This window comes from Eptesicus fuscus, chromosome 23 (genome assembly GCF_027574615.1).
Source record: "Eptesicus fuscus isolate TK198812 chromosome 23, DD_ASM_mEF_20220401, whole genome shotgun sequence".
NCBI lineage: Eukaryota > Metazoa > Chordata > Mammalia > Chiroptera > Vespertilionidae > Eptesicus > Eptesicus fuscus.
This window is the reverse complement of record NC_072495.1, coordinates 26,133,588-26,272,681: the sequence shown is the minus strand read 5'-3', so window position 1 is coordinate 26,272,681 and position 139,094 is coordinate 26,133,588. Positions and strand designations below refer to the sequence as shown.

Here is a 139,094-nt window from a genome sequence, read left to right as displayed (position 1 = left end):
CTACTGTGCCAGATCGCACAGTAATAGTCAGCCTCGTCCTCAGGCTGCAGCCCCGAGATGAGCAGGAGCCCCGCATTGGCCGAGGTGTCTTTGGATCCAGAGAAGCGGCTGGGGACCCCGGAGCCCAAACTTGTACTTGAGCCTTGGTACAGGAGATACCGGGGAGGGCTCCCTGGCTTCTGCTGGTACCACCATATACCATAGCTGCCAACATTGAAGCCACTGCTCAGGGTGCAGGTGAGTCTGGCTGTGGCTCCCGGAGATGCAGAGAGGGAGGGCGGCTGGGTCAGCACAGGCTGGGAGAGGGACCCTGCAGACACAGACACTGGTCAGTGAGGGGCAGGGACCAGGGGCCGGTTCCCAGGAGACTGAGCAGGAAGGGAAGAAGCCTGGTCCCAGGCCTGGCCCTACCTGTGCAGAGAGAGAGGAGCGCGAGGAGCAGAGGAGTCCAGGCCATGGTGCTCACAGCCCTGAGCCCACAGTGGGGCTGGGCTGCCCAGGCCTCCTTTTCTCCCCACCCTCTGCCAGAGGAGGGGCTGCCATGCAAATGGGGTCCCTCCAGGGACTGCCCAGCCCCTCCCTGGGCACTGGGGCTGGAGCTCAGCTCACACCCCAGACTGAGGGGCATGGAGGTGGGCTCCCCCTTGGGGGCCCTGGGAGGAAGCACCTGCTGAGACCACACAGAGGCTATTGCTCAGGGGGCGCTGCCTGCACAGAGCCAGCTGGTCCCCATCAGGGCCCACAGGGCCCAGCCCCCAGGCCCAGGCTCCTGTGAGTGGAAAGTCCTCAGTGAGCAGCTGTGTGGGGGCCACAGGGCGATCCCACAGCGCCCCCTGCTGGCCACAGGACACACTATGTCGCCCTGGTCCAAAGCCCTGAGGCCCAGCTGGTGTCTGCAGCTCCCCAGGTCACTGTCCCTGTTGCCACCTCCTGGTCTGACTGGCACAGACGCTGGTGCTCACTCCAGCGTCTCACTCCTGGGCCCAGCTGTGGGAGATGCCACCATGGAGGTAACCGAGAGGTGAAGGTCTGGGGACAGTTAGAAATGCTGCCTCCCATGTTCATAAAGAGTGAGCTGTGACCGAGACCTCACGTGAGATGTTATAGTGCTGAGGGTCCTAAGGGTGTTGGGGATGGAGAAGGGACATGAGCTTGGGACACACCCTGGGCTTCACCTCATTCACAGATGGAGCGGCTCCTGAAACGCATGTCACTCATGAAGCCTGTCTCTGTGGATGCGCTCATCCCTCTGATGAAGGGAGTGCTGGCTGATAACACAGTGTCTTCTGGGCATTCCCCATTGGGATGCGGTGGGCGTGGCTTTAGGGTGGGCGTGGCTTTGGGGAGAGCAATCTCTTCCTGGTCCCCATGCAATTGCCACACAAAGAGCTGAGGACATTGAGTGCCTGTGTGGGTGGGACATCGGGAGATCGATGGAGGGAAAAGCCACACAGGAAACCAACAATGCCTGTTTGGGGGAATTTTGTGTGACTATCAGTCTGGCCCTTTAAGAACACAGCCATGGGATGGGGGTTGGACCTGAGACCCAGCCTTCCTGTCCAGGCCCCTGGAGAAAACGCTGGGGAAGCCCCAGAAGACCTTCCTTCTGGCTCAGGATGGACCCGCCTCAGAGCAGGGCCTGCACCCACCATAGTGTCCCACAGGCCCTCCTGCCCAAGGCTGCAGAGGGCGACCTGACCTTGGGGTGAGGACAGTGACCTTCCCTCCTCCAGGGACTCAGCTGTGCTCAGCTCTGTCTGTGCTGCCCCCGGGGAAGCTGCCAGAACCTGTGACCTCCTGCTGACCCGGGGTGTGGGTGGGAGGACAGCAAGGAGATGAGCTCCCAACTCATTTCTCTTGTGCTCACTGAACAAACACTCTGACCTGTGACGATGGTGATGGTGACAATTCAACCTGGAGTCAGCTCCTCCCGGGAGAGACTGGGAGCCCAGGAAGGGGCCTCATCCCCGGGGCTGTGCTGGGAGGAGGGCGGGGCCTGGGGGTGGGCTGGTCAGTGATGCTCAGCCTCATCCTCCAGCTCTGACCAGGGGCCTCTGCTGTAGCTGACACGGAGCCCAAAATGAGAACCAACATTCCTTTCTTTTTTTAAGTGTATTTTTATTGATGTCAGAGAGGAAGGAAGAGGCAGAGAGAGAAAGAAGCATCAATGATGAGACAGGATCATCGATGGGCTGCCTCGTGGACGCCCCCTACTGGGGATCAAGCATGTAACCAGGGTCTGTGCCCTGACCCAGAATACAACCCTCACCTCCTGGTTCATAGGTTGATGCTCCACCTCTGAGCCACACTGGCCGGGCAGAACCCCCATGTCCTGAGGATGTGGCTGGGTCATTGGGTGCAGAGTGTTGATGACATGTCACCGGAGCTGAGGGATCCAAATGACCCCTTTCCACCCAGTGCTGCTGCCTCGGCCAGGGCAGAGGCCTTGCTGTGTGTCCTGGGCCCCGGTCCCTGGAGGAGGAGGAGGAGGAGCAGGGGACATGCAGGGACCCGTGTGCACAGCAGGGTCCAGACTCCAGGGCGTGGGGAGCTCTGTGCATGAGCAGAGCATCCGGGAGCCTTTCCCTGGGTCGTGTTTAATCCTGAGGACAAGGGGGACCCAGCACCTGATGGACACAACCGGACACCCTGGTCCTTCGGCCCCGGAGCTCAGGCCTGGCGGCCTCGCCTCCATCATCACATCCCCCAGCCAGACGTATCCGCAGGAGCTCATGTGCATGTGGCCACAGAGAGGATATTGTTATGTTTACATGTGGACAGTTCCTGCTGTCACACAGAATACACGTCACTTCCACACTAGAGTCCCGGGGCATGAAAATTCATGCACTGAGGGGAGTCCCTCAGCCCGGCCCGGCCCCTTTCACAGTCCGGAACCCTTCAGGGCGGGAGGTGACTGGCGATTAGCGGAAGGAGATGCCCCCTCACACTTCAGATGTTGCCACTGCTGGCAGCACAAGCCTCGGCCGGCCCTGGTTACCTGAGGCTGAGGCCTTCCTGGGCGGCGGGGTGGCCACCATCTGATGCTTGCCTGTGGCTTGGCAGGTCCTGGGCAGCTGGAAGGCTGAGGGGACTGGGCGTCGCCATCTAGTTACAGTGGGCGCTGCCATCTTGAAGAGGGTGGCAGTCATTTAGCATGTTCCCTCCTAATGCCTGTGGGCGCCGTCATTCTTGAGGGCAAGGCAGCCATTTAGCTTATTCCCTCCTTATTGGCTGTGGGCGCCGCCATCTTTGCAAAAGTATCAGGGTCAATTAGCATATTCCCTCTTCATTACATAGGATAATATGTTGGATTTTAATGCAAATTTCAGATTTGAGCACTCAGACCCCCATCCTACCTCAGTCTCTCCTTTACTCAGAGCTCAGCTTGGCCTGAATGGATCTGATTCCACCTCCTCACATGTCTCCATGGGAACCGTTATCCCTGAGGAATGTTCCCTGTGAGAAAGTGAGCATGGCAAACATGACATGAGCCAAAAATCCATGGAAACGCTGACCTGACGTCAGAGCTGTGACACTGTCAGGACCTCGGGTCCAAGGATGACCCGGTGTCGGATGGACACCGACCAGCACTGTCAGGGCTGAGCCAGAACTGGGCAGAGCCGCCAGCAGGGCCCAGGTCAGGCCAGGAGAGCAGAGAGGAGGTTTTTGTCTCACTTCCCTGTGGGTCTGGACCACTGTGTAACAGTTACAGCCTTTGTCCCTTGTGCGACAGTAATAGTCGGCCTCGTCCTCAGGCTGCAGCCCCGAGATGGTCAGGGAGGCTGAGTTGCCAGACGTGGAGCCAGAGAATCGGTCAGGGACCCCAGAGGGTCGTTTGCGGTTATCATAGATGAGGAGTTTGGGTTCCCTTCCAGGGAGCTGCTGGTACCAGTGCACATTGTAACTGTCCACACAGACTTCCTCACAGATATCACCATCATCATCACCATCATCATCACAAACACCATCACTACCATGATATTTGTAACCAATTTTGGAGCAGGTTCCAGTGCAGGAGATGGTGACCCTCTGGCCCAGGGCCCGAGACACTGAGGACGGCTGAGTCAGCACAGGCTGGGCCCAGGATCCTGGAAGAGGGGGGACACAGAGAGGGTGAGTCTGGGTGTAGAGACAAGAGGAGGAAGCAGGGCCCATGTGTCTTCCCAAGGCCCCTTCCCCTGTCCCCTATCCAGTCACCTGTGCAGTGAGCCAGGAGGGTGAGGAGGAGAGGGGCCCAGGCCATGGTGGAGGTCATCCCTGAGTCCTGCCTCCTGTGCCCCACAGCTGAAGCAGAGCTCCCCACATCTCTCCCTTCCCCTCTTCATAGTCTGCGGGAGGGAGGGCCCCCTCATGCAAATGAGACCCCCTGGTTTTGATCCCTCCCTGGGCCCTGGGTGGGTCCCGGTGCCTGAGGATGGCAGGCTGGGGTCAGGGGTGGGGCTGTGCGGGGCCCAGGGGGAGGCAAGGTCACAGCTGTGAGCCCTGAGCACAGGGCACCAGGCTGGGCCAGGGAACAGGTTGCAGCTCTGATGAGCCCAGCCCTTCAGCAGCGGCCCCTGCGCGCCCCCTGGTGGCCAGGCCTGGACGCACCACTGTGTCCCCTGCTGACTAAGGCCCAGGAGGGACAGGTCCTGCCTCCCCACTGCTCTGTGCACTGACCCCCTGGCTCAGGGCATCCAGGTGCCCCCTGAGGTGGCCTCCCCGTCCCCTCAGGACAATTCCTCTGCTCCACTCTGCCTCCTCCTGTGGGTCGGGGTCCGTCTCCCTGGCTGTTCATGGTCAGACCTGAGCTGGTGTCACTAATGGAACTTTCTTCCCAGGATCACCGCAGGCCTCCATTTCCCTGTGACAGCCCCTCTCCCCTGATGGCACTGAAGGTCAGGCTCCCAGCAGAGGTGACGCCAGCCCTGAGCCTGGGCTTCCTCCTGGGAGGGTCCTGGGCTCTGGGAACAGGTTACAAAGCTGTTTCCTTATTTCACGTCAGAAACAGCCATCGCCCGGGACCTGGTCTGTGACCCATGGATGACAGGCCACCGTTTAGGGACGTAATGACCAGTGAGTGTTAGTGCTGGTTCTGTGTTTCTGAGACTCAGAGACATGGGATCAAACACGGAAAGTGACCCATTAGGAACCAAAAGGTTCTTCCCCGTGTAGTTTGCACAGGAAGTTATGTTAACAGGGTCAGACGTTGTGAAATAAGACTCTGGGAGGGCGAGGTTTTTGTCCCACTTCCCCATCTGAGTGTGTCACTGTGGGAAGCACCACTGTGCCAGATCGCACAGTAATAGTCAGCCTCGTCCTCAGGCTGCAGCCCCGAGATGAGCAGGAGCCCCGCATTGGCCGAGGCGTCTTTGGATCCAGAGAAGCGGCTGGGGACCCCGGAGCCCAAACTGGTACTTGTGTGGTAGCTCAGGAGGTACCGGGGACGGCTCCCTGGCTTCTGCTGGTACCAGTATATGTAGTAGCTGCCAACACTGATGTCACTGCTCAGGGTGCAGGTGAGTCTGGCTGTGGCTCCCGGAGATGCAGAGAGGGAGGACGGCTGGGTCAGCACAGGCTGGGAGAGGGACCCTGCAGACACAGACACTGGTCAGTGATGGGCAGGGACCAGGGGCAGGTTCCCAGGACACTGAGCAGGAAGGGAAGAAGCCTGGTCCCAGGCCTGGCCCTACCTGTGCAGAGAGAGAGGAGCGCGAGGAGCAGAGGAGTCCAGGCCATGGTGCTCACAGCCCTGAGCCCACAGTGGGGCTGGGCTGCCCAGACCTCCTTTTCTCCCCACCCTCTGCCAGAGGAGGGGCTGCCATGCAAATGGGGGTCCCTCCAGGGACTGCCCAGCCCCTCCCTGGGCCCTGGGGCTGGAGCTCAGCTCACACCACAGACTGAGGGGCATGGAGGTGGGCTCAGCCCTTGGAGGCCCTGAGAGGAAGCACCTGCTGAGACAGCACATCACTGAGCACAGGCCCAGCCACAGGCCCAGGCTCCTATTAGTTAAGGTCCTTAATGTGCAGCTGCATTGGGGCCACAGGGCGGTCCCACAGCACCCCCTGCTGGTGGCAGCACACACCTGCCCTTGGCCCAAAGCCCTGAGAGCCCAGCTGGCTCTGCAGCTCAGAGGGGACTGTCTCTGGCCACACACCCTGGCCGGGTCCCAGGTCCTGTGACCTGATGCCCTGTAGCACTCCCTGCAGCCTCACTCCCAGGAGGAGTCCTGTCTGTGGGAGGCGCCATCAGGCACACAAAGGACAGATGGATGTGGTTTCCCCTCCAGTGAAGATGGTGCACAAGTGAGTGCACAGGGACCCTCATGTCCCACGTCACAGCCCAGGGACACCTCCATCTGGTGACCAGGACTCAGAGGGCTGTTCAGGGAATTTCCCGGGAACACACTCAAGACCAAGGTCATAGGAGTACGTTTCACCAGACCTTCCACGTCATGAGGTTCACATGCAGGTTCACAGAGATCTGATGTGACTGACGCATAAGCATCATGGCATTTGCAGGCCTCACACTGGCCAGTGGGAGGTGTCACAGCTCATTCATTCAGGAATTGGCTTTTATCACGTGTTTGGTGATCTGCATATCTGTATCCTGTGTTTCTTGCTAAGATTTTCTTAGTTGTCCTATAATGTTTTTAGGTCTATAGATATTAAAAGGTAATATGCTAATTAGCCCGGACGCCATAACAGTCATGACCAGTCACGGGGAGGCTTCAGGCACAGGTGAGGTGCGGCGCGGACCCTGACAGGGGGCCTTGGTCTGCTCCAGCCACGGCGCACCAGCAGTCCTGCCTCTGAGTGTGAGCTGCATAGGAAACACCTCTTCTGACCGCTCATGGGCTAAGCTCCCCGTCCACCACTCGCAGTGTTCTTGGTAACTTGGGTAATAAGAATCCAAGAAGGTGATCTAAGCTTATTCCACCTCACTCCTGGAGGGAAAAACGAAGGACCGCTGCTGGAGGGGCTAAGGAATGTCATATCCTGCCCTAGCCGGTTTGGCTCAGTGAATACAGCCTCAGCCTGAGGACCACAGGATCGGGTTTGATTCTGATCAAGGGCATGTACCTAGGTTGCAGGCTCCTCCCGGGCCAGGGCCCAGGTCAGGACTCATGCAGGAGGCAATCCATCGAAGTGTCCCTCTCACATTCATGTTTCTGTCTTTCTTTCCCTCTCTATTCCATGCTCTCTAAATATCAATGGAAACATATCCTCAGGTAAGGATACAAAAAAGAAAGAAAGAAAGAAAGAAAGAAAGAAAGAAAGAAAGAAAGAAAGAAAGAAAGAAAGAAAGAAAGAAAAGGCATATCCTATGAAAGAGATATCTTGAAAATGCTTAAAGAAAGTTCATTTTTTCATGGTGTGGGGACTGGAGTCCATGTTGATGAAAACACCTTGTTGGCTGAGGCGGCTGGCAGTGGCAGCAGCAGCAGCGGGGTGATGGGGGTGACACCTTCCCCTGATCAGCCGGTCACCTCCCAGGGAGGGAGGCCAGATTGTGGCCGAGGCTCGTTCCCCACAGGGAGCAGGCCTAAGCTGTCAGTAGGTCATCCCCTGAGGGCTCCTGGACTGTGAGAGGGGAAAGGCTGGACTGAGAAATCCCCCTCCAGTGAATGAATTTTGTGCACCAGGCCTCTAGTTTTAAATAAAACTTTACCTACCTGCACTTTCTGACTCATTGTCCTATTTTAGTGACAAATGTGAGATTGTGATGTGTGTGCAGACTCTGTGACTGTCTGGGCAGGTGAACGCAGAAACCATCACATCCTCACTGAATGGAAACCACAGCAGGAACTTGTCACTTTTCCCTGAAACCCTCACGTGAGGATGAACCCTGACCTATGACCTGAGGACCCTGAGGGAGAGAGGAGGTGAGGGAGGCAGCAGCAGAGGAGGGAGGAGGGGAGGGGGGTGTGACTGAGAGTCTGTGCTGGTTGGGACCCACCTTCTGTGGGTTTGTTCAGAGAAGGAGAAGGCTGTGTCCATGACCAGGGTGAACACTCACATGTCAGATGGGATGGGTCAGGAGGAACACAGGGTCACACACATGACATGAATGTGTGGGGGAGCATGGCTGTCTGGGTGACCATGTGTAGTTGCAGACACAGGATGTGAGATGACAGGAAACACACGCTGGTCTCGGCCCCTGGCCCTGGCACAGGCTCCTGAGACCCTTGTCACTCCCTGGGGGACTGGCGGGCCTGTTGCTGATGAGGGGACGCTGGGTGGGCTCCTGGGTGAGGACGGGCCACTGGAGAGGCCGGGACGATTAGAAGCTTGGGAGCCCCTCACCAGTCTCCGATTCCCTTAAAGGTCCAGTTAACAAATTAATTGAAACCAAAGTAGGAATTATGGGAACCCTCAGTCTATAGCCCAGAAGTTGTGTGAATCCTGGGACCTCCCAGCTGTGATTGGCACCTGACCTGCGGGCAGTCAGGGGGACTGGCCCTTTAACTGCGGGTCTGACACGTCTCTGGGCAGAGGGTGTGAGCACTGAGTGCTGTTGGGGGACATCAGCTGGTGTCAGAGAACTGCTGTCGGGAAGCCACTCCCCACACATTGGGGACCAGAAGGGTCAGGAGGGAAGAGCTCTGGGTGAGGAGCAGACAACACACAACAGGAGGACAGAAGGGGATTTTTATTGACAAATATTCACGCAGTGCTGACCGCGTGGCTCAGTGGATAAAGCGTTGGCCTGCAGATTGAAGGGTCCCAGGTTCAATTCCAGTCAAGGGTAGTAAAAGATTAAATAGTGGGCCGGAGACCGTGGGATACCAGGATACAGGCTTTATTGGAGATCACCCTGCCGGGCCGTCTTCCAGAAGGGAAAAGGGCCGGGCCGGGGGTGAGAGCACCTTTTGAGGGGAGGAAGGAGGGGTCGGGGCTTAGGGTACTCAGCCCACGCTGATTGGTGGTTTCATGTGAGGTACATGGTTAGGGGCCTAGGGATTTAGGAATTGGGGGCTTAGGGTACATGGCAGCAGCTGATTGGTGGTTCAATGTACAGTCCATATAAGGTGTTCAGGAATGTCCGGCTGCAGGTGGAGTTTACGTCATGCTCCGTCCATCAGTTGGGGGAAGGGAGGATCTATCAGGTATGTGTAATGGTTACAGGCACATCCCGAGTAGGGTGTGTGCAGAAGGCAGCTGATCAATGTTTCTCATCCATGTTTCTAACTCTCTATTCCTCTCCCTTCCTCTCTGTAAAAAAATCAATAAAATATATTTTTTAAAAATAAACATATTAACTCAGTCCAGCCAGCATGTGTCAGTGTTAGAGCATCGACCTATGAACCAGGAGGTCACAGTTTGATTCCTGGTCAGGGCCCATGCCCAGTTTGTATTCTCAATCCCCAGGTGTTCAGGGGGCAGCTGATCAATGATTCTCATCCTTGGTGTTTCTATTTCCCTCTCAATCTCCCTTCCTCTGTGAAATCAATAAAAATATATTTTAAAAGTTTTTTACCTAAAAACATTCACTCAGTTTCCTCAGCTCTCAGTGTGCTCAGGACCACATGCAGTGTGGCTGTGGTGAGGATTAAACACTCATGTCCGGTAAGAACACAGTGAGCTCTCAGCAGGTGTCAGTCCTCAGGACAGTGAGGAGGGTATTGCTGATGTCAGTGGCATGCTCAGGGAGCCATAAGGACGAGGAGGATTCTGGGGTCCGGCTTCAGTCTGTCCAGACTCCAATGAAGATAAAGTGAAGCCAAATGATTATATTCCTTTTGTTAGACTTTCCCCTGACTCAAGGTGGTGGGCGGGGCTCCATGACCTCCCGTGTGCTCCTGGGACGCCTGTGCTGCTGCTCCATCGAGTGTGACCTCCCTCCTCCCGGGACACAGGTCCCTGCAGAGGAGCCCCCCTGACAGAGGCCCCACAGACGGTCCTCGCTGAAGGGAGGCTCAGAGCCACCACCTCGGGGGCAATGGGTTTTTGTCTCACTTCCTCGTCCTCTGAGACACTGTGGGTAACGGTTGCTGCTACCACTGCCCGGATCTGCAGCGCAGTAATAGTCAGCCTCGTCCTCAGGCTGCAGCCCCGAGATGAGCAGGAGCCCCGCATTGGCCGAGGCGTCTTTGGATCCAGAGAAGCGGCTGGGGACCCCGGAGCCCTGGTGCTTATTTGAGTCTGAGTAGAATCTCAGGAGATACCGGGGAGGGCTCCCTGGCTTCTGCTGGTACCAGCGTATATGGTAGCTGCCAACATTGTAGCCACTGCTCAGGGTGCAGGTGAGTCTGGCTGTGGCTCCCGGAGATGCAGAGAGGGAGGGCGGCTGGGTCACCATGAGCTGCTGGGAGAGGGACCCTGCAGACACAGACACTGGTCAGTGATGGGCAGGGACCAGGGGCAGGTTCCCAGGAGACTGAGCAGGAAGGGAAGAAGCCTGGTCCCAGGCCTGGCCCTACCTGTGCAGAGAGAGAGGAGCGCGAGGAGCAGAGGAGTCCAGGCCATGGTGCTCACAGCCCTGAGCCCACAGTGGGGCTGGGCTGCCCAGGCCTCCTTTTCTCCCCACCCTCTGCCAGAGGAGGGGCTGCCATGCAAATGGGGGTCCCTCCAGGGACTGCCCAGCCCCTCCCTGGGCCCTGGGGCTGGAGCTCAGCTCACACCCCAGACTGAGGGGCATGGAGGTGGGCACCCTTTTGGGGGCCCTGGGAGGAAGCACCTGCTGAGACCACACAGAGGCTATGGCTCAGGGGGCGCTGCCAGCACAGACACAGCTGGTCCCCATCAGGGCGCACAGGGCCCAGCCCCCAGGCCCAGGCTCCTGTGAGTGGAAAGTCCTCAGTGAGCAGCTGTGTGGGGGCCACAGGGCGATCCCACAGCGCCCCCTGCTGGCTACAGGACACACTACGTGGCCCTGGTCCAAAGCCCTGAGCCCAGCTGGTGTCTGCTGCTCCCCAGGTCACTGTCCCTGTTCCCACTTCCTGGTCTGACTGGCACAGACACTGGCGCTCACTGCAGTCCTGGGAGGTGCCAGCATGTATGTCACTGAGAGGTGATGGTCTGGGGACAGTTAGAAATGCTGCCTCACACGTTCATAAAGAGTGAGCTGTGACCCAGCCCTCATGTGAGATGTTATGGTGCTGAGGGTCCTAAGGGAGTTGGGGATGGAGAAGGGACATGAACTTGGGACTCACCCTGGGCCTCATCCCCATTCACAGATGGAGCGGCTCCTGAAACGCATGTCACTCATGAAGCCTGTCTCTGTGGATGCGCTCATCCCTCTGATGAAGGGGGTGCTGGCTGATAACCCAATGTCTTCAGGGCCTGGCTCTTTGTGATGAGGTGGGCGTGGCTTTAGGGTGGGCGTGGCTTTGAGGAGAGCAATCTCTTCCTGGTCCCCATGCAATTGCCACACAAAGAGCTGAGGACATTGAGTGCCTGTGTGGGTGGGACATCGGCAGATCGATGGAGGGAAAAACCACACAGGAAACCATCAATGCCTGTTTGGGGGCATTTTGTGTCACCATCAGTCTGGCCCTTTAAGAACACAGCCATGGGATGGGGGTTGGACCTGAGACCCAGCCTTCCTGTCCAGGCCCCTGGAGAAAACGCTGGGGAAGCCCCGGATGACCTTCCTTCTGGTTCAGGATGGACCCGCCTCAGAGCAGGGCCTGCACCCACCATAGTGTCCCTCAGACCCTCCCGCCCAAGGCTGCAGAGGGCGCTCCTGACCTTGGGGTGAGGACAGTGACCTGCCCTCCTCCAGGGACTCAGCTGTGCTCACCTGTCTGTCCTGCCCTCGGGGAAGGTTCCAGAACCTGTGACCTCCTGCTGACCCGGGGGTGTGGGTGGGAGGACAGCAAGGAGATGAGCTCCCAACTCATTTCTCTTGTGCTCACTGAGCAAACACTCTGACCTGTGACCATGGTGATGGTGACAATTCAACCTGGAGTCAGCTCCTCCCGGGAGAGACTGGGAGCCCAGGAAGGGCCTCATCCCCGGGGCTGTGCTGGGAGGAGGGCGGGGCCTGGGGGTGGGCTGGTCAGTGATGCTCAGCCTCGTCCTCCAGCTGTGACCCGGGGCCTCTGCTGTAGCTGACATGGAGCCCAAATGAGAACCAACATTCCTTTCTTTTATAATATATATGTTTATTGATGTCAGAGAGGAAGGAAGAGGCAGAGAGACAGAGAGAGAAACATCAACAATGAGAGAGGATAATAGATGGACTTCCTCAGGGCGTCCTGGGTGGCTGGGAGGCTGAGGAGACTGGGGGGCTCCAGATGCAAGCACGCGGCAAGGCCTGCCATCCCAACAGGGCTGAGGGGACTGTGCGCCGCCATCTTGTGTCTGTGGGTGCCGCCATCTTGAAGGGGGTGGCATTCATTTAGCATATTCCCTCCTAATGCCTGTGAGCTCCACCACTGTTGAGGTCAAGGAAGGCAATTAGCTTATTCCCTCCTTATTGGCTGTGGGCATCGCCATCTTTGCAAAACAATCAGGGTCAATTAGCATTGTCCCTCGCTATTAGACAGGATAGGATGTTGGTTTTTAATGCAAAATACAGATTTGAGCCCTCAGACCCAGATCCTACCTGTCACTCCTCCACACAGAGCTGAGCTTGGCCTGAATGGATCTGATTCCACCTCCTCACATGTCTCCATGGGAACCGTTATCCCTGAGGAATGTTCCCTGTGAGAACGTGAGCATGGCAAACAGGACATGAGCCACAAATCCTTGGAAACGATGACCTGACGTCAGAGCTGTGACACTGTCAGGACCACGGGTCCAAGGATGACCCGGTTCCGGACGGACACCGACCAGCACAGTCGGGGCTGAGTCAGAACTGGGCAGAGCCTCCAGCAGGGCCAAGGTCAGACCAGGAGAGCGGAGAGGAGGTTTTTGTCTCACTTCCCTGTGGGTCTGGACCACTGTGTAAGTTTCATAGCTGCTGTCCCATATGTTACAGTAATAGTCAGCCTCGTCCTCAGGCTGCAGCCCCGAGATGAGCAGGAGCCCCGCACTGGCCGAGGCGTCTTTGGATCCAGAGAAGCGGCTGGGGACCCCGGATACGTGGTACTTATCTGAGTCTGATTTATACCTCAGGAGAAATCTGGGAGGGCTCCCTGGCTTCTGCTGGAACCATCGTATATGGTAGGTGCCAATATTGTAGCCACTCCTCAGGGTGCAGGTGAGTCTGGCTGTGGCTCCCAGAGATGCGGAGAGGGAGGGCAGCTGGGTCAGCACAGGCTGGGAGAGGGACCCTGCAGACACAGACACTGGTCAGTGATGGGCAGGGACCAGGGGCAGGTTCCCAGGAGACTGAGCAGGAAGGGAATGAGCCTGGTCCCAGGCCTGGCCCTACCTGTGCAGAGAGAGAGGAGCGCGAGGAGCAGAGGAGTCCAGGCCATGGTGCTCACAGCCCTGAGCCCACAGTGGGGCTGGGCTGCCCAGGCCTCCTTTTCTCCCCACCCTCTGCCAGAGGAGGGGCTGCCATGCAAATGGGGGTCCCTCCAGGGACTGCCCAGCCCCTCCCTGGGCCCTGTGGCTGGAGCTCAGCTCACACCCCAGACTGAGGGGCATGGAGGTGGGCTCAACCCTTGGGGGCCCTGGGAGGAAGCACCAGCTGAGACCACACACAGGTGCCTGCTCAGGAGGCCCTGCCAGGCCACCCAGGACAGCAGGGAGCCCACAGAGCAGGTGCCTGTGTGGGAAGGTCTCCCTGAACAGCTGTGTGCTGATCACCTGCGGTCTCACAGCGCCCCCTGCTGGCGGGAGGACACACCCTCCCCTGCCCCAAAGCCCTGAGAGCCCAGCTGGCTGGGGGCTCCCCAGGTCTCTGTCCCTCTTCCCACCCCCACGGTCTGAGCCCAGACACTGCGATGGGATTCTCTGTGTTGATCCCGTAGCAGTGCACTCTCAGGGGTGCATCCGTGTGAGGTGCTTACACATTCACACACGACACGTGAGTGTGGTTTCCCTTCCAGTGAAGATGCTGCTCAATGAACACACAGTGAGCCTGTGTCCACGTCACAGGGGAGGGCGCTGCTCAGTGTGCGGAGCTCAGGGGGCTGTGCAGGTCGGTGACGGAGAGGAATTTTCCAGAAACACCCTCAGGGTCGTATTCAAAGGAGGACCATTCAGCAAACATTTCACACCAGGTGAGGCATGTAAGGTTTTCATGGGGATCTGATTGAGTTAGTGATTCATTAAAAAACCATAAACTGTTTGGTGGGCGTCACAGTTACCAATGGAGCCTGAAGCCCGTGGGTTTTTTAAATTTTAGGAAACGCCTTTGTATTCCGACATCTGTATGTTCTACGTTCTGTGTACCATGTTGTGTCCGTGTCCTCACATGTGCTCACAGTTGTAAACATTCCCTCCTGTGTCCGTACACATTCCCTCCTTTCAGGCAGAAGCTGAACGGGGATGGGGAGGAGCCGGCAGACGTGGGACGGACACTCTCACCCACACGCACGACGCGTCCCCCAGCAGCGGGTGAGCCCCTGAGGCGGGAGGAGGCCGTGTCCCCAGAGACCAGGCGCAGACATGGGGCCCGCACCCCTCCTGGCTCAGGGTCCAGGGAGGAGCAGCAGGGAGCTCCCAGGAGGAGGGGACGTCAGAGTTCAGCACTGAGGGGCGTGGACAGCGGCTGTTCCCAGGGACCCGTGGGCGCTGCAGCCTGAGACCCCGGGGCAGGGGCAGCAGGGACGGAGGGACCTCTCTGTGCACAAAGGCCTCAGCCGCTCCTACTGAGCATCCTGGACACAAGTCAATGACCCTGATAGAGACGCAGGTCCCCTCGTCGGGGTTCAGGCTGAAGTCACCCCAGAAGGTCCCCAGCTCAGACCCGAGCTTCAGGGCAAAGAGGCTCAGGTCCCCGCTGATGGGGAGGGGCTCCTGTGTGGTGTCAGCCTTGTGTCCAGGAAGAGGCTGCTGGGAGGCCTCTGAGGGGAGAGGGAGGAGGCCCCTCATGCTCCAGGGGCTGCCCTGGGACCTGGCCCGTGGGGGGTGGAGGGGGCGGGAGCTGTAGAAGCAGAGGCCACAGGCTGAGCCTGAGGGGCAGGTGCTGGGCGCCCCTCCTGGCAGGTGAGAAGGGCTCCTGGGACGCCTGTGCTGCTGCTCCATCGAGTGTGACCTCCCTCCTCCCGGGACACAGGTCCCTGCAGAGGAGCCCCCCTGACAGAGGCCCCACAGACGCTCCTCGCTGAAGGGAGGCTCAGAGCCACCGCCTCGGGGCCCAGGGGTTTTGGTCTCACTTCCTCGTCCTCTGAGACACTGTGCATGACTGTAGCTGCTCCCACTGCCAACAGGTGCAGCGCAGTAATAGTCAGCCTCGTCCTCAGGCTGCAGCCCCGAGATGAGCAGGAGCCCCGCATTGGCCGAGGCGTCTTTGGATCCAGAGAAGCGGCTGGGGACCCCGGAGCCCTGGTCCTTAATGAATTCTGAGTAGAATCTCAGGAGAAACCGGGGAGGGCTCCCTGGCTTCTGTTGGAACCAGATTATGTTGTAGCCGCCAACACTGAAGTCACTGCTCAGGGTGCAGGTGAGTCTGGCTGAGGTTCCCGGAGATGCAGAGAGGGAGGGCGGCTGGGTCAGCACAGGCTGGGAGAGGGACCCTGCAGACACAGACACTTGTCAGTGATGGGCAGGGACCAGGGGTAGGTTCCCAGGAGACTGAGCAGGAAGGGAAGAAGCCTGGTCCCAGGCCTGGCCCTACCTGTGCAGAGAGAGAGGAGCGCGAGGAGCAGAGGAGTCCAGGCCATGGTGCTCACAGCCCGTTCCCAGGACACAGAGCTGGGGCTGGGCTGCCCAGGCCTCTTAGGGCCTCCCTGGTCACAGACAGAGGCTGCTCATGCAAATGTGCCCCCACCCCTCCCTCTCCCCCAGGGGCGCTGACAGGGTCTGAGGTCCTTGAGCAGGGAGGGCAGCCTGGTGCACTGGTTTCCCCGTGGGTGGGGCTGGGAGGAAGCAGCTGCTGGAGGCGCACAGAGCCACGTGCAGGGGAGCCCACAGCCCCAGAGTGGACAGGCCTGCCCAGGCCTCACAGGAAGCCCTGAGCCAGCCCTGCTGCCTCCTGGAAGAGACCAGGCCCAGGCTAACCCCAGAGACGGTCTCACAGCGCCCCCTGCTGGTCGCAGGGGGAACCACCCCTGCCTTTAAGCCCCTCCAGCACCTCCCCTTCTCCTGTTCCCTTGACTCCTGTGCCTCCAACACCTGAGGGTCATCCCTCCTGGGACCAGGCAGGTGCGCGAAGGTCCTTCTCACGGTTCATGTAATAATTTAGAAATGCTCCGTGTGGTCTTTTTAATTGTGTGAATTGTGCAAGGACGAATGACAAAAAATCGGTTGATTGAGAGTCAGAATTCATGTTGGCAACATGTGGTGACATTGGTGCATGCTCACGTCTGTGATGACAGTGTGATTTGGCCACTATGCTTTAAAGGACATAATAATAAAAATAAAAATAAACAACGCTCCGTTATAACCCTTCTTATCTGTAGGTCTTGAGGGCTTCGGCCGCTGTCATCCTGTGCCTGGACGTTTCTCTTAAAGGCCTAGAACAGCCACGTGAAGGGAAATGGAGACTCGTCCATGTTCCGTGTTCAGTGCGGTCGCCTCGTGCAACATGAGGAATGTGCGGTCTCCCCGGCACTCCATGCTCCTGAGGCCAAATCGTTCCAGTGTTGGGCGGCTCTGAAACTGGATTTGCCTCCACGTGAGAGTAGAAAGAGAACATAAAAATCAATAAATTGCTAAGATATGGAAGAGCGTGCTCTATTTCCTCACAATTATCTGTAAGGATCACAGCATGGGCTGTTCATCATTTTTAATTACGGTTCTCATTCAGTACTAATGTGTGTCGGTGTCCGGCGTTCGGCGTGGTGGCTGGCCGACCATACACGGTAGAGCGCGCCCAGTGAGAGGGGCCTCAGTGCCCAGGGCCAGGGCCGTCCTGGGAGAGCAGGTCCACCGCCCCTCACAGACGGCACCGCAGACGCCCCGGAGCCGGAGCCGAGGGCCAGCGCTCCTGGCCAGGAGGGCCCCCGGGGGCATTGGCTAGCAAAGGATCCTGGGAAGACCACAGACATCAGGAGGGAATGGAGACGCGTGCTTCGGAGGAAAGGGGTTTCCATGGACGACGTAAGTGGTTTGGTTAGAGAACAGCATGTGCCTTTGCCGTTAATGGGATGGACACGGCCGTCAGACACACAGAGTACAAGCGTGCCCATTTCTGATTGTTTAACGAATGGACTCTGTGTGAGCGTGTGTGTGTGTGTGTGCGTGTGTGTGTGTGTGTGTGTGTGCATGTGTGTACGTGTGTGTGTGTGTGTGTGTGTGTGTGGCATGCAGAAAGCGCTCTCCGTCTCAACTGCTACTTGTACAGCCCCACAACCATCAGCCCCACAACCACCAGCTCCACAACCATCAGCCCCACATCCATCAGCTCCACAACCATCAGCCCCACAACCATCAGCTCCACAACCATCAGCCCCACAACCATCAGCCCCACAACCATCAGCCCCACAACCATCAGCCCCACAACCATCAGCTCCACAACCATCAGCTCCACAACCATCAGCTCCACAAGCATCAGCCCCACAACCATCAGCTCCACAACCATCAGCCCCACAACCATCAGCCCCACAACCATCAGCTCCACAACCATCAGCTCCACATCCATCAGCTCCACAACCATCAGCTCCAAAACCATCAGCTCCACAACCATCAGCTCCACAACCATCAGCCCCACAACCATCAGCTCCACAACCATCAGCCCCACAACCATCAGCCCCACAACCATCAGCCCTACAACCATCAGCCCCACAACCATCAGCTCCCACAACCATCAGCCCCACAACCATCAGCCCTACAACCATCAGCTCCACAACCATCAGCTCCACAACCATCAGCTCCACAACCATCAGCTCCACAACCATCAGCTCCACAACCATCAGCCCCACAACCATCAGCTCCACAACCATCAGCTCCACAACCATCAGCTCCACATCCATCAGCTCCACAACCATCAGCCCCAAAACCATCAGCTCCACAACCATCAGCTCCACAACCATCAGCCCCACAACCATCAGCTCCACAACCATCAGCTCCACAACCATCAGCCCCACAACCATCAGCTCCACAACCATCAGCTCCACAACCATCAGCTCCACAACCATCAGCTCCACATCCATCAGCTCCACAACCATCAGCTCCACAACCATCAGCTCCACAACCATGAGGAACAGGCCTGTGTGACTGACACTAAATGATGAGTCAGCATGACTCTGCACGTTTAGATGATGCAAGGACACCGGGACAGCTCAGTGGTCAGACCTCAGCACGGATGGGATGGACAGGCGTCACTCCCAAAGCCCCAGGCTCTGACCCAGCCCGGGCCACTGGTCCCAGCCCAGCAGCGACGGAGGAGCCTCGGGGTGAGCTCAGAACGGCTCCGTGGAGACCAGTGGGAGGAGGAGGCAGCTCCGAGCCTGTGGGACCAGGGACCTGGCCGAGGATGGAGACGCTGGCTTCATGGGTCACAGCCCAGGGCTGAGGGGACCCCAGGGGAACCCCGCCTCAGGCCCCGCCTGCCGGGCACAGAACCCCTTTGTCCACAGCTGTCAGGGCCCCAGCCTCCTGTTCCTGTGGGTGCCTTTGTGGGGGGAGGAGCTGTGGGGGTGACTGTGAGGACAAAGCCAGAGGAGGGGCCTTTACTCCCAGGTGACGCCCCGCATGGACCTGGACCCGAGGGGCCGCAGCCACAGCAGCACCAGAAGTCATGGCCGAGACGGAGCAGGCGGCTGCCGGGGTCCCCATCCCAGCAGAGGGTCGGGGGGCACTGGGGTCCCCATCCCAGCAGAGGGGCGGGAGGCACTGGGGTCCCCATCCCAGCAGAGGGGGGGGCACTGGGGTCCCCATCCCAGCAGAGGGGCGGGAGGCACTGGGGTCCCCATTCCAGTAGAGGGACGGGGGACACTGGGGCGGGGCTCCCCTAGGCCGGCCGCGCGGCGGGCACATGGAGATGCAGCTTTGCTCTCAGCTCAGCCCAGCCATGGACAGGAGGCCCCTCCCCAGGCTGGAGCCAGAGGGTCCATCCCAGACCCAGGGGCCGCCTCCACAGAGGAGCTGAGAGCTGAGCTGCTCCTGGGAACTGGGGGGCCCCTAGTGGACACTATGCATGTGCTCCACTCAGGCACAGCTGGACCCTGGGCCCCTGGTCCTGCCCTGACCCAGGCCACCCATCGTGGCCTCTGACCCAGGGCAGCCTGCCCAGCATCCAGGAGTTTCTGCTCCATTTGAGGAAATCAAGGCTGGAGGGGAGGGGGCGGGATGGAAAGAATGGGGGCAGATTGTCTGAACCAAGGTCACTGAATGGGTCTCAGGCCCCGGGGCCCGGGCAGGCACAGGAAGCAGCTGGCTTGTCGGAGGAGTGGGGTCTGCGAGGGGAGCCCCGTTTGAAGAGGGACAGCGGGTTTTTGTCTCACTTCCCCACAGGCCTGGAGCACTGTGCGATCGTTAAGACTCTTGTCCCAGGCTGAGCAGTAATAATCGGCCTCGTCCTGAGCCTGCAGCCCCGTGATGGTCAGGGTGGCTGAGCTGCCAGACATGGAGCCAGAGAATCGAACAGGGATCCCTGATGGTAGTTTGCTATCACCATAGATGACGCATTTGGGGGCCTTTCCTGGGAGCTGCTGGTACCAGGACACATAATAACCACCAATGTTGGTGCTGCTTCCAGTGCAGGAGATGGTGACCCTCTGGCCCGGGGCCCCCGACACTGAGGATGGCTGAGTCACCACAGGCTGGGCCCAGGATCCTGGAAGAGGGGGGACACAGAGAGGGTGAGTCTGGGTGTAGAGGCAAGAGGAGGAAGCAGGGTCCATGTGTCTCCCCAAGGCCCCTTCCCCTGTCCCCTATCCAGTCACCTGTGCAGTGAGCCAGGAGGGTGAGGAGGAGAGGGGCCCAGGCCATGGTGGAGGTCATCCCTGAGTCCTGCCTCCTGTGCCCCACAGCTGAAGCAGAGCTCCCCACATCTCTCCCTTACCCTCTTCATAGTCTGCGGGAGGGAGGGCCCCCTCATGCAAATGAGACCCCCCATCTGGTTTTGCTCCCTCCCTGGGCCCTGGGTGGGTCCCTGTGCCTGAGGATGGCAGGGTGAGGGCAGGGGTGAGGTTGTGCGGGGCCCGGGGGGAGGCAAGGTCACAGCTGTGAGCCCTGAGCACAGGGCACCAGGCAGGGCCAGGGAACAGGTTGCAGCTCTGATGAGCCCAGCCCTTCAGCAGCGGTCCCTGCGCGCCCCCTGGTGGCCAGGCCTGGACACACCACTGTGTCCCCTGCTGACTAAGGCCCAGGAGGGTCAGGTCCTGCCTCCCCACTGCTCTGTGCACTGACCCCCTGGCTCAGGGCATCCAGGTGCCCCTTGAGGTGGCCTCCCCATCCCCTCAGGACTCTCTCTGCTCCACTTCACCTCCTCCTGTGAGTTGGGGCCCGTCTCCCTGGCCGTTCATGGTCCGACCTGAGCTGGAGTCACTAATGGAACTTTCTTCTCAGGATCAGGTCCACAGCAGCCCGTGTCCGCAGGAGGCACGTTTCCTAATTTTCAGGACAGTTTTATTTTTTTATGTGATTCCTTCCCTGTTAGAAATTAATCACTCTTTTCCCAGCACACAAAAATATTCTGTCAATGGCCTCCCCTTTTGTTCAGTAGATAATTCATTTTGTGTTTCTACACATGACTTTTGATCAAGCTTTACCTAGTAACTGGCATCCTCATTCATAGGGAAACTGAATATAATATTTCCCACTCGTGTATTTCTATCCGTGGGAGAGTCTGGTGTCTGATTGTTGAGTGAGGCTCACTGTGATCCCAGCTCCCTGGACATGGAAGGGGAGGGGACAGTGATAGCACCACCGGGACCAGGGCCTTGTGAGGGGGGATACTAAGGGATGAATCAAGGTGACCTGGGGGAGCACTTTCTGAGATGGAGGCAGAAGGAGATGCACCGTGGAGTGTGGGGTCAGAGGTCGTGTGTCGGGTCCCTGGGCCTGTCCTCCCCTGAGGGAGCAGCGGGGGAGGCTGAGGCTCCAAGGAGAGTGGGGGCAGCGTCTCCAAGGCAGCCATGAGCCTGCTTCCCAGGTCCTCCCTCTGGGACAGGGAGGCCAGGCTGTGGGGTTGGTGCTGCTTTCTCACGTTCCTGGGAGAACTGGACCTCAGATCATGGCCCCCTGATGGGAGTGACTATGGCTTTTGTTGGACCTGAATGTGTCAGGACAGTGGGGAGGTCAGGGGTCAGAGCTGGTCATGGTGAGGCAGGAGCTACCTTGAGGGTTTCCCTGATCAGTTTCCAGACCCAAATGCACTAGTGATGAGGGTGGGGCAGAGGGAGGTCCAGGGGGCCCCTTAGGGATCCCTCCTGTCTCTGTTTGCTCTGATCTGGACCCACACCGCCCAGCCACGGGGTCAGCAGGCCCTCATTCCCAGGAAGGCCCCGGGTAGGTGCTGTCTGGTCTCTTTCCAGCATCTGGAGGCTCCGTCCAACCTTGACATGATCTCAGCTTGGGCTTCGGTCCCCAACTCTGTCCTCACAGCTAAGCCCCATGGGACACATCCCCATTCCTCAGGGTGGGAACCTGCTCTGGGGCAGAGGGGCCCAGTTTAGGAAGACACGGGTGTTGTGACCTCCCTACAGGGTATCTGCCCTCCAGCCTCACACAGGTGTGAAGGGAAGACGGGCAAAAGATTCAGATGCGATGGATGCCCCAACTCTGCTTTAAAGTGGCTCCATGGCTACTCTTGTTATACTATACTAGTGGCCTGGTGCATGAAATTTGTACACATTAAAAGGGAATTAATTAGAGGAAATATATTAATGTTGCAATTTGCCCTTTATAATAGAAGTGTCAGAGATGAAAGAAAATTAGAAAAATGTATATGAAAATCTTCCTCCTGTCAGAGTCTGGGGCACACTGAAAGATCCAAAGTCAAATCCCCGAACTCCCTCTGTGATTATAATGACACAAGACCCAGACCCAGCCAGACCCATCCCCTTTGGGTTAAATCCACACCTGGCCGGCCACACCCTCGTCAATCCCCACCAGGTGGGGGATGCAGCCTCAGGTCCCTGCTGGTTGCTCTTTAAGGCTTGTTATGGTAACTGGGCCTCAGCTGTGGGCCCAGCCATCTTGACTGTTAAGGTGTGATGGGCAATTTGCATATTACCTTTTAATTAGATAAGATTGTTACGTTTTATCTTGATTACTAAATGCTGGCCAAGTGAAATTCAGACTTGACGGTGAGTGTGAGTGTGAGTGTGAGTGTGAGTGTGAGTGTGATTTTTCCTTTTGCTGCTCCTGTCCATTTCCTGTAAAACTGTTGATTATATTGGCTCTTGTTTTCATAAAACGATCACAACCGAGAATAACTGATGAGGTTGCCTGGTCTGGGCCTCAGAGAACAACCTCAGAGCCCACACCAGCTGGACGCAGCCCTGTGCACAGCAGACGGGGCCCCAGAAGCAGAGGGTGCACTGAGCTTGTGTTTGTGCCTCACTTCCCCACCGGCACCTGTCACTGTGGGGATGGCTGCTGAACCACAGAGCGCAGTAGTACTCGGCCTCATCCTCAGGCTGCGCCCCTGTGAGGGTCAGGGCAGCTTTGCCCCCTTGGATGGTGGCTGAGAACCGGGCCGGGGTCCAGGAGAATTTCTTGGTTGTTTCATAAATCAGAGCCCTGGGGGCCTGGCCAGACTTCTGCTGGATCCAATGTAGATAGTGACCATTGGTGACAGCCCCTGTGCTGGAGCCACAGGTGAGAGTGACCGTTCGGCCTGGGGACAGGCTCACTGAGGGCTCCTGAGTGACCACAGCCTGAGACCTGGACCCTGAAACAAAACAGACACAATCAGGAATGAAGAATGAAGGCAGAGGGACCCCCCACAGGCTGGTCTCTGAAATGGCCCTGAACCTGGGCAGAGAGCGAGGAGGAGGAGGAGGGGAGTCCAGCTCATGGTGGAGACTTTCCAAGGTGCCTGGGTCTCTGGCACGTGCTGGGCTCGGTGTCCCTTTATGTCTTCCCCGGCCTCCTGGGTTCAGGGGTGTTTGCTGGTCATTATGCAAATGTGAGCCCACAGGACCCTCCTGCTCTGGGTCCTGGGCCCCGTTGGCAGCTTCACTGTGAGAAGGAGGCTGGGGAGGCTGTGGGCTCTGCGTCGGTCCCTTGAGGGGAAGCACCTGCTGTCACCTCACACCCAGGCCAGGAGCATGGGCGCAGGGCCCACTCAATTAGAACCATTAGAGTTGGCTTCAGGCCTGGCAGCTCTGAGAAGGTCCACAGCGCCCCCTGGTGATGCCCTAGGGGATAGTCATGGTTGTGGGAACTACAGAAGGAATGATGATGGCCCCTGAAAATAGACAGGATAGATAGATGATAGATAGATAAGTAGATAGATAGATAGATAGATAGATAGATAGATAGATAGATAGATAGATAGATAGTGATAGGTGTTGGTAGATAGATTGATAGATGGTAGAGAGATTGATTGATAGCTAGATAGTAGAGAAATGAATTGATAACTAGATAGATGGTACAGAGATTGATTGATAGCTAATAGATGGTAGAGAGATTAATTGATAGCTAGATAGATGGTAGAGAGATGGATTGATAGCTAGATAGATGGTAGAGAGATGAATTGATAGCTAGATAGATGATAGAGGCAAATATTGTACTTCTGACGCCCTGCAGAGAGGTCCCCCTGTTCCCCCTGGTTTAGCTTTTGCTTCTGTAACTGCCCTTTGGCTGTGCTCACAGAGTCCATCACATCCTGGTTCTCCTCTTCCCTTTGGACTGAGAAGCGTGTGCTGCTCCCGGATGGACTGGAGGATGGTGTCCTCATTCTATCCGCCCAGCATGCCCTCCTCTGGGTGCCTCAGGGTGGTGTGGGTAGATTCTCTTTTCTCCTTCACGTGTTTAACCTCCTGGGTCCTGACATACGAGGGGGAATTTATACAGATTCGAAGACATTTGAAGATGCTGTGAGAAGCCTCTGGGTCCCTTTTACTCTCCCTTTTTAAAAAATACATTTTTATTGATTTCGGAGAGGAAGGGAGAGGAAGACAAATATAGGAACATCAACGATTAGAGAGAATCGTTGATCGCCTGCCTCCTGCACACCCCTTACAGGGGATGGAGCCTGCAACCCGGGCATGTGCCTTGACCAGAATCAACAGAGACCAGGGGGGGTAACAGAGGCCGTGTAGGACAACTGGCGGGGCTCAGTGGTTGAGTATTGACCTAGGAACCAGGAGGTCATGGTTTGATTCCTGGTCAGAGCACAAGCCTCAATTGCAGGCTCCATTCCCAATGTGGGGCGTGCAGGAGGCAGCCGATCAATGATTCTCTCTCCTCATTGGAGTTTCTATCTCTCTCTTACTCTCTCTTCCTTTCTGAAATAAAAATATATATATTTAAACAATATCCTATATAATAAAAGGTCATATGCTAATGAGGTAGACCAGAAGTCACTCCAGATGTCCTTCCGGACCTTCCAGCTCCTCAGGGCAGGTGACTTGGGCTGAGGAGGAAGCAGCTGCTGGGGCCGGAGGGAAGCCAGGCGCCAGGGCACCTGGAGGCGGCGGCCAGGAGCAAACCCGGGTCCTGGGTGCCAGGGGATGCTGGTGCTGGCAGCCAGGGGAAGGAAGGCCGACTCTTGCACACATTCTGAGCATGGGCCTCTAGCATATGAATATTAAAGAAAAGGACGCCATGGGCACAAATGAAGAGCCACTGAAGAGGGCGGACCCGGGGACTGTCCATCACCTGTGTCCTAGGTCACAAGGTCGGGTAGGGCTCTGCCTGGGAGCTGTGGGGACCGTTGCTATGGGAACGGTCAGTGTGTCTGTTGACCCAGGTTCAGGAGAAGGTGACCAGGGATCAGGGATCATCAACAGCTTCCCAGCGGGAGTGACACAGGCACCTGTTGGGAGGTCCTGCTCCCCAAGTCCCACAGCCACCCACACCCTTGTGGTTGGAAAGCCCCCGTGGGTGAGAGGAGAGACACAGTCAGAGCCTGTGGCTCAGGGAACCCCACTCCCGGGAGGCCCAGGGCCTGAGTGGCGGCGACTGTAAGAGCGTCTCCCCCACAGACCCAGGCGCCCGCATCCTTCCTGGAGCAGCTCAGCATTCCCCAGCCACAGTCCAGCTCGCTCCCCCATCGACACCCAAAGAGGATTTCCTGGGCTCAGGCCCCCCTTTCCCTGTGACAGCCCCTCTCCCCTGATGGCACTGAAGGTCAGGCTCCCAGCAGAGGTGACGCCAGCCCTGGGCCTGGGCTTCCTCCTGGTCCTGAGGCCCCCAGCCCCTCGCAGCTGAGGGCCTGGTCCGTGTGCACAGGGCTGGGCAGGAGCCTAGGGCGCAGGAGCGGGGAGTGAGGGGTCACTGCTCTGACCTCTGGACGTGGAGTCCCTGCTCCGGGGACGGGCCGCCTGCTGGGAGGGCCCTGGGCTCTGGGAACAAGTTACAAAGCTGTTTCCTTATTTCATGTCAGAAACAGCCATCGCCCGGGACCTGGTCTGTGACCCATGGATGACAGGCCCCCTCTCAGGGACGGACTGACCAGTGAGTGTTGGTGCTGGTTCCGTGTTTCTGAGACTCAGAGACATGGAATCGAACATGGAAGGTGACCCATTAGGAACCAGAAGGTTCTTCCCCATGTAGTTTGCACAGGGACGTTATGTTAACAGGGTCAGATGCTGTGAAATAAGACTCTGGGAGCGCGAGGTTTTTGTCCCACTTCCCCATCTGTGTGTGTCACTGTGGGAAGCACTACTGTAACCGATCATACAGTAATAGTCAGCCTCGTCCTCAGGCTGCAGCCCCGAGATGAGCAGGAGCCCCGCATTGGCCGAGGCGTCTTTGGATCCAGAGAAGCGGCTGGGGACCCCGGAGCCCAAACTTGTACTTGAGCCTTGGTACAGGAGAAACCGGGGAGGGCTCCCTGGCTTCTGCTGGTACCAGTATATACCATAGCTGCCAACACTGAAGCCACTGTTCAGGGTGCAGGTGAGTCTGGCTGTGGCTCCCGGAGAGGCAGAGAGGGAGGGCGGCTGGGTCAGCACAGGCTGGGAGAGGGACCCTGCAGACACAGACACTGGTCAGTGATGGGCAGGGACCAGGGGCAGGTTCCCAGGAGACTGAGCAGGAAGGGAAGAAGCCTGGTCCCAGGCCTGGCCCTACCTGTGCAGAGAGAGAGGAGCGCGAGGAGCAGAGGAGTCCAGGCCATGGTGCTCACAGCCCTGAGCCCACAGTGGGGCTGGGCTGCCCAGGCCTCCTTTTCTCCCCACCCTCTGCCAGAGGAGGGGCTGCCATGCAAATGGGGGTCCCTCCAGGGACTGCCCAGCCCCTCCCTGGGCCCTGGGGCTGGAGCTCAGCTCACACCCCAGACTGAGGGGCATGGAGGTGGGCTCACCCCTTGGGGGCCCTGGGAGGAAGCACCTGCTGAGACCACACACAGGTCCCTGCTCAGGGGGCACTGCCAGGCCTGAGAGGACACAGCTGCTGAGTCCCCTGCAGGCAGCACAGGGCTCCCTCTGAGTGATTGGTCCTCCCTCAGCTGCAGGGTGAGGCCCACAGAGCGGTCCCCCAGCGCCCCCTGCTGGCCACAGGCCCCACAGCTTCAGGTCCCTCTGCTCACAGGTGTGTGGGCTCATTCCAGCTGCTGTCCCCCTGAGACACTGTGGGGGGGACTGCAGTGTTCAGTCCCAGGGCCCTCTTTTGGGAAAGGTCAAAGTGCACGTAGAAGACATGATGGCTGGGGGTCCCTCTCAGTGAAGCTGCTGCACAGCTGATGCGCAGTGAGCTTCTCCCCACAGCACAGGGGAGGGGCCGTGGGGCGGTGGGAAGGGCTCAGAGGGCTGCTCACTCCGTTAGGAGCCGGTCCTGTGGCGGGAGAGGGTCTGTCCCCTTCCGTCCCTGCGGGCACACGACCCTCAGCCGCGGGGCCTTCGGGCCTCAGGAGGCACAGGGCAGGGTGAGCCCCAGCCCCCCTGTTTCTGCGCAGACACCACAGCCTGCCCCCCAGCTCCCTGTGGCCCCCAGATCCTCCCTGGGGGGGACCAGGAGAGTGGGCACATTTACAGGAAAAGGGTCGTGTCCCAGTGAAGAGATGGGCTGAGGGCGGTGAGGAGGGACACCCTCAGGTGGAGGGGGAGAGGGAATCGGACTCTGAAGGGATTCGATGCTGATGAGCTCCTGGGACTCACCCTCCCCAGAGACGGAGGCCTGGGGGACGGGACCACAGCAGGAACTGGTCACTGTGCCCTGAACCCTCCCGTGGGGACGGAGCTAAGAGCTGAGGGGCCCGAGGGAGGAGGAGGTGAGGGAGGCAGCAGCAGAGGAGGGAGGAGGGGAGGGGGGTGTGACTGAGAGTCTGTGCTGGTTGGGACCCACCTTCTGTGGGTTTGTTCAGAGAAGGAGAAGGCTGTGTCCATGACCAGGGTGAGCACTCACATGTCAGATGGGATGGGTCAGGAGTAACACAGGGTCACACACATGACATGAATGTGTGGGGGAGCATGGCTGTCTGGGTGACCATGTGTAGTTGCAGACACAGGATGTGAGATGACAGGAAACACACGCTGGTCTCGGCCCCTGGCCCCGGCACAGGCTCCTGAGACCCTTGTCACTCCCTGGGGGACGGGCGGGCCTGTTGCTGTTGAGGGGGCGCTGGGTGGGCTCCTGGGTGAGGACGGGCCCCTGGAGAGGCCGGGAGGACTAGAAGCTTGGGATCCACACACTGCTCCCCATATTTACTTGAAGGGGCAAAGGGCTGAGGTGGTGTTAGCAAGTTAATACAGTAACGTAATTGAAATTTTGGGAGTTTTCGTGGGAACCTTGGATTTAAGCCATGAAGTTGTGTGAATCCTGGGACCTCCCAGCTGTGATTGGCACCTGACCTGCGGGCAGTCAGGGGGACTGGCCCTTTAACTGCGGGTCTGACACGTCTCTGGGCAGAGGGTGTGAGCACTGAGTGCTGTTGGGGGACATCAGCTGGTGTCAGAGAACTGCTGTCGGGAAGCCACTCCCCACACACTGGGGACCAGAAGGGCCAGGAGTGACGTTTTCTTGAGGAGAAAACAGGACAAACAATAAGAAAGAGTGGGATTTTTATTTAAAAATATTCACTCAGCCCAGCCAGTGTGGCTCAGTGGTTGAGCGTCAACCTATGAACCAGGAGGTCAAGGTTCGATTCCCGTTCAGGGCACAGGCCCAGGTTGCAGGCTGGATCCGCAGTGGGGGGCGTGCAGGGGCAGCTGATCAATGATGACCTCTCTTCACTGGTGTTCCTGTCTCTCTATTCTGTTCCCTTCCTCTCTGAAAGCAGTAAAAATATATTTTTTAAATGTTTTAATAAAAGTATTCACTGAGTTTTCTCAACAACTTGTGACAATACCTATGAACTAGGGTTGTGGCAAGAATTAAACACTCATGTACGGTAAGAACACAGTAAGCTCTCAGCAGGTGTCAGTCCTCAGGACAGTGAGGAGGGTATTGCTGATGTCAGTGGCATGCTCAGGGAGCCATAGGACGAGGAGGATTCTGGGGTATGGCTTCAGTCTGTCCAGACTCCATTGAGGATAAACTGAAGCCAAATGATTATATTCCTTCTTCTTAGAATTTCCCCAACTCGGGGTGGTGGGCGGGGCTCCATGACCTCCCGCGTGTGCTCCTGGGACGCCTGTGCTGCTGCTCCATCGAGTGTGACCTCCCTCCTCCCGGGACACAGGTCCCTGCAGAGGAGCCCCCCTGACAGAGGCCCCACAGACGCTCCTCGCTGAAGGGAGGCTCAGAGCCACCACCTCGGGGCCCAGGGGTTTTTGTCTCACTTCCTCGTCCTCTGAGACACTGTGGGTAACGGTAGCTGCTCCCACTGCCATGATCTGTAGCGCAGTAATAGTCAGCCTCGTCCTCAGGCTGCAGCCCCGAGATGAGCAGGAGCCCCGCATTGGCCGAGGCGTCTTTGGACCCAGAGAAGCGGCTGGGGACCCCAGTTCCCAAACTTGTACTTGTGTAGTAGTACAGGAGATACCGGGGAGGGCTCCCTGGCTTCTGCTGGTACCAGTATATAGCATAGTCCTCTACATCGAACCCACTGCTCAGGGTGCAGGTGAGTCTGGCTGTGGCTCCCGGAGAGGCAGAGAGGGAGGGCGGCTGGGTCAGCACAGGCTGGGAGAGGGACCCTGCAGACACAGACACTGGTCAGTGATGGGCAGGGACCAGGGGCAGGTTCCCAGGAGACTGAGCAGGAAGGGAAGAAGCCTGGTCCCAGGCCTGGCCCTACCTGTGCAGAGAGAGAGGAGCGCGAGGAGCAGAGGAGTCCAGGCCATGGTGCTCACAGCCCTGAGCCCACAGTGGGGCTGGGCTGCCCAGGCCTCCTTTTCTCCCCACCCTCTGCCAGAGGAGGGGCTGCCATGCAAATGGGGGTCCCTCCAGGGACTGCCCAGCCCCTCCCTGGGCCCTGGGGCTGGAGCTCAGCTCACACCCAGGCTGAGGGGCATGGAGGTGGGCTCCCCCCTTGGGGGCCCTGGGAGGAAGCACCTGCTGAGACCACACAGAGGCTATGGCTCAGGGGGTGCTGCCAGCACAGACACAGCTGGTCCCCATCAGGGCGCACAGGTCCCCGCCCCCAGGCCCAGGCCGTCCCACAGCGCCCCCTGCTGGCCACAGGACACACTACGTCGCCCTGGTCCAAAGCCCTGAGCCCAGCTGGTGTCTGCTGCTCCCCAGGTCACTGTCCCTGTTCCCACTTCCTGGTCTGACTGGCACAGATGCTGGTGCTCCCTGTAGTGTCTCATCCTGGGCCCAGCCGTGGGAGGTGCCACCATGCAGGTAACCGAGAGGTGATGGTCTGGGGACAGTTAGAAATGCTGCCTCCCACGTTCATAAAGAGTGAGCTGTGACCCAGCCCTCATGTGAGATGTTATGGTGCTGAGGGTCCTAAGGGAGTTGGGGATGGAGAAGGGACATGAGCTTGGGACTCACCCTGGGCCTCATCCCCATTCACAGATGGAGCGGCTCCTGAAACGCATGTCACTCATGAAGCCTGTCTCTGTGGATGCGCTCATCCCTCTGATGAAGGGGGTGCTGGCTGATAACCCAGGGTCTTCTGGGCCGGGCCCTTTGTGATGCGGTGGTCGTGGCTTTAGGGTGGGCATGGCTTTGGGAGAGCAATCTCTTCCTGGTCCCCATGCAATTGCCACACAAAGAGCTGAGGACATTGAGTGCCTGTGTGGGTGGGACATCGGCAGATCGATGGAGGGAAAAGCCACACAGGAAACCATCAATGCCTGTTTGGGGGCATTTTGTGTGACCATCAGTCTGGCCCTTTAAGAACACAGCCATGGGATGTGGGTTGGACCTGAGACCCAGCCTTCCCTTCCAGGCCCCTGGAGAAAACGCTGGGGAAGCCCCAGCAATCCTTCCCTCAGGTTCCAGGATGAACCTGCCTCAGAGCAGGGCCTGCACCCACCATAGTGTCCCACAGGCCCTCCCGCCCAAGGCTGCAGAGGGCGCTCCTGACCTTGGGGTGAGGACAGCGACCTTCCCTCCTCCAGGGACTCAGCTGTGCTCAGCTCTGTCTGTCCTGCCCCCGGGGAAGGTTCCAGAACCTGTGACCTCCTGCTGACCCGGGGGTGTGGGTGGGAGGACAGCAAGGAGATGAGCTCCCAACTCATTTCTCTTGTGCTCACTGAACACACACTCTGACCTGTGACGATGGTGATGGTGACAATTCAACCTGGAGTCAGCTCCTCCCGGGAGAGACTGGGAGCCCAGGAAGGGGCTCATCCCCGGGGCTGTGCTGGGAGGAGGGCGGGGCCTGGGGTTGGGCTGGTCAGTGATGCTCAGCCTCATCCTCCAGCTGTGACCCGGGGCCTCTGCTGTAGCTGACATGGAGCCCAAAATGAGAACCAACATTCCTTTCTTTTTTAAAGTATATTTTTATTGATGTCAGAGAGGAAGGAAGAGACAGAGAGAGAAAGAAGCATCAGTGAAGAGACAGGATCATTAACTGGCTGCCTCCTGCTCGTCCCCCACTGCGGACCAAGCATGTAAACTGGGCCTATGTCCTGACCCGGAATACAACCATGACCTCCTGGTTCATAGGTCGACGCTCAACCACTTTGCCACGCCGGCCGGGCTGAGGACCCCATGTCCTGAGGATGTGGCTGTGTCATTGGGTACAGAGTGTTGATGACATGTCACCTGAGCTGAGGGATCCAAATGACGCCTTTCCACCCAGTGCTGCTGCCTCGGCCAGGGCAGAGGCCTTGCTGTGTGTCCTGGGCCCCGGTCCCTGGAGGAGGAGGAGGAGGAGCAGGGGACATGCAGGGACCCGTGTGCACAGCAGGGTCCAGGCTGCAGGGCGTGGGGAGGGCTGCGCATGAGCAGAGCATCCGGGAGCCTTTCCCTGGGTCGTGTTTAATCCTGAGGACAAGGGGGACCCAGGACCTGGTGGACACACCCGGACACCCTGGTCCTTCGGCCCCGGAGCTCAGGCCTGGCGGCCTCGCATCCATCATCCCATCCCCCAGCCACACGCATCCACACGGAGCTCATGTGCATGTGGCCACAGAGAGGACGGTGTTATGTTTACATGTGGACAGTTCCTGCTGTCACACAGAATACACGTCATTGCAGCATGTTGGAGTCTAATGCAAATTTCAGATTTGAGCCCTCAGACCCGGATCCTACCTCAGTCACTCCTCCACTCAGAGCTGAGCTTGGCCTGAATGGATCTGATTCCCCCTCCTCACATGTCTCCATGGGAACCGTTATCCCTGAGGAATGTTCCCTGTGAAGACGTGAGCATGGCAAACATGACATGAGCCACAAATCCATGGAAACGCTGACCTGACGTCAGAGCTGTGACACTGTCAGGACCACGGGTCCAAGGATGACCCGGTGCCGGATGGACACCGACCAGCACAGTCAGGGCTGAGCCAGAACTGGGCAGAGCCGCCAGAAGGGGCCAAGGTCAGGCCAGGAGAGCGGAGAGGAGGTTTTTGTCTCACTTCCCTGTGGGTCTGGACCACTGTGTAAGTCTTAGAGGTGCCGTCCCATGTGTGACAGTAATAGTCAGCCTCGTCCTCAGGCTGCAGCCCCGAGATGAGCAGGAGCCCCGCATTGGCCGAGGCGTCTTTGGATCCAGAGAAGCGGCTGGGGACCCCGGAGCCCTGGTACTTATCTGAGTCCGATTTAAAACTCAAGAGATACCGGGGAGGGCTCCCTGGCTTCTGCTGCTGCCAGGCTATCCAGTATCCACCAACGTTGGAGCCACTGCTCAGGGTGCAGGTGAGTCTGGCTGAGGCTCCCGGAGATGCAGAGAGGGAGGGCGGCTGGGTCAGCACAGGCTGGGAGAGGGACCCTGCAGACACAGACACTGGTCAGTGATGGGCAGGGACCAGGGGCAGGTTCCCAGGAGACGGAGCAGGAAGGGAAGAAGCCTGGTCCCAGGCCTGGCCCTACCTGTGCAGAGAGAGAGGAGCGCGAGGAGCAGAGGAGTCCAGGCCATGGTGCTCACAGCCCTGAGCCCACAGTGGGGCTGGGCTGCCCAGGCCTCCTTTTCTCCCCACCCTCTGCCAGAGGAGGGGCTGCCATGCAAATGGGGGTCCCTCCAGGGACTGCCCAGCCCCTCCCTGGGCCCTGGGGCTGGAGCTCAGCTCACACCCCAGACTGAGGGGCATGGAGGTGGGTTCCTCCCTTGGGGGGCCCTGGGAGGAAGCACCTGCTGAGACCACACAGAGGTCCCTGCTCAGGGGGCGCTGCCAGGCCCCCAAGGACAGCAGGGAGCCCACAGTGCAGGTGCCTGTGTGGGAAGGTCTCACTGAACAGCTGTGTGCTGATCACCTGCGGTCTCACAGCGCCCCCTGCTGGCGGGAGGACACACCCTCCCCTGCCCCAAAGCCCTGAGAGCCCAGCAGGCTGGGGGCTCCCCAGGTCTCTGTCCCTCTTCCCACCCCCACGGTCTGAGCCCAGACACTGCGATGGGATTCTCTGTGTTGATCCCGTAGCAGTGCACTCTCAGGGGTGCATCCGTGTGAGGTGCTTACACATTCACACACGACACGTGAGTGTGGTTTCCCTTCCAGGGAAGATGCTGCTCAATGAACACACAGGGAGCCTGTGTCCACGTCACAGGGGAGGGCGCTGCTCAGTGTGCGGAGCTCAGGGGGCTGTGCAGGTCGGTGACGGAGAGGAATTTTCCAGAAACACCCTCAGGGTCGTATTCAAAGGAGGACCATTCAGCAAACATTTCACACCAGGTGAGGCATGTAAGGTTTTCATGGAGATCTGATTGAGTTAGTGATTCATTAAAAAACCATAAACTGTTTGGTGGGCGTCACAGTTACCAATGGAGCCTGAAGCACGTGGGTTTTTTAAGTTTTAGGAAACGCCTTTGTATTCCGACATCTGTATGTTCTGCTCTCCGTGTACCATGTTGTCTCCGTGTCCTCACATGTGCTCACAGTTGTACACATTCCCTCCTGTGTCCGTACACATTCCCTCCTTTCAGGCAGAAGCTGAACGGGGATGGGGAGGAGCCGGCAGACGTGGGACGGACACTCTCACCCACACGCACGGCGCGTCCCCCAGCAGCGGGTGAGCCCCTGAGGCGGGAGGAGGGCGTGTCCCCAGAGACCAGGCGCAGACACGGGGCCCGCACCCCTCCTGGCTCAGGGTCCCGGGAGGAGCAGCAGGGAGCTCCCAGGAGGAGGTGACGTCAGAGCTCAGCACTGAGGGGCGTGGACAGCGGCTGTTCCCAGGGACCCGTGGGCGCTGCAGCCTGAGACCCCGGGGCCGGGGCAGCAGGGACAGAGGGACCTCTCTGTGCACAAAGGCCTCAGCCGCTCCTACTGAGCATCCGGGAGGAGGGGGCACGGCTGGGGGGGCCTGGACACAAGTCAATGACCCTGATAGAGACGCAGGTCCCCTCGTCGGGGTTCAGGCTGAAGTGACCACAGATGGTCCCCAGCTCAGACCCGGGGCTTCAGGGCAAAGAGGCTCAGGATCCCGCTGATGGGGAGGGGCTCCTGTGAGGTGTCAGCCTTGTGTCCAGGAAGAGGCTGCTGGGAGGCCTCTGAGGGCAGAGGGAGGAGGCCCCTCATGCTCCAGGGGCTGCCCTGGGACCTGGCCCGTGGGGGGTGGAGGGGGCGGGAGCAGTAGAAGCAGAGGCCACAGGCTGAGCCTGAGGGGCAGGTGCTGGGCGCCCCTCCTGGCAGGTGAGAAGGGCTCCCTGTGGCCTCAGCCCCACAGGACGGGCTCTGGGTGGGCACGGGGGCTGCGGGCACAGGAGGGGGGACAGGCAGCCTGGGCCTCAGTGCCCGCCCAGCGGGGCTCCCGGAGCCCGAGTTGCCAGACTGGCCCCCGGGAGCGGGTCAGGGACACACAGGCGCCTGCTCTCCGGCTGGAGGGGGGCCCAGGCTGTGTGGGGAGCCCCAGGTCACAGCACACACACGGGGCCTCCCTGAGGGGCTCTGACGCAGGCACAGCTGGACTCGGGGCCCTGGGTCTGCCCTGCCCCGTCCTGGCCGCCCAGGCAGCCGCCCCCTGACGCACAGGAAGGTCTGCTCAGGCTGAGACACGCACACCGTGTGCTGCTGCCACGGGCGGCTGGACGGGCAGGTTCACAGGGTGAGGACAGATTTGCAGACACAGTCCCCTGGGGGGGCCTCAGACCCCGGTTTCAGGCCCCCCAGCAAAGGCACAGCCACCTTATCAGAGGATGGGACTGCCCCGGGACCCACTGCAGCGGGACAGCGGGTTTTTGTCTCACTTCCCCACAGGCCTGGGCCACTGTGCGAGCTTTGAGATTGTCGTCATAGGACTGACAGAAATAATCGGCCTCGTCCTCAGCCTGCAGCCCCGTGATGGTCAGGGTGCCTGAGCTGCCAGACCTGGAGCCGGAGAATCGGTCTGGGACCCCTGAGGGTCGGTTGCTATCACCATAGATGATGGTTTTGGGGGCCTTTCCTGGGAGCTGCTGGTACCAGTGCACATAGTTAGGATTCCCAATGTTGGAGCTGCTTCCAGTGCAGGAGATGGTGACCCTCTGGCCCGGATCCCCCGACACTGAGGACGGCTGAGTCAGCACAGGCTGGGCCCAGGATCCTGGAAGAGGGGGGACACAGAGAGGGTGAGTCTGGGTGTAGAGACAAGAGGAGGAGGCAGGGCCCATGTGTCTCCCCAAGGCCCCTTCCCCTGTCCCCTATCCAGTCACCTGTGCAGTGAGCCAGGAGGGTGAGGAGGAGAGGGGCCCAGGCCATGGTGGAGGTCATTCCTGAGTCCTGCCTCCTGTGCCCCACAGCTGAAGCAGAGCTCCCCCATCTCTCCCTTCCCCTCTTCATAGTCTGCGGGAGGGAGGGCCCCCTCATGCAAATGAGACCCCCTGGTTTTGCTCCCTCCCTGGGCCCTGGGTGGGTCCCTGTGCCTGAGGATGGCAGGGTGAGGGCAGGGGTGGGGCTGTGCGGGGCCCAGGGGGAGGCAAGGTCACAGCTGTGAGCCCTGAGCACAGGGCACCAGGCAGGGCCAGGGAACAGGTTGCAGCTCTGATGAGCCCAGCCCTTCAGCAGCGGCCCCTGCGCGCCCCCTGGTGGCCAGGCCTGGACACACCACTGTGTCCCCTGCTGACTAAGGCCCAGGAGGGACAGGTCCTGCCTCCCCACTGCTCTGTGCACTGACCCCCTGGCTCAGGGCATCCAGGTGCCCCCTGAGGTGGCCTCCCCGTCCCCTCAGGACACTCTCTCTGCTCCACTTCACCTCCTCCTGTGAGTCGGGGCCCGTCTCCCTGGCCGTTCATGGTCCGACCTGAGCTGGAGTCACTAATGGAACTTTCTTCCCAGGATCAGGTCTAGAGCAGCCACTGTGCCAAGGAGGTGAATTCCTTAATTTCCAGGACACAGTGTTATTTTTTTATGTGATCTCTGCCGTGTTATAAATTAATCACTCTCTTTCCTAATCACAAAAAAATTCTGTCAATGACCTTCCCTTTTGTTCAGTAGATAATACATAATTGCATTTGTACACATGATTTTCAATCAAGATTTGCCTAGTAACTGGCATCTTCATTCATAGGGAAACTGAATATAATATTTCCCACTCGTGTATTTCTATCCGTGGGAGAGTCTGGTGTCTGATTGTTGAGTGAGGCTCACTGTGATCCCAGCTCCCTGGACACGGAAGGGGAGGGGACAGTGATAGCACCACCGGGACCAGGGCCTTGTGAGGGGGGGGATACTAAGCGATGAATCAAGGTGAGCTTGGGGAGCAATTTTGGTGATGGAAGCAGAAGGAGATCCACTGTGCTCTGTGGGGTCAGAGGGTGTGTGCGGGACCCCTGGGCCTGTCCTCCCCTGAGGGAGCAGCGGGGGAGGCTGAGGCTCCAAGGAGAGGGGGGCAGTGTCTCCATGGTAGCCATGAGCCCGCTTCCCAGGTCCTCCCTCTGGGACAGGGAGGCCAGGCTGTGGGGTTGGTGCTGCTTTCTCACTTTCCTGGGAGAAACGGCCCTCAGATCATGGCCCCCTGATGGGAGTGGCTGTGGCTTTTGTTGGACCTGAATATGTCAGGACAGTGGGGAGGTCAGGGGTCAGAGCTGGTCATGGTGAGGCAGGAGCTACCTTGAGGGTTTCCCTGATTGGTTTCCAGACCCAAATGCACTAGTGATGAGGGTGGGGCAGGGGGACGCCGAGGGGACCCATTAGGAAACCTTCCCATCTCTGTTTACTCTGATCTGGACCAACACCGCCCAGCCATGGGGTCAGCAGGGGATGGAGCCCAGTTCCAGCTCCTGGGAGCTCAGAGGTCCCTGGCGATGTCCTCTCAGGAGAAAGAGCACATCCCTGCTCTGAGCAGGAGGCCAAGCTCCAGGAGGGTCCCCAAGCCCAGGCCAGGCGCTGAGGCTGCCCAAGCCTCCTCCCTCCGCCCTCGGCCAGAGGAGGGGCCGTCCCTGCAGATGTGGTTCCTCCAGGGACTGCCCAGCCCCTGGGCCCTGGTGCTGGGGCTCAGCTCACCCCACGCTGAGCAGATGGACTGTCCTGATGGGCTGTGTCCTGGAGACGCTGCCACAAAGGCCCACAGACTGTACCCCTCAGAACCGGGGAGAAGGAAAGGGTATCTGCCCTCCAACCTCACACAGGTGTGAAGGGAAGACGGGCAAAAAATTCAGCTGCAATGGATGCCCCACCTCTGCTTTAAAGTGGCTCCATTTCTACTGTTCTTATACTATACTGGTGGCCTGGTGCACGAAATTTGTGCACATTAAAAGGGGATTAATTAGAGAAAATATTTTAATTTGTCCTTTATAGTAGAAGTGTCAGAGATGAAAAAATTTAGAAATATGTATATGAACATCTTCCTTCTGTCAGTGTTTGGGCACACTGAAAGATCCAAAGTCAAGTCCCCAAACACCCTGGTGCCTGAAAATTACGAAAGACCCAGACCCAGCCAGCCCCACCCCCATTGGGTGAAATCCACACCCGGCCGGCCACACCCTCTTCAATCCCCACCAGGTGGGGGATGCAGCCTCAGGTCCCTGCTGATTGCTCATTAAGGCTTGTTATGGGAACTGGGCCTCAGCTGTGGGCCCAGCCATCTTGACTGTTAAGGTGTGATGGGCAATTTGCATATTACCTCTTGATTAGATAAGATTGTTAAGTTTTATCTTGATTACTAAATGCTGGCCAAGTGAAATTCAGACTTGACGGTGAGTGTGAGTGTGAGTGTGAGTGTGAGTGTGAGTGTGACTTTTCCTTTGGCTGCTCCTGTCCATTTCCTGTAAAACTGTTGATTATATTGGCTCTTGTTTTCATAAAACGATCACAGCCGAGAATAACTGATGAGATTGCCTGGTCTGGGCCTCAGAGAACAACCTCAGAGCCCACACCAGCTGGACGCAGCCCTGTGCACAGCAGACGGGGCCCCAGAAGCAGAGGGTGCACTGAGCTTGTGTTTGTGCCTCACGTCCCCACCGGCACCTGTCACTGTGGGGATGGCTGCTGAACCACAGAGCGCAGTAGTACTCGGCCTCGTCCTCAGGCTGCGCCCCTGCGAGGGTCAGGGCAGCTTTGCCCCCTTGGATGGAGCCTGAGAACCGGGCCGGGGTCCAAGAGAATTTCTTGTTTGTGTCATAAAGCAATGCCCTGGGGGCCTGGCCAGACTTCTGCTGGATCCAGTGTGGATAGTGACCATTGGTGACAGCCCCTGTGCTGGAGCCACAGGTGAGAGTGACGGTCACACCTGGGGACACGCTCACTGAGGGCTCCTGAGTGACCACAGCCTGAGACCTGGACCCTGAAACAAAAACAGACACAATCAGGAATGAAGAATGAAGGCAGAGGGACCCCCCACAGGCTGGTCTCTGAAATGGCCCTGGACCTGGGCAGAGAGCGAGGAGGAGGAGGAGGAGGGGAGTCCAGCTCATGGTGGAGACTTTCCAAGGTGCCTGGGTCTCTGGCACGTGCTGGGCTCGGTGTCCCTTTATCTCCTCCCGGCCTCCTGGGTACAGGGGTGTTTGCTGGTCATTATGCAAATGTGAGCCCACAGGACCCTCCTGCTCTGGGTCCTGGGCCCCGTTGGCAGCTTCACTGTGAGGAGGAGGCCGGGGAGGCTGTGGGCTCTGAGTCTGTCCCTTGAGGGGAAGCACCTGCTGTCACCTCACACCCAGGCCATGAGCATGGGCGCAGGGCCCACTCAATTAGAACCATTAGAGTTGGCTTCAGGCCTGGCAGCTCTGAGGATGTCCACAGTGCCCCCTGGTGACAATTTCGAGAATAGTAACAGGAGTGGGAGCTATTTAGTAGGAATGATGGTGGCTCACTGAAAACCAAAATAAAAATATATATTAAAGAAAAAGATGCCATGGGCACAAATGAAGAGCCACTGAAGAGAGCGGACCCGGGGACTGTCCATCACCTGTGTCCTAAGTCACAAGGTGGGGTAGGAGCTCTGCCTGGGAGCTGTGGGGACGTTGCTATGGGAACGGTCAGTGTGTCTGTTGACCCAGGTTCAGGAGAAGGTGACCTGGGATCGGGGCTCATCAACAGCTTCCCAGCGGCAGTGACACAGGCACCTGTTGGGAGGTCCTGCTCCCCAAGTCCCACAGCCACCCACACCCTTGTGGTTGGAAAGCCCCCGTGGGTGAGAGGAGAGACACAGTCAGAGCCTGAGGCTCAGGGAACCCCACTCCCGGGAGCCCCAGGGCCTGAGTGGCGGCGGCTGTAAGAGCGTCTCCCCCAGAGACCCAGGCGCCCGCATCCTTCCTGGAGCAGCTCAGCATTCCCCAGCCACAGTCCAGCTGCTCCCCCATCGAGACCCAAAGAGGATTTCCTGGGCTCAGGTCCCCCTTTCCCTGTGACAGCCCCTCTCCCCTGATGGCACTGAAGGTCAGGTCCCAGCAGAGGTGACGCCAGCCCTGTGCCTGGGCTTCCTCCTGGGCCTGAGGCCCCCAGCCCCTCGCAGCTGAGGGCCTGGTCCGTGTGCACAGGGCTGGGCAGGAGCCTGGGGCACAGAGGCCGGGGAGTGAGGGGTCACTGCTCTGACCTCTGGGCGCGGAGTCCCTGCTCCGGGGACGGGCCGCCTGCTGGGAGGGTCCTGGGCTCTGGGAACAGGTTACAAAGCTGTTTCCTTATTTCACGTCAGAAACAGCCATCGCCCGGGACCTGGTCTGTGACCCATGGACGACAGGCCCCCTCTCAGGGACGGACTGACCAGTGAGTGTTGGTGCTGGTTCTGTGTTTCTGAGACTCAGAGACATGGGATCCAACACGGAAAGTGACCCATTAGGAACCAGAAGGTTCTTCCCCGTGGAGTTTGCACAGGGACGTTATGTTAACAGGGTCAGACGTTGTGAAATAAGACTCTGGGAGGGCGAGGTTTTTGTCCCACTTCCCCATCTGAGTGTGTCACTGTGGGAAGCACTACTGTGCCAGATCGCACAGTAATAGTCAGCCTCGTCCTCAGGCTGCAGCCCCGAGATGAGCAGGAGCCCCGCATTGGCCGAGGCGTCTTTGGATCCAGAGAAGCGGCTGGGGACCCCGGAGCCCTGGTGCTTATGGGAGTCTGAGTAGAACCTCAGGAGATACCGGGGAGGGCTCCCTGGCTTCTGCTGGTACCAGTTTATCCAGTAACTACCAACACTGATGTCACTGCTCAGGGTGCAGGTGAGTCTGGCTGTGGCTCCCGGAGATGCAGAGAGGGAGGGCGGCTGGGTCAGCACAGGCTGGGAGAGGGACCCTGCAGACACAGACACTGGTCAGTGATGGGCAGGGACCAGGGGCAGGTTCCCAGGAGACGGAGCAGGAAGGGAAGAAGCCTGGTCCCAGGCCTGGCCCTACCTGTGCAGAGAGAGAGGAGCGCGAGGAGCAGAGGAGTCCAGGCCATGGTGCTCACAGCCCTGAGCCCACAGTGGGGCTGGGCTGCCCAGGCCTCCTTTTCTCCCCACCCTCTGCCAGAGGAGGGGCTGCCATGCAAATGGGGGTCCCTCCAGGGACTGCCCGGCCCCTCCCTGGGCCCTGGGGCTGGAGCTCAGCTCACACCCAGACTGAGTGGCATGGAGGTGGGCTCACCCCTTGGGGGCCCTGGGAGGAAGCACCTGCTGAGACCACACACAGGTCCCTGCTCAGGGGGCGCTGCCAGGCCTGGGAGGACACAGCTGCTGAGTCCCCTGCAGGCAGCACAGGGCTCCCTCTGAGTGATTGGTCCTCCATCAGCTGCAGTGTGAGGCCTACAGAGCGGTCCCCCAGCGCCCCCTGCTGGCCACAGGCCCCACAGCTTCAGGTCCCTCTGCCCACATCTGTGGGGGCTCCTTCCAACTGCTGTCATCCTGAGACACTGTGGGGGGACTGCAGTGTGCAGTCCCAGGGCCCTCTTTTGGGAAAGGTCAAAGTGCACGTAGAGAACATGATGATTGGGGGTCCCTCTCAGTGAAGCTGCTGCACAGCTGATGCGCAGTGAGCTTCTCCCCACAGCACAGGGGAGGGGCCGTGGGGCCGGTGGGAAGGGCTCAGAGGGCTGCTCACTCCTTTAGGAGCCGGTCCTGTGGCGGGAGAGGGCCTGTCCCCTTCTGTCCCTGCGGGCACACGACCCTCAGCCGCGGGGCCTTTGGGCCTCAGGAGGCACAGGGCAGGGTGAGCCCCAGCCCCCCCTTTTCTGCGCTGACACCACAGCCTGCCCCCCAGCTCCCTGCGGCCCCCAGATCCTCCCTGGGGGTGGCCAGGAGAGTGGGCGCATTTACAGGAAAAGGGTCATGTCACAGTGAAGAGATGGGCTGAGGGCCTTGAGGAGGGACACCCTCAGGTGGAGGGGAGAGAGGGATTCGGACTCTGAAGGGATTCGATGCTGATGAGCTCCTGGGACTCACCCTCCCCAGAGACGGAGGCCTGGGGGACGGGACCACAGCAGGAACTGGTCACTGTGCCCTAAACCCTCCCGTGGGGACAGAGCTAAGAGCTGAGGGGCCCGAGGGAGAGAGGAGGTGAGGGAGGCAGCAGCAGAGGAGGGAGGAGGGGAGGGGGTGTGACTGAGAGTCTGTGCTGGTTGGGACCCACCTTCTGTGGGTTTGTTCAGAGAAGGAGAAGGCTGTGTCCACGACCAGGGTGAACACTCACATGTCATATGTGATGAGTCAGGAGTCACACAGGGTCACACACATGACATGAATGTGTGGGGGAGCATGGCTGTCTGGGTGACCATGTGTAGTTGCAGACACAGGATGTGAGATGACAGGAAACATACGCTGGTCTCAGCCCCTGGCCCCGGCACAGGCTCCTGAGACCCTTGTCACTCCCTGGGGGACGGGCGGGCCTGTTGCTGATGAGGGGGCGCTGGGTGGGCTCCTGGGTGAGGACGGGCCCCCGGAAAGGCCGGGAGGATTAGAAGCTTGGGAGCCCCTCACCTGCCCCCCATTCGCTGGAAGGGGAGAGGGCTGAGGTGCAGTTTGCAAATTTGTGGAACCCATTGGAGGGAACCTGGGAACCTTGGATTTATACTGCAGAAGTTGTATGAATCCTGGGACCTCCCAGCTGTGATTGGCACCTGACCTGCGGGCAGTCAGGGGGACTGGCCCTTTAACTGCGGGTCTGACACGTCTCTGGGCAGATGGTGTGAGCACTGAGTGCTGTTGGGGGACATCAGCTGGTGTCAGAGAACTGCTGTCGGGAAGCCACTCCCCACACATTGGGGACCAGTAGGGTCAGGAGGGAAGAGCTCTGGGTGAGGAGACTAGACAAACAATAGGAAAGAAGGGGATTTTTATTTAAAAATATTCACTCAGTCCATCAGTGGGGTCAGGGTTGAGCATCGACCTAGGAACCAGGAGGTCACAGTCGATTCCTGGTCTGGGCACAGGCCCAGCTTGTATTCTCAATCCCCAGGAAGGGCGGTTAGGGGGCAGCTGATCAATGATTCTCTCTCTTCACTGGTGTTTCTATCTGTCTTCTTTTCCTTTCCTGTCTGAAATAAATAAAAAATATATTTTTTAAAGTTTTTTACCTAAAAACATTCACTCAGTTTCCTCTGCTCTCAGTGTGCTCAGGACCACATGCAGTGTGGCTGTGGTGAGGATTAAACACTCATGTATGGTAAGAACACAGTGAGCTCTCAGCAGGTGTCAGTCCTCAGGACAGTGAGGAGGGTATTGCTGATGTCAGTGGCATGCTCAGGGAGCCATAGGACGAGGAGGATTCTGGGGTCCGGCTTCAGTCTGTCCAGACTCCAATGAAGATAAAGTGAAGCCAAATGATTATATTCCTTTTGTTAGAATTTCCCTTGACTCAAGGTGGTGGGCGGGGCTCCATGACCTCCCGTGTGCTCCTGGGACGCCTGTGCTGCTGCTCCATCGAGGTGACCTCCTCCTCCCGGGGACACAGGTCCCTGCAGAGGAGCCCCCCTGACAGAGGCCCCACAGACGGTCCTCGCTGAAGGGAGGCTCAGAGCCACCACCTCGGGGCCCAGGGGTTTTGGTCTCACTTCCTCGTCCTCTGAGACACTGTGGGTAACGAAAGCTGCCCCCACTGCTATAGTATGTAGCGCAGTAATAGTCAGCCTCGTCCTCGGGCTGCAGCCCCGAGATGAGCAGGAGCCCCGCATTGGCCGAGTCGTCTCTGGATCCAGAGAAGCGGCTGGGGACCCCGGAGCCCTGGTACTTATTTGAGTCTGTGTTGAATCTCAGGAGAAACCTGAGACGGCTCCCTGGCTTCTGCTGGTGCCAGTGTATGTGGTAGCCACCAACATTGGAGCCACTGCTCAGGGTGCAGGTGAGTCTGGCTGTGGCTCCCGGAGAGGCAGAGAGGGAGGGCGGCTGGGTCAGCACAGGCTGGGAGAGGGACCCTGCAGACACAGACACTGGTCAGTGATGGGCAGGGACCAGGGGCAGGTTCCCAGGAGACTGAGCAGGAAGGGAAGCAGCCTGGTCCCAGGCCTGGCCCTACCTGTGCAGAGAGAGAGGAGCGCGAGGAGCAGAGGAGTCCAGGCCATGGTGCTCACAGCCCTGAGCCCACAGTGGGGCTGGGCTGCCCAGGCCTCCTTTTCTCCCCACCCTCTGCCAGAGGAGGGGCTGCCATGCAAATGGGGGTCCCTCCAGGGACTGCCCAGCCCCTCCCTGGGCCCTGGGGCTGGAGCTCAGCTCACACCCCAGACTGAGGGGCATGGAGGTGGGCTCCCCCCTTGGGGGCCCTGGGAGGAAGCACCTGCTGAGACAGCACATCACTGAGCACAGGCCCAGCCACAGGCCCAGGCTCCTATTAGTTCAGGTCCTTAATGGGCAGCTGCATTGGGACCACAGGGCGGTCCCACAGCGCCCCCTGCTGGTCGCAGCACACACCTGCCCTTGGCCCAAAGCCCTGAGAGCCCAGCTGGACCTGCAGCTCAGAGGGGACTGTCTCTGGCCACACACCCTGGCCAGGTCCCAGGTCCTGTAACCTGATGGGCTGTAGCGCTCCCTGCAGCCTCACTCCCAGTAGGACTCCCGTCTGTGGGAGGCGCCATCAGGTGCACAAAGGACAGGTGGATGTGGTTTCCCCTCCAGTGAAGATGGTGCACAAGTGAGTGCACAGGGACCATCATGTCCCACGTCACAGCCCAGGGACACCTCCATCTGGTGACCAGGACTCAGAGGACTGTTCAGGGAATTTTCTGGGAACACACTCAGGACCAAGGTCAAAGGAGGATGTTTCCCCAGACCTTCCACGTCATGAGGTGCACGTGCAGGTTCACAGAGATATGATGGGACTGACGCATAAGTATCATGGCGTTTGCAGGCCTCACAGTGGCCAGTGGGAGGTGTCACAGCTCATTCATTCAGGAACTGGCTTTTATCACGTGTGTGGTGACCTGCACATCTGAGTCCTGTGTGTTTCTTGTTGGCATTTTCTCAGGTGTCCTGACATTTGTTTATATTTTAAATAAAACTTTACCTACCTGTACTTTCTTGCTCATTATCCTATTTTAGGGACAAATGGGAGATTGTTATGTGTGTGCCGACTACATGACTGTCTGGGCAGGTGAACGCAGAAGCCCTCACATCCTCACTGAATGGAAACCACAGCAGGAACTTGTCACTTTCCCCTGAAACCCTCATGTGAGGATGAACCCTGACCTATGACCTGAGGACCCTGAGGGAGGAGGAGGTGAGGGAGGCAGCAGCAGAGGAGGGAGGAGGGGAGGGGGGTGTGACTGAGAGTCTGTGCTGGTTGGGACCCACCTTCTGTGGGTTTGTTCAGAGAAGGAGAAGGCTGTGTCCATGACCAGGGTGAACACTCACATGTCAGATGGGATGGGTCAGGAGTCACACAGGGTCACACACATGACATGAATGTGTGGGGGAGCAGGGCTGTCTGGGTGACCATGTGTAGTTGCAGACACAGGATGTGAGATGACAGGAAACATACGCTGGTCTCGGCCCCTGGCCCTGGCACAGGCTCCTGAGACCCTTGTCACTCCCTGGGGGACGGGCGGGCCTGTTGCTGATGAGGGGGCGCTGGGTGGGCTCCAGAGACTGACAACTTAAGTGCAGGCAGCCTTCACCTCTGGGCCCAGGGGTTTTTGTCTCACTTCCTCGTCCTCGGAGACACTGTGGGTAACGGTCCCTGCTCCCACTTCTATCTGTATTGCAGTAATAGTCAGCCTCGTCCTCAGGCTGCAGCCCCGAGATGAGCAGGAGCCCCGCATTGGCCGAGGCGTCTTTGGATCCAGAGAAGCGGCTGGGGACCCCGGAGCCCTGGTCCATAATGGAGTCTGAGTAGTAGTACAGGAGATACCAGGGAGGGCTCCCTGGCTTCTGCTGGTACCAGTATATCCTGTAGCTGCCAACGTTGGATCCACTGCTCAGGGTGCAGGTGAGTGTGGCTGTGGCTCCCGGAGATGCAGAGAGGGAGGGCGGCTGGGTCAGCACAGGCTGGGAGAGGGACCCTGCAGACACAGACACAGGTGGTTACTGGGGCCGGGACCTGAGTTGAGTTGCCTGAAATTCTGAGTCAGGGAGACTGACACAGACTGTGTGGCTGCTCTGTGTCCCCGAGGCCTGTCCTACCTGTGCAGAGAGCGAGGAGCAGCAGGAGGAGAGGAGTCCAGGCCATGATGCTCACAGCCCTTCTGGGTCCCCTGAGCTGGGACTGGGCTGCCGCCGGCATCTCTTATGGCTTACAGCGACATTCAGGTGGGCGGGGGCTGTTCCGGGAAATCTGTTTCCGGCCCTGGAGCTCTTTGCTCCACCTGACGGACCAGCTGAGGTCTGCAGCTAAGCTCTCTAGACAGAAAGGGCTGATGGGTGTGGCTCAGAGTTTGCCCCCCTGGGAGGGTCTAGGAAGGCAGCAGCTGCTGGCACCTTCCACAGACCTGTGAGCAGGAGACTCTGTCCCACCCACAGAGGACACTGCTGCTGAGTGCCCATCGGCAAACCCAGGCCCCCAGGCCCCCGCCCTGGAACAGGTGGGCGATTTCACAGCCGCCCGCGCCCTCTGTGCCCACACTGGGTGAGAGCCACAGCACCGCCTGCTGCCCACCGGCAGAACTTCCGTTTCTCCGTGGAAATAATGTTAATGGCGTTGACCTGAGAGGCTGGTCATTGTCATTCCAGACACATCTGTGGACCATGTCCTTTAGTGCCCCGGGGTCATTGGCATTAACACACATCCTTTACAACGGAGGTATTTCTAGATGTTTAGGCGAAAGAGAGGCGGAAACAATGACCAGCATGCAGTGCGGCCTAGGCTGCAGTGAGGTGAGCGTGCAGAGGGCTCTAGGAACAAAGACTTGAGCAGCGCAGGCAACGGGCAGGAGGGGACGGTGACCTGGGTTTGTATGGAGACCGGTGGTCCTGCTGGTGGACAGATCGAGAAAAATGAGGAGGTGGAGCAAGGTGGTCAGATGGAAAGAGACATCAAATAGTGTAGAGCAAGCACGTCAAACTCGCGGCCCGCGGGCCGCATGCCTCGTGAAGACAGTGCAGAATGAAGGAAGGTCCGGGCCAGCCCCGATCGCTGGCCAGGCCTAGGGACCCTACCCGTGCACGAATTTTGTGCACCGGGCCTCTAGTTTCTCGTATTTCTGGGTTTCACGTTTCTCGGAGGCTTTTGTTGCCGGGCCACACCATGTTTCTTTGTTGCTGCTCCTCCTCATACAGAAGATGTTGTCCCTGACACCCTGACACCCCGACACCCTGACACCCTGACACCCACCATGAGTCAGCCCATCCCGGGCACAGGATCCTAACAGATCAGCATAATGACCACTTCCCATCTTGTTAGCAGGGGGAGCTAGATATTCATAAAGGAAGGGAGCAGAGGGGATCAGACATCAAGTCTAATAAACCAACGAGCTGAATGGGACCATAAACCTGCTTCACCAGGACGTTGCCGCATTCGAAGGCTCCTCCCGGGACCGCTGCATTAGGACCTAATCTCGGAAGTGGGCAGGGAGGGTCATTACAGGTTTTCGCCGGGGGAGAAATAAAAAGGGCGGGAGAAACTCCTCAGCTGGGCTCAGGCCCAGGAGAAACCAAGATGGCACAGGGAAGGTGCTTCTGCTGTTAGGCATATGCAGTCGTGACCACAGGGGCCTGTCCGTTCTCCCCTCGGTTTATCTCTTTCCTTACACCTCTTCGTGCTGTGTCATCGAAGCCAATTTAGATTACTTGTTCCAGAAGAATATGGGCTTTGGGACCCATGGATTGCATAAGTAACTTCACTTTCTTTTTTAAAAATAAAATTTTTTTTTTGTATTGATTTCAGAGAGGAAGGGAGAGAGAAAGAGAGAGAGAGAGAGAGAGAGAGAGAGAGAGAGAGAGAGCTAGAAACATCCATGATGAAAGAGAATCATGGATCGGCTGCCTCCTACTGGGGATCAAGCCCGCAACCTGGGCACGTGCCCCGACCCCCTGACCGGGAATGGAACCGTGACCTCCAGGTTCCTAGGTGGATGCTCCACCCCTGAGCCACGCCGACCAGGCAGTTTCACTTTCAAAGGTTATAATTCCTTGGTCAGGAATCTGATCTGATCTGTAAGGGACTCTTACCTCCTGTCCCTCCTGATTCTTTTCTGGCCCTTTCACCTCTGTCCTCCTCCTCCTGGTCCCCCGTCACCGCTCCCTAAGCCTCACCCCACCTGGTCACATCTTCTTGCGGACCCTGCCTTTCCACGCAGGGAACACCCCACTCTGCACCTCCAGTTCTCGCCCTCATTCCCACACTCCATCCGACCAGCACTGACCGCCGGAGGGCCGGGGTCTCAGGGCATCCGAGGGGAAGGTGTAAAGGTCCCATGCCCAGGAGCCGGTGCTGATAACGCGCCCCACCTGCTCGAGGCTGATCATTAACCCAGAGCTCATATAAGGAGAGGGCCCCTCCCGGGCATGGGGACAGCACCGGCCGCAGCCATGGCCAGCACCGCGAGCCCCAGCGCCGTGACCGGGCCCCCGGGTCCCCCTGAGATGTCAGAGCGCATCCGCAATGCCGCCGACATCTCCGTCATTGTCATCTACTTCGTGGTGGTGATGGCCGTCGGGCTGTGGGTACGTAGGAGCCCAGTGGGGGTCTGGGGTGGGCGCATGGCTTGGGGTCCAACATCTAAGGGAGGGAAAAGTGACGACGCTGAGGGAACAGTCACAGCTGTCCCAGATGTCATTGTCCGCCTCTCAGAATCATGTTCTCTTTTTTTAAAATATTTTTTTATTGATTTCAGAGAGGAAGGGCGAGGAGAGAGAGAGAAACATCCATGATGAGAGAGAATCATGGATCGGCTGCCTCCTGCACGCCTCCCTACTGGGGATGGAGCCCGCAACCCGGACCTGTGCCCTGACCGGGAGTGGAACCGTGACCTCCTGGTTCCTAGGTCGATGCTCAACCACTGAGCCACACTGGCCGGGCGACCTTATTTTTCTTATCTCACTTCTCCCGTTTCGCTTTGTTATTTTCCCACTTTCTACCACAGTTGAGTTGGACGGTTAATTCGCTGGTGCTCCTTCTTTCTTTGGTAAGAAATTGGAGGCCACAGATTTTCTTCCACACACACAGCTCCAGAGACCCTCCCTCACAGCGTTTTCCTGCTTTGTGTTGTGGGCAGTGTTACAGATAACCCCCCCCCCATTGTCTTCCCTCCGCGCAGGCCATGCTGAGGACCAACCGGGGCACTGTTGGGGGCTTCTTCCTGGCTGGCCGGGACATGGTCTGGTGGCCGGTGAGTGGGCAGAGCTCCCGGGAGAGGAAGTGTGTGTGTGTGTGTGTGTGTGTGTGTGAGAGAGAGAGAGTGAGAGAGAGAGACGGGGGGGAGAGGGAGAGAAACATCAATGATGAGAGAGAATCATTGATCAGCTGCCTCCTGCACGCCCCCCTACTGGAGATCGAGCCCACAACCCGGGCACGTGTGTTGACCGGCGGAAATCGAACCGTGACCTCCTGGTTCATAGGTCAACACCCTCAACCACTGAGCCGTGCCCTCTGGGCTAGATTTTTTTTTTTTGTTAACCGTTCAAACACGGAAGAAATCTTTTTGGCTCACCAGCCATACGGAACCCGGGTTCGGCCCGGGCGGTCGTTGGCCGGCTCCTGGCCCGAGGGGTGGGGGAAGCCTGGCCGTTTCCCCGTGGGCAGGAGGCCTGCTTGGCGTCCGTGAGCTCTGACCGTGTCTGTGCCCTTGGCTTCCAGATGGGCGCCTCCCTCTTCGCCAGCAACATCGGCAGCGGCCACTTCGTGGGGCTGGCGGGCACCGGGGCGGCCTCGGGCATCGCCACCGCCGTCTTCGAGTGGAACGTAAGTGAGGTCGCGGCGGGGACAGGCAGGGAGGACCGGCCGGCCGCCTTTTCTCCTCTGACCCCGAGGCGGTGGGACGCCGCGGCCCCAGGCCAGGCCTCTCTGACGCCGGCCCTCCGCCCGGCTGCCCGCAGGCCCTGCTGCTGCTGCTGGTGCTCGGCTGGTTCTTCGTCCCCATCTACATCAGGGCGGGCGTGAGTACCGGGGCCGGGCACGCCTGGTGGGCACCGGTTTACCTGCTCATCCTCCCTGCTCAGCGGGTGGGAGACCTGGGGGAGACTGACCCCGGGTCTGTCCCCGGGACTCCGGGCTTCCGACGGCCCCAATCCACTGCGTGCTGCCAGGCCGCTCGGCCAACGGCTCAGCCCGCCGCTCCCTTCCTTCGCCCACGTCCTCGCCACCTCGGGGCCTTTTCCTGCCTCCGGATCCGTGCTGTTCCGACACGTGCAAAGCGGTTTCTCCTGGTGCTGAGAGGCGGGGTGTGCCGCAGTAGCGGTGGCTTCCCTTCCGCCTGCTCTGTCTCTCTGGGCCTTTTTTTGTTTTTTTTTAATAGATTTTATTGATTTTTTTACAGAGAGGAAGAGAGAGGGATAGAGAGTTAGAAACGTTGATGAGAGAGAATCATCGATCAGCTGCCTCTTGCACACCCCCTACTGGGGACGTGCCCGCAACCAAGGTGCATGCCCTTGACCGGAATCGAACCCGGGACCCTTGAGTCCGCAGGCCAACGCTCTATCCACTGAGCCAAACCGGTTTCGGCCTTTTTTTGTTTTTTAACATATTTTTTATTGATTTCAGAGAGGAAGGGAGAGGGAGAGAGACACAGAAACATCCATGATGAGAGAGAATCCTGGATCGGCTGCCTCCTGCACGCCCCCCACTGGGGATCGAGCCCACAACCCGGGCCTGTGCCCTGACCAGGGATCGAACCCTGACCTCCTGGTTCCTAGGTCGACGCACAACCGCTGAGGTGCACCTGGCTAGGCTGCAAGTAACGTTTTAACTGGACTGCCACCGTTTGGGTGGAAATCATAGACATCACCCACTGAGCGTTGGCCGTCCTCGGAAAACCCTACTTCCCAGGGGAGAGGAGCGGAGTCCAGAGAGAGGGCCACTCGCTCAGCGTGACATCTCTAGTCCGTGTCGGCGCCGGGAGCCTGCCCCAAGGTGGTCCGATCCCAGCGCCCGTGTCCACCGGCCTAGCGGCTTTCCCGAGAGACGATGCCTCCCTCCCCGCGATTCCCAAGGCGCCCGCCCGCACAGGCCCGCCCGCCCCGCGTGCTCAGTGTGCGTGGAGTGACCCGGATGTGCTGGGAGCGCCGGTGAGCCCCTGCCGGTGTGTCCGCAGGTGATGACCATGCCCGAATACCTCAAGAAGCGCTTCGGGGGGAAGCGACTCCAGATCTACCTCTCCGTCCTCTCCCTCTTCATCTGCGTGGCTTTGAGGATCTCGGTGAGTTCCCTGCTCCTGGCGCGTTAAGCTATGCAAGACTGCTCTTTAAAAATATATATATATTTGTACTGCTTTCCGAGAGGAAGGGAGAGGGAGAGAGAGAAACATCCGTGATGAGAGAGAATCATGGATCCGCTGCCTCCTGCACGCCCCACATTGGGGATCGAACCCGCAGCCCGGGCCTGTGCCCTTGACCGGGAATCGAACCGGCAGCCTCTAGGTGCACAGGACAGCACCCAACCAACTGAACACACCAGCCGGGGCCCTTATTTATTTATCCTTTTTAATCTAAGGCTGCCCCTACAAAATATACTTCACAAATACGTGTTGAAAGAATTCTAAAGTTGTTGTGTGTGCGTGTGTGTTTTAATTAAATTCCTTGGAGACAATCTTGGAGGAAGGCAGAGAGGAGTTTGAAGAGTCAGCAGCACGTGGAGAGAACAGAGAGTGAGCTTGCTGCGGGCCCATCAGTGACTCACGAGGTCACGGCCTCGGGTGCAGAGTCTAGGCCGCTCCTGAGGGAGGACGCTGGCTCCCGGGATCGCTGTCTGTTGAGCCGAGTCTGGGCTGGAAGTAAGCCGGCCGCTCCGATGAGCCTGAGGCTGCCTGGCGCAGTGCGAGCATCTCCCAGCGCTTCCTGTGCAAGCGGTGCTCCGTGCCGGGGGAGCGAGGGTCCTGTGCACTAGGAGTTCACCATGTGGTTAAGGAGTTAAGCATTTAACCAGAGCCCAGTGTGGCTCATCGGCCTGTGGACCGCAGGGTCCCGGGTTCGAATCCAGTCAAGGGCACGTACCTCGGTTGCAGGTTGGTTCCCTGCCCCCGGTTGGGGCATGTACGGGAGGCAACCAATCAATGTGCGTGTCTCTCTCTGTGTCTCTCTCCCTCCCTTCTGCTCTCTCCTAAAAAATCAATGCAGAGCCCTGGCCGGTGTGGCTCAGTGCATAGAACATCCGCCTGCTGGCTGAAGGGTCCCGGGTTCGATTCCCAGTCAGGGCACAGGCCTGGGTTGCCGGCTCGATCCCCATAGGGGGCATGCAGGAGGCAGCCCATCCATGACTCTCTCTCATCATTGATGTTTCTATCTCTCCCTCTCCCTCGCTCCCTCCCTCTCTGAAATCAATAAAAATATATTTAAAAAAAGAGAGGTTGAGGCTATGGGCTGAGGGCCCTGCCTGTCCCCTTGCAGTCAGACATATTCTCTGGAGCCATATTCATCAAGCTGGCCCTGGGCTTGGACCTTTACCTGGCCATCTTCATCCTCTTGGCGATCACCGCCATCTACACCATCACTGGTGAGTCCACTGCGCGGGCAGCTCAGCCTGGCTCTCTCCTGCTCGCGTCACCCCGACCGGCAGCGAGCAACCTCGGCGTCAGCCTTGTCACCGCCAAGGCGGGGCCGTCCCTTCATTCCCGCCCTGAGCTTCAGGCGCGGCCTAGAAACACGCAGAGCTGGGAACGCGGGCCCTATATCCGTGCTGATCACCCTGACGGAGGCTAACGCGGTGACGGGTGGGACAGGAAACGCTCTTGGGCTCAGCGACGTGTCGCGTACCCAGCCTGGGCGAGTCTATTTTGAAGAAGTGGCGTGAGAGGAAGTTTAAGTTTAAAAAATTTGGCTCTCCAAAGAAATTTCAATCGTTGTCCTGTTGATATTTGGCTCCGTGGACTAATGAGTTTGCCGACCGCTGCACTAATGAAAGAAGGACATGTTCCAACGTTAGAACAAAAATGGCTTCGCCCAGGCTTTTAGAGCAGGTACCCTGTGTTAGAGGGAATTGAAGGATTGTTATGGGAGATTTTCATGATATTAAAACATGGCCTGGCCCCCTACTTCATATCCAAAAGCGCACACAGAGGTAGAACTCTACCATAATTCATGAAACGTTGAGTCGAGGCACGGCGAGGAAGACAGAAGGACAATGAGAGACAGGCCTTCCAAGGAGAAAATGGTGCCGCCAGGAGCTGGTGGCCCAGCCAGGAGCTTGTGACTGTTTTCCGCTGAGTCATGGCCGGGGTTTGGGTAGAAGAGATCCGAACGGTGAAGGCAAGTAGGGGAGGGCGCCTGAGTCAAACATCCTGGCTCCTTTCCTTCCCTCCCCAGGGGGCTTGGCCTCGGTTATTTACACCGACACCCTGCAGACCATCATCATGCTCATAGGCTCCTTCATCCTCATGGGCTTTGGTGAGTGATGGCCGTGGGAACAGAGCCGTGGGGTGGACGTCATGGGGCTTGTGGGTCCCGAGAGAAGGACCCTGAGAATACGACCAGGCTGATGGGCGGTGCTGGAGTCCTCCCACCGCTCGGGGTCGTTAGGGAAACTGGGGGTCTTCCGTCTCTGTGGGACATTGTCTTGTGGCCGATGCCGTTGCAGCGTTTGCCGAAGTCGGAGGCTACGAGAGTTTTACGGAGAAGTATATGCATGCCATCCCGGCCGTAGTCGAAGGCGACAACCTGACCATCAGCCCCGCGTGCTACACCCCTCGGCCAGACTCCTTCCACATTTTCCGAGACGCTGTCACCGGGGACATTCCGTGGCCAGGAATGATCATAGGAATGACCATCGTGGCTGCGTGGTACTGGTGCACAGACCAGGTAAAGCGTGTGCGTGTGCATGTGCGTGTGTGTGTGCGTGTGTGTGACTGAGTGTGTGTGTGTGAGTGTGTGTGTGTGACTGAGTGTGTGTGTGAGAGACTAAATGTGTGTGTGTGTGAGACTGAATGTGTGTGTGTGTGACTGTGTGTGTGTATGTGTGTGTGTGTGTGTGTGTGTGTGGCTGAGTGTATGTGTGAATACCTTTATGTTGTTCTTTTTCTTCTCCTAGAAAATCATCTAGTTTCACCATTTAAAAAGTCAAACACTTTGCCCTAGCCGGTTTGGCTCAGTGGGTAGAGCGTCAGCCTGCGGACTGAGGGGTCACAATTTCGATTCCGGTCAGGACACATGCCCGGGTTACAGGCTCGATCCCCAGTGGGGGACGTGCAGGAGGCAGCTGATCAATGATTCTCTCTCATCATTGATGTTTCTATCTCTCTCTCTCCCTCTCCCTTCCCCTCTGTAGTCAATATAAATATACTTTTTTTATAAAAAAAAGAAAGAAAGAACCCTATTCACAGATGAGAAACCTGAAACTCGCAGAAGTCGAATGCTTCTGTAGGAGAAGCAGGGATCCAAATCCGGATTTTACCCCAAAGCTCACGCTTCTCTCGCCCTCACCCCACTTCCTATGGGCACGCTAATCCCTGAGGAGGCGCGCCCTCCTGCGACGCGGCCTCCGGTTGTCCCATGACGAGGCGTGTTCTCCCGGCAGGTCATTGTGCAGCGCTGCCTGTCCGGCAAGGACATGTCTCACGTGAAGGCCGCCTGCATCATGTGCGGGTACCTGAAGCTGCTGCCCATGTTCCTCATGGTGATGCCAGGGATGATCAGCCGCATCCTGTACACAGGCAAGTCCTGCGTCCATAAGGTCTCATCACTGATGCTTGAATTACGAACTGTGGCTTTAAGATGTTTTAGGTCAGCTGAGAGTAACTACTAGTGTTGAAAATCTCCCTTAAAAATCTTTATTATGCCTGAGCCAGTGTGGCTCAGTGGAGAGAGCATCGGCCTGCAGACCAAAGGGTCCTGGGTTCGATTCCGGTCAAGGGCACATACCTTGGTTGCAGGCTCCTTCCCGGCCCGGGCCCTGGTCAGGGCGCGTGCAGGAGGCAACCAATCGATGTGTTTCTCTCACATGGATGTTTCTCTCTGTCTCTCCCTCTCTCTTCCACTCTCCCTAAAAATCGATGGAAAAATATCCTTCAGTGAGGAGTAACAAAAATAAATAAATAAATAAATAAATAAATACTGCCATCTTTTCTTTAAAAAAAAAGAAAAGTATTATGAGGAGTCAAGGAAACATAGCAGAATATTTCTTGCCTAGTCCAGGACCGCTGGTGTTTACTGGGGCAACCCATCAGCTAGCACTACGCTCACTCCATGTTTTCTCAACGGGGCATGGAGAAAACGTGTTTATTTACCTGAAAACCCGTGAAGATGAGCATCCCGTGACCGGCATGCCTGCTTATTGCAGCGTTAGAGTGTTGTCCGTAGCAATAAAGAACGGATAGATACCCAACAAGGAGGGAGGAGCCGAAGAGATGATCGTTCACTGTCTCAAAACTTGGGACAATGCTGACGTCATTCTGTTGGATGTAAACAGCAGACGATAAACTATCACCTCCACGATGATAAATTGTGCAATAAGCACCTTTCTCTCCGGAAAGGGATTAGAATGGAATAATCAACTAAGAGAAGCTCATGTGCGAAGGAGGTAGTATTCTGGGTGACTTTTTACATCCAACTTTTCTATCTGTTTTCATAATGTCATTTTAGCTAAAATATCAGCAAGGTATCGTGCAACTGCCACAATGAAAGAGGCATCATTCCACCAGGGGCAGTCACCCCAACATCACAAGTGGCCCCTCTTCTTGGATGTGGGAGAAAGACACTGGACTGAATGACTGCACACAGGGCCAGCTGCCCGAGTGCTGTGCTGCTGTTGTGTGATCTGTGGAGTTCGGTGCTCCGGGGAGGACTCATGCTCTTGCAGCTTTCCTGGAGGAGGGGGTCGCTCCCTCTAATGCTCTCATGCTCCAGCTGGGCCACATGCCAAGGCAGAGCCTGCCCCGCAGGCCAGTGCCAGGGGAGCTACAGCCGTGACACTTCGAAAGGTGTGTTCTAACCAAAGAGGAAGCAGATCGATTGTATGCAGTTCGAAGTTGAGCCTCAGTTTCCAGGCAAACATCCTTCCTCTAACTCAGGACCTTACAACTTGTCTCTGCGGCCAATGGTGGCAGATCCTACCTGTCTGGGCCCCACTCACTGAACCCACTTATCTGGCTTCCTCTTCAGAGAAGGTGGCCTGTGTTGTTCCCTCTGAGTGTGTGAAACACTGTGGCACTGAAGTCGGCTGCACGAACTACGCCTACCCCATGCTGGTGATGGAACTGATGCCTGACGGTAAGAAAACGCCCTGCTCAGGTAAATGGGTAAAGAAAGTGTGATGAGCCCTGGCCGGTGTTTCTCAATGGTTAGAGCATCGGCCTAGGAGCCAGAGGGTCTCGGGTTTGAGTCCCAGTTTAGGGCACGTACCTGGGTTGCAGGTTCCATCCCTGCCCCCAGTCACTGCTCCCAGTGAGTGTGGGAGGCAACCAATCGATGTGTCTCTCTCAAAGACAAGTACTGCACGATGTCACTTCTATGTGGAGTCTAAAGAAACAGAGAAGTAGAATGGAGGTTGCCAGCGGATGGGGAATGCGGAAATAGGAAGATATTGGTCAAAGGGTACAAGCGTTCGGTGATGATATGGATAAGCTCTGGAGACTCCAGCATAAAGACTGCAGTTAATAATAATGTCTTGTGTACTTGAAATTTACTAAGAAAATAGATCTCAAGTATTCTCACAACAAAACAAGATATTAGTTACTATGTGAGGTGGTGACTGGGTTAATTAGCTTGATTGTGGTAACCATTCACAGTGTGTGTGTGTGTATACTGTGTGTATATATATCAAAACATCATGTCATATACCTTAAATACATGCAATTTTTGTCAATAATTCTTTCTTCCATTAATTCAGTTGTTTTCGTCAGACATTTCTTGAGACATCTCTTCCATAGGCTACCAAATATAATCCCTATTCGAAGAATCCTTACTCCCTAAATTCAAGATAATCATGATCGTTTAAATGATAGATTTGTCCATAAAAGAGCTTCGTAGCCCAAAATAAACAACCAAACAAAACAGAAACAGACGCATCGATACAGAGGACAGACGGATGATTGCCAGAGAGGATGGGGGCTGAGGGACTGAGTGAGGAAAAGGTGAAGGGATGAAGAAGCACAACCAGGTGGTTATGAAATAGTCCCAGGGATGCAAAGCACAGCGTAAGGAATAAAGTCAATAACATTGCGATGGCTCGGAATGGTGCCCGCTGGGTACTGGGAATACAGGGGAGCACTCTGTGGTGATTTGACCACTGTGCCATACCCCTGAAACTAATCCAAAATAACGTGAAATAGAAGTTCTCATTTAGCCCAGCCAACTCGGTCCCCAGTGCTGGGCGTGCAGGAGGCAGCTGATCAGTGATTCTCTCTCATCATTGGTGTTTCTCTCTCTCTCTCTCTCCTTCTTTTTCCCTCTGTAAAATCAATAAAATGTTTTTTTAAGTTATAATTTAGAGAGTTGCATAACCATGAGCTTATAAACTCAGAGAACTAGAGGTTAACTATTTATCAGGAAACAGCTCCTCAAAAAAAAAATAAAAAAAAATATATATATATATATATATATATGGCATTATACTGTTTCCTGTCTTCCAAATTTAGGTTCCAGCAAATAAGCTGTAAATTTGTATTTAGAACTAAAATTCTATATTGGATTATTCTCAAGTCACTAGATATTCTACACTGGAAATATGCAGAAAATGCTACAAGATGGCACGTATTCATGGGCACATCAGTTAGGAAACAGTCGGCGTGACACTGTTACCTTCGAACAGCCCTCTGGTTTGGCAAGGTGATCACAGCTCATGGCATCCGGCTCCTAACGCGTGGTTGCCTCCTCTTCCGGCCGCAGGGCTGCGAGGCCTGATGCTGTCCGTCATGCTGGCGTCTCTCATGAGCTCCCTGACCTCCATCTTCAACAGCGCCAGCACCCTCTTCACCATGGACCTCTACACCAAGATCCGGAAGCAGGCCTCGGAGAGAGAGCTCCTCATAGCTGGGCGGTGAGAGAACCCCGGTTTCTGCCTTAAATTTCTCTGGAAAGGTAGAGACATAGACGTGACATAGAGCCTCCTCATGTTGGGGTTCAGAGAAACTACTCATACAGTTCTAGAGTGGGGAAAGGACATTGGACCCAACTCTCTCTCTTTCCAGATACGAAATTTGGACCCAACTCTCTCTCTTTCCAGATACGAAATTTGGGGCCATACTTTCCAAGGAAACAGTTGCTCTTTCAGCTTTTCAAATGCCTCTGATTGTCTCTTTCCTCCTCCCCTCACCCCCGCTCCCAACCACATCTTCGTGAAATCCCATCAAGGTCTTTCATGGGGGTATAAAGTTTCCATCTGCTCTCACAGGTTAAGGCATCATCTCTAGAAGTTTCCATGCATATCACAGGCAGGAAGTAACAGATTAGGGACCTCCACACACTACTACAGATGAGTTTGCCAACTGCGTTCTTTAAAAACGGGGTGACAAGAGAAACGAACCCCCTCTTTAAAAGATGGTGCGTTGCTGAAGGTAGTAACAATCGCTTTGGTAAATGCAGCACCTGGGAAAATTCCAAGGGCTCGGTTGGTCCAGATCGTGGCTCTGGATAAAAGCTCCCGGAGAGGAAATCAGGAAGGCCGCTGTGTTTCTGTGGTAGAAAAAGCGTTGGGCTGGAATTCAGTAGGTCCAGGATGCAGTAGTCCACTGATGGGGCAACGATCTTGGCTATGAATCCCTTCTAAGTCTCAATGATCAGTTAATGAGTTTCTCTTTTCCTCTCTTTCTTATCAAATGCCTACTATCTCCCAGAATACAAATATGAAAAAAAAGTGGCATATATATGAAAAATAATGTCATGCTTCATGGGATTTTATGCTTTTGTGGGAAAGATAGATCATAAATATGTTCTATATCTGGTGACAAAAAAAAAAAAATGCTAGGAAGATGCCTAGTCGGCGTGGCTCCGTGGTTGAGCATCCACCTAGGAACCAGGAAGTCACAGGTTCGATTCCCGGTCAGGGCACATGCCCGGGGTGTGGGCTCGATCCCCAGTGGAGGGCGTGCAGGAGGCAGCCGATCCATGATTCTCTCTCATCATTGATGTTTCTCTCTCTCTCTCTCTCTCTCTCTCTCTCTCTCTCTCTCTCTCTCTCCCCCCCCCCCTTCCTCTCTGAAATCAATAAAAACATATTTTAAAAAACGCTAGGAAGAAAATTAAAGCAGGATTAAAGGATGGGGACTAACTTAAGACGATGCTCAGGGGGTCCTCACAGAAGAAGTGTTATTTGAGCAGAGCCCTGGGGAGAGAGCAGGGGGAGCCCCGAGGCTCAATGTGGAGGAGGGAGCAGGAAGTGCTGCCGGCAGTCCTCCCCAGTCACGTGTGGGGCGGGTGTGAGGACAGCGAGAGGTGAGGTTGGCCCGTGAGAGCGATAGGCAACAGATCGGAAAGGTGGGGGTTCGGGGAGATCATGCAGGCTACTCGGGCCGTGAGAGGACTTCGGATCTTATTCTGCGTGTGCCAGCAAACAGCTGAAGATAAGAGAGCACAGGAGCCACGCCATCTGCTTTCGGGTGGTGATGGCAATGACCATGGGAGGTGTTATTTCTCGAGTCTTGACTGCGTTCTAGGCCCGGTGCTCGGACCGCCCATGGTTTATCACGCTTAGTTACTGCAAAGGTTGCAGACGTTTTGTAGAGCTTAAATGAGACCCTGTGCCTCAGTCTCCCGCCCAAATGCTTGTCCCCCGTTCTCCCAACTCCCACCGTTCTGTTTCAGGTGAGCACAGACCAGCGATGGCCTTTTGCAGAGAGTCCCCTAAATTATTGTTACTTGTTTATTCATAAGACAAGCACAGAAGAATATCGCAAAGTTTTTAAAAAAATGAATCAGTCTTGCTCCCTGATCCCCAGGAGCAAAACCGAATAGATTTTTACTGCATCTCAATATTTTAGCCAATTCCTTCTACCCGCCAAAGTACTCAAGCAGCAAAAACACACAAATTAGCATTTCTGGCCAGTTCCCTCAGCATGCTGGGACAGAGGGAGGGTATTCTCATTCTAAAGCGTGCGTCCTGACTCAGTTTCTCTCAAGCTAGGGAAAAAAAGACCAACATAGGAGTCTGCTTTCTGAGTCCTACAAATAATTACTTAGAACTAGTGCTCTGTGTTTCTTTTTCTAATTGCGAGGGTGCATGAACTGCATTAGAGAATTATTAACCAAACGCAGACATTGGAACTGTTTTTATAAATGAACACTTAATCTCATCGTTGAAGCCATTAGGACTGATTATAGGCTAGCAATTGCTTTATTGGCATTTTACTCGCAGATCGTCATAAGCAATGGCCTGGCATGAGGTCAAGGAGCTTGAATTTCTTTGGGGGGAAAAAAAAATCAATGAATGGCCCCAAGAATGAATTCAAGAACTGAAGCACAGCGGACATACCAGTGATGCTTCCGCTTACTAACCCCATCCTTCTGTTCGCTTCCCAGGCTGTTCATCATCCTATTAATTGTCATCAGCATTTTGTGGGTCCCGCTGGTACAAGTATCTCAAAACGGACAGCTGTTTCATTACATAGAATCCATTTCGAGCTACCTAGGGCCGCCCATCGCCGCTGTCTTCCTGCTCGCCGTCTTCTGCAAACGCGTCAATGAACAGGTGCGTGGAAGTGCAGAGACCGTTTTGCCCGCAGGAGTGAGAAAAACATCTTTCTCTCCCTGGGAGGAAAATGCATCCTTTCCACCCAATTTACACAACTCGAGGCCTGTCAGCTCTGCAAATTGTGTCACCTGAGTCATCGTTCTGTTCATTCTACAAAATAAGTCACACGTTTTTGAATCCATGTGCAACATAAAAGTCAAGGTCAACTTCAGCTTGGGTCAAAGTAGACTGTACAGGCTTCCCCCGCTATCTGTAAGCCGAAATGGCATAAAGTGAAGAGGCATTGACCCTTGATTTATATGGAAATTTTTTGAGCATTTCAGACCCCCAAAAATATCCTCTCTTATGCTTTTTAAAAATTTTTTTAAAAAAAAATACATATTTTTATTGATTTCAGAGAGGAAGGGAGTGGGAGGGAGAGATAGAAACATCAATAATGAAAGAGAATCATTGATCGGCTGCCTCCTGCATACCACCTAGTGGGGATGGAGTCCACAGCCCAGGCATGTGCCCTTGACCAGAATCAAACGCAGGACCCTTCAGTCTGCAGGCCGACGCTCTATCCACTGAGCCACACCAGCGAGGGGCCCTACCTCTCTCAGGCCTTTGATACATGAGGACACATCTTGCTAACGGACTCACAAAACAAATCCAGATGAAGCACAGATGCTCACAGACACCGCGCAAAGCTAAGCGGCCCAATGCTGAGATGCTGGGTGTGGTTTTGGGGAAGGAGCTTGTGGGGGGGTCACTCTCATCGCTCCCCTGCATTGTGCCTCTGTAAGGGCTCACCGAAAACAGACGCTGACAGCTCATTTCGACTTTTTTCATAAAAGTAAAAACCCTCTAGAAATTCCTTTCGGTTAGCGAAAACAGGTACTAACGTAGGTCTGTCGTGAAAGCCAAGTGGCGCATAATGCGAATTTCTGAAAAGCGGGGCGTACCTGTAGTGACCCCTCCCCGCCCCCCGAGTTGGAGAATGAACAGTGCCATGGTGTTTCAAGGCCACGGAGGGAGACAGGCCACTGGCAATCCCACGCATCGGCATCTTTTCCCTGCCGTGGTGGCCTTGCCCGCAAGGTTAGCCAGGGATCGGTTCTTTGTTGTGGTTGTTGATGTTGTTGTTAATCCTTATCCAAGGATACCTTTCCACTGATTTTTAGAGAGAGTGGAAAGGAGGGGGAGAGACAGAGAGACACACCGATGTGAGAGAGACACATCCATTGGTTACCTCCCGTAGCCACCCCCAACCAGGGCTGGGGATCAAGCTGCAACCGGTTCGTGCTCTTGACTGGAATCGAACCCAGGACCCTTCAGTCCAGAGGCCGGTGCTCTATCCACTGAGCCACACCAGCCAGGGCCATGCGTAGTTCTCAGTGGAGAAAGCAGGAAGGACGGCAATGATGACCTCCTAGAATGAGCGTCTCCTCTTCTCTGAACCCCCTGGCTTTGTTCTTGCTTCCTTTGCAGGGAGCCTTCTGGGGCCTCATCATCGGGCTGCTGATCGGCCTGTTTCGGATGATTGCGGAGTTTGCCTACGGAACAGGGACCTGCTTGGCCGCCAGCAACTGTCCCAAAATCATCTGCGGCGTGCACTACCTGTACTTCGCCATGATTCTCTTCGTAGTTTCCATCGTGGTCATCCTGGGAGTCTCCCTGCTGACCAAACCCATCCCTGATGTGCATGTGAGTAATGAGAAACAACTAGATGCTCCTTTTATTTTTATTTTTTTATATTTTATTGATTTTTTTACAGAGAGGAAGGGAGAAGGATAGAGAGTTAGAAACATCGATGAGAGAGAAACATCGATCAGCCGCCTCCTGCACACCCCCCACTGGGGATGTGCCCGCAACCAAGGTACATGCCCTTGACCAGAATTGAACCTAGGACCCTTGAGTCCGCAGGCCGACGCTCTATCCACTGAGCCAAACCAGCTAGGGCTCCTTTTATTTTTTTAAATATATTTTTATTGAGGTCAGAGAGGAAGACAGAGGGAGAGAGAGAGAGAGAGAAACATCCATGACAAGAGAGAATCACTGATCAGCTGCCTCCTGCACGCCCCACACTGGAGATGGAGCCTGCAACCTGGGCATGTGCCCTTGACCGGGAATCGAACTGTGACCTCCTGGTTCATAGGTCGATGCTCAACCACTGAGCCACGCCGGCCGGGCCAGAAATAATGTAAAATGGTGTGTTTTTGTGAATGAGTGTGGGAGGAGCCCTTTTCTTTGCTGTGTGTGTTTTCCCGCGCTGTGTGGCTTTTTGCACTATACGGTAAATGCCTATTATGTTATTGTCAACACTCACTCATCACGAATGGGCCTGTCTGTGGTCTCTGGGCAGCTGTATCGCCTGTGCTGGGCTCTTCGGAACCGGACAGAGGAGCGAATCGATTTAGACGCGGAAGAGCAGAGACAGGAAGACGCTGCCGATGATGCCGATGAAGGTGATGTCTGGTTTGCCTCTGGTTTGAGAACTCTCTCTCTTGCTTTGAACTGTTGATTCATCGCTCTAGTGTGCTTGCATGGAGTTGTTTGTAGGATGTTCTCTATGTCAAGAAACTCATTACTACTAAGGATATCACACCCCGTGTGATATAAGATGCAAATGTTTTCCCCAGCTTGTCACTTGTTGGACTTTGTCTATTGGGCTCCATGCTATGCAAAAGTTTCCTATTTTTCTCTTAATATATTTTTATTGATTGCAGAGAGGAAGGGAGAGGGAGAGAGAAACATCAATGATGAGAAAGAATCGTGGATCAGCTGCCTCCTGCACGCCCCCTACTGGGGACTGAGCCTGCAACCTGGGCATGTGCCCTGACCAGGAATCGAACTGTGACCTGCAGGTTCACAGGTCAACGCTCAACCACTGAGCCACGCTGCTGGCCGGGCTCCATCTATATATATAAAAGGCTAATATGCAAAGTGTCTCCTTGGGCGTTTGCCCGGGAGACCAGGAGTTCGATCGCTCGCTATGATGTGTGCTGACCACCAGGGGGTGGCATGGAGTGAAGGAAGGCCCCAGCCGGCAGCTGGAAGGCCCCGATCGGCCCTGATCGCCAGCCAGGCCTAGGGACCCTACCTGGGCATGAATTTCATGCACTGGGCCTCTAGTTCTTCTATAAGCGGAGTTATCTGGGTTTTCTCGGGGATATTCCTCCTGAGGCATAGGAGTAGTGGTCGTCATTCTTTGCCGTCACCACACGGCCTTGACAGGAGTCGGATTTCCCGAGCTTTGTGATTGTTCGTTTATCTTTCTTTGGTCCAGATGATCCCGGGGAAACGCCTGGGTGTTTCAGGAGAGCCTACGAGGCGTTCTGCGGTTTGCAGAGGAGAGGCCCCAAGCTGAGCAAAGAGGAGGAAGAGGCCCTGAGGAGGAAGCTGACGGACACGTCGGAGAAGCCCTTCTGGAGGACCGTGGTGAACGTCAACGCCATCCTGCTGCTGGCCGTGGCCGTCTTTGCCCACGGCTATTTCGCCTGAACCCCGCCGGAGCCTCTCGGGGATTTATGAAGCGGAGGACCTCGTTGGCCTTTCACGTGTGGCGTTTGTTGTGATGCGACAGGGAGACAAGCAGTTGCTAATTCCACCCGATAGCTCTACGCATGACTTTCAGCGTTTGCTGTTCCTTTGTGTCCGTGGAGCAAGAGTGGATCATTTAGAAAGCCAGTGAGCCGACTCCATACGTGTGTGCATAGACTAGGAGGATTTGGGAATAAATTATTTTTGTATGTAGCTCATCGGATAGATTGCCCTGCGTCAAACTTGCTTCCTGCTGTTTCCAGAGATTTCCACGTAGAAGGACTACCTCCCCCTACTCTGCCTCGCCTAGGACCCCCTCATCGGAAAAACAGCGACATTGTCCTCCCCAACTCACCTCGCTGATCTCAGGGGCTTGAAAAATAGGAAGAGTTCCTAGCAGTTGAGGGGAAGAGAGCTGGACATGCCCGTGGTGACTATTTTTACGAACTTTTTAGAAATTACTCGTTTCTGCCTTCAATAAACTCATCCCCCACTAAATGTTAGCATATCGAGCCATTGATTTTCTTAAACCACTTTATTAAAATATGATTCACATACCATAAAATGTATCCATTTCAAGTGTACAGTTCAAATAGGGGGTTGGGGGGCTGGGTGAAAAAAAGGTGAAAGGTTATGCAAAAACAGCATATATATGTATATATGTATATATATACGCACACGTGCATACATATAACAACACATAGACACAGACAACAGTGTGGTGACAGCCAGAGGGAAAGGGGGAGGGGGGGAGGGGGAGGAGAGAGGGGTAGGCAAAGGGGGATAAATGGAGACGGAAAGAGACTTTCTTTGGGGTGCTGAGCGCACAAGGCAGTGGGCAGATGACGTTTTATTGAGCTGCACATTGAAACCTGTGTGGTTTTATTCACCAATGTCACCCAATAAATTCCATTAAAGGATAAATAATAAAGTGTGCTGTTCCGTGTGTTTTAGAATGGTCACCGTTGTGCAGCATCACCACAGTTTAATTTTATAGATTAATGTTAGCCAGTTGGTTTGGCTCAGTGGATAGAGCGTTGGCCTGCAGACTGAAGGGTCCCAGGTTCAGTTCCGGTCAAGGGCACGTACCTCGGTTGCGGGCTCCTCCCCGGCCCAGGCCTTGGCCTGGTGTGCAGGAGGCAACCAATCACTGTGTCTCTCTCACATCGATGCTTCTCTCTGTCTCTCCCTCTCCCTTCTACTCTCTCTAAAAATCAATGGAGCCGTAGCTGGTGTAGCTCAGTGGATAGAGCGTCAGCCTGTGGACTGAAGTGTTCTGGGTTCAATTCCGGTCAAGGGCACATGGCTCAATCCCCAGTAGGGCGCGTGCAGGAGACAGCCGATCCATGATTCTCTCTCATCATTGATGTTTCTATCTCTCTCTTCCTCTCTGAAATTATATATATGGAAAAATATCCTCGGGTGAAAGTTTAAAAATAATAATAAACAAATAAATAAGCAATCACTCTGCCCCATAACCCATTTTCCGTTTGAAGAAAGGAATAGCTCTTCCCTGCACCCTGAAATTATTCTAGTCCAGTTTGTCACTTGCTGGTCCCTGGGCACCCCAGCGGCTCAGTCTGTTCCCACAGGACATGGTGCAGTGAAGGCAGAGCGACTCCCCTCGTGTTTACTGGAGATTTTGAAACAGAAGTCCTTCCCGAACTTGGCTACCTTTTGTTCCCGTTGCTGTCTTCTGTTCTCAGCTGCCTTCGTGCCTGCTTCCTAATCTACATCTTACACCAACCACAGCCCCCCAACAGACATACACACAGACACGGTCGGTATTTGTCTAGACCCTCTAGAGAACAGGACACCTGGCAGTCATGGTTTTTGGTGTGTTTATTTTTTATCAAAGTAATACATTTTCATTAGGGGTTTAATGCAGTTTAATAGGACACCCGTACGGCATCTCTCCTGGATGTATCGCCCATCCCCGCTTCCACGTGACCTCGTCACACCCAGAGGAGGTAGGTAGATCTACAAGCACCAAGGTTCCCATGTTTTCAAAGAGAAAACAATACACCGTCGAGACAAAATAATTTATCACCATAGACACGGCGAATCATTGGCAAAGCCAGACTCCGGCTCCAAGACCATCGAGATGCTTCGTGCCCACGCCGTCCACCAGCCATCGATCCTGTCCCTGTATCCTCTCCAACCTCAACAGTACCACAGACTCCACACGAAGCCGCGTGCGCCGAGCCATGCCAGCCACGTGGAACGCTGCACGCTTCCCTCTCCCCTTCCTAGCTTTAGGGGGAAAGAAGGGCTCGGCAAACAGTGACCTCTGGGTTTCCTTCCACAGGAGCAAGCCCCTCCTTCACCTGCTGAGCCGTTTTTACACCCAGGGACCACTCTCAGCCCCGTGGAGCCCCAGATCCCAGCTCTTCTCCAAGCTCGCCTGAGATGGGTCCATGCTAACTAACATCCGGACCTTTCCTTCACCTTCCTGAGACTCTATTGCCATGTAGTTGAGATTTCACAGGTGGAACAGAAAGAATTCTATTTAAAGTCACTGCATTTTAAAACCTTCTCCCTGGGACACAAACACGTTCAACCAGAAATACACTCCGCTTAGCGAAATGTGTGGCGCGCTCCCACCCGGGACGGAGACCACCTGCCCTCACCTTGGTCAATGGGTGATGGCCGGTCTAGACAGCTGGGAAGAGTAAGGGCTGTGGTCACGTGAACTCGAGGGGAGGAGGATCTCAGGCTAATTGTCTCAATAGTTCAGGACAGCGTGGTGGCTTTGAGATGGCGGATCCCCCCGCCACACACACACACACACACACACACACACACACACACACACACACACAAGAGGCACATTTGCTCTGGGACATGACACAGAGTCAACTTCTAAGTCAATATGTCAACACCCACATCATGAGGAAGAGAGGCCTCTGGGAAGGCATGACAGTCACTACAGGGTGTACTTCCTGCAGCCACAGGACAAGGTGAACCCAAAAACAAAGCATGCGTTCATGAACAATGCCCCTATTAGTCATCCAGTCCACACACACGATGCCGAGGGGCTAAAACATTCCAGGCACCGCGAATGCCAACGTGAGTGAAATCCCAAACACGGGGCACCCCCAGTGGACATTTTTAAGGAGACCAGGAAATCCTCTTGACTCAAGATTATCTCCCCACCCCCACCCGCCACGGGCCTTGAGAGTTGTGGATGGTTTGCTCAGTATCATTATTCTTGACTATTGTTGGCGGTCGCTGCTTTGTGGCCGCTTTGTGGACCTTCCAAAACGGTAAAAATGCCTCTCTCGTGACAGCAATACTTCCATCTGGCTCTGTGCCCCTTTGGGGTAGGTACTACTCTCAGGCCCCCCCTCATTGTTCTCTCCTTCAACGAGCAAGCACCCAGGATAGGGACCAGCAAGCTCCCACCCTCGGCTTCCATGAGTTGATCAGTTTATCGGATTGACTTTTCTTGCACCAAAAACACAACTTGACAGGGGTATGCTGAAGAGTGAAATCTTTCTTTAAAAAAAAAACACACAGAAAAAGGGATATGGGGGATCCGATAGAGAAAGTGGCAGGAACCAGGGAGGCCACAACTCTGGAAATTAATAATCAAGGGTCACAAACAAGGTGGGCACGCTCAATCGACCTGAGACCATGTGCCCCCCCGCATCGCCGGGATGCTGTTTCTCGGTCTGCACTCCCATCCATGCGCGGACTTTTCTTCCGCGGCTCTGACACGCTACGTACAGCTGCCTGCATCACACTGGCCTCAGATGCCTAAGTTCACAGCAAACTCGTTACCTTGGTCCGGCTCTCCTATAATGGCACGTGGACACATTTATCGACTGGGCAATATTTACAACCGGCTGGTTTCCCTTCAACACCCCAGGATGGGACTAGCGGGGGGCAGAGTAAGCAGTCTGGCCTTCGTGATTGCGGCCGGCGGCCAAAGGCAGGACTCAGGCGAAGTAGGCGTGGCAGAAGACGGCCACGGCCAGCAGGATGATGCCGTTGATGTTCACCACGGTCCGCCACAGAGGCTTCTCGGACGTGTCGGTCAGCTTCAGCTTCATGGCTGCCTCCTCTTCCTTCGTCATCTTGGGGCCCTTCTGCTGGTCCAGGCCGCAGAACAGGTCGTAGGCCTTCCTGCAGCATCCTTTCTTCTCCTCGGGGGCTTCTGTGTCGGGGAAAAGGAATAAAAGAATTGTTGGCTACAGAAGCAGGAGGAACTAAAAGCTGTGGCTTCCGTGGTTGAGCGTCAACCTATGAACCGGGAGGTCACGGTTCGATTCCCCGTCAGGGCACATGCCCGGGTTGTGGGCTCACTCTCCAGTGTGGGGCGTGTAGGAGGTAGCGGATCAATGATTCTCTCTCATCTTGGATGTTTCTCTTTCTCTCTCTTCCTCCCTCTCTCTCTTCCTCTCTAGAATCAATAAAAATATTTTTTTAAAAATTCTCTGGTGGATAAAAAACTCTCAATGGTGGTCACCTCTGGGCCAAGTAATGGAAGTGGGTCCATTTTCCCTTTTTAATGTAGAACGTTATGTGTTGTTTGTTTTTAACCCATATACAGTAGCTATGATTCCATCTGCTCTCGGTTCACAGGCGGTGTCAGAAGAGCTCTGACTCTTCCCTGGTCCATGGCCATGCCCAGATCCAGTCAGGGTGGCAGGTTCTTCACCCACCCTTCCTCACTGAAGGCCGTACACTGTGAGGGATGAGGGAGCTGCAATGACTCTGTACCTCCCTCCTCCTCTGTACCTGCAAGCTTTGAGCGAATGTCCCAAAACCCATTTACTCCTCTCACACCTCCCCACCCCGCTCCCATCGCCCCTCTAGGAGAGAGATCTGGGCTTTGATGAAGGCACTCACCTATTTCAAAGGTCTCCTCCGGGGCTTCATCGATGTCCTCCTCGGTGGCATCCAGGTCGATCCGCTCCTCTTTGCTGTTGCGCAGGCTCCAACACAGGCGGTAGAGCTGTGGAGGAAGCAGAACAGGTCACCAGGGAGATCCCAACAGGGTCTCGGGCCACGGAGCTGGGAGAACAAAGAGATGTGCATCAAGAAAGGAAAAGGGCCGAAACCGGTTTGGCTCAGTGGATAGAGCATCAGCCTGCGGACTCAAGGGTCCCAGGTTCGATTCTGATCAAGGCCATGTACCTTGGTTGTGGGCACATCCCCAGTAGGGGGTGTGCCAGAGGCAAATGATCGATATTTCTCTCTCATTGATGTTTCTAACTCTCTGTCCCTCTCCCTTCCTCTCTGTAAAAAATCAATAAAAAATATATATATTTTTAAAAAAAGAAAAAGAAATATAAGTTCCTATCTGGGGCATGGGCATCTAAGCCAGTGTAGCCCTGTACCTGCCCTGGTGACCTCATACCCTTGCACCTGAGCTGTCCCTTGGGGAGCATGATTCAGAGAAGACCCGCTGGATGGAAATGTAGAGCACTTGAGGACTCCTGCGGAAGACACATGCCTGAGACCGCGCAGCCGGCACGCTGAGCTTCCTGTCCTGTATGCTTCTGCACGACTCCATTGGCAAGGATGCACTGTGTAGTCATGTGAGTGTGTGATGTCTCACTGAGCGAGGGCCAGCAAGATGGGCATTGCAGCCTGAACATGTGAAACAAGGCCAGGACAGGTTTCCCAAGTGGGTACTCACATGCACATCGGGAATGGGCTTGGTGCAGAGGGAGACGAGGAGGATGATGATGATAGAAATGGCAAACAGGATGATGGCAAAGTACAGGTAGTGCACACCACAGATGATCGTGGGGCATTGGCTAGGCTCCATGCAGCTCCCGGTCCCATAAGCAAACTCGGCGATCATACGGGACACCCCAATCAGAAATCCTATGATCAGTCCCCAGAAGGCTCCCTGGGAAAGAAAACCGTGGGTTACCAACTGCTGCACACACAAGGCAGCTGTGCACTCCGAGCGACAGAGGAGGAGAAGAAAGGGGAGAGAAAAGATGGCTCCAGGCCCTCTGGAGCCAGAACACGGAGTGCAGAACACGGAAGCACTCCCGCCCAAACCCTCAGCAGCTCACCCACTCCCGCTGGAGGGCGCTGCAAAACAGAATCCCTCCCTCAGAGCAGGCACATCCGGGTGGGGATTTCTGCACCAGAAAGGGCCTTCCCGGCTGCACACGAATGCTACCTACGTGCTCATTGACTCTCTTGCAGAAGATAGCGAGCAGGAAGACAGCGGCGATGGGGGGTCCCAAGTAACTGGTGATGGACTGGATGTAGTCGAAGAGCTGCCCACTTTGTGCGGACTGTACGACGGGCACCCAGGCGATGCTGATGCCAATCAGCACCAGGATGAACACTCTGAAAGCAAAGCCCCCGCAATAGTGTCAACAATTGGCTCTACATGAATAAATACATATACACTGAGTGGCCACATTATTATGATCTCTGAATGCATAATAATCTGGCCACTCAGTGTATATCCTATATAATAAAAGGCTAATATGCAAATTGTCCCCTTGACCAGGAGTTCGACCAGCAGGCAGGCCGGCCAACCGCCCATGTCCCCTCCCCATGGCCAGGCTGGCCGGACCCCACTCATGCACGAATTCATGCACTGGGCCTCTAATCCTATATAATAAAAGTGTAATATGCTTAATGTTCGGTGAACCGCTTGACCAGTCTCTATGATGCGCACTGACCACCAGGGGCAGACTCTCTGACTGGTAGGTTAGCTTGGTGCTGGGGTCCGGCTGATCAGGACTGGGCAAGAGGGCCGGACACGCCCTGGAGCCCTCCTTTGGTCCCTCCCCGGTCAGCCGGCCCCCATCAGCCCCAATAGGGACTGGGCAAGATGGCCCCGATCAGCCCCGATCAATCACTGGCCAGGCCGAGGGACCCCACCCATGCACAAATTTGTGCACTGGGCCTCTAGTGTGTATGTGTATACACACACACACACACACACACACAATGTGACCACAGCAAGGAAACATCATTAGCAAATTCATTCTTGAGGCTTTTGTTCTCCCATATTCTGCCTCCTCGAGAAAGTCATCTGTACCTATAAGTGAAACACACTTGACTTTCAATCGCCACCTAAACCAGCGGCTACCACAAGAGATCCCACTTTGAGAGGCAGTAGAGTGTGGGAACAACGGGGTGTGGACTTTGGATCCAGACAGTCCTGGATTCAAATTGCTCTTCTCTCTTTGTGACATAGGACACCTTGCTTGACCGCTCAGAGCCTCCATTTCTCTCACTGTACGCTGGGAATAGCATCACTGATCTTGCCAGGTTGGGATACGGATTAGCTATAGTCAAACAAATTGTGGGCAAATAGATCAGCCAATAGTAAGCACTCGTTTGGCTCATTGATAAATTGGGGGTTAGATTAGATGGTCCCTGATGTCACTTCTCCCTCCAGAGGGGCGTTTCAGAGCCGATGCCACTGGAAGGAAAATATAATGAGCCACAGGGGGCTGCTCCCACGCTCCCCAAGCCTCTGCCATCTTCCCTGGCTTGAGGGAACCCTACAATTATCCCAGCTTCCCTGGTGGGGGCAGGTGGGAGCTTCCCTGACCTTCCTGCAATCATGAGCTCTTTCTCGGTTGCTCTCTTCCGGATCTTGGTGTAGATGTCCATGGTGAAGAGGGTGCTGGCGCTGTTGAAGATGGAGGTCAGGGAGCTCATGAGAGAAGCCAGCATGACGGACAGCATCAGGCCTCGCAGTCCTGGAAGAGAAGGGGGTTCTGAGTGGTCCACGCCGCACCTCAGCTCTTCTGCACTTGGAACATGTTTGTTTGCTTTCTGAAGTCATGTCACGGTTGGCCTTTGACTTATCCCTCCAGAAAAACCAGACATTTTAAGGAATGGACTGTGGCTTTACATTATATTGGAAACCCATAGCAGTCAAAAAGGAGGTAGGAATAAAATATATATGAGGTTAACACTTTGCAGTTGGATGATGGCGGTGATGGCGGTGATGGTGTGTGTGTGTGTGTGTGTGTGTGTGTGTGTGTGTGTGTGTGTGTGTGTGTTTCCATCTGAGCGGACTTTCATAAGATCTCTAACCCAAAAGATGCATGATAGAGCAGAAATATTTAAACTGGGATTTGCCCTAGCTGGTTAGGCGCAATGGATAGAGGGTCGACCTGTGGACCAAAGGGTCCCGGGTTCGATTCCCATCAAGGGCACGTACCTCGGTTGCAGCCTCCTTCCCGGCCCGGGCCCTGGTCACGGCTTATGCAGGAGGCAACCAATCGATGTGTCTCTCTCACATCGATGTTTCTCTCTGTCTTCCCCTCTCTCTTCCACTCTCACTAAAAATCAATGGGGAAATATCCTCTGGCAAGGATTAACAAAAAAATAAAAAAGTAAAATAAAAGAGCCATGTGACTCTTACTAATTGCAACCTTAATTAATAAGCAGCCCAGCTGAGTGGAATAGTTAAGTATTACTCCCACGTTTATAGAATTTGAATCCAAATGGTTTGCCCAAGGTCATGCATCCAGTCTTTTTTTTTTTTTTTTAAAGACCATCTCAAATTCCTCAATTCCAGCCTTGAGCAGAATTATACAAGCCAGACCCTGAGTTGCTGTGTGGCTTGGAAAAGTCACTTTCCTTCTGTGGGCCTCCGTTTCCCCAACTGCAGAATGAAGAGGTTTGATTGGATGCTCTCTACATTTTCTTTCAGTAATAAAATTGTATAGAAGTTTATTCTAATTTTTCCTGGCCAATACCTTTGAATTTTGGATCTCCTGAGTCCCCGTAACCTAACTAAGCTTGCACTCTAGAGCCAGAATTAGATTTTTCTTCCTTATGAAATATGAAAAGTAACCCCACAGGTCTACCCCAAAACTCTAACCAAAGTGGGCTCTATGTTCTCAATCTTCTAGGAGAACACATTCTCTACAGTGAGAGGTTGTATCCCATCCATCAACTGCCTCAAACGTCCTCACTCTAGAGCTAAAACCACGCCTTGCCTTTCTCTCCATGTTTTTCATGCATTCTCCAGGGAAAAGTCCACTTATTCAAGCCGTCATGTCAACGTCTGTGGGAGAACTTCGAAAGACCTTCCAGATGAACGTGGAGACGCCGTGTTTTTCCCTAACGCGTTTTCAGATCATCTCCTTTCCGAGCCTGACTGGCAACAGACCAGTCCCAGGTCTGAGAGCCAACCTAGTCCTATGCCTCCTCGGCACAAGGTAAGACCCACTCAAAAACTGAGGACACCTGGCATGAGGCTTTCCCTGCTGGCCTCCAGGCATGGAAATGGCCTTGCCCAGAAGGCCCACAGAATCCACGGGAAGCCCGAGCCCAATCAGCCTCCCAAGAAAGACCGCGCCAGTGGGGACGAATCTCACCGTTGGGCATGAGCTCCACCACCATGGTCGGGTAGGCGATGTTGGTACAGCCAACCTTGGTGCCGCAATATTTCTCACATTCCGAGGGGAGGGCACAGGCAATTTTTTCTGGAGAGAGATGAAGAGCCATGTCAGCGAGCAGACGTCAGGGAAATACGTTCAAGATTCACTTTCTTTCTTAAAGATATGTTTTCACTGATATCCGAGAACGGTAGAAAGAGGGAGAGAGAGAGATAAAAACATCAATGATGAGAGAGAATCGTGGATCGGCTGCCTCCTGCACGCTCCACATTGGGGATTGAGCCCGAAACCTGGGCATGTGCCCTGACCGGGAATCAAACCGTGACCTCCTGGTTCATGGGTCAACACTCAACCACTGAGCCACACCGGCTGGGCAAAATTCACTTTCTTAAGACAAGGCTTCAAACAAGACATTCCTGCCCACGGCCCTGAAATGGTTCCACAAAGAGTGCAGATCTCTTCGCTGCCATGCCCTGCCCTGCTGGTCCTGACCATCTCCAAACTCTGACTGGGGAGGAGAGACAGTTCCTAGGCAGAGGAGGGGGAAGCAAAGAAATGCTCAGAGTGGGAAGGGAGGGGGCACCCTCCTTGGACTTGAGCTAGCTACCCTGCAGCTCAGGAGGAGCCATGGTCTTCTTTGTCCAAAGATCACAGTGACTCAGGCTCCTAATTGTAAAGCTTGTTTTAGGCAGCTCTTGCAAAAAGGGTTGAATGCCCAGACAACCGAGGGAATTCCCCCGTGGAAGGGCTGTTGGGTCATACTTCCAAGATGTAGAAAATCTAGGGAAGAGATAGAAAGGAGGCGGCCTGGGAGGGGGAAGAAATATGATCTAGAGACCTGAAGACAATTCCAGAAACTTTCATAACATTTATATTATATTTTACAAAATTTACATTAGAATGGACATAACACACACACACACAAAAAAAAAAATTTTGAGATGAATCAGTGCTATAAGCAGCAGTCCTAAATGATACACTTGTAGCAGGTAGCTAATAAATGTTTGTTGATGACTGACAAAAACAACAACAAAAAACGATGGCGCCCAGCCGTTGTGGCTCAGTGGTTGAGCATCAACCTATGAACCTGGAGGTCACGGTTCGATTCCTGGTCAGGGCACATGCTCAGGTTGCGAGCTCGATCCCCAGTGTGGGCATGCAGGAGGCAGCCGATCAGTGATTCTCTCTCATCGTTGATGTTTCTATCTCTCTCCCTTTCCCCTCCTTTCTGAAATCAATAAAAATATATATTTAAAAAAAAACAAACACAAAAAAAAACACAATGGCAATGCTTGAGAGGCCAAGAAAGGACCAAGAAAGAATCTGTCACCCTAGAAAGCAACGTGCAAACTCAGGGCTCCTTCAAGGAGATGGTCCAGGAAGCAGGGCTCAGAGCAGCAGGCCATTGGAGATGAGCTGGAGTCCTGACATTAAGGACGTCGTACACACTTCCACAGCCTGTGTGGGCCTGAGCAAGGAGTGAGCAGCTATTCGCTGGAAGAAGCTACAGCTGCAGGCCGATCATGACTTCAGAGAATTTGCAAAAACCAGGGAAGGCAATTCTGTGGGTTCTGTGACCACAAGTTGCTCACTGTCTAGAGGGAGACCAATAATACTTGGCAATGCATGGCAAGAAAAGAAGGAGGAGGAGGAGGAAAGAGGAGGAGGAGGAGGAAGAGAGAGGAGGAGGAGGAGGAGGAGGAGGAAGGAGCAGGGAGCTACAGGGCTTTCGAAGTGGCTCAGAGCCAGGAATGGAGGAGAGTGGCCACTGAGTCCAGCAGAAGGCATCACCTGTGTACAGGATGCGGCTGATCATCCCTGGCATCACCATGAGGAACATGGGCAGCAGCTTCAGGTACCCGCACATCACGCAGCCCGCCTTCACGTGAGACATGTTTTTGGCTGACAGGCAGCGCTGCACAATGACCTGGCAGGAAAGGCCGGGTGAGGTGCAGGTCCTGACGCCTTCTGGCCACCCCAGCTCCCCTCCCCCACATCCTGGGTGCTTGGCCTGGCACTCGCATGTTACCAAGGCTCAGTGACCCCCAGACCACGTGAGCCCGGCCCTGCCTTTCCCAACCCCACAAGCCACAGACAGACAGACAGCCAGGAGTTCCTGCAGCACCCCGGGGGAGACCTTGTCCCCCCTGCACATCCAGTGTGGGTACCTGATCTGTGCACCAGTACCACAGGGCGAGGATGGACAGCCCAAAGACGAGGCCAGGCCACGGCAGGTCTCCCTTGAGGGGGTCTCGGAAGATGTGGAAGGAGTCGTTCCTGGGGGTGTAGCATTCCTTCTTGACGGTGATGTTTCCATCAGAAACTTTGGTCGGAATGGCGTTCATGTACTTTTCCATGAAGGCCTCATACCCTCCCACTTCGTTGAAAGCTGAAAAACATCAGTAATAAAAATCAGCATCCAGAAACTCTCCACCCTTCACAGCAGTTGCCTCCTGGGGGGATGCCCAAGAAACCGAGAGGTCCTGCCCCACAGCCAGAGCCCTCCGTGTGGCCTTGGGCAAGTCACCCTGTGGGCCTCGGCTTTGTCATCCTTACCCCCGCCCAGCCTCCTCAGGGACTACTCTGAGGCTCCAAAGCAATGACCTGTGAAAGGACTCCAACCCTAAGCATCGTTACACAGGGAAGGCCCTTGACTTATTGGAAGAAAGACCTTGGTTTGGAACCAGGTTCAAAAACTCTGTTGTCCCCCTCACCCCCTACGGTCAGCAGTGGCCTCTGGGACCCCAGACACAGACCTAGAGACACAGACTAGGCCCTGCCACCCCTGGTCCCAGCCAAGTGCAGGGATGAGCAGAGCCTGGGCGAGGAGCCTGGAGCCCGGCCCCCTGGTGACTGTGTCCTTGAAGAAGGCATTCCAGTCCCTGCCCTGCAGACACCCCCCTCTACTCTCCCCACCACCCCGCCCTGGGGTGGGGGGGGGGGGGACACCACTGGGGAAAACCCAATGGAAGCTCTTAGAAGACAGAAGGCAGATCAGAGGCTTCCCAGGACACCCCGAGAACCTGGGCCCCCTCAGAATACAATGCATTTGCTATCCTCCCATACCGACTGCCTCTAGAGCGAGGGTTTCTAGCCTTGCCTTTAGGGTCCCACAGACAGATACCATTTTACCACATTAGCGGGGAGAGGGGCCAATAGAGTGTGGCCGAGCTTTAAAAATTTTGTCAAATAAGGACATACGCAAGAAAATAATCACTCACTATCCTCGACTCATAAAAGAAAGCACATTTAACACCAAAATGTAGACCAGATATAACCTGAGATTTAAGACACATTTGAATATATTTAATATTTAGTCTTATCCTTTTTTTTTTTTTTTTTTGGCCCAGTTTCTCTGTGGAGAGGAGACTGCATCATCACAGACTCACAGTGGGGACCACTGGCCCCGAGTATCTAGAGGGGGTATCTAGCAGGGAATACAGGTGTTGTCCGGGCCAGGCCCACCCTGGGACCTCCACGGCTGAGGGAGGTGCCCCCTGCACACCCACAGTGATGGCCACTCTGGGCTGGACCACTCTCCTGGGAAAGGCAGGCAGACACCCTGGACTCCATTTTCTCTCCCTGGGCCTCTACCTCGGCCTCCCCGCCTCCTCAGCCCCACTTACCAAACCCGGTCAGGATGAAAGACCCCACGAGCATGATGGCCGTCTGCAAGGTGTCCGTGTAAATCACAGCCGCCAGGCCCCCTGCGCGGACAAGGAGACAATGTATCTGACCTCACGCAGGAGAGCAACCAGGCAGCCTGCCTCCTGTCCCCTCTGCTGCCCGCCTCGCTCTGCACACGGTGTGAACACCCCCCCCCCCCAGTCACCCGCCTCCCATTCCTTCCTTCCTCCTGTTGTCCTGTGACAGCAGTCTGCTACCCAGCATGATCCAACATCTCCACTTCGTCACAGAAATGCTGGGAAGACCTTGAGGAAAGGAGAAATGTTTCTCCCTATTGGAGGGGGAAGAGCTCCATGTGATCCTTTTAAGCCAGGAGATGGCTCCTCTGTAGTAAGAAAAAGCATCTGGCCCGGCCGGTGTGGCTCAGCGGTTGAGCGTCAACCTAGGAACCAGGAGGTCAGGGTTCGATTCCCGGTCAGGGCACATGCCGGGGTTGCGGGCTCGATCCCCAATGTGGGGCGTGCAGGAGGCAGCTGGTCAATGATTCTCTCTCATCATTGATGTTTCTATCTATCTATCTCTCTATCTCTCTCTCTCTCTCTCTCTCCTCTCCCTTCCTCTCTGAAATCAATAAAAATATATTTGAAAAAGAAAAAGCATCTGCCACAAATGAAGGCAGGGAAGAGCAAAGAGCTGACATCTCTGCAAAACGTCTGGGGACATTGCCAAAGGGACACATTTAAAGGGCTACTTGTATGTGGACTCTAGTCCCAGACCATCTACGTACTTCTTGTCCCCAAAGCTCATAGGAAGCTCCAGCTGAGCAGCAAGTTCCCTCACTGGGCCTGGCCCCTGGACTGGGCAGAGCAACACCTCCTCAGAGGTGCCCCCAATTGTTACGCATGTCACCAGCTTCTCCTGTCCCCTCTCGAGTCTTCCTCTAAAACAGTCTTCCTGTAACTCCCTGCTTTCTTCCCCGCAGTGCCTCCCAGTCCCGGTCACATCGATTCCAAGACCTCTGTTTGGCTTCTAGGGCCCCTGCCCTGTGACCTCATTTGAATTATCAGAACTTATCACACACACACACACACCCACACACACACACACACACACACACACACACCTCCCATTGACTACCCTCCTCCAACTAAAAGCATCTGCTCTCTACCCTGCATCATGCCCATTCCTGCCTCCATTCCTTGCTCTCACCTGTCCCTGCACCTGGCACTCCCTCCCTGATTCTCCCAACTTAGCCAAGTTCTCCCCACCACCTGCAAGGCCACGCCCTGCCCCGCCTCCGGGAAGAAGCCGTCTTGACTATTGCAGCCAACCCTGGAGTTTCCTGGGGCAGCCTGTATAACCTGCTAGGGTCTGTGATTCCCAAACCACTGTCCCAAGCAGATCCCCCATCCTCGACCTGTTTCCTGGGTGTGTCTCTTCCCCCCCCCCCCCCCCCGAGAGAAGACAGCTTGTTCCCTACTCCCTTTCCTTGTTCCCAAGTGCCTAGCCCTGGACTGCGCTTGAGTCGAGTCATTTGAATAACTCACCTGTGATCGTGTAAATGCCAGTGATGGCCAATAAGAGAAAGATGGCCAGGTACAGATCCAGGCCCAAGGCCAAGTTGATGAAGATGGCCCCTGAGAAGATGTCTGCCTGGAAGGAGAGGAGAGGTGAGTTAGGGGTGAGAGAGACCAGCTGGCTGCAGGGCCGGGGGGTGAACTTGAAGGAGTCAGCAGAAGCTGTCTTCTGGGTAATGTCAACGTCAGCGATTTCTAGGGTCTAGTATTGACCCACACTCATTTGCCCTTTGGCTGAAATACCACAATGAAAGGTTCATTTTTTGAACCCCAGTTAAGTATATGAAAGACAAGTACTGCACAATTCCAATGTATATCTAAAATAGTCAAATTCATAAAACTGAAGACTGGCATGGTGGGTACCGGGTGCTGGGGGGAAATGGGGAGTTACTCATCAGTAGGCATACTTAGAGTCTCAGTAACGTAGGGTGAATAAGCTCTCGGCGTCTGTGCACAACATTGTACTTAGAAGTCAACAACAGTGCATGGTACACTCAACATCTGTGACGGGGACAGGCCACATGCTGAGTGTTCCTCTCACAATGAAATAAAAATAAAAGGGTACAAACACCTGATTGTCCTGCTCTATCCCTAAGCTTTCCAACAAGCTTTATTTAAGATCATAATAGATATTCTAGGAAGAGAAAAGGATGCTGTGGTCCAAGAGGCCTGTGAAATGCCGGATTAAACAACGTTAAGGCAGTTTCTTTACCACACAACTCCTCTGAGCCTTTAATACACAGCGTGTACTGTGAACCCCGGGAAGAAAGCATAGCAAAGGACCCTCCACAAACGTATTTAACTGTGGGACTCTGTTTGCCAAGGAACAATTATTTTTTTTAATATTTTTTTTATTTCTTTCAGAGAGGAAGGGAGAGAGAAACTTCAATGATGAGAGAGAATCATTGATCAGCTGCCTCCTGCACACCTCACACTGGGGGATGGAGCCCACAGCCCGGGCCTGTGCCCTGACCAGGAATCGAACCATGACCTCCTGATTCATATGGTCCACGCTCAACCACTGAGCCACGCAGACCGGGCCAAGGAACCACTATTGATACCTTGAGGTTCCTCCCCACGCCCTTGTGGACTGCTGCTCGAAGCGATTATCCACTGTTTACACCTTTGTGTGCAAAGGGTTTTCAGATCTTGGTCCCAAAAGCAAGTTGGCGTGCTGGAGAGTCCCATGGGAGGGGAACCCCAGCCCCACCCTGGAGCAACATCATGACTGTATCTCTCCAGCCCAGATGGAGTCCATCTTGACCCTAACACAACCAGAACCTCGCCAAGAGCCTCGTGCATGGCAGGCTTGGCGCGAGGTGGTTTTATCTAGATTCGCTCATATAACTGGAGGGAGATTTGTTCCCTTTGCACCCCTAAATTCACCAGTTCTTGATACAGTTCTTTTTCTCCTCCCTGCTTCATTTAGCCACATAGAGAACCTTCTACCTGGCTGGACAGTGCAGTTGCTCATTTAAACCAACAGAGAGCGCTGGAGTCACCCAAAAGGAGTTTTCCTGGCATCTCCAAAATACCACCAGGTGAATCTTTTCCTATCTCTAGGTAGGAAAGAAACTAGACTTCCCCTAGATGCAATGGACGAGGTGTTTTATTGCATGAGATCGAATGCATTTCGGGGCATGTAAGTGGCCACCCATTCAGAGCCCTGGAAAAATGGGCTCTCTGTTCTTATCTTCCCCTCTCTGCCTCCTTCCAGCTCCTCAGGACCCTCCAGGGACTTGGGTCCCCACCAATCAAATCTCCTATTCCCTGCCTCTTCGCCATCTGAGAGCTAGTCTCACACCAACTCCAAGCCTGTGTGTGAATACATGACCTCCTCCTCCAAGAGGACCCTGTGCCTTGGGTCCCCTACAAATTCTCTAGCCCCCAGGGGACCTAATGTCATTGTATTTCCTGGTGGAGGAGAAGAGGCAGAAGCAGGAGGTAGGGAGAATCACGGTGACTTAGAAAGAGAACCCTCTACCACCACCAACAACCACAACCACCTCAGGGCTGCTGGTGAATGGGCCTGGATTTTAACCCCAGCGCTGCCACTATAGGCCTGAGCGACTGGATAAAACATTGTGCCTCTCCACATCAGGGGTTGAGCATCGACCTATGAACCAGGAGGTCAAGGTTCGATTCCCAGTCAGGGCACCAGCCCAGGTTGCAGGCTTGATCCCCAGGGTGCGGCTTGCAAGAGGCAGCCGATCCGTGATTCTCTCTCATCGCTGATACTTCTCTATCTCTCTCCTACTTTCTTCCTTTCTGAAATCAATAAAAATATATTTTTTGACATTTTTTTTATTGAGGTATTATATGTGTACATATCTTACCATTGCCCCCCCCACCCCACACCCATACATGCCCTCCCCCCCCCAGAGTTTTGCGTCCATTGTTTATGCTTATATGCATGCATACAAGTCCTTCGTTTGATTTCTTATCTCCCCCACCTCAATAAAAATATATTTTAAAAAATAAATAAATAAACCATCAGTGGCCGGAAGTGGGGAAGTCCTGCCACTGAGGAAGGTATTTCTTTCCCAGGCCCTAGACCTGCTCCCCTGCCCTCTGCAGCAGCCGAGAAAGAAGAGTCCCCAGCTGCCCTTAGCCGTGTTTCTCCACACGGGGCCACTTGAAATTGTGATGAGTAATCCCAAGGCTCCCTGCCCCTCCCTCCTACCCTCCCCCCCCCCCCCCCGCCACTCATAGCTCCATATCTTCCACTGAAGGGCTCCAGTCATTGATTTCAGTGGAATGCTGTTAAGTATAATTCAGTAGATTAGCGAATGAGCATAGGGAGCAAAAAATGTATATATTCCAAGATTACTGCTGCCATTTCAAACACCCTTGAGTGGTTTATTTTCCAGAGTAGTAATTAATGTGTCATGCTTTATGACAACACATCCTAGGACACTGTGATAGCCCCATTAATATTTGCCTGGCTGTTATTAGTCACAAATAAGCAGCACACAACTCCTAAGATAAGCTATAAACAAAGTCTATAAACAGTTATGGGAAGTGGTGGGCTAATAGAAACCTTGGTTTTTATAATACGAACGCTCCTCCCAGCGAACAGGGCAGATAAAGAATCCTACGGAAAACTCCCTCATCAATAGGGGGGGAAAAAAAAAAACCTAAGACAAATTCTTCCTCCCATGAGTCACTCCTAACTTCAGAGAGGAATTCCTTCTGCCCTTGGGACCCCGAACGCCACCAGGAATGCCTGTGGGGTACCACGGCCACGTTCACATTAGCCTGGGTGCTCTGCCATTAGCCTCTGGATCTCCTGGGTGCCCATTGGTGTCGTGCTTCGTGGGGTATTTTTCCTCCATATCCGGGTGACTTTACCAAGAGCGTTTAGACACAGGCATTGTTTGGGTCCCCAAAATAAGGTGATGGAACAGGTAAACTGGCTCCGCTTTTCAGATGAGAGAAACTAAGTCAGTGACTTGTTCACGGGCTAAAATCCAGATTACCTGCCACCAAGTCCAGTGGACCTTCCAACAACTTTAAAAGATGAGGGTCCTTCTTTCTGGAATATTTTCTGCAGAGGGTAAAGTCTTTTTTAATCCAAAAAAAATTTTTTTTAAGTAAAATAACATGTATGTGGCTTAAAAATGAACAACCCAGAAAGTTCTACATTGAAAAGTAAAAGTGGACCCACTTCCATTCCTTGGCCCAGAGGTGACCCTTATGGAGAGCATTCTGTCCCCCAGAGAATTTTTTTATTTCATTTTCCATTTCCTGGAAGAGAAAACCGAGTCTCAGAGAAGTTAGGTAATTTGTCCCAAATCACAGCTGGTGTGTGGCAAAGCCAGGATGGAATCTTGGGTGTCCCTAGTCCCAGAGTCTGTGTTCCCTGCACAGTCCTGCTCTGTCTTGGATGGAATGGAGGCAGAGGATGACAGAATGGGATAGGTCCTCTAGTCCCATGTTCCCCTCGTGACCTATTTCCTTTCTTCTTAAAAGGTAGACACTGTCTTGAACTTGGTATGTATTCTTCTGGTCTATGATTTTATATTTTTCTACATATAGGTATATCCCTAGATCCATAAAGAATATATTGTGTTTTAAAATTCCTGCTCCCCCGACTTTTAAAACTGTAAAAAGAAAAGTAACGACGGTATTTAAGGAAATCTGGGGGCCGGGGGGAAGCACCCATAATTCAGTAGATTGGCCCTCAATAAAAAGCAGCTATCATCCGTCCTGTGCATTTTTCAAGGGAATGCTGGATATGGGAAGCAGGTAGAGCAGGCAGGACACTGGGCAAGGCCTCCACTAAGGAGCCCCAGAAATCACCCAGAGCGGGAACATCCTACACCAAGCCCTATTTAAAAGCAGAATTCCGAAAAAGCTGACTGCTAGGGAATGGGCTCCATCAAGACCTGAGCCGAGGGCGGCTGCCCCTCGGCTACCGGGGGGCTCCCATGTCCAGGTAGGTTTAATCAGTAACCTGAGCAACAGGTGAGTTGCTCGGGAAGGCAGGGAGTGAGGCTGGCTACTCGGTGTCTTTATATGACTACCCCTCTCCTAGCTGTGAGGGCAAAAAGTGCCCTTTGCATAGCAACCGTAGTCAACAGACTTCCACCCGCTTGAACTGTGGACTTGGAGACGTCTTGCTTCTGAGAAGGGGAGTCCAAGTGCCGTGCTCTACGTGTTCATTAAACAGGTGACAGCTCAGGGGCTGAGCCGAGGAACTGTTCCCTTACCAACTGCCCGCAAGTTCAGGGTGACCTCCCACCCTCCCCGCTTACATTTCTTTTCCTCCTCTCCCATCGCTGCCCCTCACCCCTCAGGAAGGCTGGTTTCTCTACGCCTTCCCCTCCAGAACTTCCCAGTGCAGTGTCTGCACACTGATCTCTGATGGAATAGGACTGTAACTGAAAACTAACCCTGAAGGAGGGGAGGAAAAAGCGGAGGAGGTGGAATCATCCCTTTGGCAGGGCAAGCACAGAGCCACCAGTCAGGGGAGGAGCAGTTTGAAGCAGGAAGCTGGGCGGGGAGGGCGCAGTAATCTTGGGCATCAGTCCCAACTCCGAGACAAAGCCCATGGGCCAGAGCAGGTTTTCAATGAGTTGTGTGAAAAACATATGTGCAAGACCATTCCTCGGGGAAATGATAGTCTCTTCAAAAAAAAACACCACAACAATGGTGCTGGTAGAACTGGATAGCCACATGCAAAAGAATCAAGTTGGACCCCTACCTCACATCATACACAAAAATTAACTCAAAATGGATCAGAGACCTACATGGAAGAGCTAAGACTATAAAACTCTAAGGAGCTAACATAGGAGTCAATCTTAGGACCTCGGCTCTGTCGATGGATTTTTTTTTTTGGTGTCACACAATCAGTGAATTCAGTGACGACATAAGCATGAGCAACAAAAGTAAAAGTAGATAAAATGAACTCCGTCGAGATTGAAAACTTTTGTGCATCAAAGGACACTATCAAGAAAGTGAGTCCTAACCGGTGTGGCTCAGTGGATAGAGCGTCGGCCTGCAGACTGAAGGGTCCCAGGTTCTATTCCGGTCAAGAGCATGTACCTTGGTTTCTGGCATATCCCCAGTAGGGGGTGTGCAGGAGGCAGCTGATCGATGTTTCTCTCTAATCAATGTTTCAAACTCTCTCTCTCCCTTCCTCTCTGAAATCAATAAAAAAAAATATTTAATTTTAAAAAAGAAATAAAAAATGGAACTGCCTAATGACCCAAGAATTCCACTTCTGGGAATCTATTCAAAGAAATCCAAGACTCTGAACTTCCGCGGGTTCCTGAGTCTTTTGCTTTGCTTTGTTTTGCCATCCAAAGAAGTTGACTTGCACACTTTTGAGGAAGGAAAAGTGAAGTGAAGAAGGAATACATGTCTTGCGCCAGTGCGTCGGCCCAGAGCTCTGTCCAGTTCTTAAATACACCCCCGTGACCAGCCAACCCCTGAGAAGTCTCAGCTCTGGAAATTGGGGCCTGCAGCTCCAGGTTGGCAGGGAGACGGGCTAAATGATAGGGAGGCAGTGGACTCACCGAGATCTTGGTGAAAATGTAGAGCAACAGGGACAGAATGGAGAGGTATATCTGGATCCGTTTGCCTCCAAATCGCTTCCTCAGGTACTCTGGCATCGTCACCACCTGCATGGGATGTAAGGGAGGTCACTGCCAGCCAGAGTGGCCAGAAGGCCCAGAGTGAGCAGAACCGTAGGAGCCACAATGGTGTCAGAGGTGTGATCTAGGCTTAACCCTTGTTGGTCAGAGAAGTCTGTGATATGGCCGGGCGGCTGTCCTCCAACCATTTGCTCATTTCCATCGCACATGCCTTACTGCAGAGGTAACTGTGTATTATCCCAGGATATAGACGGTGCCCGATAAACACTTTGTTTCATGAATACTTGACTGCACATAACCAAGGAGGCAGATCTTTTCCCTGGAGGAGGTGGGGGTTGTTAGATAGATATTCCTAAACAAAGCACCTACTGTGAACAAGACATCATAATAACAGTAGCATCTTTTCAATGCACCAAACAAGGTGGCCAGGCTGGGTGTGTGCTTCGCCTGGTCTGCACACAGGCCTTGCCAAGGGTTGTGGCTGCGGGCCTGCTCAGCTGTTCTCCAAGTTCCTTTCTGCAAAAGCCAGCCACACTCGGTCTTGGTCCCTCAACCCTGAGCCTGCTGTCTCCTGGGATCACACAGCTTGTCACCAACAGCCTGCAGAAGGTGCACAGTCTGCCCCGTGTGTCTTCCATATCGCTCTCAACAGCCTTACACGTAGTAGGAGCTCGTTATATCTCACTGAAGAGATGAACTAAAGCTGCCTTAGGTAAGATGGCAGCACTTTCTTCGAGAGTCGGGGCATGCATTTGATAGCCGAGGGCCAGTTGCACACTCAGCAAACGAACCTGCGGGTGGACGTGAATGAAGGGGAAGTGTGATCCTTTGCTCATGCTGCTTCCCTTCCGGGGGCAGAGGCACACAGCTACAGACCATGCGCAGATGCAGGGCAGTGCCTTGTAAATGCACCCCCAGCCCGAGAGGACTGGAGGCCTCCGAGGGCTCCGACGAGTGAGGCTGCTTAGGAAGGCTTCCTACAGGGACGCGGCATGGCTTAGTGCCGGGGTCGGCAAATTGCAGCTCGAGAGCCACATGTGGCTCTTTGGCCCCTTGAGTGTGGCTCTTCCACAAAATACCATGGCCTGGGTGAATCTATTTTGAAGAAGTGGCGTTAGAAGAAGTTGAAGTTTAAAAAATTTGGCTCTCGAAAGAAATTTCAATCATTGTCCTGTTGATATTTGGCTCTGTTGACTCATGAGTTTGCCGACTACTGGCTTCGTGCATCTAATGAGTGTCCCTACTGAGGCACAGGCTTCCTCTGCTGTTTATCCCTTACAGTCTCCTCGGCCTTCCAGGAGGACGAGCTCGTGTGTGCGTGTGTGTGTGTGTGTGTGTGTGTGTGTGTGTGTGCGCACAAGTGTGCGTGTACACACGCGTGCATTAGATACTTACCCCAGCCTTGATGTAAATAGGGACAAACACCCAGCCCAGCACAACCACCAAAATCAGGGCCTAAAACCAAAAAAGAAATGGAGTCAGATCGCGCCGCCTGGGGGCCCCCCGCCACTGCAGAACAATCCCCCAGCGGCTTCTCTCTGGGCTCTGAGGTCAGCTCCCTGTGTGGCCATTGGAGCTGGAGGGGTCTTTGCTGCCTGACCGGCCCAGGGGAATGGTCGTTGAGCCACCGTGAAGGGGGCCCCTGGTGACTGCCCAGGGACATCGCAACTCCTTTTTCCTCTTCCCGGGTTTACAAGGAGAAAAATACCACTTAGAGACCTTTTAAAAAATAAATAATAATAATAATGGGGATCCGGTGATAAGCATTTCCAAGCCTCCAATATGGCTGAACGGGTAGAGGAGTGCTTGGCTTTTTAAGAGAAGAAAGAACCCCTGTTGCCTTCATATCAGTGGTTTTCTCACGCTACTCTGGTGGAAGGGGAGCGGGAGCCTGGGCCCTGACGCGGGGCTGCTCCTTCGTCTGCACCGCAGGGTGGCGGGGAGAGGTTCCCTGACACCTACAGCATCTACCTCTGAGCGTAGGTTCAACCGGCTGACCGACTGACTGCTAGAGCTCCTTCCAGCGCCAGGACACGGGGTCTCTGAGGCTACTCACGTTCCATTCAAAGCCCCCGGTGGCAATGCCTGCCGCTGCTCCCGTCCCGGCCAGCCCCACAAAGTGGCCACTCCCGATGTTACTGGCGAAGAGGGACGCTCCAATCTGGAAACACAAAGATGAAGGAGGGTGAGGACCCCGTACCCCATCGGGACACTCAGGGGCGAGCCAAGGAGAGAAGAGACGTGTCAGCCAAGGGGAGGACAGGAAAGAGCAGAGGCGGGCCAGGAACCTGACTGTGCTGGAGGTGCTGGTGGGACTTGGGTAACAGCAGTGAGGAGGAAAAGGAGAGCATTAGAGGAAGGGCCGGTGGGCTGTCTCCCCAACTCAGGTCGTCTGTGAGTCCTCTGGGAGCCCAACGCACAACAGTGAAGAAGACTTGGGAAGCCCCACAGCCCACCAAAGTCAGCCACTCTGAGATCATTCCAGCAAAGCAAAGACCCCTGAGCAGGAAGGTCATCATGGTGGAGAAGCAGGGCCAAGGTCAGAGTGGCTGGAGTGTGGTGGGCAAGGAGCAGGGTGGTGTGAGATGAGGCTGGAAAGTTAGGTGGGGACACATCCCATAGGTCTTAGCAAGCCAGGATAGGAAGTGTAGATTTTATTCCAAGTGTGATGGGAAGCCACTGGGTAGAGACAGGATCTAATTTGCTTTTTATTTATTTTTAAATATGTTTTTATTGATTTCAGAGAGGAAGGGAGAGGGAGAGAGAGATAGAAACATCCATGATGAGAGAGAATCATTGATCGGCTGCCTCCTGCACACCCCCTACTAGGGCTCGAGCCCACAACCCGGGAACGTGCTCTTGACTGGAATCGAACCTGGGACCCTTCAGTCCGCAGGCCAACCCTCTATCCACTGACCCAAACCAAGTAGGGCTAATGTGCTTTCGAACGACTGCTCTCAAGCATGTGGCAAGTGTAGTGTTGGGGACAAGAGAGAGAAGAGAAACCACGCGGGAGGCTGTTGTTGCATCTGGGTGAGAGAGTGGCAGCAGGGGAGACGAAGACCATCGCAGAGATTAGGGTCTGCTTTAGAAACAAAGTTGAGGGGCCTTGTTGATGGGTCAACTGTGGGAAGTGATGGAACGAGTCATTAAGGGTCACTCCAAATTCGGGACTTGAGTAACTGGGCGGACATCATTCGTTAAGAAAGGGAAACGGTGTACTTTGGCTAGTGCCACTGAAGAGTTTTAACCTTTGGTCATCTGTACTTGAAAGTGTGCTGTACAATGTAGGCATGCTTGCCTTTGCAGAAAGAATAGGACCAAGTAAAATTTGCACAAGAAATGAATTGCTATTGCCTCTGCCTGTAAGTGGAATTCTCAGGGTATGGAAAGTTCTATTGGCCCAGACTGCATCTTGTCCTCCTTATAGCATAAACGTTAAAATGTTTTGTATGTTCGGGGGGAAAGAAGAAAGAGGGAGAGGAGGAGGGGGAAGAAGGGGAGGAGGGAAAGGAGAAAAAGAAGGAGGAGGAAGAAGAGAGGAAGAAGGAGAGACTGGGAGGAAAACAGGCTGTTTAGAGATCCACCTTTTTCTCCTCAAAGCTTGATGGGAATAACAGTCCACTTTAATCAAATTTCCCTTACGCATGCAGCCTGCCTGTCCTGACCCATTATCTCTTCATTTATCACTTGACAAATTATTAAGCCTAATGTACTATTAAGGGCATAATTACCAGTAATGATTAACTGCATTAGGTTAACCTTAAGTTCAAGAAGTCCTCTCCAACATCCCCCAAAGAGGTGCATCGGACTCTAAGCAGTTACAGGCTTTCTTGATGTACCTCCTCACCACCTGATGAAATGGGGGCCGGGAGAGCTTTGGGGGTACCCGATGAATTGGGTACTCCCAAATGCATTTCATTTCCATCAGGGGCACTGTTGTCCTCCCCGTTGCTCTCCTTGGCCTCCCTCTTCCTGGACTCCCCCGCCCCGGCTTTGCCCATGGCCTGCACTCAATCATTTACCAAAGCCTGACTCTGACCTCACAATGTCATGGGAATCTAGCACTTTTTATATCGCCCTTGCTGGCTGTCATCATCTCTCCACAGTGTCATGGCTACAGGTTCTAGATGATCACCAGTCACCCACCCCCACACTCCCACACATGGCCAGTTACCTCCCCAAAGCACAACTCGGACAACGTCTCTTCCCTATTCGGAGACCCTCCCCAGACCCCCAAATGGACCTGCCACGCAGGCTTCTTGGCAACTCCAAGTTTAAAGACATAGTCCCTAGGAATTCAGCAAGGTTTCAATGGAAGTCCCCTCTCTGACATGGTGGCATGAGCTTAGAAATTAGAGTTTGAATGCTTTCTTGAGCTCTTACTATCTGGGTGATCCTAACACCTGTGAGCTTCAGTCTTCTCTCATGACAGGGTTGTACAGGAGCCAAAAAAAAAAAAAATCATGAGTCAGTCATGACTGACACTCAGCTGGCCCTCAACCAGTTCCTTCCTCTCCTCCAAGAGGACAATCACTTCACCCTCAAAGGCAATTTACAAGAACTGCAATGAACATTATCTTGGTCTGAATTATGTTCCCCCAAGATGGATATGTTGCAGCCCTAATCCCCAATGTGACTATATTTGGAGACAGGGTCTTTCGGAGGGCAATTAAGGTTAAATTAGGTCATAAGGGTGGGTCTCTAATCTCATAGGACAAATCGATGCGCACACAGAAAAGCGGCCAGGTGAGTCCTGAGAGAGAAGGCAGCCGTCTACAAGCCAGAAAGAGACGTCTCACCAGAAACCCACCCTAACAACACCTTGATCATGGATTTGTAACCTCCAAATTGTGGAGGGAAAAAATACATTTCTGTTGTTTAGGCCACCCAGTCTGTGATGTTTTGTTAAGGCAGCTCCTGCAAGCTAATACAGACAGACACCATTGCTTTACCATCTGCTCTCCCACGCCAGGTCCGCACACTGCCCTCCCTCTGACGGGAGCTCATTAACAATGCTTTCATCACCCCGATTTCCCAAAACCCTCTCTGAGCCCACTCCTCACCCACGTTCATGCCCATCTGGGAATCATGCCCCAACCAGGGAGTCACCCATCGGCGTGTTCTTCTCTGCAATCTCCTCCCACATTCCTTCTGAACACAGGATTGCAGACTGGATCTAAAATTTCCCCAGCTTGACCTTGCTTCTGACTAACTTCTCCGCCAGCCTTTCTCATCCCCTGTGGGGCTCAGGCATTACAAGCATTCGGATGGTTTTGCCGTCACTTTGCAAGATGAGCTGAGTCTAATCAAACCCAGCAGGTTTGTTTGATAGCGTGGTAATGGGCAGATAACATGATGTCACATCACAAAAGGTGAAAAGACTGTGACTCTAGGGAATTCACGATCACATTTTACTGCCTTCATTTCCTACCAGAACACAATTTTTTAAAACCTTTAACAAGAAAGGGCAACAATTCCAGAGCTGTCTCAGAGTCACTCTCACAGCCTGAGACCTGGGAATAAACCATGCTGGGAAGTTACCTGTTTCTTTGCAGTGGGAGAGGGTTATAGAAAAAGACATGAAGATGTCATTGAATGCTAACTCAAATTTTGTTTTGTGTGTCAGGAAATAGAAAATAGACATCTTAGCCCAGGCATCTTATGTTAGAATTATCTTGGAAATGATTAAGGTCAACCTTTCATTTTCGAGTGAAAACAAAGCAATAGCCCAGAGGAAGAAAGTAATTCAAGTTTACACATTAATTTTATTTTTACTTCCATACCCTCAGGAAAGTAACGGCATGTGTACACTCAACCACTAGCCCAGGAGTCAAGAATTGCCTAACTCACGTTGGCTGACCTTGACCTGAAATTCCCAGGAGGCCCCAGGGCCAGCACACCGTGTGGACAGCTTCAGTCCACAATGAAGAACCCCCAACCACCTCTACAAGCGACGCACTCAAGAGGCAGACTCAGCAGGCCCCAAAGCCCCGCTGAAGTAAGTCCTGCTCCATGGTGATCCTCCATGGTGGGCGCAACCAGTCCTTATAGTCGCTCAGCCTTGTGAGTACATCCCATTGATGTACCAACAGCAATCAAGGCTTAACTATAACAGGAGTGTGTACCAGCTCACATGGGAGGGAGAGCGGGAGGCGGGGGGCACACCTGGATTGCCCGGCTCAGGGAACAGGGAGGCTGTGCCACTGGACCCTACAGGACACCTACTACATAAGGCCACTCTAACAAGGCCAGGAGACATAGCAGCTCTATCTAATACACAGAAGCAAACACAGGGAGGCTGCCAAAATGAGGAGGCCAAGAAACATGTCCCAAATGAAAGAACAGAACAAAACTCCAGGAAAAGAACTCAACGCAATGGAGACAAGCAATGTACTAGATGCAGAGTTCAAAACACTGGTTATAAGGATGCTCAATGAATTTAGGAGAAGAGTAGATGAACTTAGTGAGAAGTTCAACAAAAAGATAGGAAACATAAAAACAGAGCTAGAAAGCCCTGGCCAGTGTGACCCAATTGGTTGGAGCATAGCCTGTACACCAGAAGGTCACAAGTTGGATTCCCAGTCAGGGCACATACCCAGGTTGTGGTTTCAATCCCTAGTCGGGGCACGTGCCAGAGGCAACCAATTGATGTTCACTCTCACATCAATGTTTCTCTCTCTCTCTATTCTTCTCTCTCTAAAATCAATAAAAATATGTCCTCTGGTAAAGATTTAAAAAAAAACAGAACTAGATAACATTAAAAAGAACCAGTCAGAAATGAAGAATACGTTAACTGAAATATTCAAAGTGATGAAAAGCAAGGACCTACAAACCATGATTACTCTACCCAGCAAAGCTTCATTTAGAATTGAAAGACATAGAAAGAATTTTCCAACACAAGAAAAAGCTCAAGGAGTTCATCACCACCAAACCAGTAATAAATGAAATGTTAAAGGGTCTTCTTGAAGAAGAAGAAAAAGATTACAAATATGAATAATAAAATAGCAATAGATACATTTCTATCAACAACTGAATCTAAAAAAACAAAATAAATGAACAAACAGAACAGAAGCAGACTCATAGATTCAGAGAACATTTTGACAATTGCCAGATGGGCAGGAAGTTGGGGGGATGGGTGGAAAAGATGATGGGATTAAGAAGTACACATTGGTAGTTACAGAATAGTCATGGGGATGTAAAGTACAGCATAGGGAATATAGTCAATAATATTGTAGTAACTATGTATGGTGTCAAATTGTGCAAGATTTATCGGACGACCACTTAGTAAGTTGTATAATGTGTAATCACTGGATTGTACCCCTGAAACTAATGCAATATTTTATGTCAACTCTAACTGAAAAATAAAAAAATTATTTAAAGTAAAAAATAATAATAATCGCCTCCGTCAAAGAACAACATCTGTGTGTGTCTTCAGATGTTGTTCTTTTGAAAAATGAACAGTTGAAAACATTTTGAAAAATGTTTTCAGTTGAAAAATGGATTTGATAAGAGCGCCCTGATCACACTTGAAAAGAACAACATCTGTGTGTGCCAATGGATTTGATAAGAGCGCCCTGATCACACTTGAAAGCACAAGTAATGGTGTGGGCCCCCTCTTCTTCCCTTCTGACCTGGTTCTCATCTTGATTCTACCCGAGCAAATCATGTGACCGTGAACCAATCACTTTACTGCCTTGTGCCTCAGTTTCCTTCACGGAAAACCCAGGATGAGAACCCTTCTTAACCGACCTCAAACGGATATTCCCGGGCTGAAGTGAACTGATAAAATGAGAAACTGTTAAGAAAGTTTTGCCCCACATATGTACGTGATGCTGAAGAAATACTCTACACGATGCTTTGACACAGCCCCTGTTTTGATGGAGCGCCCTGAGTTTCCCGAAGGACTCAGAATGGTCATTTTCTCTTGGAGGGAGCAAGATCGTCACAGTTCTAGTGGCAAAGGCGCTCAGCTAATTTCAGGAAACTGCTTTCTTTGTTCATGGACCATGTAATAGCCAGAATGCCCAGAGCTCAGGCGATGGTTTCTGCTCCCAGCTTCTGCCTTCCCTTTTCAGAAAGGGAAAGAGGGTGACTAACTATAACAGAGCCTCCTTTAAGCCAAGTGTGGGGCCATCTATCTTTTTGTTGAACTTCTCACTAAATTCATCTACTCTTCTCCTAAATTTATCTTACTTCAATCGCACAACAGCCTGCGAGGTAGGTATTATTCTCGCCTTAATTTTACAGGCGAGGAAACTGCGGGCCAGAGCAATGGCCTGATTTCCACAGGTTCTTACAGGCCAACGTGGCCGACAGCCAAGGGACAGAGGGGAGGCCAAAGGACCATGTGGACTTTCCTCCTTCCCCAGGCATTCTCCTCTGGACTTCCACGAAGGGCACAGTAGGGTCAGACGCTCTAGCCCTCTCACTGTAAACTCAGGGACAGCACATGCCTGCATGTATGCCATGTCTGCCATCTCTCACAGAATCACACTTCCTGGACTGGGACAGAGAGAAGGTGAGGCTTGTCTGTTCAGGCTATTTTATTTCTGGGATTCAGGTAAATATTTAGACACAGGCCCTGTTCCAGACACATTATAATCTCTGTTTACTCTACATCGGCTCCCATCTGCCCCCCCTCCTCACCCCCCATGGACAATGGGTGCCTTTCACTCATTATCTTCACCAACATCTCTCCTTGCTCCAAGATCCAAAGAGGCAAGGAATCAGGAAACCACTGCCAACGTAGTCTTTTCCCACAGGTCACTTTCACAAAAGGCAGATAAGGCTTCCTGTTGGCCTTTATAGGTCAAGGAGGCTCATCACATCCATTCAGATGAGCTCACCTTTGCAATCATCAACCACTTGAGGCACCTAATCGATATGCATGGTCTCTCCCCGACACTGGTCCCCCTTCAGTTCCTCCAGTATCACCAAACTCCTTTTCACCTCAGGCCTCGGACCATTCTGTTCCTCACAGGGTTGGGGGCTCCATCCCCTGTGTGGGGAGTGCAGGAGGCAGCTGATCAATGGTTCTCTCTCATCATTGATGTTTCTGTCTCTCTCTCTCCCCCTCTCCCTTCCTCTCTGAAATCAATGAAAATATTTTTAAAAAAGAGAGAGAGAGAGAAAGAGAGTAATAAAAACACAGCCTCAGCCCTGGGGGAAAGGAAAGCACACACAGCTACCTGCAAATGGAAAGCAAGCAGAGCCGGAAGAGAGGGCCACCTGGGCTTGGCACTCACCTCCACCCAGGCTCATGAAGGTCAAGTACTTGTCTGTCTTATGCCTTCCCGATCCTGGCTCCCTTGGTGAGCTCTCTGCCTCTTCTATGGCCATTGGCTTTATTCCCATTCTTCCTCTCTCCTTGGGGAGCGCCCACCTAGGTCTCAGGCCTGCTTAGGCTCTTCCAGGACGGCCAGTGGCCACTCTGGTAGCATCCTATGTGGCTGACCTTGGATGGGATCGTTAGATTTTAGAGACTTAAAGCTACAGTGAGATGCATGTTACTCAAGGGAGTTTAAGAAGTGTGCGAAGCTGTCCTCTTCCCTCAGAGAAAACTTCCATCGGGGTCTCGGGTCAGCCCTCAATGAAAGAATTTCTTGGATTTTAGACAAACCTTTAGACCATACCTATTGGTCTCATAGATTTCCATCTCAAAGGATAAGGAGAAAGGGACCTGAATAACCAGAAGAACAGAGAGAGCCCTAGCTCTGGCATTAGCGTGTGTGAACTTGGGCAACCCGTGGGGTTAATCATCATTCTTGCTGGATTCAATCAGATAGGCAGCCCTGACCGGTTTGGCTCAGTGGATAACCTGTGGACTGAAGGGTCCCAGGTTCCATTCCGGTCAAGGGCATGTACCTTGGTTACAGGCACATCCCCTGTAGGGGGTGTTCAGGAGGCAGCTGATTGATGTTTCTCTCTCATCGATGTTTCTAACATGTTTCTAACACTATCCCTCTCCCTTCCTCTGTAAAAAAATCAATAAAATATTTTTAAAAAGTAAGTGATCACTTAGAAAAAAATCAGATAGGTGATGTGACAGTCCTTCAAACAAAGACAAGCGCTAAACCAGAGAGTTTGCTGTGTGCCAGGCACTGTTCTGAGACTGTGCATGTGTCCTCAAAAGTAGGCACTAGTATCCCTGTTGTAGAGATGACAAATGTAAGGCACAGAGATGTTTAGCAGCTCATCCAGGGTCACACAGCTAGTTAAGGGGCAGAGGCTGGGTTCGAACCCAACGAGCATGACTCCAGAGCCCAGGACTGAGCAAGGGGTCAACGAACGAGGGTCTATGGGCCAAACCTAGCCCTCCACCTGTTTTTTGTAAATAAAGTTTTATTAGAACATGGCCCTGCCCATCCATTTATGTATTATCGTGGCTGCTTTCACGCTAGCAGCAGAGTTGAGTCGTTGTGATAGAAATCACACAGCCTCCAAAAATAGTTACAGTCGGGCCCTTTACAGAGAGTTTTCCATTCTTACCCTAAACCATTTGATACACTCCTCCATGATGGTTGTCTAATCATAAAGGAAGGGAAGAAACCGGGCTATTGGGAGACACGGGCATTCCGTTTTCAAGACCCTCCCTGGTGATGGACTGACCAGCCTGCCCACACCCATTTCCCCCGTGCTCCTTCCCTCCTCTGTGGTGTGGAATCTTAGAATTTTATTCCTGGGAGAGTCTTGGAGATCCTCCATCTGACTGTCTCCCCTTGGCGAGGAGACTCCCTGAGGTTCAGAGTGGCTAATGCTTTGCCTGACGTGACAGAGCTGGGACAAGCCACGTCCCCTGGTTCCTGCGAGGTCCCCACTCCCTTTGGAGTGCTTCCTTATGTGCTGAAGGGGGTGGTGGCAGAGTTGGCTCCACCCCATTGCACCCGCCACTCCCGTGGAGCTGCCTCTGGTATGTATACCCAGACTCTCCTCCAAATCAAGAGTCCTCCATTGGCCTGTGTCCCTGCGGCCCTGTAATTTCTGGTGCCACTAGCCAAGGACGGTGGAATTTCCCCTTCCAAGCTCGCACTCTGCTTTCACATCTCTCACATCTCAAATAATCAGTACAACACAGCTCCCGGGCAGCTGTTGGTTAAAGGTGCCACCAACAAGGGAATCCCGGACCCGCAAACCAGCCCACAGTGATGACAGGTATCGCTTCGTGGTTTCATGTTACTCGGTTGGCTGGGCTAGCCTCCTGGGTGACTCAGGCCACTGTGGGCCTGCCTGGCTGGCTGGCTCCCGGTGTAAGCTGACTCCTGCAGGAACCCAGCCCTGGCGTTCTTGCTCCTCCCCTCCAATTGTCTCTCACGCCTATCCCCAGGCCCAGGCGCAAGCCTTTTCTCTCTCTGGGCCTCATCCGTGTTTGAGGAACAGGGTCTTCAGCCAGCGCTCCTGGATCTTCACCTGTTACAGGTTACAACTGCTCCTTTCAAAGTCCCCAAAGCTCCCCACCTGGCCTCTCCTCTGTCCAGTCTCTCTTAGACGTTAGAAGCTGTGATTTCCTCCTGCCTTATTTTCATGGCTGACTGACTACCCAAGCCTTCCAGGCCTGGGATGTATCAACCCAAGGTCACCTCAGGTCCTCCCTTCCTAAGATTCCCCAAGGATTCTCTTCCAATGCTCCTCTGGCTGCTAACTCTTCCTATAGCACCAAGTTGGGGGCAAAGCAGATGAAGGGGGCCAAGTGTCCCATTGGAGGGCCTTTCTCCATATCCTAGTGTTCCCATTTATTGAGCACTTGCCAAGCACAGTGCTGAATGATAATGATGTACATGCAATGTCTCATTTAATCCTGATAAGAACCCTCTTTTTTAATTTTTTTTTTTTTTGAGAGAGAAGGAGAGAGAAGAACATCAATGTGAGAGGACAGCCTCCCCCATGCACACCCACTGGGGATCAAACCCCGCAGCCCAGGTATGTGCCGAGACTGGGAATTAAACCGGCAACCTTTCAGTGCACAGAACAATGCTCAACCACTAAGCCACACCAGCCAGGGCATTTTTCTCCTCTTTTATAGAAATAGAAATGGAAGCTCAGGGAAATTCAGCAACTTGCCCAAGTCTCGGCACTAGTAAATGTGGAAGGTCAGATATGCTGACTTCAAAGCCCATGCCGTTCTACTTTCTAGAATATTCTAGAAAACTCTAGAGTTGGGAGAGACTTGGAGGCCACTGCTTCCCCATTTAAGAATCTCCCTTCCCGGCCTCCCTAACAGATGGTGATGTTTTCAGTAAGTCTGACCAGAGAGAGAAGAATCTACCCAAACAAGTGATTGTCAAACCTGCCTGATCATCAAAAGCGTCTAGGATGCTTTTAAAAGTGCAGATTCCTAGGACTATCTTATAAGGTGTGTTTTTTCCTAAGTAGGTCTGGGATGCAGCCCAGGGATCTTCATCTTTAGAAAGCACACCCCGGTGATTCCGATACACGGGCAGGTTTAGAAACCACGAATGCCACCTCATGACCCCTTACGTAGATGCAAATCATCGTTGGGAGAAGAAAAGTTGAATTTCAGCCTCAGCAAGGAAGCAGTGACTTCTGCACAAAAAGAAGAATGACGCAATGTTTCTCTGTTGGTCGCAATCACTCGATACTGAAACATGAGTAAGGAAAGCACCATTCACAGGAAACCCCACAAGAACCCTTCAACCCTGCCTGCCTTGGGTGGGGCTAATGCCTCTTACCAAACAACTCTCAGCCAGACCCACACCTGGGCACTCTCGGGAAGAGAGTCCTCACTGCCGGTGCACGTGTGAGGTGGTCCCGGGCCTAGCCCAAAATGCACGTCTCCTGAGGGGGGTTCTGCCCCATGCTTCCCCCTCACTGGCTTCCCCCAAGACCGTGGTCGGCAAACTGCGGCTTGCGAGCCACATGTGGCTCTTTGGCCCCTTGAGTGTGGCTCTTCCACAAAATACCACGGCCTGGGCGAGTCTATGTTGAAGAAGTGGCGTTAGAAGAAGTTGAAGTTTAAAAAATTTGGCTCTCAAAAGAAATTTCAATCATTGTACTGTTGATATTTGGCTCTGTTGACTAATGAGTTTGCCGACCACTGCCCCAAGAGATTGGAAGCTAAGATCTTATCCCCAACAATTCTGTCATCACGGGGGGAGGAGGTCAGCAGAAGAAAAGGGGGACTGGATGAGCACTTGGCAGGTTTACTGCAGGGAGGACACTGAAGTATTCGATGGGGGTGGGGGTACACTGTTTTCAAAATAATCAAAGTAAACTTCAGGGCTCTGTTTAGCCATCTAATTCAGCAAACCCTCAGGCCCACTAGGATTTCATGCCAGCCTTGGCTCTGACACCTGTAGAGCGCCTCTGTCACTAGAACTTTCTACCACGCTGGAAGTGTTCTAGATCTGCACTGTCCGTTGTCAGGATAGACCATCCATGAGGGACCCACCACAGAAATCAGCCTCCATCCACACACACCTGTTAATCACTTGAAATATGGCTACTGTGATTTAGGAATAAATGTTTAATTTTATCTCATTGTAATTTTAATTTAAATAGCCATCCAGGCTGGCCTGGCTCAGTGGTTGAGTGTCAACCTATGAACCAGAAGGTCACAGTTCAATTCCGGGTTGGGGCACATGCCAGGGTTGCAAGCTCCATCCCCAGTAGAGGGTGTGCAGGAGGCAGCCGATCAACAATTCTCTCTCATCATTGATGTTTCTAGCTCTCTCTCCCTCTCCCTTCCTCTCTCTGAAATCAATAAAAATATTTTTAAATAAATTAAATAATAATAATAAATACATAAACAGACAGTGTGATTCATGGCCACCATTTTGGACAGAGCAGTTCTAGAGGGACTATCCCAGCCTTGTCTTGCCCTTTGTGATCTGAGCTGCCTACTCAACACCAGCGTTTAGGAAATCACCAAAGTCCAGAGCATGAGAAGACAAACGCCCTGACAAAGAACAGAAAGGAGGCATCAGAATATGTACGCCTCTACCCACGTGTGGTGTCAGGAGAGACCACCATGAAGGACGCCCCACAGAGATCAGCCTCTGCCCAGCGTTCTTGGAAACCCCACACGAACCACTGAACCCTGCCTGCCTTGGGTGGGGCTAATTCCTTAAGGATAAAGCAAAAATGACTTCAGGGGAATTCCAAGCAACAGTGATAATGCCAATGATTAAAACCTACCTCAAGCCCTAACGGGTTTGGCTCAGTGGATAGAGCGTCGGCCTGTGGACTGAAGGGTCCCAGGTTCGATTCCGGTCAAGGGCATGTACATTGGTTGCAGGCACATACCCAATAGAGAGTGTGCAGGAGGCAGCTGATCGATGTTTCTCTCTCATTGATGTTTCTAACTCTCTATCCCTCTCCTTCCTCTCTGTAAAAAATCAATAAAATATATGTTTTTAAAAATCCACCCCAAAACAACCATCAAAGGCCAAATGTGGCATGATTGCCTCGTAACTTTTCTCTGTGCTATGCAAGACAATGACTTTACTTTCTTATTTCTCTTCCTCCAATCAAGTCATAGCTGTCCCCTCTTCTCATTGTATATATGTTTCATTACCCCACCTCTCACCAGCCACTCTTGCCTGTATCCCAAGCCCAACGAATGGCACAATTTAGCCAATTTGGTCAACCAGTCATTTTGGTGAGAACTCTGGATCGAAATGGTCACTGGAGTGAACGGATAAACCAGCCAGAGCCCTGGGCTGACAGCATGGACGGGACCTCACCGTTTCTCTCCGGCCCATGCACCTGTGCTTTGATTGGAATAGTTCTGCCCACGTGTGTCAGGGAAAGTGCCTCTTAAGGATACAAAACCCTCTTCCATCCATTTACCTAACATGTTCCCTGGGCCTCCCCTGTAGCCATCACTGCATTAGGCTCCCACAGTAGGACATAAAGTCTTTCTTCCCTGGGACTTACAGGAGCAAAAAGGAGCTACCATTTAGTACGTTTCAGCTCATAAGAGGTGTCCACTTCTCATACACTGCTGGGAGGTAAATATTGCCGTCCTTATTTTATAGACACAGAAGTGGAAGCTCGGATTTGCCCAAATCTCCTCGGTCCGCATGCTCTTTTGGCTTCTCTTCACCGCCTGCTTGTACATTCTCTTCCTCTAGCTCGTCAAGGATTCCAACCATCATTGTTTAAGGCTGTTCCCTCACCGCAAGAGACTGAGGGTGCCCAGAAAACCTGGTGAGCCAGAGACCCATTATCAGGGGTCTAAGGCGGGAAGGAGGAATGACCGCACCCCCAACCCAAGGAGAACATGGCCTCCTACAGAGAATATCGCAGTTAAGCAGACGGTATTTCTGGGAAAACTTACCGGCCACCACACCATACTTCGTCCTGCCAGGAAGAAGCCTCCAACGGTCCCACGATTCGTAGAAAACATGGCCTGAGGAGGAAAAGGTCAAAAGTTTAATAGAAAACTAGAACAGAGTGACCTTGCCAGCCGAAAGGACACACCTCCCCATAAGCACGTGCTTTCTTCTACCCACCTCGCTTTCTGAACTACTTCCACATTCCTCGCCCCCTGGGGCTCCAGTATACTCAGCCGGAGGAGGGAGGGACCTACATTTGACAGACAAGGACACTGAGGCTCAGCTTGTCATGTTTATGGCCTTTTTACAAACATACTGAAGGTGCGTGATGAAGTGTCAGGTCTTAAAAGCACCATTCGGTATGTGAATTATACCTCAATAACACTGGGAGGGGGAGGGAGGAGAGAGAGAGAGAGAGAGAGAGAGAGAGAGAGAGAGAGAGAGAGAAGAGAGAGAGAAGAAGAAGAAGAAGAAGAAGAAGAAGGAGGAGGAGGAGGAGGAGGAGGAGGAGGAGGAGGAGGAGGAGGAGGAGGAGGAGGAGAAGAAGAAGAAGAAGAAGAAGAAGAAGAAGAAGAAGAAGAAGAAGAAGAAGAAGAAGAAGAAGAGGAGGAGGGGAGGAGGAGGAGGAGGAGGAGGAAGAGGACGAGGAAAGGGAAGGGGATGGGGAAGGGGAAAAGGGGAGGAAGAGGAAGGAGAGAAGGAGGGAGGGAGGGAGGGAGGGAAGGAGGAAAGTAAAAAAGTTATAAAAATGCACAGTTTGTACTTAATATTACATAAAAGACTAGGGCGTGGGGGAAATGGAGAGATTGTGGTCAAAGGCACAAAGTCTCAGTTATAAGATGATTAAGTTCTGAGAGCGCATGTACAGCATGGTGAGGGTAGTTCATGGTGAGGGTAGTTCATAATACTGTATGGCATCGTTAAATTTGCTAAGCAAGTACATCCTAAGTGCTCTCGCCACATAAAAATACTGTCACCACAGGAGGGGATGGATGTGTTCATTAGCTAGAGTAACCTATAGTGCTTAACCCTCCACAGTGCTTAACCCTCCACAGTGCTTAACCCTCCACAGTGCTTAACCCTCCATAGTGCTTAACCCTCCACAGTGCTTAACCCTCCATAGTGCTTAACCCTCCACAGTGCTTAACCCTCCACAGTGCTTAACCCTCCATAGTGCTTAACCCTCCATAGTGCTTACCATAATGCCTTGTGCATGGTGCATGGTCAGTAAAAAGTTAAAGGAATGGGATTCTCAGTTCCCTCAGGTTCCACTCCTCCCCTTTCTCCAACACACACGCGCGCGCACACGCACACACATACATGCACACGCGCACGCACACACATGCACAAGCACACACACATGCACACGCACGCGCACGCACACACAGGTGCTTCCTGGCACGTGCACAGCAGCTCTTGTCCCCTGCCTCCTTTCTCCCCGCTGGTCACTCCCTACAAATAGGAAGTCACCGTCTCCATGAACACAAGATGCTCGGCAGGAAGCTCTAAGGTTCCAGACCCCACTCTGTAAACCACGGCAACCAATTGGCCTGTGTAGTCCACCCCTAGAAGAGAAAGATCTCACTACGGCAAGCCGCAGGAGCCAACGAAGCACAATTGCTGACCCACACGCTTTTTCCTCAATGGAATGAAAATATCCTTGAGCAAAAGGAAGGCGCTTCAGACCTTCAAAGCTTAAAAAACCGCGGATGCTGGGCCTGGAGCAGAGAAGACTCGGGTGTGGCCTGTGGCCTTCTGATCCGTGAGGTGGGACAGACTCACTCCGTGTGGCCCGCACCAGGCACAACCAGACCCGACGGGAGACACCCCGGGGGCATGAGATCTGAGCTCAGAACAAGGAAGAACGTCCTTGCTGCCAGAGAAGCCAGAGATGGAACTGGTGCCGCAGGGGAGAGTTTCTGCTGCAAGCATTCTAGTGAGGTGTTGGCAGCTCGTCAAGCTGTCTTTGTCAAGCCGTTTAGAGGGGAGACTCAAGCGTAGGGTGAAGATAAACGTAGGCCCTCGCTTTATGAAATATGTGAGGAGAGAAGGAATTCAGCATCCCCAGGACACTGCCACAGCAATGCAGGTGGTGCTAAGGACGCTGGAGAGGATAGTCCCAGAAGAAAAAAAAAAATCGTATCTGAGGAAGGGGTTAAGGTGAGGTCATGCAGAGAGCATTGCCTCGGGAATCTTAAGCTCCGAGTTCTAGTCCCAGCTCGGATCCTCGTGCATCTGAGCGACGCCTGGTCACCCTCGCTGACCCTCATCTGTAAAATGAAAATGCCGGGCTCCCCCAGGGCCCATCGCTACCCAGGCATCCAATGATACCCTTCGTGCAAACGATCCCACAAGCCAGGGGTCAGCACATGTTTTCTGCTCATACAAAGGGTCAGATAGTGAATGGGTGTTGTGGGAAACATGTGGTCTCCATCACACAGCCTTCTTGTTGGGCTTTGTATTTTATAACCGTTTAAAAGTGTGAAGACCATTTTAAATTGTGAGCCACACAAAACAGGCTGTGACCCTCTGTGTCCTGGGGTTTCACATGGGCCACAGGGAACAACCCCTGGCGTAAAGGGTTTAAGGACAGCTTAATGAAGTCTTCCAGAAAGAATAGGTGAAGAGATTCAGCCTAAAAGGATACAAAATCCCCCCAAGAAACAAACTGAGAGGTAGTGAAAAAAATGGAAATATATAGTTGATTCGTGAGCAACATGGGGGTTAGAGGTGCTGACCCCCCACAAAATTGAAAATCCACATATAACTTTTGACTCCTCAAACACTTAACTACAGTGGCCCCTGGGTATGCACGGATTGATCCCAGGACCCCCGTGGATACCAAATCCACAGGTGCCCAAGACCCTTATACAAAATGGTGTAGAACTGTGGTCAGCAAACTGCGGCTCGCGAGCAACATGCGGCTCTTTGGCCCCTTGAGTGTGGCTCTTCCACAAAATACCACGGCCTGGGCGGGTCTATTTTGAAGAAGTGGCGTTAGAAGAAGTTTAAGTTTAAAAAATTTGGCTCTCCAAAGAAATTTCAATCGTTGTCCTGTTGATATTTGGCTCTGTTGGCTAATGAGTTTGCCGACCACAGCTGTAGAAGGATGCATACAGTCAGTCCTCCGTATTTGCGAATTCCCAACTGAGGACTGAAAATAGTTTTCTAAAGCCAAACTGAGAAAGACAAAGATCACATGATCTCACTTATCTGTGGAATCTAATGAACAAAATGAATCGACCAACAAAATAAGACCCAAAGCAGGGAAGAGACATACCTCCATGTGGGGTTGGGGGGACGAGAAGAGATAAACCAAAGAACTGATATGCTTATATGCATAGCCCATGGACACAGGCAATAGGGTAATGAAGACTTGAGGGGGTGGGTAGGGGCTTGGAGGAAAGGGGGAAGGGGGGGAATGGGAGATATCTGTAATACTATAAACAATAAAAAAAAAATTTAAATGGGGAAAAAAGAAGAATATAGTGTTCTATCTGCAGTTGGTTGAATTCACGGATGTGAAACCCCAGGACACAGAGGGTTGACCAAATATTAATTGGGGGGGAAAATTCACGTAGAATCGGACCCACAGAGTTCACACACATGTTGTTCAAGGGTCAACTGGAGACTGAAGGATAAGCTCGCGCCCCAATATGATTGGGCGAGGCAGCATTGAAAGAGGACAAAACAGAACAAAGTGATGTTGGGAGAGGTGGGGCCGGTGACAGAGGGACAGTAGTTGTGTCTTTTCTACGGTGAGGAAGCACAGAGGGGCTGGCTCGCTCTGTCTCTGCAGCCCAGAGATCGTACAGGACTCAGGACGCCTGCCCCCGCACCAAGCCACTCTTGATGCTCCAAGAGAAAAAAAAAAAAAGAGGAATGTAAACGGGAAGGAATCCAGCGTGTTCAGTGATCAGGGTCCGGAGGCACTGGCTAACGGGGGGAGAGGAAATGTGGACACACACTGGCGGGCTCGTTAAACAGCATTTAACAGGACAAGTGATCCGAATCGCAGATTTGTGAAAAGCGCAAACAGCATAATCACCAGGACTGACGGGGCTAAATGAGATTGCTTAAGCCTTAAGGGAACGGAGACTGTGGGGGGCTGTCTGGGAAACAGGCAGTAGGCCACAGCTAGCCAATGATGGGCTCTCCTCCCGGCTGCAGCGCTTCTAAGCTGAGGAGGGGCAGGGAGAGGGAGGCAGGCCCGGTAGTAAAGTACCTGGTGCCGTGGAAAGGGGCCTGAGTTCCAGGAACGGTTCCCTGCATTGCAACCTCAGACCAATCACGACCACGTGAGGCTTCCATTTCCCCTTCTGTGAAATGGGGGAGTCTCATGCCTGCCCTCCCTGTCTCCTGGCTTTTTTTTTTTTTTTTGGTCAAGTTGTCCTACCCAGCGGACCACTTGTGACTTGTGTCCATTTTACTTAAGAGAACAAAAGTAATTCAGGGCCTGGGTCCTAGACCCTCCAGGGCAAATAACTATTTTTAAAGATGTCTAGCATCCGGAGTGAGCTTTCAGGTTCATCTCTGCCGATCTTCACAACAACCGGGGGGGAGGCAGACGGATAGGTAAGACTGTGTCCGTTTACACGGAAGTAAACTGGGGCTGAGGCGGGCTACCCGAGGTCACGTGTCCGAAATCATGTCAAAGCCGTGACTAGCCCTAGCCGGTTTAGCTCAGTGGATAGAGCGTAGGTCTGCGGACTGAAGGGTCCTAGGTTCGATTCCGGCCAGGGGCACATGCCCGGGTTGTGGGCTTGATCCCCAATAGGGGGCGTGCAGGAGGCAGCTGATCCATGGTTCTCTCTCATCATTGATGTTTCTATCTCTCTATCCCTCTCCCTTCCTCTCTGAAATCAATAAAGAAATATATTTAAAAAAAAAAAAAAGCCGTGACTAAACTTGAGAATCCCGGCTCCTGGTCGGACACTTCAGAGAGGCTGAGCGTTTCGAGGAACCGTCAGCCACACCAACCCCTTGTGATGTGACACCTGGGGAGGCTTTTAGTCACCTCTGCTTTCTACGATTACTTTTAAAAAGAAATCTTCCTTTTATCCAAAAAAAAAAAAAAAACAAGACCTTGTGGCCATGGCAGGGTTAATGTCCACCCGCCTCTCCCCGTGGCCGGCCACCCGCCACGAACACCTTTGCGAGTGGCTGGATTTCTGCACATTTAAAAACACCTCCTCGTCTGGCGGCTGGGTGTGCCAGACTCCGTCACAAGTGAAATTTCCATATTCCAAGCTGCTGAGAACAAGTTCCTCTGGTTTGGTGTGTCCCCAGAGTCCCGAAGGGGAGCCACCGCATTTCCCTCTTCCCGGTGCAGGTGCCGGCTGCCCTCTGCCCTCCTCCTCCTCCTCCTCCTCCTCATCCTCCTCCTCCTCTTCCTCCTCCTCCTCACCAGCTTTCCCAACTCTCACTCACTCCAGCCCCTGGAATCCCAGGGCACCAGGCCTTCAGTCAGCCTATCCCAGGAGGGGGACACCAGGCAGGCCCCCCCCCCAAACACACACACACAAACACACACACACACACACACACACAGCACATGCACACACACACACACCTGCAGCCGGCAGCGGCTGTGCCTTCCCCATCTACAGTTTCTTTCCCATCGGAACTGGATGGCTAAGAGGCAGGACAACAGTCACCTCCTCCCAAGCCTGGGGACCCTCCCTGCAGCTACAGGCTGGCCCTCTCCTGGCCCTCACACCACTGACCCCCATCTCCCACCCTCGGTCTATGCGCACAGGCCCCAGGCGCCCACCTTCCGTGCTGGCCAGCACCCCTCTCCCTCTGCTCATCCTCGCTCGCCCTCCTCACCTCGCCCTGTGCCCCCTGACCTCCTCTTAAGCGCCTCCAAGTCATTGCCACTCCGCTCGCTCGCTCGCACACCCTAAAGGCCATCCTCCCTCCCCTCTGGCACTTGCTCCTCGGCCTGCCCCCGCCTCATCCCTCCCGCTGGCCCTCGCTCCCCATCCATCAGCGAGTGTCCCAGGGCCCCCACCTACCCACAGCCCGACAGCCATCACCACCACGAAGTAGACGACGATGACGGAGATGTCGGCGGCATTGCGGATGCGCTCGTGGGAGGCGAGGGGCGCCTCGGTGACGGCGGTCGTGGGGCTCCAGGTGGTACTGTCCATGGCTGCGGCGGCGCCCAGGTGTCCCTCTCTCCGAGGCCACTGGCTCCTTATGAGGCCTCCGGGTTAATGATCAGCCCCGGAGGAGGGCGCCCGCGAGGTCGGGGCAGCCGGGAGGTGGTGCGTCTGGGACCCCTGCACTGCGCTGGCCGTCGGGGAGCGGTCCTGGGCACGGAGCTGGGAGCCAGGAGCGCGCTGAAGTGCTGGCGGGTCGGCTGCGGGCCGGCAGGTAAGGGCTTACCTGCCAGCGGGGAGGGGCCGGCCAGGGGGTGGTGCCCGCCTGGCACAAAGGCCCGCTGTGCTCCCTCCCGCAGCGGGCACGGGGCCGGGCCGCCTGGACAGCCCTGGGGCCGGCCCCTCCCCAGCGGAGCGGGAGCGGCTCCATGGAGGAAGCCGGCTGCCTGGGGCCAAGAGCCGAGGGGCTCCGGGTCACCTGGCACCTGCCCTGGGACCGGGTCCACGTCCTCTGTGGGCCTGGCTGCTGCTCCACGTGGCAAATGGGTGCGGGACTGACTGTGCCCAGGAATCGGCTGCGTTCTTGTCCTCCGTGTGGAACCTTCGGGGAGGATGGGAAGTTGTTGAACCCGCTGCTGGTAAAAGTTCCCACAATTGCATCCTCTTGGCGGCTGGATGGCCACCCACCCACCCACATTTCTGACTCCCCTTCGGCAGCCTGCAGCCCTCGGCGGCCCTGTTCCCGCCACTGTGAGGAGGAGGAAAGGGAGAGGAGGCGAGGGAACCCCACGAGGAGCTATTGCCTGGCCCCGCACTTTGCCCAATAAGGATTCGGCATCCTTCGCAGGCAGGCAGGCTGGCAGGAGGGGAAATACTAGAGAATCCGCTCCAAGGAGTTCACCCAGCCCTGGCCCTTCCTGGGGACTCAATGCATCTGGAAACACACGGCTGAGCCGAAGGCAGGGCTCAGAACAGAGACAGCTGAGAGAGGAGGGGCGACTCACCCAAGGTCAATCGGTGCGGGTGAGCCGGTGATAAATGTGGCCCCGTGGCCCGGGCTAGGGCAGGCCGGGGTCAGAGGATGGTTGGGGGATGCTCTCGGGGGCTGGTGCTGGGGCACAGAGCAGCCCCTTTTGGGTGGAGGGAGCCTTGTTGGGGTGATGGGGTGCAGGAAGGGGAAGGACCACGCAAACCCTGCCCGGATGCTGTTCTGCCTCAGGCTCTCCCTGGCCTCCGCCAGCGACAACCACTCAGGGCCCAAAGGCCAGCAGCCTGTCCCTTCGCACCGCACCGTGCTGCCTCTGAGGCCCAACCCCCTCCTCCCGCATCAGTGCTCCATCTCCACTGAGGCTGCAGACTTCCCCATTTCCCCCCACCCACCCTCCCCACCCCAGGACTGTAAACTCTGAGGCAACGTCCTGATGCCTGACCACACGGGGCAGGAACTCTCTTTCCAGGGAACCCGGCAGCCGGGGGCTCTTCTCCAAGCTCCTCCACCGTGGCTGTTTGCGGAGCTTGGAGTAACTCACCTTTCATCGTGTCCATTCGTTCCCGCATTCAGCAAAGCTTTTGTACCCGACTCCGTGCCAAGCAGAGTCCCTGCCCTCAGGGAACTAACTGCTGGTCTGGTCTGATCCGGAAGTAAGCCCATCCACAGGAAAAATCCAGCCTTGCCCCCCTCCTTCCCAAGAGGGACGTCTGTGGAAATGAACAAATCCAAAATGTGAGCAGGAGTGAGAACTGGAAGTGCTAACGGACCTCAAAGGAGGGACCAGGACCATCCGTTGATCTTTCTAGGAGAGCAGAACACGGGTGGCCAGAGAAGGAAAGGGATGGTAGCCCGGGGGGGGGGGGGGGGGACCAGAAAGTGCAATCATTCATTCATTCATTCACTCTTGCAACAACAGAGCCGCTTCTGAGGCTATGGCCGTAAACAAGACTCACAGGGTTCCTGCCCTCACAAAGCTTCCAGACCATCGTCAGAGACAAACACTATAAAACTAGCATTATGATATGTGTTTTGAAAGAGAAGCACTAATGCTCCTTCCTAGCAAGGATTTTGACCTGGGGATGAGTGAAGGTGGAGGAAGGCGTGGAAAAGCGCTGGTTTGGGCAGGGCCCTGAGAGAGGAGTGAGTCAGGTAGGATGAGAATGAGTGGTGTACCGGGAAAGGGCAAGTATGGGTGGAGAGAGACTGTCCGCAATAGGGAGGGGCCAGCTGAGGTGAAAAATAAAACTATGGCCCAGCCTGTGTGGCTCAGTGGTCGAGCATCGACCTATGAACCAGGAGGTCACCGTTCAATTCCCAGTCAGGGCACATGCCCGGGTTGTGGGCTCGATCCCCAGTAGGGGGCGTGCAGGAGGCAGCTGATCCATGGTTCTTTCTCATCATTGATGTTTCTATCTCTCTCTCCCTCTCCCTTCCTCTATGAAATAAATTAAAAAATATATTTAAATAATAATAATAAAATCTAACATAAATGAGAGAACATACGGAAAACATTTTGGTGCACAGCTGAGCACAGATGCGGTGCTCAATAAGATGTTAACTTTTATCTTTATCATCATCACCTTACCTAGACCTCCAGATGTGGAGCCCTGAGCCTGAGCCTGAGCCTGAGCCCTGCCCTCACAGAGCAGGAGACAGACAGATACAAAAAAGAAAGCATATACTGTGTGCTGGACAAGTGGACCAGCTTTCATCTTCACGATGACCCGATTGTTATTCCCATTTTATGGATGAGAGCACTGAGACTCACAGGAGTTAAGTCACTTGCCAAGGGAGTAAAAGGCCAGGCTGGTGCTCAGCCCCACGTCGACCTAATACCAAAGTCTGTCTTTTAACCCCTGGTGCAGAGAGCAGGGAGGGAATGGATCAAAGAAAGGGTAAGTAAAGGCTTGGCCCTGATTCCAAGCCTACTCTCCGGCCAGCCTCCCTCTATTCCTCTTCCCTCTTCAGCCCTGGCTTGACATTCAGCTGCCTGCAGGCAAAAGGCATTTCAGTGAGTCAGTAATTATATTATCTCAGGTGCAGGCAAAAGTCAGCAGCATTATCCGCACAGTCTCCTGCCACATGCCCTATGACTTTGGCTACTCTAGGCACCTCATGCAAGTGGAATCATACAGCCTTGGTCCTTTTGTGACTGGCTTAGTTCACATCACATAATGTCCTCAAGGTTCCTCATCCATGTTGTAGCATGTGTTAGCATTCCCTTCCTTTTCAGAGCTGAGCAATTCCATTGTATGTACACGCTACGTTTTGTTTACCCATGCATTCATTGATGGCCACTTGAATTGCTTCCACCTTTCAGCCATTGTGAATAATGCTGCTATGAAGACGGCGGGGGGGTGTTTCTAGCCCTTTTTGAAATACAAGTAGTCAAAAATTGGCTGGGTGGATGGATGGATGATGGACAGATGGATGGATAAATGAAAGAGCTCTGAATGGAGAGTTAGATCTGTTTCCTGTCCACGTCCCATCTGCATGACACACCAGACATCACAGATATTTTTAAAAAATAATATTATATATCCCTAACTGGTTTGGCTCAATGGATAGAGCGTCCGCCTGCGGACTGAAGGGTCCCAGGTTCAATTCCGGTCAAGGGCATGTACCTTGGTTGCGGGCACATCCCCAGTAGTAGGGGGTATGCAGGAGGCAGCTGATTGATGTTTCTCTCATCAATGTTTCTAACTCTATCCCTCTCCCTTCCTCTCCGTAAAAATCAATAAAATATATATTTTTAAAAAATAATAATAATAATAATAATAACATAAATGAAAGAACATACGGAAAACATTTCGGTGCACTGCCAAGCACATGCGCGGTGCTCAGTAACATGTTAACTTTTATCTTTATCATCATCGCCTTACCTAGACTTCCAGATGTGGACCCCTGAGCTGGAGCCCTGCCCTCACAGAGCAGGAGACAGGTACAAAAAATAAAACATATACTGTGTGCCGGACAAGTGGAACAACTTCAGTCTTCACAATGACAGTAGTGTTGAATCAAAGGCAACTCCAAAATACTTACAAGGATGAGTAACTCGGTGTTATTTCATGATGACAGTTGGCAGGCGTCGATGAAAGAGTGATGTATGACACCTCAAGCTGCCGCTGACTAAAGAGGATGAAGCTTTCTGGAGGAGGAACCCTGGAAGAGAGTGATCGTGTTGGGGAAACCACGTTCAGTGCCAAATACGAAACAAACAAGACATCCGTCAAAACAGCAGAAACAGAGTCCCTGAGGTTCCAGGGCCTTGAGCCACAGCGGCTGCCGTCAGTGGATGGTTCCAGATGCCAAAGAAGCGTGAGTAAGCGGGAAGCACAGAAGCCAAGATTGTGAGGGTATTGAACTCGGCTCTGAATCAGCCCACGGGGATTTCCTCAGCTGTCGTCTCACTATCCGTAACCAACCCCAATCGAAAAGATAAATGGTTCGTGTAAAAGGAAATACAAACGGCACATCAGCATATTAACAGCTACCCCCATCTCCCTCTCAAAAGAAAAATGCAAATTAATACTACAGGGATAGACTATGTTATACCTCCCAGACTGGAAAAGATCACCCAAAAAGATGGGTAATATATGATGTTGTAAGAGAAATATGTACTCTCACACCACAGTGGTGGGAGCATAAATCAGCACCACCTCTAACAGACTAATGTGAGAACATCTATCAAAATTATTTCAAGAGAATGAGAAGACAAGCCACAGACTGCGGGGAAATTGCAAGGACACATCTGTAGAGGACTGTTAACTAAAATATACAAAGAACTCTTAAGATTCAACAATAAGAAAATGAACACCTAATTTTAAAATGGGCAAAAGATCTGAGCAGACACCTCCTCCAAGAAGAGATACAGATACCTTCTGACATGCAAATAAAGATATGCAAATAAGCATATGAAAAAATGCTCAGCGTCTTGTATCATTAGGGAATTGCAAATTAAAATGAGATGTCACTACACACCTATTAGAATGGCCAAAATCCAAAACACTGACAACACCAAATGCTGGCAAAGATGTGGAACAACAGAAACTCTCATTTATTACCAGTGGGGATGCAAAATGGTACAGCCATGCCCAGCCGGCATGGCTCGGTGGTTGAGCATGGACCTATGAACCAGGAGGTTATGGTTCGATTCCTGGTCAGGGCATATGCCCGGGTTGCAGTCTCAAGCCCCAGTCGATCAATGACTCTCTCTCATCCATGGTGTCTCTCTCTCTCTCTCTCTCTCTCTCTCTCTCTCTCTCTCTCTCTTTCTCTCTACGTCTCCCTTCCTCTCTGAAATCAATAAAAAGTATTTTTTTAATCGTACAGCCACTTTAGAAGACAGCTTGGCAGTTTCTTACAAAACGAAGCATACTTCTATATGATTCAGCAACTCTGCTCCTTAGTATTTACCCAAAGGAGTTAAAAACATGTTTGTACAAAAACCAGACACAGCTGTTTATAGCAGCTTTATTCATATCTGCAAAAACTTGGAAGCAACCAAGATGTCCCTCCGTAGATGAATGAATAAATAAAATGCGGTACGTCCAGACCGCATTATTCGGTGATAAGAAGAAATAAGCTATCAGGCCTCAAAAAAGACATGAGAGAATGTTAACTATATATTAATAAGTGAAAGAAGCCAATGTGAGAAAGACAAATATCACATGACCTCGCTTATTTGTGGAATCTAATGAACAAAATGAACTGACCAACAAAACAAGACCTGAAGCAGGGAGGCGTGGAACAGACTGACATACCTTGATGTGGGGTTGGGGAGACAAAGAAATAAACCAAAGAGCTTATATACTTATGTGCAGAGCCATGGACACGGGTAATAGGGTAATGAAGACCGGGGTGGGGGGGGAGGGTAAAGCATGGGAGGAGGGGAGTAACAGGGGGGAATGGGAGATATCTGTAAAACTATCAACAATACAAACATATATTAATAATTAATTAATTATTTTTTTAAAAAGAAGCCAATCTAAAAAGGTTATGTACTCTTATAATTCCAACAATATGACATCTGGGAAAAGGCAAAACTATGGATCAGTGGTTGCCAGGGGTTAGAGAGAAAAGGGGAATGAATAGGTGAGCTCAGAGAATGTGACATTTTAGAGCAATGAAATTATTCTACATGATACTCTAACCGTGGGTACATGTCATTATACGTTATCAAAACTCATAGAATGTACAATGTCATGAGTGAGCCTCGATGATGGCGGGGGATGTGTGGGAACTCTCTGTACTTTCAGCTCAATTTTGCTGTGAACCTAAAATTACCTTAAAAAAAAATAAAGTCTACTAAAAAGTTAAACACATACACACCCTTTGACCCAACAATTTTAGAATTTGTGCTCCAGATAGGCTTACATAAGGACAAAAATGACCTTTGTTCAAAGTTATTTATTGCCACAGTATGTATAATGGGAAAAGATTAGGGGCAACCTAAATGCCCATGCATAAAGGATGGGTTAAATACATCACAGTTTATCCACCTAGAGGAACAATATGTTTAGCCATAAAGAAATGAAAGCTCTAGCATATTGATATGGATTGGTCTCAAAGGTATTTTGTTAGATTAAAAAAGCAAAGTGTGCAAAATGACATATAGTATGCTAAAATTATTGTAAAATATCAGGAGGTGGGGGAAGAATATACACTGAGTGGCCAGATTATTATGATCTCTGAACGCATAATAATCTGGCCACTCAGTGTGTGTGTGTGTGTGTGTGTGTGTGTGTGTGTGTGTGTATGTATGTATGTATATATGTATATATATATATATACACACATGAGGCCTGGTGCATGAATTCATGCATGGGTGGGGTCCGGCCAGCCTGGCCAGGGGGAGGGGACATGGGTGGTTGGTTGGCCTGCCTGCTGGTCGAACTCCTGGTCGAGGGGACAATTTGCATATTAGCCTTTTATTATATAGGATATACACTGAGTGGCCAGATTATTATGCGTTCAGAGATCATAATAATCTGGCCATTCAGTGTAGGTACATATTTGCCTACAAGTGCATTAAAAAATATCTCTTGGGAAAAAAATATATCTCCTGGATATACAAGAAACTGGCAAAACTGATTGCTTTCAGGGAGAAAATTTGGAAGACTGGGGAGCTTTCTCTATATAGGCATGTGTACTTGATGAACCATGAGAATGTATTATTTACACGTTCAACAGATAGTAGGAGGAAGGGATGGAAAGAGAGAAAGAAAATAAATACTACACTATGATCGCTGAATAGCCAACCAAGCAGGAGATCTTCAAACTTGACTCCATGATGTATTCACTGACTCAGCAAATATCACCTGCGTGTCCTCTGGATGCCTGGCACTGCTCTAGGTGCTGTAGGAGGAAGGTGCAAAGATGTGGGAGAACACAGTCTCATGGAAACAGGCCTTACAGTTTACCAGTGAGAAACGGAGGCCCAGAGAATGGACAGACCTTGGTCAAGGTTACCCAGGGTGCTAGTGGGAGAGTTAGGGATAAAATCCATGTCTTCGGGCTCCTGTTTGGCTCTATTATCTGTAGGGCTTGAAGGACAGTGAAGGAAATGGACTTGATGACACACCCAATGTTTGCAAATGTGAAGATAAATGAACCACAAAACTGGCTCCCCGGAAAGAGAGCTTTCTTCTCCTGCACACTTTCAAACAGAGCTTGTCCCTGCTGAGTCACCAAAAACGTGAAGAAGAAGCAATAAGGCAGAAACTCAGCCAAAGAATGGTCTTCTGTCCGGCCGGTGTGGCTCAGTGGTTGAGTGTTGACCTATGAACCAGGAGGTCACAGTTGACCTATGAACCAGGAGATTCCCAGTGGAGGCACCTGTTCCAGTTGTGGGCTCGATCCCCAGTAGGGGGCGTGCAGGAGGCAGCCGATCAATGATTCTCTCTCATCATTGATGTTTCTCTCTCTCTCTCTCTCTCTCTCTCTCCCCTTACTCTCTGAAATCAATAAAAATATGTTAAAATTTTAAAAATGTGTCCACAAATTATACACATACCAAATCATCGCATTGTACACTTTAAATATATACAATTTTATTTGTCGGTTATACCTAAATAAAGTTAGAAAGAAAAAGCAGGGGGCGGAGGGGATGTGCCCAGAGAGAGTGTTCTGGGGGAGAAAAAAATACGCTAGGAGGGAACTCCAAATGCAGGCGTCCAGGTCACCCCTGCCTCACAGCGTCCCCCTGACCAATCCTTTCTCCTCTGTGACCTGCTGCTTCTCTGTGAAACCATGCGATCTAGCAGTACACCTCCTCCCGCACCTCCCTGGTCTCTTGGCCCATCGGCCTCCTTCATCCTTTCGGGGATCCCGGCATCATGCTAGGACCCCTCTTCCCACATTGCCAGCTGTGCCAGACTCAGGTTCTGACGGGGGCCCACGTCTTGACAGCCTGTGGGTGGAGGGATGGGAAGGAGATTCCAGGGCGCTCCGCTGGCTCGGCCCTTTCTCCGCGACCTTTAGCAAGGCCCCTACCTGAGCCTTATCGCGTTGTAAGTCTGGTACTTTCAGAGGCCAATAAACAACACACTCCCCTTTCCGAAGGTACATCATTTAGGCGATAACCTAGGTCATGCCCACAGGCCCCCACTGCAAAAAAATGCTGAAGAGAGCAGAGTGTCAAAGGCTGTTATCACAGCTCCCTGATTACACACATGTAACAAAGCCATCACAGCTCCTCAGCCAGCCCCACCCAGGAGCCCGGTGCTGAAGTCTCGGGAAAGCCAGCTCACCGCCTCCAGGAAACCACCTGGGCTGCATTTTCAAATCTGCCCACCTCGGTCCCAGCTCTCTCAGCTTCTTGCAAAGACCTGGAAATTACATGACTTGAATGTGAGCCCTGGAAAGGCCGCTCGAGATGATGTGACTCCTCTTCCGCCTTTCACAAATGGCCCACGGAGGCCCATGAGGCGGTGTGGCCCAGCGGGGACCAGAGCCCAGGCCTTCTGCCCCAACACTGCCTCCTTGATCCTTGCCCCCATTTCACCCTCAGCCAGTGTCTAGCGCCCGAGGAGTCTTCCTCTGTCCCCGTGAAGCCTGTCCAATACTCCCCTTTCTTTCTTACTTTTTAACTTACTGATTTTATTTTACTTTTTTTTGTTGTTGTTGTTGTTGTTAATCCTCACCCGAGGATATTTTTCCGTTGATTTTTAGAGAGAGTGGAAGGGAGAGGGAGAGACAGAGAGAGACACATCAATTGGTTGCCTCCCACACATGCCCCAATCAAGGCCAGGGATTGAGCCTGCAACCAAGGTACCTGCCCTTGACCGGAATCGAACCCTGGACCCTTCAGTCTTCGGGCCAGCACTGCATCCACTGAGTCAACCTGGATAGGGTTCTACTTTCAATGGAAGTAACTGCTTCCTCCTCTCAACTCTATGGGAGGTGGGTTCACCTTAGACCTTAGGTATTCACGTACCTGTGTTTTCTCCTAGCAGGATACAAACCTTTTTTTTTTTTTTTTAATTTCTCATGTGATCAGTGTCACACCTTTTTTAAAAATATATATTTTACTTTTTACAGAGAGGAAGGGAGAGGGATAGAGTTAGAAACATCGATGAGAGAGAAACACCGATCAGCTGCATCCTGCACACTCCCCACTGGGGACATGCCCGCAACCAAGGTACATGCCCTTGACCAGAATCGAACCTGAGACCTTTGAGTCCGCAGGCCAATGCTCTATTCACTGAGCCAAACCAGTTAGGGCAGGATACAAACCTTTTTAAAAGCAGAATACAAATTGATTTGCCTGAAGGTTTCTCACAGGCCAAGCACGGCGCCTTTTACGCACTGATTCTCTTTTCATGGCTAATGTACTGAACAGAGTTTTGGAGTCTAACAGACCCGACTCCAAGCTCCGTCACCCGCTGGTGGTATGACCTTGAGCAATGTGCTTTAACCATTCTGAGCCTCAGTGTTCTCCTCTGCAAAATGGGGGTGGTAACACCGAGTTCACAAAGTTATTGTAACGATCGGTGAGCTCACAGCGGGTATATACGTAGCACCATGCCTGGCACATAGCAAGTGTTCGATTAATAGAGGTGACACTGCTTCTATTAGAAATAGACACAGCTCCTGCTGTGTGCCTGGAATTGTGAAGCATGCTGGTGATACAGAGATCGAGAAAACTGGGCCTGTAGCTCTGAAGCCTCGGAGACTGGCGGGGAAGCAGACGACAAGGAAACAGCGGACCTCCATAGCATACAGGGTGATGAGGGCGATGACCAACACACCCACACAGTGCTCTAGAGTTTCCAGAAAAGACACGGACAGGCCTGAGTCCTAGGAAACGGGCACTTGGGGAAAGCTCCCCAGAAGAGTGATGTGAGTGGAGTCTGGGAAGACCAGTGATAATGATCCAGGAGAAGGGAGCAAACTGGGCAAGCTGGACAGAAAGCACATCAGGAGAGCCCTAGCTGGTGTGGCTCAGTGGATAGAGCGCTGGCCTGTGGACTGAAGAGTCCCGGGTTCGATTCCGGTCAAGGGCACGTACCTCGGTTGCAGGTTCCCTCCCACCCTCAGCCCCCATCGGGGTGCGTGCAGGAGGCAACCAATCGATGTGACTCTCTCACATCAATGCTTCTCTCTGTCTCTCCCTCTCCTTTCCACTCTCTCTAAAAATCAATGGAAAATTATCCTCAGGTGAGGATTAACAAAATAAAGGGGGAGCCCTGACCGGGTTGGCTCAGTGGATAGAGCCTCGGCCTGCAGACTCAAGGGTCCCAGGTTCGATTCCGGTCAAGGGCATGTACCTTGGTTGCAGGCACATCCCCAGTAGAGGGTGTGCACGAGGCAGCTGATCAATGTGTCTCTCTCATCAATGCTTCTAACTCTCTATCCCTCTCCCTTCCTCTCTGTAAAAAAATCAATAAAATATATTTAAAAATAAAATAAAAATAAATAAAGGGGGGGAAAAGGAAGTACATCTCGAGACAAGGAGCACAGAGACAAGTTGGAGCACCACGGCATCCTGCACACAGCTGGTGCTTCCTAAGTATTTGCCACACCAGAGGCAGCCCGGGGTGGAGGGCAGTCGTGGGATGTCTGTGACGTTGGGGAAGTCCCACCCCTGCCCTGAGCTGACTGTCCTTGGGTGACGCCAACCCCATTCCGTGGGGCGGGATTTGGGAAGGAACACTGGGCCTTGGGCTGGGACTCCGCCCCTCCTCCAGCTGAGTCAGGAGGCGCCTGTTTTCGCCCGCTCCATTCAAGAAGACTTTGGTCTAAGAGGCTGGTGCCACCCTGTTCGGGTCACACCTGTGTCTGGAGCAAGAAACACTAATCACTTTGGGTGCCTTGTCACACCCTCTCCCTGGGAAACTTTCCTCCTCACCGCTGGGGCGGGGAGCACACACACTCCGGGGAGCTACCTGGCTTCCGAGTCTATCTACAGAACACCTGGGTGGGTCAGGGACAGCCGCAGACTCCAGGACAAAAATAAGCAACTTCGGCAAATGTAAGTTTGGTTAATCTGGTGAGAAACAAATCAATGACACTTTTAAAACATTCATTTTGAAGGGGAAAAATGCTGAATGATATAAAACTAGACAACTTTGTCAATTCAGTATATCTTCCTGCTTTGTTGAGGTATAATTGGGATATAACAAACAATATGTAAGCTTAAGGTGTACAGCCTGATGGTTTGATACATGTATATATTGCAAAATGATTCCCACAATAAGGTTAAATGCTTTCGTCACTCACAATGAATGTAAGCCACCTTTTCTGTGGATGGTGAAACTATTAAAGATCTACTCTCTTAGCAACTTTCCAAGTATATAATAATGCAGTATGTTTAACTATAGTTCAATTCAGTGTTAAACTAGCTGCTTGGTTTATTTTTAAGTCTTCGTATTTGATGAAAAAAATCCATCTCAATCATTTGCATCATGAGAACGAGATAGAAACATCAATGATGAGAGAGAATCATGGATCAGCTGCCTCCTCCACGTCCCCCACTGGGGATCAAGCCCACAACCTGACTGGGAGTGGAACCATGACTTCTTGGTTCATAGGTCGGCGCTCAACCACGGAGCCACGCCGGCCGGGCTAGTCTCTTATGGTTTTGACTCCATGGTGAGAGACCTGAAACTATTCCCACTGGCTGAAATCAAAGTGTCAGCAGGGATATGCTTTTTCAGGGAACTTATAGGAAGGAACCTAGGGGATGGCAGGAAGTTCTGGAAAGTCCATGTGTGTAAGGTTGGGGTTAGAATTTAGAGCCCCTATCCTCCTTGTGTAGCACACTGCCATTATTTCAAAGGCACAGCAGAGACACAAAATTAGTTGTAACTGTCTGAAATCGGATAGAAATTGAAATAGGACAGTCTAACAAATCATCAATTTAAATTGTGAAGCCACACGATAGTCACAATTTTATTTGTTGAGTTATAGTATGTGCACATTTCAGATGTTTTCCATCAAGATAGAAACTTGAAGCAAATGAAGCGACAGCGCCTCCTTGTGGTGATACCCAACGCTTCACTGAGATAGTTCCCCCCCAAGACCATTCAGTTGCCTGTGCCTTGTCTGGGTCTGAAGTCTTTGGATGGGGGTGAGGGTCAGCAAAAGCTAAGAACAGACATGATCAGGAGTCAGGGGGCCCCCTTCTGTAACTCCCTTGAAGTACTGGAGGCCTCCATCCTTCCCAACATCCCTCAGGCAAGATCGGGACAGCCAAAATCAGAAAGCCTGAAAGGTAAATGAAATGGCGGGGGGAGACAGGAAGAGAAGTATAATACCCTTGAGGTTCCTAGTGGTGGAGCAATCTGGTATTGATTAGCTATGAGCCTCAGACCTTCTTGAAAAGTAAGCAAATCCCTGATAGCAGAAGCAAGGATCCTCAGCTATAGGCCAATAGTCTTCATCTCAAGTGTCAACTGTCTAGTAATTGTTGGTGACTAATAGAACATTGTGCTAAGTAGGATTCTGAGGCAGAGTTGGAGTTCAGTGGAAAGAAGGCCATTAATGATTAACGTGTGTCTCTGGTATGGGAGGGAGGACTAACAATATACATATCCTAGTAAAGGTTCTGCTGATGAAGATCGCTATGTAGCTCTAACTTCTCTGATGTCAGTTTTTCTCATTATAAAATGAGGACAATGATGCCTTCTAGCCCTATGTTACAAAAAGGAAGACCATGGACTTGAAGGGTCTTGAAAAGACCTAAGAATATATGCGTGAGATGGTACAAGGGTTTCTGTTGACTTCCCTACACGAGCCAAAGAGCGGATGACTCCAGAGCTGTTAGTTGCCTTTCCCAACCTAAACACCCCTGAAAGACCTGAAGGACGTTGTTTGAAGAACGTTAGGGGCTCGACCAGCTCATAACACTGTGCCAAACAGGTTGGGTAAACTGGGATCTAAAGAATTGAAATCATTAGCTGTGAGGCTGGTGCTGTAATTTTTTTCTTCAGAGAATGGAATAAAATGAAATCAAATAGCATCATTGAGGGACCTGTAGAATAATTCACTCAACGATCCACTTATTAACCATCCACTCGTTTGCTGGTTTTATAGATATTTACGGAGCACCTACCATGTACCAGTTCTGTGATAAGGTTAGGAATAGAGTTGAAGATAAAACAGTGAAGTACCTGCCCAAACAGATTTACAGCCTAGTGAGAAAGCCTGTAATAAATAAATAAGTACTAGAAAATGGTGTGTTGTGAAAAGAGGAATATGAGGTGCCAGGAGAGCCTCCTTCAGAGAATGCGGCTTTGTAGGACAGCCGTTGCCAATTCCTGGCTCCAGGGACAAATTCAACCACAGACAACGGTCTTGGCCAGCACCATGTTTTCAAAGCACCTGAATGGCTTTAGTGAGACACGAACTCTCCAGTTTTCCTCAGTCCCCACCACTCCCTACTGTATGCTGCTCAGTATTCTCTCACCTTGACGTAGTCTGGACCCTGAAAGACATGCCTTGAAGAAGAGCGCCAGGTAGTCAGAGAAAGACCAGGACCACGGGATCTCACGCACATGTGAAATCTAATGAACCAAATAAACGGATGAACAAAAATAGACCCAGAGAAAATAGAAGCATGAACAGACTGTTGAACCTCAGAGGGAAGGCGGGGGAGGGAGGGTGGGAAGAGATCAACCAAGGAACGTGTCTGCATATACCCATCACCCGTGGACACAGATAATAGGTTGAGGAGGGGGGAGTAGGCTGGAAGAGGTTAATGGGAGGGGAAAGGAAAGGAGGACCTATATAATATTTTCAACAATAAAGATTTAAAAACAACAACAAAGTTTGCTTCTGTGGTTTACTAGTTGTGTGACCCCGGGCGAGGTGCACCACAAGGCCTCCAAACTTGGATGTGCATGCAGACCCCTGGGGCTCCTGGATTTCACCACAGCCTCAGTCTCCCTACGGGAAACAAGGGGCTGCTAAAACCTACTTGATGGAATTGCTGAGAGGATTAGATGAAGACAGTATATGTAATGTGCTTAACTTAATCACCAGCATTCGGTGAGCACTCAATGAACAGCAATTAATAGTCTTATTATTTATTATTTTTTCCACTTCGTTTCTGTCCTTCCAAACTTAAGAGTCTTCTAAGGGGTTGGGGGTGGGGGTGGTTTTATTGTGGTTTGGCTTGGTTTTTGCTGTCTGTGCACGATTGGGTAGATAAGATATCTTGCATGTGTGGCAAGTTTCCAGGAGCACGTGGGCCAGGATAGAGGTGCCCAGGGAGACACGTGTTTGCGTGTTGGTAGCTAAGCAGTGTGTGTGGATGTACATCTGTGTATATACAAAACATTGTTTCCTGCCCAGCTGGTGTGGCTCAGAGATTGAGCGGCGACCTATGAACCAGGAGGTCATGGTTCGATTCCCAGTCAGGGCACGTGCCTGGGTTGCAGGCTCGATCCCCAATAGGCAGGAGGCAGCCCATCAATGACTCACTCTCATCATTGATGTTCTATCAATCTCTCTCTCTGAAATCAATAAAAATACTTTTTTTAAAAACAAAACACTGTTTCCTTAGAAGACTTTGTTATCAATGAAATAATTCAGAAGTCATTTTCTCTTACTTATCAACTAATGTTAGTAAGAAGATAATTAAAAATTGATTGGTCAAAGGGGAAGATTATGTTTTGATTGACGTCTCTTATGCTATCCAAAGGTTCTAGATATTGAAAAGAATTGTGATGACTGGTTATAAATATTCTGTTCTAGCCTGGCCAGTGTGGTTCAGTGGTTGAGTGTGTACCTGTTAACCAAGAGATCACTGTTCAATTCCTGCACATGCCCGGGTTTCATCTCGATCCCCAGTTGGGGGGGAGGGTGCAGGAGGCAGCCAATTGATGTTTCTCATTGATGTTTCTATCTCTCTATCCCTCTTAGGTTCTGTACCCAGAAACCATCAACAAATGCATACAAAGGCAGGATCCAAACCTGCAGCATTACTGAACCTAAGTCCCAACCCCAGCCCCACACTAGGGATGGATCCCGCAACCTGGGCATGTGCCTGACCGGGGATAGAACCGTGACCTCCTGGTTCATAAGTTGATGCTCAACCACTGAGCCACACCAGCCCCAGTCCATTTTTAAGATCCAGAAAAGGCACGAGACTGGGGAGACCTGAGTTCAAATTCCAGCTCTCCCACTAACTCCCTGGCTAACCCAGTCTCCTCTCCTGGCTCAGTTTTGCCTCCGGAAAAGGGTCTGGCTTGGACAGGGTGACTTCCAAGTTCCCTCTCAGCTCTGCTCTGGGCAGCCCCACATCCTCCAGTTGTGTGTGCGCGTATGCCTGGGACAGGGTCCAAGTAATTCCTAAAGGGTCAGACGATTAACCATTGGCCTGGGCCAGTTCCAGAAAGGACTCAAAAATTAACCTTGTTCCTCCAATTTCCCCTTTTAATCTTTACCATTTGTAACTCTGGGAGGCATTGTTTCTCTCCTGCCTCCATGGTCTAGCTGCCATCCCTGACCCTCCACCCCTAACCCTCCATCACCCCAACTCCTCCGCGCCCCCCGCCCCGAACTAAACTTTGCCAATCCTCACTTCCTCCATGAACCCTTGCCTGACTCCCCGAGGCCCTGGGACCCACAGTCCTCTGACCACCTCGCTATACTATTACTGTATCACTCTGGAGCTGAGGCTGTGCTGTGTTCAACCGCTCCTCCTGTGAACAGATTCAGTGTGCAGGATGCCGGGACACTTAACACGCCTTGCGCCAGGCTGAGAAAGGAGCCCTGGCCACTAGGAGAAGGTCTGCACTCTTCAAAGCTCCTGTGAGTTCTCTTTGCTCCCTGATCCTCCCTGTGAGGCAGGCAGACCACTTAGCTGGAGTGTGAGGCCCTTAACCAGGAGGTGAAGCCGTCTCCTTCAGACCATGGGGCAGGCCAGCTATGGGAGAGCCCGAAGCTCGCACCGGAGTTCTGGCCTCCAGATCCTGGGCTTCTGGGTGTGCAGCATGCAGTGAAATCACAGCCTTGCCCCCTTTTTAAGAAGCTGCAGCCTGGGGCCACCCCTACAACATGTGAACACACACACACACACACGCACACACACACACACACTTCATAAATACCTCGCACTGGCTCTACCCTGCTTGGGGCTTCTCCCCTTTAGACTCCACCGTTGTTTTTCTCCCCTTTTATCACCATTCTCTAAGGTGGGGAGGGGGGACCTTTTTTCTGCCAAGGGCCATTTGGATATTTATAACATCATTCAGGGGCCATACAAAATTATCCACTTAAAAGTTAGCCTGCTATATTTGGTCAAACATTTAATTAACTCACCCCTAATGCCTTGCCAGGGCCAGACCAAATGATTTTGCGGATCTTATACAGCCCACGGGCCGGACGTCCCCCACCTCTGCTCTAAGAGAATAGAGCCTAGAACAGTTCCCAGGTTGATACATTTTCTCCAAGAGATTTAAGGGGCCAAGAGATGCTGGAGTTGATCCTACTTGTTCTGGTGTGCTCCCCTCCGCCCCTGCCCTCCCGCCCCTGTGCACCACCTTGCTTGTCATGGAGAGCAGAGGGGTGAAAGCTTTGCAGTGTGTGCAAGCGTCCCAGCTCACAACTGGGAGATGGGCTTCTCCGCTGAAATATCACCTTGGCCTGCTCTGAGTCCGTGGAACCATATTCTCTCCTCATAGCCATCACCTTTTTTAAAAATATATATTTTATTGATTTTTTACAGAGAGGAGGAGAGAGAGATAGAAACATCGATGAGAGAGAAACATCGATCAGCTGCCTCCTGCACACCCCCTACCGGGGATGTGCCCGCAACCAAGGTACATGCCCTTGACCGAAATCGAACCTGGGACCCTTGAGTCCGCAGACCGACGCTCTATCCACTGAGCCACACCAGTTTCGGCCTCATAGCCATCACCTCTGCTGTTTAGCAAGGTCATTGGGGAATCTGTAAATCTATACACACTAGGGGCCCAATGCATGAAATTCATGCAAGAGGCCCAGCTTCGTAGGAAGGTCGTTCAGCTGTCTGGTCTAATTAGCATATTACGCTTTTATTATTATAGATATTCATATACATATGACTAGCAGGTGCAGGTGTGTATGTATAGGTACATTGATGCTATTCTGTTTAGTTTGAGTGTGTGTGTGTGTGTGTGTGTGTGTGTGTGTGTGTGTGTGTGTGTTATAGGCATACTATGAACATCCATGGGTTTCACAGGTACCTTCCTCAAAATGTATACATATGTGGCCCGGCCAGTGTGGTTCAGCGGTTGAGCGTCAAACCAGGAACCAAAAGGTCACCAATCAGGGCATATGCCTGGTTTTCAATCTCAATCCCCAGTAGTGGGGGGTGCAGGAGGCAGCCAGTCGATGATGGTTCGATTCCCAATCAGGGCATATGCCTGGTTTGCAATCTCAATCCCCAATAGTGGGGAGTGCAGGAGGCAGCCTGTCAATGATGTTTCTCTCTCATCAATGTTTCTATCTCTCTACCCCTCTCCCTCCCTCTCTCTCTAAAAATCAATAAAAACTTTATTTTTAAATGTATACACATGTGGACGAGTATGTGGGAGGACATAAACATTTTTCATTCACTATTCATCCATCAGTCCAAGGAAGATGTCCTGAGGTTGCAATCACTGGGTAAGGTTCTGGGGGTGAATAAGAGAGAGCATATGGATGGATATAGTGCCTGGTACATGAGTGGTAAGCGTGTCTTTTCAGTCCTATGTAGATGCCTATGAAATCACTGTACATATGTACATGTCCATCAGGGCCCACAGCAAACTAGGGAAGCTCCTGATTGCATGAGTGAGGGCGCATCTTCAGTTGATGCTGAAAGATGCTGCTGTGTTCTCTCTCCAAGCCCCCGGGCTCAGATTCTAAACAGTCCTCAGGCAATAGAGGCACCCTCTGCGCACCGCTCTGCCAGGGTGGAAGCCTGGAGTGGTGGGTGCCCCCTCATCGTTCCAGCCGCCCCACCCTCCCCACCCATCGGGAGCAGAGCCAGCGTTTCCTAATAACAGGGCACCAAGAGTCCAGGCCGCTGGGAGCCACCTGAGCCTCACGTGTTTTTATGGTCTCACAGTTAATGTTTGGCCCTGGGTTATTTCTGCTCTAGGAGGTCAGCCAGAAGAGGCAGGGAAGAAATGGGGGCGGGGGAGATAAGGTGCCAGGTCACCTGCAGGAGGCACCTGCCCTGGCAGCCGCCTCCGGTCCCACAACGCCAGCAGGATGCCAGGTCCCGTCGAAGGAGGGAGCCATTCAAAGAAAAGAGGGCAAGGGCTTCTGGGAACAGGGATGGAAAAGAGAGCCTTCGAAGGGATTCAGGAAGCTCCTTTATCAACATGTCAGCCAGTCCCTGCTTGGTCACTTCCGAGTACATGAGGAGCTCACCACCTCCAAATGCTCTCAGATGTCTCTGTTAGATTAGAACAAAAATCTACGTCCTGGCAACTTCCATTTATTGGTCCTACTCTCCCTCTCAAAAAAAAATTAATCTTCCTGGGAATAACCAACCACCCTTTGGTTAATGTCTCCAGAAAGTCCCTATTTCAGATGCTAATATATAACCTGGGGAAGACACAGTATTACTTTATAGCTTATTTGAGGACTTTTCTTTCCCACTTGAAGTCTCTAAATTCCTTAAGAGTAGGGAGATTATAGATATATATTGTTGACCCTTGAACAACACAGGTTTGAACTGCATGGGTTCAGTTGTACATGGACTTTTTTCAATAAATACTGTAAATGCATTTTCTCTTCCTGATGATTTTCTCTTTTTTTAATCTTTATTGTTGAGAGTATCACAGATGTCCCCCATTTGGTTCCTCAAAAAGACAAACATAGGATAACCACATGATCCAGCAATTCCACTCCCAAGTATATACCCCCAAAGAGCTGAAAACATGTCAACACAAAAACCTGTGCATGAATATTCATAGCAGCACCATTCACAATAGCCAAAAGGTGAAAGCAACCCAAATGTCCATCAATTGATGAAAGGATAGACTCAATGGGGTCCATCCACACAACAGAATGTCATTCAGCTCTGGAAAGAAATAAAGTGTTGATGCCTGCTGCAACATGGATAACCTTGCAAACATTATAGTGAGTGAAAGAAGACAGATACAAAAGACCACCTATGAGCCCGGCCGGCGTGGTTCAATGGTTGAGCATCGACCTATGAACCAGGAGATCACGGTTCAATTCCCGGTCAGGAAACATACCCGGGTTGCAGGCTCGATCCCCAGCATGGGACTTGCAGGAGGCAGCTGATCCATGATTCTCTCTCATCATTGATGTTTCTCTCTCTCCCTCTCCCTTCCTCTCTGAAATCAATAAAAATATATTATTTTTAAAAGGCCACCTATGATGGTCCTATATATGTGTGAAGCGTCCAGAATAGGTAAACCCATAGAGACAGAAAGCAGATTAGTGGTTGTCAGGAACTGAGGGAGGAAGAAACAGAGCATGATCACATGTTTCCCTTTAGGGTGATAAAAACATTCTGCAGCTAGATAGAGGGGATGATTGCACACCAATGCCAATGTATTAAATGCCACTAAATTGCACACCTAAATAGTTAACTTTATGTTGTGTGGATTTCACCTCAAATTTTAAAAATAAGGTCTGGGCTATCAGGGATTCTCAAATAACTCTGCATAGGCATTGCCTTCTCCACCAAGGTGGACACCAGGCCTCTGCCTAACCAAGTCAGGGAGTCATAGCTTAGGGACCTTTACCCAACAGGCCAACCATTGAGGCAGAGCGCCCCTCAAGGCTCCCCTCCTCTCCACCTCAGCAACTCTCCCTCGGCTTAGTGAGGCCACAAGTGCCCCCCCCCCCGCCGCCCCCAGAGCCCGCAAAGGTGTTAGAGCAAGAAATGAGGGAAAAGGGCAGCTCCTTAGTGCTGACCTTCCTTTGAACTCACTGGGTGGCCCCTTCACGGGTTTGCACATTCAATAATTTACCCACTTGCCAAGGCGCAGGTGCTGTTAAAGGGGCCTAGCTGGTGAGGGACACTCTGCTCCCCCACATTAGTGACCATTCACCGATCGTCTACTATGGGCCATCACAATACATGGGATTTTACTTAATTATCATCTTTAACCCTCACAATAACCCTTTAAGGTGGACGTTATCAGGACCACAGGAGGACTTTTGTGGGTGCAAAGTACTGTTGCCTCCTGGGTCCCTTTCTCAACAAAACAATGTTAAACATTCTATTTCATGACTGCATTTGTATAAAGATATTATATTTATTGTCTTAATGTTGTATAGTAAGACATTTTCCTTGCCCTAACCGGTTTGGCTCAGTGGATAGAGCGTCGGCCTGCGGACTGAAAGGTCCCAGGTTCGATTCCGGTCAAGGACATGTACTTTGGTTGCGGCCACATCCCCAGGCAGCTGCTCGATGTTTCTCTCTTATCGATGTTTCTATCTCTCTATCCTCTCCCTTCCTCTCTGTAAAAAATCAATAAAATATATATTTTTTTAAAAAGACATTTCTGTTTTTTAAAAAATTTCACTTCTGTTCTAATTTGAAGGAAAAAAAAAACTAAAACATTTTCATGGACCTCTAACAACATCATGGCCCCTAGACATTAAGCCTCCTGTGCTCGATGAATAAGTCGATCTGAATATTATTGTCACCATTTCACAGATTATAAAACCAAGGCTTATATTACAGGGTTAAAAAGTGGTAAGAATATATGAATGGTCAACTGACTTCTGACAATGGTGCCAAGATACCTCAATGAATAAAGAGCAGCAAATGGTTCTGAGAAAACTGGGTATCCGCATACAAAAGAATGAATGAAGTGGACCCCTTACCTCACACCTCATACAGATCAGTTCCTCCTCAACAGCTCTTAAGAGACTACAGTCTGGCCCGGCTGGTGTGGCTCATTGGATTGAGTGTTGTCCCATGCACCAAGAGGTTGCTGGTTCGATTCCCAGTCAGGGCAAATGCAGGAAGCTGCTGATCAATGTTTCTATCTTCTCTTCCTCTCCCTTCCTCTCTCTCTAAAAAAAAAAATCAATTAAAAAAATTTTTTTAAGAGAGAGACTACAATCTGAAGCAAAATCCCCCTAACCTGGAAATCCAGGCCTCTCAAGAGCTGGCACCAACTTTCTTTTCCTGGGTCTTGTTCCACATGCCCAGCATTCTAGCCCAACAGTTCTGTCTGCACTTACGCGAATCAGGTCTTTTCCTGTTGCCCCATGGGCCTGGAGAACCCTCTCTCCACACCCTCCACTGCATGGCCAAACCCTACCCCTCTGCTCTGAGGTCAAACACACCACACACACATACACACACACACACACACACACACACAGGCATTAATTTTGCTTCCTCTGTGCTCTCGTGGGTCTCTATTTATACCTCCATGCATTTGTCCCTGGGTTAGGCAGGGACAAATATATTTGAACATACATTGCTCCAGGACGGTTCAGTCAGCACCTCAAAGCACCCGGCACAGTTTCTGGCGCACAGTGGGTGCTCATAAACGTCACACCAAACCAACTGAAGCCGACTCAGTCTCACCCCCTGTCCCCTCACTGCTCTTTTTCTACTAATGGCAGTTTTCCTGGCAACTAGAAACACCACAGGCAGTCTGAACAAGGTGTTTAGAATGTTAATGGGTGAAAATGGGTTCCAGCCACATCTATTCCAGGTAAATTATGAGCTTTATGGCCTTGGTCGCCTTGACTACCCCGCTGTTGGTTGGCACACCCTGCTTAGTCCCAGGGGTGGAAACGCTCCCCTGGCAGGACGAGGTCCGCCAGGGGTGATATGAAGGGGATGAGAACTCAGCACCTAAGGTGCCAGCACCTTCTGAGTCCTTCACACTGTCACCATATTGGGACCCTTCCTCACTTCCAACTGAGACGGCCAGCGGGTTGGGGAGTCCAGAGGGGTGTGCGACAGCTCTGCCATGAGAAGGTCTCAGGAAGGGGAGAGAGCAAGGGAGAGCCAGGCCAACAACCCCCACTCTGGGTGTAACGTAGGATTGTCCTCATCGGAAGTGCCCTTCCAATTCCTAGCCACTGCTGCCCCCTGGTGTCCTGATCCGTCACGTCTTACAACTCTCCACCCGCTAGGACAGCACTTCCCAATAGAAATACGACTATGTGACCCACAAATGTAATTTTACATGTCTTAGTAGCCACATTTTTTTAAATATATTTTTTATTAATTTCAGAGAGGAAAGAGGAGGGAGAGAGAGTTAGAAACATCAATGATGAGAGAGAATCATGGATCAGCTGCCCCCTGCATGCCCCCCACTGGGGATCAAGCCCGCAACCCAGGCATGTGCCCTGAACTGGGAATGAGCCATGCCTGGCGGGGCAGTAGCCACATTTTAAAAGGTAAAAAGAGACAGATGAAATTACTTGTAATAATATGTTTTATTTAACTCAAAATATCCAAAAAATTAGCACTTCAACATGTAATCACTATAAAACATTATTGAGATACTCTGTGTTCTTTTTTCCATGCTAACTCTTCAAAATCTGGTATGTAGCCCGACTGGCGTGGCTCAGTGGTCAAGCATCGACCTATGAACCAGGAAGTCACAGAGCACAGGCCCCGGGTTGCGGGCTCCATCCCCAGTGGGGGGCGTGCAGGAGGCAGCCGATCCACGATTCTCTCTCATGATGGATGTTTCTATCTCTCTCTCCCTCTCCCTTCCTCTCTGAAATCAATAAAAATATTTTAATGCAAAATCTGGTGTGTATTTTACACTTGCCGGACACCTCAGTTCAGATAAGCCAAGTGCCCAATGGCCACACGTGGCTAGTGGCTACCAGCAGCCAAATATCACCTCCCCTGAGCACCAGGCCCATGCCAGCCGCCCGCCTGTCATCTCCATTGCCTGTCATCTCCATTGCCTGTCATCTCCATTGCCTGTCATCTCCATTGCCTGTCATCTCCATTGCCTGTCATCTCCATTGCCTGTCATCTCCATTGCCTGTCATCTCCATTGCCTGTCGAACAGAAATCTCTGTAAGTCCTCGTTCCAAAACTGCATTCTCGTTTCCCACCGTAAAATCTTCCTCCACAGCCCCATCAACGGCATCGCCCCCCATCTGTCTGCTGGAATTAAAAACCCGAGAGCCCTCCTTCTCCCTCACTCCTGCCCCACTTCCAGACAGGCACCAAGGCCTTTCAGTTCCGCCATGGCTGTCGCTGTTCACCTGCCTCCGTCATCTCGCCTGGACTCGCTGCTTCCACTCTTGCCCTCCCAGTGCCTGCAAGATCCCAAGCGGGCGGGAGGGAAAAGCCAAGGCGGGGTGCCGCCTGCTCCCTCCCCTCGCCCACCCTCCTCGCCCTGCGGGGTGCAGGCCCAGCACCGGGGCACAGGCGACAGGGCGCCGTGATGGCGGCTGAGGCCCAGACACTGAATGGCTGAGGGACTGGAGGAGAACCTGTGGGCCAGCGGCCATGCGACTTGACTACCTGCTGGTGGACTGACAGGCTGGCTGATGGGACTGATCGACAGGCCGGTTGTGCTGGCTGACAGGCTGGCTGACAGGGTTGACAGACAGAGGGGATTGACAGGTTGACTGACAGGACTGACAGGCTGGCTGACAGGATTGACAGGTTGACTGACAGGGTTGACAGGCTGACTGACAGGGTTGACGGACAGGCCAGTTGTGCTGGCTGACAGGCTGGCTGACGGGACTGACAGGCTGAGGGGACTGGCTGACAGGCTGGCTGACGGGATTGACAGACTGAGGGGACTGACAGGCTGGCTGACGGGATTGACAGACAGAGGGGACTGACAGGCTGACTGACGGAGTTGACTGACAGGCCGGGTGTACTGGCTGACAGAGTTGACTGACAGGCCGGGTGTACTGGCTGACAGGGTTGACTGACAGGCCGGGTGTACTGGCTGACAGGCTGGCTGACGGGACGGACAGGCTGAGGGACTGACTGAGGGGCTCACTGACAGGCTGTACTGACTGGGCTGCTGCTGAGGGTGCCGCCGGCCGCCCGCCTCTCCGCCTCCCGGTCACTTCGCGTCCACTCACCGCCGCCTCTCGCATCAGCCCCGGTTTCTGAGCCGAAGCGCACGGAGCCGGGTGGGCGGTGCAGCTCCTTCCCAGGGCCGAGGTGGATGGAGCCCGCGCGGTGCGTGGCGTCCCCTGGTGGCGGCGCTCGGGAGGGCGGGGCGGGCTGTGGGCGTGGTCGGGGAGGGCCCTGCCTCGGGGGCGGGGCTAACGCCGAGAGCCGGGCGCTGCGGGCTGGGGCGGGAGGGGGCTCCCCAGCCCCCTCTGTTCCAGACTTCGCCCCTCTTCCCTTCCCTCTGTCCGCCCCAGGGCCTCCCCTCCTGCTCTCCAGTCGGAGTGGCGGGTCCCCTGCAGACCTGAGGGCGGGAGAGCAGTTCCGCTTCCCCTGGGACCCCTTGGCATCCTGGCATCCTGACGGCCCCAAAGCCCGGCTGGGCGGGGGCGGCGGCACCCTCCCAGGCCAGGCTGGCCGCAGAGCTCCTCGGGGGTGGAGGGCCCCAGAAATCCCTGGTGCCTCTGCAGGGACCTGGGGAGGCCACTGTTCCTGGGCCCAGAACTGCCACACACACACACACACACACACACACACCACACACACCACACACACACACCACACACACACACACACACACACACACACACACCACACACACACACACACACACACACACACACACACACACACACACACACACCATTTGCTTCAAACACACCGCCTGCCCCCACGCCCCATCCGGCTGGGCCTCAGCAGCTCACCTGCACTCACCTGCCTTCAGAGGGAGAGCGCGGCGGACATCGGGGCGCCCCCTAGGTGGCAGCAAAGGCCCGAGAAGGTGATCGATCCCAGGATGGTCTCCCTCCGGCCCCAAAGCCATGCAGGTCTGGAAGGACCCTTCACAGAGGGGAGAACTGGGGTCCAGAGCGCAGGAACAGGCTCCCCCCACACAGCGCTGGGAACTCTGACTTCCTGCCCCAGGAGGAGAGAGAATCAGGGCCGAGCAGGGCACCTGCTTCACAGGTCGTTTCGAAGGTGAACTAAGAGGCTGTGTGGACATCACCTGGTGCAGTGCCCGGCACGGAGTCGGTGCTCAGGAAAGAGCCCCATTAATCACGGGGAGGCGGCATTCACAGGCCACCGGAACCATGTCGGGTTGGGACCTGGGTGTGATGCTCTCGTGTCCGATCGTCTAAGTTACAGTCCCAGGTATCCAATCGAACGCTGATTTAGGTGTTGCTGGTGACGGCATTTTGTAGATGCAATCAGTGTCACGCTGAGCGAAATAAGCCAGAGAAAAACAAGTGTCACATGATCTCACTCATATGCGGAGTCTAATGAACAAAATAAACCAATAAACAACATAGACCCAGAGACATAGAAGCACCCAACAGGCTGCGGAACCTCTGAGGGAAGGCGGGGGAGGGTGGGTAGGTGGCTGGGTGGGTGGGAAGAGATTAAAGAACTTGTATGCATGTATGCATAACCCATGGACACAGACAATAGGGTGGGGAAGGCCTGGGGTGGGCGGTGGGGGTGGGCTAGAAGGGGTCAATGGGGGGAAAGGGAGGACGTATGGAATACTTTCAACAATAAAGATTTAATTTTAAAAAAATAAAAATAAACGAAAGTCCATTATGAATTGACTTGAAGGGAGAGTATCCGAGATCATCTGGGTGGGCCTGATTCAATCGGTGGAAAGGCTTTACGATCAGAGCTGAGGCTTCCCGGACGCAGAAATTCTGCCTGCGGACAGCAGCATCAGCCCTGAGCCAGGGTTCAAGCACGCACCTCATGACTTCAGCCTTGCCTCGCCAGCCCCACAACCGCATACATCAACTCCTTGCACACATACACACACACACACACACACACACACACACACACAAACCTCTTAATATTCATCTCCTACTGGTATTGTTCCTCTGCTTGAACCCTGACTAATGCATAAAGGAAATGAAGGGTGTGTGTGTGCATGTGTGTGTGTGTGTGTGGGTGTGTGTGTGTGTGTGTGTACACGCACGCGCATGCCCTGGAATCATAGGGCCCAATTCTCTTGTTTATTCACTCCTTCTTTAAAATATATTTTTATTAATTTCAGAGAGGAAGGAAGAGAGAGAGATAGAAACATCAATAATGAGAGAGAATAGTTGATCGGCTGCCTCTTGCACGCTCCCCACTGGGGATCAAGCCTGCAACCCGAGCATGTGCCCTTGACCGGAATCGAACCCGGGACTCTTCAGTCCACAGACTGACGCTCTATCTATGAAGCCAAACCAGCTAGTAGGCTTCACTCTTTTTAAAACTCAGGGCCGTCTGTGCCTTTCCGAATCCTGCAGTTGGAGGCCGTAGCAAAACCACGGTTGTTTAATGGTGGGGCTGAGAGTAGGCCTAGGAGGTGATGGGGGCAGAGGGCCCAAGCACAGGCCGCTCAGTCCCTTCCCCCACCCCTGCCCCAGGCGTAGGCCTCATGGATGCCACCTCCTCGTTCCCAAGCTTTCCCTGCTTTTCCCGAGGGAGGCCGTGCCCATCCTCCTCCCCCAGCAGCAGGTGTAGGGCTGGGAATGAGGGGCACAAACATGCTGTCTCCTGGGGAGCCAGCTGGTGAGGAGGAGGCGCCTCCCGCAGCCAGCTGGTCCATATGTCACTGTACCCGGCCTCTCCCGCCTCCAGCCCCCGGGCCGTGTGTCCTGTGCACACCCACACCTCTTGCCCTCCCGGCCTGATTCTAACCGTCCCTACGATTCATCAGTTACCTCTCCTTCCGCCTCAGCACCAACCGAGGGGGCAGACGCTGCTGCTGTCATCATCCCCATTTTACAGAGGAGAAAACTGAGGCACAGCCTCCCACCCATCCCTCCTCCTGGGGAGGCAGGCCTGGGCAGAACCTGAAAGGCCAGCGGAGAGCACCCGTGGTGGAGAGGAAGCAGCCGTGATGAGGCGGAGGGTCTCACCCCCTCTCAGACCCTCTCTCGGCTCCTCAGCACAAATGGTGGTGGTGACGATCAGGAAGTGGCCGGCCTGACAGCACCTGGCTTACCGTCCTTCCTTCCTTGCACGGGACCCTGGGGAGGCTGGGAAAACGTGGTCAGCGAGCCCTTGTCTGGGTTCTGGTGCGGCCCCTTGCAAACCGGGCGGACTTCAGCAAGTTCTGGAACCGGTCTGAGCTTCAGTGTCCTCACCTGTAGGATGGGCTCCCGTGGCACTCAGGCCTCAGGTCTGCCACCTGTTCTCTCCTGGTTTATGGGGGCGGGGGTGAAAGGGAAGAGGCCACGCCTCCCTTAGGCCCAGTCCTTGCTTCCTCGTCTGAGAGAAGTACAGTCCCTCCCCCACCCCAAGTCACTCATGCCAAGTACCATCCTGAGTCCTTCCTTTTCTTTCTTTCTTTCTTTCTTTTTTTTTTTTTTTGGTTAATCCTCAGCTGAGGATATTTTTCCATTGATTTTTTTTTTTTAGGGAGAGTGGAGGAGAGAGGGAGAGACAGAGAGAAACATCGATGTGAGAGAAACACATCGATTGGTTGCCTCCCACACACGTGCCCTGACCAGGGCCTGGACCGGGGACTCAGCCTGCAACTGAGGTACGTGCCCTTGACCGGAATCGAACCTGGGACCCTTTGGTCCGCAGGCCGACGCTCTAGCCACTGAGCCACACCAGCCAGGGCCTGAGTCCTTCCTTACCCTCACCCCATACTAGTCCTTCTGCAAATCCTGTCGGCTCCACCTCCCAAATATATCCACTGTGCCCTCCGTTTCACTACCGCCACCCAGGTCCCACCACCACTCTCCCTCCGGGCAGTCTGCTCTCCCATCTGCCCATGATCAGCAATGATGAGATTTGAAAAGTACGAACAGGCCGAAACCGGTTTGGCTCAGTGGATAGAGCGTCGGCCTGCGGACTCAAGGGTCCCGGGTTCGATTCCGGTCAAGGCATGTACCTTGGTTGCGGGCACATCCCCAGTAGGGGGTGTGCAAGAGGCAGCTGATCGATGTTTGGCAGGGACCAGGGATGAGATTTGAAAAGTACGAACAGGCCGAAACCGGTTTGGCTCAGTGGATAGAGCGTCGGCCTGCGGACTCAAGGGTCCCGGGTTCGATTCCGGTCAAGGCATGTACCTTGGTTGCGGGCACATCCCCAGTAGGGGGTGTGCAAGAGGCAGCTGATCGATGTTTCTCTCTCATCGATGTTTCTAACTCTCTATCCCTCTCTCTTCCTCTCTGTAAAAAATCAATAAAATATATTAAAAAAAAAAAAAAAAAAGAAAAGTACGAACAGGATCATGTCTCCCGCTGCTGAACACATTCCCTGGGGCCTCCCCGTGCTCTGGCCTCCAAAGTCCCGCGAGGCCTGGTCCCTGCCACCATCTCCACCCTCATTCAGACCCGGCTCCCTCCTGCCCTCTCCTTGGCCCCCCTGAGCTCCTGGTACTCTGCACACGCCCCTAGTGTATGCTGTTCTCTTTGCCAAAACAGACTTCGCCCTGGCTCCAGCCCACACCCTTTAGTTAGCTCTTCTCCTGCCCTGGCTGCTTCTGGTACTTTTGTTTTTTGGGGGTTTAAAAACGATATTTTTATTGCTTTCAGAGAGGAAGGGAGAGGGAGATAGAAACATCAATGTGAGAGAGAATCAAGGATCGGCTGCCTCCTGCACCCCCCACACGGGGGATGGAAACCCCAGCCTGTGCCCTGAATCACGGATCGGCTGCCTCCCGCACACCCCACATGGGATCGAAACCCCAGCCTGCGCCCTGACCTGGAATCAAACCGTGACCTCCTGGTTCATAGGTTCAACCACTGAGCCACGCCGGCCTGGCTGGTCCTTTTGTTAACACAGCCCTGGCACTCTGCGTGTTCCCTTCCAAGCAGCGCTCAGTCCACACCGCAGCGTTCCCTGGGTGACTGCAGGATTTCCCTCGGCCCCAGACACACAGGACTGTGCGCTCCATTAGGACAGGGACCGGGCTGGCTTTGCTCACTGTGGGGTCCTGGTGCCCACACGCAGGAGGAGCCGAATCAATGCTAATGAGGTGAGGGAGTGAGGCGAGGCACCTTCCTGATGGTGGGCGGGGCCCCCATGCCCTGGTTTACTTAAGAAGGCCCAGTTTTCACCCGTCGTCCCAGCATCATCATAATGATGCCCTGGTTCACGCTCCAGTGTCCCAGTTGGGTGACACGTTACGCGGTCAGCCTAGTTATTGGAAGGGAAGGATGGGGATTCACCCGAGAGCTCCTGCTCGTTCCCAGCCCCGCGCTGGGTTCCCACGTTCCCCCTCGAAGCCCAAAGCTTTTGCTTCTTGCTCCCGAGATGCTTCTCTTTTTTAAAATATGCTCCATGCGGTGCCCCCAGCCCCCAGAAATACATAAGGATTCTGTTTGCCCATTTCACTGCAGAACTGTCCTCCTGGAGGGTTGCCATGGTGATCGAATGATGTCACTGCCCTGGAAACAGTTGCCTAGGAGATGAGTGATGTCACTTCCAGGAGATGATTGCCATGGTAACCATCTCAGTGGAACTAGGGGGTGGCCAGGAAAGCGAAGAGGGTGGAGGGCGGATGCAGAGGGGACAGATGTGAAGGGCGGAAGGAAAAGGGGGGCAGCGCAGGGGGGAAAGGCCAGGAAGCGGATGAGGACCATCCCAGAGCAGTTGAAAATAACAGAATCTCAGAAACAGAAAGGCACCAGAGACCCCCCCCCCCCCAAAGCACTCGCCTCCTTTTTAGGGCCTGCTGAGAGGCCAGAACTTGCTCAAGGTCACACCACCCATTTAGAGATGATGTTAGAACCAACCCTGAGGCCTCATGACCCTCAGTCTCTTATATGGCTCAGCGGTAGTAGACTGGGGTGAGAATATAAAAGATTCCCTTTGGTCATTGCATTTTTTTAAAATTCTGGCCTCAAATCAATCAATCATTCATGAATGTTTTTAAAAATTTATTTCAGAGAAGGGAGAGGGAGAAATAGAAACATCAATGATGAGAATCATTGATTGATTCCCTCCTGCACACCTCACACGGGATCGAGCCCGCAACCCGGGCATGTGCCCTGACCAGGAATCGAACTGTGACCTCTTGGTTCATAGGTCGACACTCAACCACCCAACCACAATGACTGGGCATTCATGAATTTTTTTAAAAAAACAAATTCTTATTGGGAGCTGTGTGCTAGACCCTCGAGAAGAACCTAAGTCCCATTTTCATAGTTACTTTATTATTTTATATTTTTAGTGTAGCTCCTCCACTGGAATGTCAGCACCAGGAGGACAGATAACTCACCAAGGTACCCCCAGCACCTGCCCAATGTCAACCACGTAGTGTTGGTTGAATGAGTGAAGACGAAGTGGTAAGTGTGGGGTGTGGCCCGGACCCACAGTACAGGAGCCCAGAGAGGGGCTCACTGCAGCGGGCAGGAGAAGGTGGGATTTCACAGTGAGGGTTTGAGTGGGCCAAGAGAAGGCCATTCCAGAGAGGAGAGTAATGGCTGGAGCCAAAGTGAGAGAGCAGGCTGAACAAGTTGGGTCCAGCCGGGGAAAGGATCCAACCGGTGGTGGATGGACCCACCTCTGAGTCATGCTATAGCTGGAGCACCTGCAGGTACCTCCCCTCCTGGTAGAAGGGGCTCCAAGGAATAGGAAGAAGAAAAACATCCGGGTACAAGTCCCTGCATATGCCTGGTGGTGGGAGTGGGCAGCAAAACATGGCCAGGCAGCCCAGCCGGCGTGGCTGAGCGTTGACCTAGGAACCAGGAGGTCACGGTTCCATTCCCGGTCAGGGCACAAGCCCGGGTTGGGGGCTCCATTCCCAGTAGAGGGTGTGCAGGAGGCAGCCGATCAATGATCCTCTCTCATCATTGATGTTCTCTCTCTCTCTCCCTCTCCCTTTCTCTCTGAAATCAAAATCAATCAATCAATCAAGACTAGGGAGTGGGGCCTGGCTGAAGAGGCGGTAAGTCTGGTTGAGGAGGAAGAGGTCCCTTCAGGAAGATCTGGAATGTCAGGCTCCCACCCTCTGCCCGAAGGCAACATGTTTTTGCAGAGAGCGAGGGCCTTGGGGCTCCGCACAGAGCCGCCATTGCGCAACCATAGGAAAGTCACTGTTCCTCTCCGATCCCCTCCTCTGGAGCTACAACCTTCTTCACGGACGGTCAGCTTTGAATGGTCAACGAAGTAAAGCCCCGCTTTGTATGACGACTGCCACGTCACCCACAGCCGGCACCCAGCACATGTCCTTTCCTTTCCCCCGCTTTGCACGGTGACATGGCAGTGGCACTTTGGGAAAATAAACTTAATGAGGGACCGGCGCCTTGAAGGCCGTGCGGCTTGTCAGGCTGCCTGGCACACGGGCAGCCAGTCCCTGCCGGAGCCCGCCAGGGCAGGGAGCACTGGGACTCAGCAACAAGTCTTGGGCAGGCCGTGGCCGGCTTGGCTCAGTGGAGAGAGCACCAGCCTGCGGACTGAAGGGTCCCAGATTCGATTCCGGCCAAGGGCACATGCCCGGGTTGCAGGCTTGATCCCCAGTAGGGGGTGTGCAGGAGGCAGCCGATCAATGATTCTCTCTCTTCATTGATGTTTTCTCTCTCTCTCTCTCCTTCTCCCTTCTTCTCTGAAATCAATAAAGAAATATATTTTTTTAAAAAAAGAGTAAGGAAGAGCACTGCCAATGTCAGAACAGTTCTGGGTGTGTTTTTATTGATTTCTGAGAGAAGGGAGAGAAACATCCGTGAAAAACACTGGGCCCCAACCGGGGATCGAACCCGTAGCCTACGCGTGTGCCCTGACCGGGAATCAAACCGCCCGCCACCTCTGGGTGTACAGGACGACGCCCCCACCCCGCCACACCACCCAGGGCGTGAGAACGCTTTCAGTGTCTACCTGTTCGTCTAAGCCCCGTGTCTTGGCCAGGTAAAGCTGTGGCTTTAAAATGCCTGACCTAATTGAAGTGAAACGCGGGAACCATGTTAGCTAGCAATTAGGCCAACTTGATGCAGGCTTCCTCAGGAGTTTTTATTGACACGTGGGTCATTCCTCCACTTCAAAATGAGAAAATAGGTTAAACCTCACTGCTTAAAAGTTCTGTGCGGCACCACAATACAAGCTCAAGGACAGAAATTGGGTCGTTTCGCCAGTCTAATAGCAAGCTTTAGTCAAGAATAAAGTAGTTAAGCCCTGGCCGGTGGCTCGGTTGGTGGGAGCATCATCCTGTACACGAAGAGGTTGGGGGTTCGATTCCCGGTCAGGGCACATACCTAGGTTTCGGGGTCAGGGCATGTACGGGAGGCAACCGATGTTTCTCTCTAAAATCAACTGAGCCAATCCGCTGGTCCCAGGCACCGCCCTGGGGGTGATAACAATTGTGAGGGGCTGGAGTCATCACCTGAGGAAGAGTCCAACTGGTGATGCTGAGCCGCAAGTGTTGGGGAGCAAGAAATGGGGAGCATGCTTAAGAGGTTAGGACTTTTTCCTTTTTAAACTCACACGGAGGCTCATTTTTCAATTTTAAAGACTACTCAAAGCTTTCTTAATATTAACCAGTGAAGGTTATTTCAGGAATCCAGGTTGTGTCCCTAATTAACATTTTATTACACCTAATACAGGAACAATATTAAGAAAATTTGAGGTCCGGCTGGTGTGGCTGTGGCTGGTGGTTTCCCGGTTGTGGCTCGATCCCCAGTGTGGGGTGTGCAGGAGGCAGCCGATCAATGGTTCTCTCTCATCATTGATGTTTCTCTCTCCCTTTCCATCTCCCAAATCAGTTTTTTTAAAAAAGGATTAACCCTTTGCACTCGCTTGCTTTTTTCTCGATTCCTTTATTCTAATGCTAACCGTGTCGAGTCACACTCGACATCCGAGTGCAAAAGGTTAAAAAACAAATGTTTGAGGACATGTATCAGCTCAGTATGTACCTTGAGTTTTAATACCAACCAGCATCCCAGTAGGGTGGGACAAACACCCTCCCTCCCAAGCTAAACAAGGCCTGACC

At 53.2% G+C, this 139,094-nt stretch overlaps 3 protein-coding genes, 1 pseudogene and 11 gene segments (V, D, J or C); 1 reads left to right on the top strand and 14 right to left on the bottom strand.

The window, feature by feature from the left end:
• Window positions 1–457, bottom strand: part of LOC129148167 (immunoglobulin lambda variable 5-39-like) — a 551-nt gene extending 94 nt beyond the window's left edge. The window contains 2 exon segments of the V gene segment in view: window positions 1–310; window positions 412–457. The exon segment at window positions 1–310 is cut by the window's left edge and continues 94 nt beyond it. Of these exon segments, the coding sequence occupies window positions 1–310; window positions 412–457 (356 nt within the window).
• Window positions 458–3,414: 2,957 nt separating this feature from the next.
• On the bottom strand, window positions 3,415–4,243 carry LOC129148166 (immunoglobulin lambda variable 1-40-like). The segment is given in 4 exon segments: window positions 3,415–3,456; window positions 3,676–3,902; window positions 3,984–4,088; window positions 4,198–4,243. Coding segments are annotated over 4 exon segments (420 nt in total).
• A 924-nt stretch (window positions 4,244–5,167) lies between these two features.
• LOC129148165 (immunoglobulin lambda variable 5-39-like) lies at window positions 5,168–5,718 on the bottom strand. The segment is given in 2 exon segments: window positions 5,168–5,571; window positions 5,673–5,718. Coding segments are annotated over 2 exon segments (450 nt in total).
• Window positions 5,719–9,469: 3,751 nt separating this feature from the next.
• LOC129148164 (probable non-functional immunoglobulin lambda variable 5-48) lies at window positions 9,470–10,448 on the bottom strand. The segment is given in 3 exon segments: window positions 9,470–9,519; window positions 9,939–10,301; window positions 10,403–10,448. Coding segments are annotated over 3 exon segments (459 nt in total).
• Window positions 10,449–12,694: 2,246 nt separating this feature from the next.
• Window positions 12,695–13,348, bottom strand: LOC129148163 (immunoglobulin lambda variable 5-39-like). The segment is given in 3 exon segments: window positions 12,695–12,772; window positions 12,849–13,201; window positions 13,303–13,348. Coding segments are annotated over 3 exon segments (477 nt in total).
• A 1,208-nt stretch (window positions 13,349–14,556) lies between these two features.
• Window positions 14,557–15,703, bottom strand: LOC129148162 (immunoglobulin lambda variable 5-37-like). The segment is given in 4 exon segments: window positions 14,557–14,619; window positions 14,718–14,884; window positions 15,242–15,556; window positions 15,658–15,703. Coding segments are annotated over 4 exon segments (591 nt in total).
• A 5,094-nt stretch (window positions 15,704–20,797) lies between these two features.
• On the bottom strand, window positions 20,798–26,217 carry LOC129148161 (immunoglobulin lambda variable 5-37-like). The segment is given in 4 exon segments: window positions 20,798–20,816; window positions 22,506–22,821; window positions 25,729–26,070; window positions 26,172–26,217. Coding segments are annotated over 4 exon segments (723 nt in total).
• A 2,387-nt stretch (window positions 26,218–28,604) lies between these two features.
• On the bottom strand, window positions 28,605–29,320 carry LOC129148160 (probable non-functional immunoglobulin lambda variable 5-48). The segment is given in 2 exon segments: window positions 28,605–29,173; window positions 29,275–29,320. Coding segments are annotated over 2 exon segments (615 nt in total).
• Window positions 29,321–31,867: 2,547 nt separating this feature from the next.
• On the bottom strand, window positions 31,868–32,505 carry LOC129148159 (immunoglobulin lambda variable 5-39-like). The segment is given in 2 exon segments: window positions 31,868–32,358; window positions 32,460–32,505. Coding segments are annotated over 2 exon segments (537 nt in total).
• A 1,462-nt stretch (window positions 32,506–33,967) lies between these two features.
• Window positions 33,968–35,304, bottom strand: LOC103304964 (immunoglobulin lambda variable 1-40-like; annotated as a pseudogene).
• Window positions 35,305–36,497: 1,193 nt separating this feature from the next.
• Window positions 36,498–40,367, bottom strand: LOC129148158 (immunoglobulin iota chain-like). Its single transcript, XM_054712858.1, has 4 exons — window positions 40,322–40,367; window positions 39,831–40,220; window positions 37,964–38,279; window positions 36,498–36,543 (listed from the first exon to the last, which is right to left on the bottom strand). Exons 1-4 carry the CDS (start codon window positions 40,365–40,367, stop codon window positions 36,498–36,500), a joined length of 798 nt encoding a protein of 265 aa, XP_054568833.1.
• Window positions 40,368–42,757: 2,390 nt separating this feature from the next.
• On the bottom strand, window positions 42,758–43,460 carry LOC129148157 (immunoglobulin lambda variable 5-39-like). The segment is given in 3 exon segments: window positions 42,758–42,857; window positions 42,974–43,313; window positions 43,415–43,460. Coding segments are annotated over 3 exon segments (486 nt in total).
• A 266-nt stretch (window positions 43,461–43,726) lies between these two features.
• LOC129148156 (probable non-functional immunoglobulin lambda variable 5-48) lies at window positions 43,727–45,559 on the bottom strand. The segment is given in 3 exon segments: window positions 43,727–43,806; window positions 45,036–45,392; window positions 45,514–45,559. Coding segments are annotated over 3 exon segments (483 nt in total).
• A 2,270-nt stretch (window positions 45,560–47,829) lies between these two features.
• Window positions 47,830–63,580, top strand: LOC103286825 (solute carrier family 5 member 4). The gene is made up of 15 exons (XM_054712452.1): window positions 47,830–47,991; window positions 48,585–48,656; window positions 49,124–49,228; window positions 49,363–49,422; window positions 50,577–50,681; window positions 51,868–51,973; window positions 52,783–52,863; window positions 53,054–53,274; window positions 53,990–54,125; window positions 55,573–55,680; window positions 57,298–57,448; window positions 59,926–60,094; window positions 61,568–61,783; window positions 62,442–62,544; window positions 63,366–63,580. The coding sequence occupies exons 1-15, from the start codon at window positions 47,833–47,835 to the stop codon at window positions 63,578–63,580; spliced, it is 2,007 nt and encodes a 668-aa protein (XP_054568427.1). The 5' UTR covers window positions 47,830–47,832.
• Window positions 63,581–65,443: 1,863 nt separating this feature from the next.
• SLC5A1 (solute carrier family 5 member 1) lies at window positions 65,444–105,852 on the bottom strand. The gene is made up of 15 exons (XM_008142391.3): window positions 105,579–105,852; window positions 99,564–99,635; window positions 86,322–86,426; window positions 85,661–85,720; window positions 84,188–84,292; window positions 78,138–78,243; window positions 76,590–76,670; window positions 75,132–75,352; window positions 74,755–74,890; window positions 72,943–73,050; window positions 71,160–71,310; window positions 69,769–69,937; window positions 69,267–69,482; window positions 68,474–68,579; window positions 65,444–67,778 (listed from the first exon to the last, which is right to left on the bottom strand). The coding sequence occupies exons 1-15, from the start codon at window positions 105,711–105,713 to the stop codon at window positions 67,561–67,563; spliced, it is 1,989 nt and encodes a 662-aa protein (XP_008140613.1). The 5' UTR covers window positions 105,714–105,852; the 3' UTR covers window positions 65,444–67,560.
• Window positions 105,853–139,094: the final 33,242 nt, after the last annotated feature.

Bases quoted from the DNA above. Each gene is read 5' to 3' on its own strand.
- LOC129148158 (XM_054712858.1), bottom strand. From the start codon at position 40,367: ATGGCCTGGACTCCTCTGCTCCTCGCGCTCCTCTCTCTCTGCACAG. The intron at 40,221-40,321 runs GTAGGGCCAGGC...CTGTGTCTGCAG, and splicing joins GCTCCTCTCTCTCTGCACAG to GGTCCCTCTCCCAGCCTGTG. The intron at 36,544-37,963 runs GTGCCGGTGGGG...TGACATATTCAG, and splicing joins AGCCATCCCCACAGTGACAG to GTCCAACAAAAGCCACAGCC.
- LOC103286825 (XM_054712452.1), top strand. From the start codon at position 47,833: ATGGGGACAGCACCGGCCGCAGCCATGGCCAGCACCGCGAGCCCCAGC. The intron at 49,229-49,362 runs GTAAGTGAGGTC...GGCTGCCCGCAG, and splicing joins CCGCCGTCTTCGAGTGGAAC to GCCCTGCTGCTGCTGCTGGT. The intron at 50,682-51,867 runs GTGAGTTCCCTG...GTCCCCTTGCAG, and splicing joins GCGTGGCTTTGAGGATCTCG to TCAGACATATTCTCTGGAGC.
- SLC5A1 (XM_008142391.3), bottom strand. From the start codon at position 105,713: ATGGACAGTACCACCTGGAGCCCCACGACCGCCGTCACCGAGGCGCCC. The intron at 75,353-76,589 runs GTAAGTGGGGCT...GATGTTTTTCAG, and splicing joins TTTCATCCTGACCGGGTTTG to CTTTCAACGAAGTGGGAGGG. The intron at 74,891-75,131 runs GTACCCACACTG...CTTTCCTGCCAG, and splicing joins GGTACTGGTGCACAGATCAG to GTCATTGTGCAGCGCTGCCT.